The 144,179-nt window shown below is 33.0% G+C and overlaps 6 protein-coding genes and 2 long non-coding RNA genes across 10 annotated transcripts; 6 read left to right on the top strand and 2 right to left on the bottom strand.

The window, feature by feature from the left end:
• Positions 1 to 21,482: 21,482 nt before the first annotated feature.
• On the bottom strand, positions 21,483 to 22,299 carry LOC136271255 (uncharacterized). The gene is made up of 4 exons (XR_010709148.1): positions 22,160 to 22,299; positions 21,977 to 22,035; positions 21,707 to 21,844; positions 21,483 to 21,604 (listed from the first exon to the last, which is right to left on the bottom strand). It is a non-coding gene; the product is annotated as an uncharacterized lncRNA (long non-coding RNA).
• A 24,349-nt stretch (positions 22,300 to 46,648) lies between these two features.
• On the top strand, positions 46,649 to 67,736 carry LOC105320279 (mucin-2). Its single transcript, XM_066071617.1, has 8 exons — positions 46,649 to 46,978; positions 52,350 to 52,443; positions 64,499 to 65,026; positions 65,325 to 65,495; positions 65,846 to 66,133; positions 66,639 to 66,809; positions 67,032 to 67,286; positions 67,586 to 67,736. The coding sequence occupies exons 1-8, from the start codon at positions 46,664 to 46,666 to the stop codon at positions 67,678 to 67,680; spliced, it is 1,917 nt and encodes a 638-aa protein (XP_065927689.1). The 5' UTR covers positions 46,649 to 46,663; the 3' UTR covers positions 67,681 to 67,736.
• A 1,726-nt stretch (positions 67,737 to 69,462) lies between these two features.
• Positions 69,463 to 79,956, top strand: LOC105320266 (uncharacterized). Its single transcript, XM_034477604.2, has 5 exons — positions 69,463 to 69,872; positions 75,388 to 75,484; positions 76,397 to 76,567; positions 77,384 to 78,067; positions 79,600 to 79,956. Exons 1-5 carry the CDS (start codon positions 69,546 to 69,548, stop codon positions 79,824 to 79,826), a joined length of 1,506 nt encoding a protein of 501 aa, XP_034333495.2. The 5' UTR covers positions 69,463 to 69,545; the 3' UTR covers positions 79,827 to 79,956.
• Positions 79,957 to 87,005: 7,049 nt separating this feature from the next.
• Positions 87,006 to 91,546, top strand: LOC136271545 (uncharacterized). The gene is made up of 3 exons (XR_010709455.1): positions 87,006 to 87,413; positions 91,218 to 91,311; positions 91,444 to 91,546. It is a non-coding gene; the product is annotated as an uncharacterized lncRNA (long non-coding RNA).
• A 116-nt stretch (positions 91,547 to 91,662) lies between these two features.
• Positions 91,663 to 97,088, top strand: LOC105320265 (C-type mannose receptor 2). The gene is made up of 6 exons (XM_066071765.1): positions 91,663 to 91,823; positions 91,996 to 92,235; positions 94,746 to 94,910; positions 95,124 to 95,363; positions 95,987 to 96,151; positions 96,749 to 97,088. Exons 1-6 carry the CDS (start codon positions 91,730 to 91,732, stop codon positions 96,985 to 96,987), a joined length of 1,143 nt encoding a protein of 380 aa, XP_065927837.1. The 5' UTR covers positions 91,663 to 91,729; the 3' UTR covers positions 96,988 to 97,088.
• A 5,144-nt stretch (positions 97,089 to 102,232) lies between these two features.
• Positions 102,233 to 126,868, top strand: LOC105320278 (uncharacterized). Its single transcript, XM_066071258.1, has 13 exons — positions 102,233 to 102,417; positions 103,105 to 103,404; positions 104,298 to 104,423; positions 106,179 to 106,277; positions 115,628 to 115,723; positions 117,631 to 117,848; positions 118,834 to 119,083; positions 119,820 to 119,891; positions 120,960 to 121,127; positions 123,444 to 123,605; positions 124,647 to 124,805; positions 125,063 to 125,224; positions 125,646 to 126,868. The coding sequence occupies exons 1-13, from the start codon at positions 102,381 to 102,383 to the stop codon at positions 125,930 to 125,932; spliced, it is 2,136 nt and encodes a 711-aa protein (XP_065927330.1). The 5' UTR covers positions 102,233 to 102,380; the 3' UTR covers positions 125,933 to 126,868.
• A 5,221-nt stretch (positions 126,869 to 132,089) lies between these two features.
• On the top strand, positions 132,090 to 138,519 carry LOC105337464 (myb-related transcription factor, partner of profilin-like). Of its 3 annotated transcripts, XM_066071604.1 has the most exons (7): positions 132,090 to 132,347; positions 132,418 to 132,730; positions 133,390 to 133,457; positions 133,656 to 133,808; positions 134,786 to 134,848; positions 135,922 to 135,981; positions 138,093 to 138,519. In XM_066071604.1, the coding sequence occupies exons 2-7, from the start codon at positions 132,510 to 132,512 to the stop codon at positions 138,272 to 138,274; spliced, it is 747 nt and encodes a 248-aa protein (XP_065927676.1). In that variant the 5' UTR covers positions 132,090 to 132,347; positions 132,418 to 132,509; the 3' UTR covers positions 138,275 to 138,519. The 3 variants fall into 3 exon arrangements, with proteins under 3 accessions (XP_065927676.1, XP_065927675.1, XP_065927677.1); XM_066071603.1 differs by lacking the exon at positions 132,090 to 132,347 and having other exon boundaries at positions 132,354 to 132,730; XM_066071605.1 differs by lacking the exons at positions 132,090 to 132,347; positions 135,922 to 135,981 and having other exon boundaries at positions 132,354 to 132,730.
• Positions 135,794 to 142,041, bottom strand: LOC136271492 (putative nuclease HARBI1). The gene is made up of 5 exons (XM_066071602.1): positions 141,339 to 142,041; positions 141,010 to 141,125; positions 140,721 to 140,832; positions 138,589 to 138,965; positions 135,794 to 136,025 (listed from the first exon to the last, which is right to left on the bottom strand). Exons 1-4 carry the CDS (start codon positions 141,739 to 141,741, stop codon positions 138,589 to 138,591), a joined length of 1,008 nt encoding a protein of 335 aa, XP_065927674.1. The 5' UTR covers positions 141,742 to 142,041; the 3' UTR covers positions 135,794 to 136,025.
• Between the last annotated feature and the right edge of the window lie 2,138 nt (positions 142,042 to 144,179).

Raw genomic sequence — 144,179 nt, 5'->3', positions numbered from 1 at the left:
TGACGTCCGATTGGTACAAAAATATATCCCACAATATGGCATGCCTAAACAAATAGTGTGTTAAAATTTCAAGCTTCTGCGATAAATAGCTGCTGAGAAATCTTTGACGAAAATTTGTTTGAAAATGTTGGCTAAAAATAAACAAAGTGGTCATATAACAGGAAGTTGACACCCGTTTGGTACAGAAATATATCCCACGATATGGCATGCCTTAACAAATACTGTGTAAAAATTTCAAGCATCTGCGATAAACAGTTGCTGAGAAATCTTTGAGGAAAATTTGTTTGAAAATTTTGGTTAAAAAATAAGCAAAGTCGTCATTTAACAGGAAGTTGACGTCCGATTTGTACAAAAATATATCCCACGATATGGCATGCCTTTACAAACACTGTGTTAAAATTTCAAGCATCTGCGATAAATAGTTGCTGAGATAAATGCGACAGAAATTTTTGTTACGGACGGACAGACAGACAGACGGACGGACGGACAGACAGACAGACACACAAGGGTAAAACAGTATACCCCCTCTCCTTCGGAGCGGGGGTATAAAAATCACAGACTGCATAAAATAAGCATGATGATGTCAGAGTCAAATTCCAGTAGGAGAGGACTTGGCTATTTTTGTAGCAAGCGTACTGGTGTACATTACCAATAATTTAGCTTACTTTTTACAATCAATTTATCAATGTGTTAAACAAATGTAAACATGAACAATAACATGTTTTTTTATGATTCATGCGGAGTATTAAGGTAACCACTATTGCAGAAAAAATCAAGAACCCTGTATTAAATATATCTTTTTTGCAAAGTAGCCAACTTTATATCCAGCATGAATCAACGAAGACAGCATTTTTTTGTTTAAATAAACTCATTGTTATTTATTGCTTCATTTAATGTCACAGCGCAGCGTATTCTATACACAATTATCATTTTTTTTTTTATCATTTTACTGTCTTGAATATAAAACAAACTAGTTATACACCTAATGTAATCATTTTCATTACAGTTATTACAACATTGTGCATGGGATATATAGATAGTTTAATAATTGGCTGAAATTCACTATAGAACGGAGCGCAGTGTGTCAGGTAGACAAACAACATACGGTAAATTACACACGGAACTCGGATATACATGTACATGTATTATGTGTTTGGATATCTCTGAGTCACATAACAAAAAAAACCCGATTGCAAGGTCATAAATAAAAGTCAAACACATGTCAAAGATTTTAGAATTTTAAATGACTTTCCAATGTTAACATCTTTATCTTTAAGTAAACACGTTGTTATTACTTCAAAAACCTGATGTTAAAGCATACTGAAATGACAAGTCATTTTAGGTTTTATTCTAAATGAGACATAACTTGATTTTTCTGTTACCAGAACCAAAGAATTAGTACTCCCTCTGAATTGAGATCAGATGTCCATACTAAATAGACCGAGAATTCAACTTTCACAACAAATATGCTTTTTGAAGTATTTCTCCAAATTGAAAGATGACATACTATCAACACTTCCAATCAATAATGGTCATTTGAAGTAACGTCATCTTTTTTTAAAATTATATTCTATAAACGTTCACAAAGTGTTTACGGGCACGCTTGGCAATTCTTAAGAAAGAACAGTCTCAAATTAGAAGTTAGGGAAGCAACGTCTCACAACATATTCAAGAAAAACATTACTGAAAGTATTCCTCGACCTCCAAAATATTTTTCATTTGGTAAACGCACTATTAATATTTTACATACCAAGTTGAGACACAACTGTATTTTGAATTATGATCTGTATAGATTAAATATTATTGAATCACCCAATTGTATTTGTGGTCAAAAGGAGGATGTTTATCACTTTTTCTTTGTAAGAATTATGTAAATGCAAGAAACAATCTTTTTGAATTACTTTTTAATAGGCTTGATGAAACAATTTTAATTAACTCACATTTGCTTCTTTGGGGTAGTGACAATTTGTCTTACAATACAAACTGCTTTATTTTTTCAGCAGTTCAAAAGTTCATTAAAGAGTCTGGAAGATTTAATAATAAAATTCTCTTTTGCTTTTTATACTGTATATTAACGTTATCTTCTATATATTTGCAATTACTTTGTAAATGTATGTCTATGAATTTAATTATTATCAAGTCAATAACTATAATTAACTGTAATATTACATGTACTATGACAATTGTATATATATTGTATGTATTATCATTAGGAGAGGAACTTGTAAGTTGCAAGAACTTGTTTTCAATCCTTTTGTGTTATTTACACAATAAAATATGTTCAAATCAAAGAACAGTCAGTGTTTGTCTTAACTAAGTGTTTATGTTTCTATTCAATATTTTTTTTGATTTGGATCTTACACTTTTAATTAAAATAAACAAATATTAATACTTTATTGTTCAATCTTGTAGTCTGAAATGAAACTAAAGATTATAAGTTGTGCAAAATGGAGCACTGAATATTACTTATATGTCATTAAAAAAACCTATTAATATGGATGTTTGCTCTGAAGGTGAATGGTATGCATGTACCTATATTTGTTCTATTAGAGTTTTGCTCGATACAATACCATGTTACTGTTTTAACTTACGTGAACAGCAAGATAAAACAATTTCCTAATTTCAGTATTATATTACAATTTACCTATTTTAACTAGACCAATCCCAACTTCTTGGTAAAGCTGCACAAGAAGGTGCAATAAACATCAATCAATTGGCTTATTTTAATCAATGGAAAGACAAGACAACATTCTATTCAGACACAAAACAAAATTGTACTCGGCCTAAACAAGCGAACAGTTCAAGGTGACACACCAAGACTTAATTTTGCCTCAACACGATAAAATACCACACAGAATTCCAATTCATAATGCAAAGCATACGTAAACAAGAAAAAAAATATAACAAAGAAAAAAAAACATGGAAAAAGATATTTCTTTGCTATAAAATAGTATACAATTATTTAATGCTTGAGCAGTCAATAGACTCGAATATTTTTCCCGAGGTGCAGGAAACAGCTCAGTATGATCTATTGCCCGAGGCCAATGGCCGAGGGCAAGAGATCATACTGAGCTATTCCCTGCACCAAGGGAAAAAATTTGGGTCTATTAACTGTTCAGGCATTAAATAATTGTTTTATAATCTAATTCCGTGTTAAGAATTTTGCGTTCACAATTATAAGTTAAGAAGGTCTTCATACCATTATCCATTCAGGTCATTGTTAATTGATACCAAGATGACCTCAAAGATAAATTTTAAGAACAATAGTAAAATAAACATAATAAAGTTATGTTTTAATCTTGTAACAATTAACCTTTCTCTAAAATACGTTGCCGGTCCAATAGATCGCAGTTTATTGACCGGCGGTCCAATAGTAGTCTATTCAATATACAAAATGACCTCAAGTAAATTGCTACAAAAGGTTTTTCTGCTTTAAGTTATACTACAATACAGTATTAATAACATTAAAAATATACAAAAATATAATTTGCGGAAGACGTTGAAAAAGGGATCTTTAATGTGACAGCGAATCGTAAAATTTCAATTTTAATTTATGGTGCGGTTTGTCCTCCATACACAGAAAATATGACGTCATGATGACACAAGACAGTGACGTATCACTTCACAAGTCCCTGAGACGCTGTGAAAGCATGGTCATTGATATTAGATAAGCTGCAATGATCATTACTGTCAGGCACGTAGCATCAGGGGGGGCCACTTTTTCTCGCAGCAACACATTTTTTAAAATTTACATATAAAAAAATGAAAGAAAATGGAGTTGGCCCCCCCCACTTTTTTGGAAGGTAGTAAAAAATTGATATGAAAATTAGGAAATGAGTAGTCAAATTGAAGATACCGCCTCTCCTCCCCCCCCCCCCCCCACGGATTAGAAATTTCATGATTTGGAGGGAAAAATTTTTTGGTAGGGGAGAATTTTTTTTTTTGGAAGTATAGTATAGTTGAGTCTACCCCCCCCCCCCCCCTCCCCCCACGGATTAGGATTTTGAAAATTTTTGGAAACTTTAAATTTGCCCTTTTTTTTTTTTGCTTGTCAAGATTTTTTGGATGGGTCTGGCCCCCCCACTTTCAAAAACGATGCTACGTGCCTGACTGTTACATAAGTACATTAAAATTGGGTTCTTGGGTAACTTATTTTTTATTCGCTGCCTTTCGTAAGTAGATAACGACATAAATTCAGGCCAAATAGGCGACTAGCTAAGCTTGCTTTCCAGAACAAACGCCCAGACTGAGTGCCCGATTCTTGATATTTGCACGTAGATTAACATAGGTTCCATAATCTGAAATCAAATATTTCAAAGCAGATGCCAAAATAACAATTTCTTATTGAACAGGAAATGGACTTCATTTGTTTGAAAAATTCATCTACAGTGAGCCATGTGTGACAATTTTATGCATTCTATACGCATACAAGGTAAACAGTACAAATTCTAAAGCAGTTTTTGAAACTCAGTTTGATTTATAATTCTTTAAGCCTAATATTTAAAATTTATGCACATACATGGATTTTTTTAAAAAATAATATTCTTCGATTCACGTGATTTAAAAACTCAAAACACTATGAATTGAATGAATATAGAAAATAGATTTGTGTGTTTTCTGCAAGAAAGATCTAGGTACAGGGAAAACAATTGAATAACGTGAAAAGGGAAGTATTGGTGTTAACAATGCAAGCTCTGAAAGAGGTGATTCTATATCTACTAGGGCTAGACAGGTCGTTCATGAGGAATGCCGACACACTCATGTCAATCCCATAGTTATAAAAAGTTTAAAACGAAAATCAACATCACCGGTAATCTCTATTCCATCCAAATCACTCAGATCATAAATGCAGTTTAATTTTAAAGAAGACTGTTCATTTTGCGAAATACCGGTAAATGATAATGCAAAACGAAAAAAAAACATGGGGTACACTCGGTTCAAACAACTCAGTTTCAATCAACTTTCGAACAGATTTTGCAATGATAGAAACGACGAATGGGCAGTCGAAGTTAAAGGTAGGATAGAATTTGCTAGGGACCTTCATGTGGCTGATGCTGTTTATCACAGTACCTGTAGTGGCAATTTTCGATCAGGGAAAAAAGTGCCAGAGGTGTTTTCAAAACGTAAGGAAAATGCATCTTATTCACGAGGTCGACCAAATACTAGCCACACATTGATCTTACAAGTGACAAAATACTTGGCAGAAAATGACGACGAATAGACAACAATCAAAGATCTAGTAGACCACATGAAAAGTTTTTCAGAAGATGAGGCATATTCCAATATATAAAAATAAAATTAAAGGAGCATTATGGTAATTCAATCATAATAACTGAATTAAACGGCAAAGAAAATGTAGTTACATTTCGCCAGAATGCCGCAACCATACTGCATACTTTCTATAAGGAATCAGTTCTTAAGTCTGACGAAGAGAATAAAAGGTTTCTGATTAAAACAGCGGCAACACTGATTAAGAATGACATACGAAACATGCCGGTAGATAAAACATTTTATCCAAGTGTTCAGGATATTCTGTCAAAAGAGGGTCATTTACCAGACAGTTTATCATCATTTCTGAAAGTAGTACTTTCTGAGAATGTCTCATCAAGCAAAATTAATTCAATTGGTCAAGCTATCATACAAGCCACAAGACCAAGAAAAGTGATAGAACCTCTTTAAATTGGACTTGCAGTGCAACTGCATCATATGTTTGGGTCCAGGTTTCTAATAGATACCCTAAATGGCTGAAATTTTGACCGATTGACTAGACTATAGACCACAGTCTCTCTGATCGGCGGTCTAATAGATCGCAGTCTATTGACCGGTCACTTTAAAACCTGAATACACGTACAAAAAAGACGGAAATATTTATTCTGAAATAGTGCAACAAAATCCCTTTGATTAGGCAATAAAGACATTTGATAAATTTGGGTAACCAGTGTTTTAACTTTTTTTTTTTATTCATACCAATGAACCTTTATTTGCAACACATGCATTTCAATAAAGTAGGCCTTTATTATTATTTTTATTTGTGGATTTTATCTAAAATTATCGGCATTATAACCTATAAGGCATTCTATTTATATAGTGAATTGAGCTAATTATCACTATTCTATTACTTTGAACTTCATCAAACAGTTTGAATTCAAATTAAGTTACATTCGCTGATATTAGATTATGTGAATGGAATTGCATCGGAAGTGTTCAATATTACCTATAAGGCATTCTATTTACATGTATATAGTGAATTGAGCTAATTATCATTATTCTATTACTTTGAACTTCATCAAACAGTTTGAATGAATTCAAATTAAGTTACATTCGCTGATATTAGATTATGTGAATGGGATTGCATCGGAAGTTCAAGATAAGGTGACCAATACAGCTCTATAGCACTTTAAATTCACTGGTAATAAAAGGTTTAAGGATAATTTTACAGATGTACTTAAATCGCACTCACTTACCATTCAATGTTGAATTCTGTCTTTGTACATGTATGTTCTTTATCTGCACTTTTTACATATATAGATCTCCAAATAAAACTTTAAGAGTTGACCAAAAGGTACAAGATCTATTAATTAAAGTTAATGAATACACGGTTAATAAAAAACTGTAACATAACTCGCAAAATAAAATACAACTAATCAAATATAATTATACTAGAAATGTTTTCCTTCGATCAAAAAAAAAAATAAAACCATGTAAGCTAATTAAAAAAAAAGTTTTAAAAACTGGCAACCTACCTTGCATCGGTCAACAATAAAAAAAAAACACGATTAAGGTTCCTTTCCAGTTATAACCCTAGCCATTAATTTGTTTGATGTGTTGTTTGCCAACGCAGACAAGGAACGAAAATCACATAATGATATATATTTTTTTTTAATGATATCAAAATATAATTACGTTTATATTCATTTGCTATTTAAACGTGTAATGTCATAAATCATGTACCTGTATTAATAACTAAGTATTTTATGAAACATGAAATCATGTGATTTATCGTTTTTCAACAACGATTTCTGCTTAACATTTCGGTTAAGTGCAAGCTAAACGTACATTTAAAGGTGAACTGAATTTTAACAATTTTGATTTTTTTCAGTAATTGATGCTTCAGCAGACATCTACATAACTGTAGGAAAGCTCAAACATTGCTGCTTCACATATATACTGTCGGCATTGTATGCAGTGAAGGTTCTTTCTGGTGTAAAGACCAGTTATTGCATAACACAAAATAACAAACTGTCAATTATAATCTTTAGTAAAATCAAAATATTGACTTAAGTCAAAAAAAATTCTTTTCTTTTTTTCAAAAATCAAACGATAAGAAAAATACCCATATAATATTACCAATAAAAATTGTACAAGGAGTTCCGAGAATCCACGGATATATAACTCGTCAAATTTTAGCTGGTTTAATCTTGGTTTAATTGAGAAATTATTTTTCTCTTGTTAATTTTTTCTAGCATAAAGGTAAAGTGTGTTAAAGTAAGATATATCTTAATATAAGCTTCATGTGCATGTTGATTTAAATTGTCTTTTTAATGAAGTGGCAGGTGTGTTTATGTAAAAAGAAAAGAAACCAAAAGGAATGTAAACGGTACCCTTTGTGAGATAATAAGTTATAAATGTATTCTAAAGAATCGACATTTTTTTTCTATAAATGACGGTAGGAGTTCAAACCTACAATTAAAACTGCTTCCTTAGTTAAGATGAAATCTACTCAGATATCTAGTTGACAGTATATGCAGTCTTTTCTACATTCTTAATATGCATTTTATTTATCTATCATATTTACATATCCAATATCAGACATTTACTATTTTTTTAGATTAGTTTGAAAACTTTATAATGAATAGATAAGCTTTCTAAATTTAGAATTGTTTGCCTCGGACAATTAACTTTACAGTTTAGGAATGGGCACCCATTATCATAATCTGCATTTTAAAAAAAAACTAAAAAACACCATTGCTCATTATATCAATCAACGGCGATTCAATGTCTATTACAAATCAAGACGTACAGGAAGATGTATAGCTACGTACATGTTTAATAATTAATCCAGGTAAGTTGACAACTTTAAACTGTCTGGGGATGATTTGATTGATATCATATTGTTGTTGTCACTGTCGAGCTCCTTACAAATGCTACACATAAAAGTTAGTCTGCATTGTTTCAAGGGTTGTTATTAAATAAAAGAGTTGTATTTTTTTTAATCGTTTTGAGACAAAAACAACTTTAAAAGCACATGTCAGGTGAGAGACTTATATGGTTATCAAACAAAAACGAAACAAGGAAATAGATAATATACAAAAATAAACAAAACAAAGAAAAAACTAAACAAAATGAAACAAACAACCCTCACCCTAAACTTCTAGGAATGTCTTCAAATGAGTGTCGTATTCCAAATGTCAGTATCTGTATGACGATGAGTCTGAAGCTTGTATTGTGGATCTTTTCAAACATGTCCTCTGACGTTATTTAAACACGTTCAACTTTTTGTTATTCTTTCCCAGAATTGTTCATTTTAAAATTTTGTACTACAGAGTATTGAATCACAGAATAAAACATTTCTCTAAGCCATTTTCTCACAAGTCATGTATTTTGAACTTGGTTCGCATGTCTTTTGTTTCCTTCTCATTATTTTAGCATTTCCTGATATAAAACGTGCATGTTTTTAATCGATGTAATAAAGGATACCATTTTAAGGAAATGTGTTAGAAATAACAGAACTTTTGATTTTAGGAAGTACACTGGCAAAGGACATTTACGCGCACGTCATTATGGAAGATGCATTGAACTTATAAATCCAATTTCCTCAAACATAGGATTCTGACATCGCTGGTGTACAATTAAATGGTTATCCATATGCATGACATACTTAACTCTGGCAAATACTGCATTTACTAGCTTGCTGTACATCAAATTATAGAAGTCAACTATAGAGAAAAAAACTTTACCACGGTCATTAACGATGTTCTATAGATTTAAAACATTAAATACTGTCAGTATGTATTCTGTTGTTTATGATAACCACATTTGCGAATGTCTGTAAATCCTCTAATAACTCTTCCAATCCTACTCCCAGTCGACATTTTTAGATAAAGCTTAATTTTATATTTTTTGGAAATAGACACTTTTAAGGTGCTTTAGACGTTATATATCTCGATCGCATAAGGGCCTTCAGGCAATATTAAATGTTATTGTCTATTTCCCTTTATTATACCCGCACTTTCTAAAGAAAGTTCGGGTATATTGTTGTTACTCTGTTCCGTCCGTCCGTCCGTCCGTCTGTCACGTTTTACTTTCTCAAACTGCTCTTACATCTTATAAACCAGCAAACTGAACTCTTGGAGTTTGATTTGGGGTATCATGTTGTTTTGTAAAAAGGTTTCAAAAATTCTCTGATAGTCCTGGGGGTCAAATAATTGGTAAAAAATGACGTTTTTTCACAAAAAACCTTCTTCCTTGAACTCCTCCTACATTTTCAACAGAAGACAAATCATCTTTTGGAATATGTTTTAGGGTATCCTATAGATGCGCAATAAGGTTTCGGAATTTTCAATTTTGTCCTGGGGGTCATGTAATGGCTGAAAAATGACGTGTTTTTTTTTTTTTTTTTACAAAAAAACTGGTTTCAAAAACGTCATTTTTTTGGGCAATAGCCAAATGATCTTCTAGAATATGATTGGGGGTGTCATATTGAGGTGTGATCAGGTTCCAGAATTTTTTTTTTTTATTAAGGGATGAGTTGGCAACAAAAAATGACGTTTTTTGCAAAAAAAAGTATGGTTCCCAGAACTCCTTTTACAACTTTTGGAGTAACTACGTCATCTCTTGGGATATAATAGGGGCTGTCCTATAGATGTGCAATAAGGTTTTAAAAATTTAGATTTCATCCAGGGAATCAAATAGTAGCAGAAAATTGACGTTTATCACTGAAAAAAAAACATATATAGATCCAAGAGCTCCTCTTATGATTTAATGGATAGACACATCATATCTTGGGATATGATAGGGACTGTTCTATAGATGTGCAGTAAGGTTTTAAAAATTTAAATTTCATCCAGGGAGTCAAAACGTAGCAGAAAATTGACGTTTATCACTTCAAAAAAACATAGATCATAGAACTCCTTTTATGATTTAATGGATAGACACATCATATCTTGGGATATGATAGGAACTGTTCCATAGATCAATGTAGATGTGCATTACGGTTTTGAAAATTAAATTTAACCCTGAGGCCCATTACCTACATATCTTTTGATGCCCTTTAAGGATCAAGAATATATATGGTTAAGGGGTGGGGATCTCAACCGTTTTCGAGATATTCGTGTACTTCCTGTTTGAGGGGGGTCATGACCACCCCAGGGGCCCATGACCTACATACCGTTTGATGCCCCTTGACACAAGGAACAAGAATATATATGGTTTAAGGGTGGGGATCTCAACTGTTTTGAAGACATTAAGGGACTTGCTGTTTGAGGGGGTCAGGACCACCCACAGGGCCCATGACCTACATAACATTTGATGCCCCTTGACATCAGAAACATGAATATATATGGTTTAGGGGTCATGATTATAACAGTTTCTGAGATATATGGTAATTTCAAATTTCTGGGGGATGGGGATGACCCCAGGGGTCAGATCTAATAAACCCTATATATTGCCAGTAACAGTCAATATATGATTAGGAAACCCCACAGGGGCCAAGCCCGTTTTAACGTTAATTTCAATGTAACCATAAATAAAGAAAGGGGTCGAACTCTGACCCAGATAATCAATGTGGCTGCAGAATAAAAGTTCAGTTTGGAGAGTATTTACGGAATTTTATCGGAATTTAAGGATGTAAGTAGAGTGCATTTGATGTGAGATTTTAAAAGATTAGTGCGAATGTTTCTCGACTTGTTGCAATACTGCTGTTGTCAGAGGCAAAATCCCATCGTGAGCCCTGGACCGGTAAATGTCCTAGTAAAATTAAACTGGCGAATTCGAGAGAATAATGACGTATATCTTCGCTATTTTAAGACCCATCAACTTGAAATTCGGCATGAGTGTATCTTAGACATTATTTTTCTGAAAAATACACGCATATTGCAAGTGTTGTAAAAAATAATTGATTTATTAGGCTTTTGAAGCGAGCTGGTAGTTTTTTATCTGGGTCAGAGTTCGACCCCTTTCTATATTTATGGTTACATTGAAATTAATGTTAAAATGGGCTTGGCCCCTGTGGGAAACCCTATATTTTTATCTTTGTCCATTTTCAAGTTACCATTTACAATAGAGTCTACGATTCTTCCTACAAGGTTCAATGTTAGACCCCACACCCTTTACACCCCCCCCCCCCCAAAAGTGGTTGTCTAACCCAAAATGACAAAAATCAAACCAGGGCGCATAGCTAGATATGCAGGCCTATCATATCCTAGAGTTTTGTATAATACTGTTCAGCCATCTCTGAGAAACAAGTTCAGAGCGGGAAAGAAGAAAAAGAAGAAGACGAAGAATAATAATACATGTATTAAGAACCGTACAAAAACAATAAGTCTCCAAATTTCATTCGGGGGACTTAATGATAAAGATTAATAGAGACAGGATCATCAAACATCAATAATTTAAACATAATTGACAATTTCTGATTCTAAGGGGGTCATGACTTACATGGCATAATGATCTGATGCGCCATGACCTAAGGAGGAATAATATCTTTGGATTAAGGTGGGGATCTCAATGGTTTTTATTATATTTGATAATTTCAGGAAGAGCACTTGGGATCATGACCTACATACCATTTGAAATGCCTTGAACAAAGAAACAATAATATAATATGTACATGATATATGATTCAATTTAAGAACCCAGATATAGATCAATTATCTATGTTTTGTAATACTTCCTATGTATATAAACATGTATTAGTTTGTGTTTTGTTCTATACTATTCATGTTCATGACTGCATGTAGTATGGCTTAATCTTATTTTAAATTACATTAAAAAATTGTCAAATATATGACTTGGAACCCCCACCCCCAAACAAACTCAAATATAAACTGTTCTCCCCCCCTCCCCCTAATTGTCGAATGATCTTTTAAAATCAAAATATAATTTGGGTGTCTAAAAACTTTTATAAATCAAACTGGTAAAAAATGTTATTCTTAAAAAAAATTACATTACACCTTGCATATTTGACAAATGATCTATTGAGATTATGATGATGATCAGAGTTCATATTTCTACCTTGGGATCAATAACTATGTCGTATTCATTGACAAGTTAAAATTAATAACAATAAATGATTCAAATTATAAATGTTTATACTCCACATTCACCCCCCCCCCCCCCCAATCTAACCTGGTTCTAAAGATTCAGTCTTCTTAATACATTCTTACATGTGTACAGTAGCAAATTTTAAATAATTTCTTGATTGCTTTTTCTCTCCTGATGCACATTAACATTTTGGAAATTGCTTAATTCAATTTTTCGTGGGGTCAGAACAGTCCCATAAGGTCATGACCTACATTGTATTTGATACATTATAATACATTAAGAAAGAAATACTCCTTCCTTTCTATTATAACTCATATAAAAATGAATTGTGTCTACACTTACTTACATGTAATACACAAATTTAATAAGAAGTTGTTTATACAGGGTCAATATGGGGTCAACTCAATAGTGCAAGTCTGACAAATGAAAAAAATAACTTTTGCAACTAAAATGACAGAAACTTTACAAATGCGATAGGATAGGTAACGGTGATAAGCTTATTTAAATATTAAAAGATGATGATACAGTATGCTGTCAAAGGGAGATCACATTTAGAAAGTGAAAGTAGAACTTATGTATGCTGGCATCTCATTATATTGTGCTACTGCTACTACATGTATTATGCTTACCTATATTGGTCAACATCATAATGATAATCCAATTAAAACACAATAATGAATTCCTTTAGCTGATCTTAACTAATCCTTTTCTGCATATGGAAAACACAGACATGTATGTATACAATCGAAGAGCTGGGTAAAACTAGTACCCGATAATGAGACCTGCAGACCTGTGTTGTGTACGTAACTTCAGACAAGATCAGTTATTTGTAACATGCATGTATTTTTATGACCTATTCTTCAAATCCACTTGCACTATTTTATTAGGTAAATAACAGCTTTAAGGTGGTGCAGGACACCTGCATATTGTGATTTGTACTTCCTATTGAGATAAACAATAAAGTATATTAAATATTAATTAAATATTTACCCCCCAAATAATGTTACCTAACATTGAAGCGCAATGGCTTAGAGCGTTTACATGTCTGTAAGAGCTTTTGGGTCCAAGGTGTATTTTTTGGTAATTTTACAATTGATATAAATGAATTTTCATTGGGGGGGGGGGGGGGTCTGGACCCCTCACTCCCACCCCTTCTTTAAATCTGTGAACACGATTAAGTACATGTAGGCACACAGAAGCAAATCTAAAACCAGCAACCGCCACGGGGAGGGGGCATAATTTAATTTTTAATTTTGTTTGTAATAATTATATAGACCATTATACTTTCTCTGACATGAAATGTTAAGATTATTGATTAACTGAAAATTCACTGCAAACAGTTCAACTCCAAATTGGATATACATGTAAAGTGCTGCTCATGTGTATTATCATGTGGGAAAGGATCTCATCCTTCAGTTATGAAAATTATAATTTTTAAATGTATTTGCGGAGCTTGCATGTGGCCTTCATTTTTAATTAAACTGGTACAAAACAGTGTTATTTAGGGGCAAACACTTGGTGCGGGTATTACTGTCTAATAACAGCATCTAGTTTAGTTTTGTTCATTGATTGGAATTATTTTAATACGGACAAGAAAATGAAGAGCAAAAGATAAAATCACAATTTATCCAGCATTCGACATCGATCCAGATGTATAATTAATTCCTTATTCTATGCGCGAACTTGTCCGTTTTGATAAATGACAGCTATACGATGTACCCCTCTACGACAGTGTTGTAAGTCAACATATTAAATGATATCAATGTTTTGAGATTGATGACAAACAAACGACTCTCAAAGAGAAAATCATTATGCACAAATTCACTAATTTAATAATTATTATTGTTCCCTTCTTCTTTACATATTGCTCCGAGAGAGCGAAGTAAACGTACATCTGTGTAAACAAGTCGTTGCCGTTTCTTTGCATACATATGTCCAAATATATTTAGGGCGACCCGCTCAATTTATTTTATTTATAAAAAAAAAAATTACAAACCTAAGCAAAACTGCCGCGAGTGGGTCTTAAAAAATGGGTAAAAAGAGCCGATATATTGTGAATAAACAAGTTTTACTATATGTGTTTTCACGTTAATTATTAAATGTTCACAGCATGTTTTGTTTTTAAAAGTATGAAACGGGAAAACGTTATTCTAGAAGACTTAGGTAGCTTTTGTACTTTACACTGAAACAAAAATCTGAAGAACATTTTCTTTACTGTAGATGAAGAACACTAGAAAAACCCAGTGTATTGTGAATATTTAAATTTGTTTACATTACCAGTAATCATAAAGATTATAATATAACTAAAAGCGTAAATCGCCATCAATATTTCAATATAATTATTATGTTTTTGATGCTACAAGCATTTTTAGTAAAAAAAAACAAAACAAAAACGTAATTGATATGATATAAATTTTTATTAACTGGCAGCTGTTTTGTTTTGGTATTAGTATTAATAGAATGTTATCTCATCCAAGGATGGCAAATCATATTCGTTTTGAGGCGTTGTACCTAAACAGACAAAACAAATAAATAAATACAATGATGGCATGCACATATAATGATATATAAATAATCGATGAACTTTTCAATAACATTTAAAAGGTGATCTTCAAACATCATTTAGTAGCTATTTTTTACATATTAAAAACCTTTGCTAAAAGGTATACCTTAAATATGTTAAATTCATGTATAAACATGGATATGCATGTATATAATATCAGTTGCGATTATGAACAACATACAAACATGTAGACATGTGCATTATTTAAACTGATTAGACGTTGGGTACAATGCCGATTAATAAAATTAATTCCATAATTGTATTACAGTTTGATAAATTAAAGAGATTAAACAAACATTGAATTGAAAGATAAACACACACCTAGAAATGATAGGCTCTAGCGATGAGTTGCTGTATGATCTCCAACCTTCTTCAGCAACTGCATGTCCCATCAGATGGATCACATGAAATATAAAGCCGACACATCTCTGTCTGAGAGTTGAAACTGAAACAATTGCATCCATTGCACGTAACACAAAGACAAGCACATCTCAGGGTAGACTGTGAATGGTGACTGTCTACTGGCGGATGTATAGACAATTTGTTTTCCAGATCTAATTTCTCCTGATAATGTTTCGAGACCAGGGCTTCTGACATTGATGAAAAGATGTACACTAGGTTAATTCGATTAATTTTTGACGCCATATTGAAATTTCTTACTGGTGTACGCCAGTATTTCTTATCTAACACTTAGCGTCTTCTTTAGGTTGATTTATACACCTGTAGTGTTTTATAGATCCATTACAGCTTTAAGTTTAATCAGTTATTGATAAAAATATTGAATAATTAAGAGTATCTGATTGTACAATTATTAATGCAGTCATGACCTATTGTTCTTACGTAAATCTTATAAAACTTTATAAAAGTTTGCCCGTTTGTTTTAATTTATCATCTTTGCTTAAAATATAAAACGAACGTGAAAATGGTATGAGTTGAATTAGTATTGCATTATTCAATATCAAATAGGTGATTTTCTTACGTATAAAAAAAATTGGAAGTAAAAACTAAACAAATAGTACGTAATTTTCTGACTTTTCTATTACTTACCTTATACTTTAAAAAATCATGGACTTTTAAAGAGCAGTTTGGCCTTAATTTTGTCAAACCTATAAAATATCAGTTTTCACATTCTCTAAACTGAACATTTTACTAACTGTTTTAACCCATTTTACTTTGAATTATTAATTTTCCTGTTATAAAGAGGAAAAGGTAGTTTTAAAGCAGTTGATCAATTTTTTTTAATGGCGCAGAATAATTCTTTTGGATATCATAACAATTTAAAACTCAGAAATTGTAGAAACATGTGACGATGACAATCCCCCCCCCCCCTTTGTAGAAACTATTTCATGTAACTATGAACCGTAGGCAATTTATTTTCACTTGGTTCTATTAAAAAAAAACCACTTTTGATTGCTGTGGGAAAAAGCCATCTTTAGCGCTTCTACAACTGTGACATAGACTTGTTTGTTATCTTTCTTTAGCTCACCTGAACTGAAAGCTCAATAAGCTTTTTTTGATAACGTTTTGTCCGGTCCATCCGTAAACTATTTACATTTACGGCTTCTTCAAAACTACTGGGCCAGTGCAACCAAACAAAGCATATATAGAGAAAATGTTTTGAAATTTTTTTTAAAAACAATGGTCTACAAAAGCTGTGACATGTGGAATCATGCTCAGATGGTGTAGATTCCACTTCATTCAAATCATGATCCCCAAAGTTAAGCTGATGTCATCATTAATAAGAACGCCGTACTTTGCGTGAAAGCATCCTAAGGTAAATTAGATTAGATTGAAATATATTATCCCTGGGGTTAGAGTGGAATTTTCTCAAAATCAATTTTGGTATAGTCCACTAATGCATTTTCCATAGGCGGTAATGTTAACGTTATGGTTCATAGCTCCGGCCCTAATTTTCGTTCAGCAACGAGGGACCTCTTGAATGAAAGCATCAAATTGTCTCTTCCCTGTTTAAATTTCGTGGTGTGAATCAGATTCGTTTTCCGGCAAAATGCGTCTGTATTGAAAAACTGAAAATGAAAGTAAAAGTAGGGAATTTCTCAGTTTTGGAAAGGGTGTACATCAAACAATTTTAATTCTTTTCTTCAAATGATAATTCAATTTTGACACTTGTTTTTGAAATTGCAAATCGTCTTTCTGACATGTGTCAAGCATTCTGATTTAAAATGTCCCAATAAATGTATTATACACTCTGCAAGTATAGGGACTATTTTGCTTAAAGGCACTTCTTTGTTGCCCTACCGATTCTAAAAATAGTTAGAGGGATATACCCATTTGGCCATGGAAGCTGAAAAAGAATAGTTTATTAGCTTGTGAAGCTTTTAGTCTGTTCAAATTATGATCCCTGAGGGTAGGGCCACAATTGTACATGTAGGTGGTTAATTTTGTTTTAATAGGAACAAATAGAGAAACATCTCTTCAAATCTCCTTTTTGAAAAACACCAGTTGGCCAGAAAAGCTATAACTTGTGTGGAAGCATCCTCATGTAGGGTTTATACACGTTTGTTCAAATTATGGTTAATATATAGAGAAAGATCTTTTTAAAAATCAAAAACAAATTGGCCATAATAGCTGAAACTGTGGTGGAATCATCCTCAGGTAGAGTAGATTTTAAGGGGATTTTTTTTTTTTTGGGGGGGGGGGGTTCAAATCATGATTCCAATGGAGTAAGACGGGACAACAATTGGTAAAGTTAAGTTCTACAATTGTATATGTAGAGAAAAATCTTTAAAAATATTTTTCTAAAAATTAGTTGCCTAGAAAAGTTGTTTCTGTAGTGGGAACATCCTCATACAGTGTGGATTCAGTTTTGTCAAAATCACGATCATCGGGGAAGGGTAAATCCACAATCAATGGGGATAGAATCTTACATTACAGAAAAATCATTTAATATTTATTCGTTTGACGAGATATCGGCGCTTTTGATTGGTCGAACAATTTCTTTGATACCTGCATCAATAAAAAAAATTCCGGATCTACTTTTCTCAACTGTTCTGATCTAACACTATTTATAGAACGGGAATTTCCAAAATATACACTGTCAACAAAGTGTAAGGTTGTGTCTGTTTTATTGTCAGCAAACAAAATACAACTTTATAAACATAAAAACTTGAAAGTCTAACCTTCAAAAATAAACAAAACACAATATCTTTTTCACGAAATAGAAAATTAAGCGTCTTCTCACGATTTCGTCTGCTTCAGATCAATCAACATTACTGCGAGGCTGGCTGTTCCTTTCCCAGATTAATTATAACGAACACTTTCACGGTAACACTGCTGTTGAATTTGGTAACGATGATTTTTAAACTTACACAGTACCCTACATGATCGGTCATCAGAAATTCAGAATAAGCATCGTTTTAAGTACAATGCATCAACTCCTTCGGCGCATCCCAAGAGGCAGATACTATAGTATACCATGTAAGTACATCACTGGCTATATAGTTACCACAATGTTTACAAAAGTCGCTTATACATACTATTCTTTGTCGACATATCAACTATTTTCGTCCATCGCCTCTCCTTGGATGGTTACGTCCAGTTGCATTTTCCACCGATCTTACATGAAAACTAGTTTTATTACGAATTTTTCTGCACAGTGAATAATATCACAAGCTAGCGCATGTATTTTCCTTTTGTTTTCAATTCAGCCGGTTCAGATTTTAACTCACTATTTGTGTTTAATCCATTAAATTCAGTTCAATAGCTCTGCATCAGCTGAAAGCGCATCCATTTTGAATATTGTTGCTGTTAGGTTTTTTTGTATTCATACGCGCAGCTTCATTTACATTATTTACATTTTTAATCAATGACACTTCACATTTTTTTGATTTGAAAATGTTTTATTAAATGATAGGAAATGAAGATAATTTTTCTATTGATCGACATATCACAGAAAAATTGACCGGAAAACTTTTTCATCAATGCGCTACGCGCATTGATGTAGTTTTCCGGTCAATTTTTTCTTTGATACGTCGATCAATAGAACAGTTATTATATTCATTTCTTAAATCAAATTCTTAAAAACTTAAAATGATGTAATATATGGTGTATTGTATTAATTTTTAGCAAACATCTAACATATTGTTGATTTTCAATTGTCAAAATCACGATCATCGGGGTAGGGTGAATCCACAATAATTGGGGATACAATTTTACATTAAAGAACGCGGGCATTTTAAGGCTTCCCGATGGATTTTACAGCGATACGTAGAAAGTCACTTGTCTGTACTTCATACGATATGACGTCATTATTAACTTTGACGTAACGATCTGCATTCCTGTCGATAATTCTCAGGGAATGTATCTTAACGTTAAAAGTGAATTAAATCAAACCAGTATAAAACCGCATGTTTCCTTTACATAGATGCTGCCGTTAATGCTAGACGTACAAAATTCATTCATATTAAAAACAAGTATCAAATAATCGGTAGTTTTAAAGCTTCGTTTTAAGTAAAATACTATCTATAAACTACTGGTTTGGAGACTCTCCCTGCTACGTGTAAACAACTTAATGAAGAAATTTTAATGCATGTAAAAACCAGCTTGGCGCAGGTGAAAGATCGACACAATTTTAAAATATTTTACGTAAAATTGGTAGAGAATATAAGTACCAATGTGAATCGTGCTTGAGAAATCTACGGATTCACTGCAATTTTTTGTAAATCGCTTTTGATTAGTAAAAATGTGCATTATTTTGATGATTTTGTGGAATGTTTCAACAATATCTTCCATAAACGAAATATCTATTTCTTTCCCAAGCAAAAACTGCAAAGTATATGAATTAACAAAGTATTTTTCTTTAAAATATGTATGATTTAATGTCATTAATCACCTGCACCGATGCGATTTAAATAGATTATTTGCAGTATTAGGATTCGTCCGTCACGTGATTACAAAGTACATTTGACGTCACAAAAATGCATCAAATATAATGTTTAACATTGGTGTCAATAAATGTAACATATATCTTAAGAAATACTCCCGGTCAAAGTATTTTTGCGATGATTCAAATACCATCGCTTTTCAGCCGTATTTTAGCATCGGGACGCCTTAACATTGCTGCGAAAAACGTCATTCTAAAAAACTTAAATATTGTAATATATGTTGTATTGTATTAATTTTTAGCAAACATCTAACATATTGTTGATTTTCAATTGTTATTAATGTGGCCCCTTGACAATACTGAGGCCCCGTAATGGGTTCAAAGTTCAATGAAGGTTTATATATACTTTGTATTTAAGATCTTTTTTTAAAACTGAAACGCTCAGTTTGTGACATAAATATAAATTGATCATTTTACATAATTAAGGGGTGCAATGTTTAACATAGAACATAAAAAGAAATATTTAAAATATTTTCATTACAGGATCTTTTCTACTACATTGTCGTGATATTTTGTATACGACTCCAAAAAAACTTTTATCATCGCTATTGTTGCTTAGGTGACCGAGTTTTCATGTGGCCCAATGGGCCTGTTGTTTATGTTGTCGCTTGGGGGGGGGGGGGATATTGAATGTACAAGTAAATCCTGTCATTTAAATTTTATTGTATAATCAATCTGAACAGTTTTAGCATTTAACATGCTTTTTCCTAGAAAATTATAGAACAGACAGAAACAAACAAGTTGTCACACAGTTATGATAATGACAGCCCATAATAATTGTTATTTGCAGAAGTTGGCTTATAAATGTATTATGAGAATGATTATAATATGTCCGTTTTTTGTGGTTTCCTCCTATCATTAACATCCATATATGCGTTGTCAGATAATGTCCCACTATTTTCTGTAGATCTTATGCAGTGATAGTTTTCATGTTGGTGGGTTTAAATGTGCACACAAGTGTATATGAATCGTGTAATAAAATACACAGTGAGGCTTGTCAAATTGAACATGATCATACCGTGGCCCATTTTTTAAAAACGTGATATTTTAAACAGTCGATTACCTTTTTTTATAAAAATACAAGTAAGAAAGGGTTGTTAACAATAGAAAAGTCTTTAAACCAAAAATGACAATATATATTAAAAAGTATACAGATTAACTTACAAGTTCAAATAGCATAGACTTATAATTACCATCAAACATATGCATCTTAAACATTGACTTTTTATATTTGTTACAAGATGAGATATGCAAACGTATTACAGATTCTTACTTTTCACCCAACAACAAAACGTAGAACAATTTAGATCTACGTGTTTCATGTATACATGAATGTAAACAGAGTGCATCTTTTAAAAATACATTAACAACTTGTCAATTTGTACAGTATTTAACAAGTTATAAAAAAGTTTCACAATGACATTGAAATAATTGTTACTTTTCGGTTTTTAAGGAAAATCAAATCGTATTGAAATACATAAATTAACACGTTATGAATCGTTTAGTTTTAGTTTTGTTTTTGCATCTCCATGAAACGTTTACTGTTATTAGTATATTTTATGCAATCAACAAAACATAATCTAAAAAATTTCAATATCATTTAAATCACAAGGTACATCGTTTTTCTTTCAAAATTAATGATATAGAATATATATATATATATATATATATATATATATATATATATATATATATATATATATATATATATATATATATATTTATATATATACCTAACATATATCATTAATTCTAGACCGAGTTTTTACCTGTTGTTATTTGTGTATACCCTGTAGATACATCACTCATATTCTCGTCACAGTCACGATTACAGTCATTACTCTCTATAATAGTTGTCTTCACAGAAGATATCTTGTCTACAGCAAAAACAAGCAAACTTATTCAATCGATTTCCTTGTATAAAAGTTTGTTTCATTTCAAATTCATTAACCCATATGCACGACAAGCAATTTTCCTACCTGTTGTTTTTTGTGTACACCCTGTAGATACATCGCACATGTCCTTTTTACAGTCACAAAAATCTTGGCATCCGGGTCCATATGAAGGATAAGGACAAACAATTGTGCAATTTATCCCATGGTATCCTGGTATACATGCTAAAGTACAACAATTCAAGAAAATTACAAATAAAACTTAGTGGTGTATATCAAGATGTGTTAATAAGTATAATGTAAATATTACATATAATTAGCACCTATTTTTCTTAGAGACATATAATTTGAGCTTACATTCGCAACCGTTGTTTTTCTTACTCCAGAAATACCCAGGGCAACATCCTGTGATAGTCCTATTGAGATAGTAATACAAAAAGAAAATGATAAAATAAAAAGTTATATTAAGGAGACATCACAGCGGTGTTCAATAATATATCATCATAGTTGACATTGATTGACGGTAAATAAGTTGCTTACTCATTACACACTGCTTGCGATTCAACACCAATGCTTAAGATAACCAAATAAAACGCTGATAATATCAAGCTACAGAGGGATAAGCAATGATTCTCGACTTCAAACATCGCTACATGCTCTCATCGACACACAAAATTGAAAAATCCGGTAATATTGTGATATTATAACTATGCTGTATGCATTAATGAAGAGAACACTTCCTTCTTCCTTTATAGACTACAATGTGTTCATGTATCTAAAATTTACACAAGTCAAATGAAAGTATCGGTTTTTTTCTGTGCATGTACAATTCAGTTTTAGTTAAGTAACACAATGAAACCTTGTACCTTTTATAAGTATAGAAAAAAGATGTTAACAAAAGATGAAACATTTTTATATTAATAAAACCAGATAAAGCTTAATTGCAATGTTCTGTTAATTATCGTGATGCTAGCATTTGAAATTAATTGTTAGTTTTCAACTACAATTTTCTTTCAAAAAATAGATAAATCAAAGCAATTTTTGAAAGAATTTTAAAAGCTGAAAAAAGACAATAATAAAACATTTCAGCTTGTTACTTATTTTCAATTTTGTTGGTTTTTTGTTTTGTTTCGTTTTTTGTTTTTGTTTTTGTATTCATTGTTTGTTTGGTTTTTTTTTTTTTTTTTTTTTTTTTTTTTTTTTGGGGGGGGGGGGTTATTTGGGGGCCGGGGGGGGGGGGGTGGAGGGTTGGGGGGGGGGGGGGGGGTATTTGGACTGCAAAAAAGTAATAAGTCAAACGCAATACATACATGGTATTGCATGCCATTTACTGTACTATTCTTATTGTTATGATTTCTGTGAAAGAATCAATCTCAAATATGCGTTTTAAAATTGTTCAGGAATTACTAACGTACAAAGACAATGCAGGTTTGCATTTTGTATTACACAGTATGAACAAATCATCTGCAATTGTTACGCCCATTTGTCACTGGGACATTGTCCAACTTATGCTTCCAATTTTGTAATTTCGATTGCAACCTTTTTGTGGTATGATAATTTTCATGTGTTTAACGCGTTTAAGTAATACAGTTTACATCGATATCCAGGTCTGAAATTGTGTTTCTTTCTTTCAAAAAGACCTTACGTGCGCGGAATACATATTTTTCATCTTAAATGTATTCAAAATGTTCATTCTTATATCATTTTAATTTTTTTCTATTAATTTGAAATTTGTTTTCCTTTCTTTATTATCAAAATCAAAGAAATGACAATCCGACTTTTCCAAAAAAATAACTATATAAAACCCAAAGCTTTGTCATTGTTAGCTATATAAAGCCCTCTGTGGTCACTTTATAAAGGACAGTCCGCTTTTACTGACATAGAATACCACCTCCATGTACTTTTACAAATATTACAAAAATGTCCATCAGTTAAGAAGCCTCTGGGTCCCTTATTTGAGGGACCGGTTCCTATTTTTTGACGTAAAATGAAGAAGACCATTTGAAAAAAAAAACGGAATAAAGAAATATTTTCAAAAACATCTTGTCTATCAAGTGTTTATAAATTCTTTATCCTTTTTAGATCTTTGGAATAAATTATATTAAGATTAACGTTGAAGATCTTACTGTATGTGACATTTTTAAGATTTGTTTTAAAACTAACAAAGATTCTTCTGTACAATGGCTTCAAATTAGAATTTTACACAAAATTCTTCCAGTTGGCTTCTACCTTAAAAAAATTAATATCAAAACTACTGACAGATGTGGGTTCTGTAAAAGTAATATTGAAACTATCATACATGTTTTTATTTCTTGTGAGAAAATACATACCTTGTGGAGTAAACTTAGTTTATATATTTACAGAACGACCTCTGAAAGAGTCGGATTTAATATGCCCAATATTATACTTGGCCAACTTCCATTGTCGTTTCATAAGAAAGTCATTAATTTTATAACTCTTTATATGAAACAATATATGTTGTCGTCTTATTTCAAATAAGATTCCATGCTTGATTGGTTTCCATTTGTCATTTAAAACTAAAATACAATATTGAAAGATATGCTGCAATAAAAACTTGTGAATTACAATATTTTGAAAAACTTTGGGATAATTGGAAAGGTATCTTTGATGCCGACATCTAATTTATTTTCATTATGACTATTTTTTTCTATTTCTCTTTTGTCACTTAAACTTTCGTGGTTTTTTTTTCTTTTTATGTAGGCAAGTAACCACTAAATAATACATTTAGGTGTTTTTGCATAAGTGTGGGTGTGTATGTTTGTGTGTGTGACTGAATGTCTGTTCTGTATGTCTGTTCCTTAAAAAAGAAATAAATTATGAAAATAAAAATCATATTAAGATTTTAGATTATATGAAAAATTCATTGATCAGAAATACTCTTAAGAAAATTTTCCGTACCATATTGCTAATCCAAATATATCACCTATTACAGAAAAAAAAATGAATATAAGTATGTCGTTTATGGTCCCTTTAAATTCCTGATTACGTAACATATGAGTAAAAAATGCTTCCGCTGCAGTAGATAAAAACCTTAGGATGTACATTTCGTTTTATGATAAAACATCAAGTATCTAATATTCAGGAAAGAGTTAAGATTAAAGGACTTAAGAACCCTCTTTGCCTTAACTTTGTTGACCATTCCCCTTTTATGAATTTGAAATAAATGATTCTGTTAAATATATATAAAAAAAAAAAACAAAAAAATTTCATTTGCGTGACAAAATAATAATGTAAAAAAGATTTCGATATCAAATATTGTTTTTTTAAATCTCGGTTGGTAAAATCAAAAGGCAGAAAGCGCATATAAAAGAATGTTTTTTTTAAAAGAAACCGCGAAGCAAGTCGACAAACACATGATAGAAAATGCATGAAAAGGGAGAAAACACTCATTAACAGAAGTGCATTTTCAAATGTGAAACTCTATGATACACCAATAAAATAAATCATTAAAAAATCATTAGGATCGGTTGAAAAATCGCTGAGAACTTTGGAAGACGACCAAGAAAAATAAAAGAAGAAAAACAGTAAAATACGATGCTATATGTTGTTACCTTTTAATTTGTACTTCATTTGGACAGTTAAGTTTTATCCAATTACTTATTTCTGGGGGGTTTTTTCTTAGATAATTATATAGTGTAACAAGAGAACATTATTTTAATAATTGCTAAAATCAGTTGAAATTACATTTGGATAATTTCAAATTAAAAAGTTAAAATTGTTTTTTTTTTTTTTTTTTTTATAAAATAGGACCTCTTATCTTATCTTAAACAGTGCCTACATTTGATTATGTACGTCCATTGTCATCATTGCATCATCAGAAAACATTAACGTCTGTTTAAATTTTCAACGTCAATTACGAGGGCTGTTTGGAAATTATTGAGACATTTACTCTTTCTTTCTTCGTAAACAGAGATAAACAATTGACATTTTACACAAAATTAAAATAGAATACCGTTTTTGTGCAATGAACTATATATGATATTTAAAGTGATTCAGATACAATAATTTGTGATGTTGACATAAAGAAGTGACATAAATGTTTTTAACCGGGTTTTCCAACGGAAAAATCCGGTTATTAAAATGGTGAAAATGGCGGGCGGGCGGGCGGCTGCCAAAAGGGTACCCTCATTGTACGGATAACTCCTCCTACAGTTTTCAAGATAGGAAGTTGTTCTTTTGCAGATCAGTTGTACATATATCAGAGGTGTGCATATTGCTAGGATTTTGATTTCTGATAATTTATCGAAAAAATACCAGCTTTTAAACTTAAGTCATTTTTTGGCAAAATATTGCATATAGGGTACCCTCATTGTACGGATAACTCCTCCTACAGTTCTCAAGATAGGAAGTTGTTCTTTTGCAGATCAATTGTACATATATCAGAGGTGTGCATATTGCTAGGATTTTGATTTCTGATAATTTATCGAAAAAATACTAGCTTTTAAACTTAGTCATTTTTTGGCAAAATATTGCATATAGGGTACCCTCATTGTACGGATAACTCCTCCTACAGTTCTCAAGATAGGAAGTTGTTCTTTTGCAGATCAATTGTACATATATCAGAGGTGTGCATATTGCTAGGATTTTGATTTCTGATAATTTATCGAAAAAATACCAGCTTTTGAACTTAGTCATTGTTTGGCAAAATATTGCATATAGGGTACCCTCATTGTACGGATAACTCCTCCTACAGTTCTCAAGATAGGAAGTTGTTCTTTTGCAGATCAATTGTACATATATCAGAGATGTGCATATTGCTAGGATTTTGATTTCCGATAATTTATCGAAAAAATACCAGCTTTTGAACTTAGTCATTTTTTGGCAAAATATTGCATATAGGGTACCCTCATTGTACGGATAACTCCTCCTTCAGTTCTCAAGATAGGAAGTTGTTCTTTTGCAGATCAATTGTACATATATCAGAGATGTGCATATTGCTAGGATTTTGATTTCCGATAATTTATCGAAAAAATACCAGCTTTTGAACTTAGTCATTTTTTGGCAAAATATTGCATATAGGGTACCCTCATTGTACGGATAACTCCTCCTACAGTTCTCAAGATAGGAAGTTGTTCTTTTTCAGATCAATTGTACATATATCAGAGGTGTGCATATTGCTAGGATTTTGATTTCTGATAATTTATGAAAAAAATACTAGCTTTTGAACTTAGTCATTTTTTGGCAAAATGTTTCATATACATGTAGGGTACTCCATTTTACTGGATAAGGGTTGACATGGATTATGGATACAGTTTACATAAAAGAAAACCCGGTTTGCTGTCACATTGACAGCTTTTCACTTGTTCACCTATTTATTTGATTTGATGTTTATGCGCTCACTGGCAGTATATGATGCCAGAAGTGACGCTGTTTTTACAATTCAATCAAAATCAGTCAAAAATTGACATTTTTCTCTTGTTTTTAAATAGGAAATATAGAGCGATTCTTTGAACAAGAACGACTTTTTTTTTTATCCCTTATAAGTACTGGAGAGATACATCTTATATTTTGGTTGTTCATGCAGTCGCTCAACGTTTCCTTAAAGAAAAAACTGCTTCAAAACAAGCCGTTTTATGCTAAAAATGTGAAAATGGCAGGAAAAACGTTTTATACTGTCAAATTTTTAACTTGTGGTCACTAAAATCTAAATGAGAATTATGAAAACGCTTCAATGTATATTTGCACATGGTCCCGACTCTTGAGAATTTTTAAACATTTCAGACTAAAACAAGTACAACTTACATATAGCACTCTATAGAATAGCCAGGGGCGGTCTCAAAATTCTTTGAAATAATTGACCTTTTTCTCATTTTCACTGGTCCAGCACCACACTTCAGTCCCGAGCAACTACCATAAACTACCATAGGATCGGTAGCTTAATGTATACCCATGCAAATAATTACCAATTGATAGGGGGGGGGGGGGTGTCAATCACCTTCTTTTCGAGTGACAATTCGTGTTTTGAACCCACCCTACTTTTCAAGCACAAAACCGAAAGTGAAAATTTTGGCCACAGTTTTGCATTTTCATTCCATATCTGATGAAAAGTGCTACCTGTATTAAAGTGTCATACATTAATGAAACTGACATAAGCCCCTCTATCCACAAAATTAATGCAATAAACATTCTAGCAATTTATACCCATCACAAAACCAGCCAAACCTCAGTTTCTCCCATTATTTAAAAATTTTGACCGTCGTTCGTTCGAAACTATCCCCTGCCACCTTAGGCTTAAACCATATATAGATATGTATCCAGAGAACGTCATGATTAGATCATTTATTATATTAAGATGACAAACTTGCGAAAACCAGTGACACAGATCAAGCCAGAACATTACAACGTCATTTATACGAGTTTATTTTCCTTTGTTTTGAACGCCTGACAAACAAACGGGACGCATGCATTATTTCCCCCTAATTTCTCATTTTTGTTATTCTAAGATACTAATATTTTCATATTCTTTTCTTTCTTCTTTGTTTTGTGAAAACAACTGATTTATTTATACCCAAAGGTAAACTTATTGTGAAACGCCCTTTCACAGTAATTCTGTTCATATTTGAAAAGTGTTCATATAGGGTTTTATATTAAAAAAAAAAGTAGTAAATATCTAGCCCCTTTGATTTAATTCTACTTTAACAGTTAGTAAAAAAACCAATAAAATGAAGCTGAAGACCCATTAACATTGTATAATATTTGTTTAAACAATTGCTTGGCCAAAATTGGTTTTGCAAAAATTGGTAAATATATATGTACAACATGTATCTCTATATTTCAACTCGAACAATAGTGAAACTTGCACAAAAAATAGTTATAATATTAAATATTAATGTTATTATAGAACACCGTTGTTAGTTTCATTCTTGTTTCATTTTCATGTTTAATTTCATCAATTAGATTTTTTTATTTTGAACCTTTACTTTATTTATATACCAAACAGCTGTCTTTAATAAACATGAATATGTTAGATAAAAGGAAATGATATCATTATTGTATAGCTAACAGTTGTTTTAATTAGTTTTTCTCTTAGAATTGCATCCAATTATCTAGGTGACACTTGTATAACTGAATATTGAATTTCATTATGACAGTAGAGGAAGGAATTATATTAACATCCACCAAGATTGATCTCAATTTCTGACGAAATTGATTGCAATCCATAGATCTGTAGAAACTGACAGAACTGAAAAATACGTGTTCCTTATACCGATTGGTCGAAACCTTTAGCAACCTGAAAAATATCACAGACTGCATAAAATAAGCATGATGACGTCAGAGTCAAATTCCAATAGCAGAGGATTTGGCTATTTTTGTAGCAAGCGTACTGATGTACATTACCAATAATTTAGTTGATCAATTTATTATTATCAATTTGTTAAACGAGTGTAAATATATACAATAATTCGATATAATTGCTAAAGAATTAAATCGCTTTATTGGAGAGACCATTATTTGGGTTTTTTGGGTGATTAGCATACCCCAATAGCTACTTCGTCAATTAGTCAACCCCACTGCACTTCCTTTTCCTTTTCATCGACAGAGTGAAGCAGACGAGAAATCGCTTATCCTGTTTGAAATCTGTTTATTTTAATTCTTTATTGTTAAATTTACCCACCCGCCCACACCATTTTTTACTACAGTAACTGATATAAATGTATAAAGAGACTATACATAGATATGTATATTCCCACTAGATATGATTGTGAATGTTAACCTGTCAATGTATTTCTGGACGGTATTTCTGCTGTTTATTAATTATGCTTTCAGTTCTTGCCACTTCCAATAACCAATATCGTCATGGCGCACTACAATGAGGTTGATCCAGCCAGCTTGTTTCCAAAAAGATCACGCACCAGCAGCCTGAATGTTGTGACTTCCATGATTCCTTTTCTATGGTTTGTGCCGACCTCGAGCAGAGATTTTTATCGTTTTATGACTGTATAAAGGTTAAATATTGATGTTTCTCTAATTATTGCAATCTTTAGCTGAACTTAAATAGGGCTATATTTAGTGAGCATCTGTTCCCAGGGCTCGCTACAACACTAATTTTCAATTTGCTTATTTGTGTCAAATTTGATATGTTTGATTTGCTAGTATGTTATTTAACAGCTTCATATGTTATATTCCCATATTTCTGATTTATTTGCATATTTGACATTTTCATGTGCATTTCCATTTACATGTATTAGCTATTTGGGTTGCCATTATCGCCCTATTTACATGGGTCGGTAACCTTGGTTACAATGTAGCCAGTAAATAATTGTAAATTGCTGAAAAAAATTCTATTACATGTATTTGCCATTTGGGTTGCCATAATCGCCTTTTTTCATGGGTCGGTAACCTTGGTTGCAAATGTAACCAGTAAATAATTGAAATTTATACTGTAATCCAAAATTGTAGTGTAGCCATGGCCATCAATCGCCAATAAATATTACAATTATTTTTGGTTTTCTCTAATAAAATGCTTTTTTTTAATGATTCATGTAGAGTATTAAGTAGGTAACTACCATTTCAGAAAAATATCCAGAACCCGCTAACGTATATTATTATTATTTTTTTTTTTTTGCAAATTAGCTACCTTTTATATCCCACATAAATCATCGAAGACAGCATTTTTTGTTTAAATAAATTCATTGTTATTTATTGCTACATTTAATGTCACAGCTCAGCTTACTCCATACAGAATAACAATTTGTTTTTTCGTTTTAATGTCTTGAATACATACATCTAATGTAATCAATTCCATTACAGTTATTACAATATTGTGCATGGTGTATATAGATAGTTTTATAATTGGCTGAAATTCGCCATAGAACGGAGAGCAGTGTGTCAGATACAGACAAACAACATAAGGTGAAATACACACGGAACTCGGATATACACGTATTATGTGTTTGCATATCTCTGAGTCCCATAACAGGAGAAAAACACGATTGCAAGGTCATAAATAAAAGTTGAACACATGTCAAAAAGTTTAGAATTTTAAATGGCTTCCATGCTTTTTATCTTAATTGCATAGGAGATACTTTGGGTTTTTTTTTTTACTTTTCTATGATCAAAATTAAAAGTTTACTCATGTTAACTAATTTAAGCGACACCATGCAAAGTAAACACGTTGATAGTACTTCAAAAACCTGATGTTAAAGCATACTAAAATGAAAAAATAGAGACTTTTAGTAAATTTGGGTAACCAGTGTTTTAACTTTCTGTTTTATTCATACCAATGAGCCTTTATTTGCGAAACATGCATTTCAATAACCTAGGCCGTTATTATTATTTTATTTCGGGATTTTATCTAAAATTATAATCTGCATCGTAACCTGTAAGGCATTTAATTCATATGGTGATTTAGTTAATTATCACTATTCTATTACTTCGAACTTCATCAAACAGTTCGATTTCAAATTAAGTTACATTCGCTGATATTAAGTTATGTGATTGGGATTGCATCGGAAGTTCAATATAAGAGTCGAACAGTTGAAAATCAGATTTCACTCTCTATAAAAGTGTCAGACATCAAGTGTCACTGGAATATCCCTTTAAGTACAATTTCCGCAATCGACAAATGCGAATTCCTGTTTTCACTATTGATTAAATTAGCTAATGATGTTTTACTTCCTGGCGCCGATTCTAAAGTAGGGTTCTCTCTGTAACTCTGTCGTGTGAATACGACCAAAGGTTTTATTTATTAGTTAAATATGCAGCAATGTTTAGGTGTTCCGGAGCAAAGGTACGGCTGAAAAACGATATTTTTTAAACCAACGAAAAAATAGGTTGATCGGGAGTAATTCTTATGTTTTTTATATCATATAATAACATCAAATCTGATACATTTTGGTGATGTCGTATGTACTTCGATGTCATATTACGTGTGTTTTATAACATTGCATATTTTCTTATTAAATCGCATCGGCACAGGTGATTATTGACATTAAATCAGAAAAAAGTTTTAAGAAAAAACCTGTGTTATGCCATGCACTTTGAAGTTCTTGCTTGGGCTTCAAATAGATATTTCGTTTATTTAAGATATTGTTAAAACATTTCGACAAATCATCAAAATAAGACACATTTGTACTAATCAATTACATACCATTGGAGTAAACCTGTAGGTTTTCCAAGCATTCTTCACTTTGGTACCCATATTCTCTACCAATTTTACTAAGAATATTCGAAAACTGTATTGATCTTCAACTGCGCCAAGCAGTTTTTTTCTACATGCATTAAAACTCTTTTTTTCAGTTGTTTACACATACATATAACAGGGATAGTTTCTTAATCACTTACTTATAAATAACATTTTATGTTCCATAAAATGTTTTATATACAAACTTTCTTCGCTGATTAGCTTTGTTCAAATCTTCCGATTTCTGGGTATTGTTTCTATTATCTTCAAGTTCATTTTGATCGGGATCGGGATCGAACTCTCAAGATCTAAAACCTTTGGTTTTTTTAATACAAGGTGCAAAATTAACGCATGCAGTAAAATAAGAAAGTAAGTCTACTGATATCTTCAATTAACATGATTGGGGTGGATCCCGAATCAACAAAAACACGTCTGTTTCCTTGGACACTCATACATCAGAAGGCTGGCAAAATTTATGACCGTTAACCCGAATTTGCATAACCTTAATCTAGACGATGACCGGTATAATATCTCGGTTTGTGGCAGGGGAGGTTTCCGAACATACGACCTGCTTCGAATGATAAGGGACGTTACAGACTCCCAATATGTTTTTTTTTTATATACAAATAGGTGGCAATGACATTGGTTTTATACCAAATAAGCAAATTGTAACCAACATTGTTTCCTTCGCCGAGTACCTGATATACGGCCTCGGGACAAGAGTGGTGATCATCGGTCAGCTTCTGCGAATGGATTCTTCCGCGAATCCCCTGGGATACAACGAGAGTGTGACGGAAGTTAATGATCTCCTAGCACAAAAAACACAGACATTAAGCAACATCTTCTACTGGAGACACTGGGGATTTTGGTTAGATATGTCCCACTTAGGCAGATATGGCGTGCACCTCGCCAACCCTCCGCTGAGAAGCCTGAAGCCCGGGGATCCCCCCTCGCCAATGAAACAAGAATAGAATTCCTAGGTCCCCCGCCAGTCAAGCAGTATACTAGTATACTGTATATTGGAATATTTTCAAACCTTCAGGGCTGTTCCAGAATTAAATGTGTGGGGAGGTTGGGAGGAACATTTTTTTACCCGCACCACCCATTTTTTTTTTTCTATTTTTCCTGTTGGAAATATATAAAAAATACTACAATCTATAAGAACAAAGTATTAGTAGTATAAACATTTGGTATAAATTTAATGAAAATCCGTCAAAATTTGTAGGCATGAGAGCGCTTACAAGGTCACAAAGTCCCATAACTCCAACAAAAAGTATCGACCAATGCTGATTTTCGAAATTGACCAAGGTAACAGTGGTATAAACATTTGGTATAAATTTAATGAAAATCCGTCTAAATTTGTAGGCATGAGAGCGCTTACAACAAAGTTTGATAAATCCGTCACAAAGTCCCATAACTCCAACAAAAAGTATCAACCAATGTTGATTTTCAAACTTGACCAAAGTAAAAGTGGTATAAACATTTGGTATGAATTTAATGAAAATCCGTCAAAATATGTAGGCACGAAAGCGCTTACAAAAAAGTGTGACGGACGGACGCACGGACGGACGCCCGGCATTTCTATGTCCCCGCTCCGCGTTGCGGCGGGGGACAAACATATAGGAGAAGCATAAGGAATGCGGTTATTGTGCATTCTCCTAGATAAGTATCATTCAGTATGAAAAAGTTGTGAATATAAATAGGTCTTTTACTTTAAAAAAAAAGCTTTAAATCTACTGATTATGTAATACTGATCATTGATATAGATGAATTCTGTACATCTAGCATAAACGGCAGCAATTATGATAAAGAAACAAGCGGTTTATCACAGTTTCAGTAATATTCATTTTTAACGTTACTATACATTCCTTGAGAACTATCGAAAGAAGTGCAGATCGTGAAGTTAATTATAACGTCATATTGTGTGAAGTACAGACAAGATACTTTCGACACATCGCTGTGGGAAGCCTTAACAAACCTGCGTACATACAGTACCGATCAGAACCTAACACCAGAGTAAACCCCAACAAAACCCCGGGTTTACTTTTGGGGTTTACTTGGGGTTTACTTTTTGAAAATGTGGGTCCAATCGGGGTTTACTTTGAATTTGATTTTGAGGTCAACTGTATGCACTGAAGTATGAAGCAGACTAGTATTTTATCTTACCATTCTACTGCATGTAATTCCTACCCGAATACACAGTTAGCTCACGAGCGTTTTTCTGGTTGCATCAAGTCTCCTATTCAGACGCGACAGAATGCAATTTTAATTTCTGCAGTACAACGCACGAACATTACTACGAGCATTTTACAACGTTTGTGTACTCGCACGACTTTTAAAGATCGACCGTAAAATAAATTGCAGCTGTTTATGCGTGTGTTGTGCGACCATGAGGCTGTTGCTTAACGTGTCTCATGTATTATTGCAACGTTTTACGATCATTGCAAGATTTATCGGTTTCAGTTTTCATGCTTTGCTACTATTATATACTAAATTATTTTCGCCCCGTGACATTTTCACTTCTACTCACGGGTTTGGCTCGTCATGAATTCGCCCCAACCATGGTGTGGTAAAAGGGAGATTATAAGACAATGAAATTCGCCAAGTCTTAATTGGTTAACTGGCAAAAAAGCGAATTGAGCTGAAATAAAACGGGGGCGAATAGTAACACTGTATAGGGATATCTGTTTCAGGCCACAATTGACCTAGATTTTTGCTGTTGCTTTTGTTATCTTCTCGGGGGATATTTTTTTCCAACTATTTCTACTGAAGAGCGTCGGAAACGGGCGGGACATGTAAAAGGGTTGTTTAAAATTTTTGGACATTTTCGATTGTAAGCATGATAACAGCGAAACTTTTCAAATTTAAACTTGAATTATTTTCTAAGAAGTATGTAAAGATTTTTATGTTTTAAATGCACTATTAAAATATACAGCATAAATATTTTTATAAGATATGCTTCACGGAGCATGTCAGATTTTCAGTTGTTTTATATTTTGTACGCATTTGTCGTTATTAAAAAAATGTAACGTTCAAGAGCACAAAAAATGAACGATATTCCTTTTGACATCACAATGACTTATGAAGGTCTGATTGTAAAAGTTTCAATTGAATTGAAATTTTTTTTATCATTTTATCGCCGAATTTGGACAAAAACCGCTCAAAAGAGGAGTCAAAAAACGTTGACGTCAATGGACGTCTTGAAGAACCGGGCCTTCATTTAATTTTGTGTGTACAAAGGAAGATCCCCAAAGGAGACCAAAAGGTTCTTAGATACTGCTGTTTTTTAGATTGAAGAACTGATATTTTAAGCAGACCAACCTACCGTACAACCCGGATCATGCACCTATTGGTTTTGTTTTTTTTCACTTAAATCCGAAGTCGAAACAGCGTGGACAGAGATTTTCGGACCTAAATGATCTACGATATAATACAAAAGACATTGTAAAAAGAACTTGACAACTAATGATATGAGCGTGGGTTAAAAATGACGTGAAAAGTGTGTGGAACTAAAAAGTGTTTACTTTGGCGTTTGTTTGACGTGAACTGACGTCGTGGAAATATTAAATAGTGCTTCGTAAATATAGTTCATGCAAAGTAATATTCGCTGTGCTTTATCTTTTTATAAATAATTTATATTCATATGATTTTTGCATACTTATTTTAAATTGACATTCATTTAATAAAATATACCTCATCCTACAAAGTACTCAGTATTTTGCCGTAAATCACTTTGTCCGCGAACTTTTCTAACAACCCTCGTGTACATATTTCTCTGACTCGCATAAGCATTCGTATGATGAAACGCATGCCGGACGAGCGCCGTACGTCCTATCGCATTGGAGCACTTTCGTCCGATCGTCTAGTCAACGCATTATCGTGCGAGTTTCGTACGAGTAGGTTATCATATGCGATTATTTTGGCAAATTTTACGATCCATATCTACTTTGTTCGGTCGCACGAATATTTTGTCCCTTCTGCTCGTGCGCCAATTCCGAAATTGTGAAAGGGGCTTTATGTACATTTTTCTAACCTGATAAATGAGTGCGATGTTACTATTACTCACTCATTGATCACGTAGGCTTTTTGACTGAAATCTGACGAGCGACGTACTATATGCACCTAATGCAAGAAGAAATTTATATTTAATTTACATTCTTATATAATGATTATATAATGATGTGTGATGCTAATTTTGCCATCTGTTAACATACCATGACACTTTCATTTACATTTGATGATCATGTTTTTAATCATGTAATTAATTAATAATCTTAAAGAGAAAGAAATGAGAATAACTTGAATTTTATATTCATCTAAACGAACGACCGTTTAAAATCAGTGCATACTCTTACAATTTGCAACCTTTTTACGTCTTGTATTAACAGAGAAAAAGGTGCGACAGATACTACTGTGCTTTCTAAAAGTCGTTCACCAAACATTGAATATTTAAAAGATGTCTTAGCATTGAGGGCATCAATAAATGAGAGATAACCAACTTAAAATGTACTTGTCAGTTAAACCCATGGTATGATATATATAATTTAAAGATATGGTTTTAAAAGATTAATTTTAAAATGCTGCGTTTGTTTTGGTGTTTACATTAAAATGTGGTATTGCGTAGTACTATTGTTATGTGCCTATGTTCTACTGTGTGTTTTTATAAACATTATGTTTGAGAACGTTTTGTAAATTATTTTTCCTGCACCTAAAAGATAGTAATTCAAACCTCGGTTCAATTAAATATCAACAATCTCATTTGAAATCATCTTTTCGTAAGATCTATGGTCGATACAACGACCTCCTCAGCAAATACAATCTTTGACTGAGTCGATTGCTGACTAAAGTTCTTTATACTAATTGTTATACCATTATTAATCACCTGACTGTCTATGGACTTTTCTTTTTTTACGATTACGACAAAGTGCGTGAAACTTGAAATAAAAGCTTTGAACAACACGTTCAGTCAGGAATCACTGACAAATACCAACTAAACAATACCAGTCTTTGTAAATATAAAATGGAACAAAAGCAAGGCTAGAATGCATCAGGCGACAGCTGTGGACCTGAGAAACTGCATGGACATCTTGATGACCAAATCATAAAAAGTGGTGATCAGATGGTGTACACGGGAAAATACAAAATTTTTAGCATCACATCATAGCCGGTTAGAGGCCTGATTGCAGAAATGGAGAAGGGTTTCCAGACTCTACCAGCACATTTGTACGATGCCTCATGACAGTATAGACAATTTGCCAACCTGAAGTCTAACCTACCAAATAGAAACATGCTATGTGTTATGGACTTTGATGAAAACTTCACTGTAAGACAACAGGATGAATGTCAGAGCACACACTGGTTTGCACAACAAGTTACTATTCATCCTATTGTCTGTTATTACCATCAAGAAGAAAAATCTGAACTTGTGACAAATAAGCTTGTTCATATATCAGCAGATCTGCTACATGATTTACACTTTGTTCATCGTTGCTTTAAACATTCTGTAAATTACTTTAAAGATCAAGGTAAAAACTTTGAGACGATCAGTCAATATACAAATGGGTGTTCTGCACAATATAAATAAAAGAAACCCCTTCATGGATTTAGGTTGTGCTTCTACCTGTCCAACTTGGTCGAATCCTGGACATGGAAGATGTGTAAATGATGCATATGTTGAGTCCTGGAGAGTTTGTGATATTGCAATGAGGAAAAAGAAAAATCAAAAGATGAAAAAGTCAGATGAAAGAAGAAACATAAAGACAAAGAAAAGATGACAAGGTCGAAGAAGAAGAAAAGAGGTGAAGTAAACAAGCTTAAAGACAAGGAGAATTTGACAGAATTTGACTTCAATGTAAAAATTGAAAAAAATTTCTTTGGAAGCGGGCATGGAAAACGGCCTGCTGATGGATGCAGTAGTGTAGTTAAATCGGCTGTTCACAGAGCAATGGTTGCTGGTACAGTCATAAACAGTGCCACATATTTCTTTGATTACTGTAAGACTCATTTTACGAAGGATGAAAGCCACTTTTAATAATTTTTCATTTTGTCCAAGGAGTAGAAAGAACAAGACCAGATAGAACAGCTGCAAAGACTCTAGAGGAAACAAGGAAACTTCACAGTGTTACACGTAGAGGGGTTTCACGTGGTTTGCTTGAAGTTAGAATTACACTTCTACCTGTCCAACTTGGTTGAATCCTGGACATGGAAGATGTGTAAATGATGCATATGTTGAGTCCTGGAGAGTTTGTAATATTGCAATGAGGAAAAAGAAAAATCAAAAGATGAAAAAAGCAGATAAAAAGAAGAAACATAAAGACAAAGAAAAGATGACAAGGTCGAAGAAGAAGAAAAGAGGTGAAGTAAACAAGCTTAAAGACAAGGAGAATTTGACAGAAGATAAGCGATTAAGACAGAGGGTCATCTGACCAAGAGAAAGTGACAGGCCATAAGAGACAAAAGAGAAACAAGTGAAAAGCTGTCAATGTGACAGCAAACCTGGTTTTCTTTTATGTGAACTGTATCCATAATCCATGTCAACCGGTATCCAGTGAAATGGATAACGTGAAAGGGTACCCTATATGCAATTTTTTGCCAAAAAATGACTAAGTTCAAAAGCTGGTATTTTTTTCATAAATAATCAGAAATCAAAATCCTAGCAATATGCACACCTCTGATATATGTACAATTGATCTGCAAAAGAACAACTTCCTATCTTGAAAACTGTAGGAGGAGTTATCCGTACAATAAGGGTACCCTATATGCAATATTTTGCCAAAAAATGACTAAGTTCAAAAGCTGGTATTTTTTTCATAAATTATTGGAAATCTAAATCCTAGCAATATGCACACCTCTGATATATGTACAATTGATCTGCTAAAACGATATGCTTTATGCATTTTTTGAATTTTTTTTGAAAGATTAGCAATATTAGTTATTTTTTTCAAGAATAATTATTTCCTCAAAATTAACAGTACATGCATTGGCCACTATATTATATCTTCGATTCACAATTTGCAGAATAACTGATATTTATATATACCTCAGGGTTCAAGCGAATCTCTTTCAGAAGCATTAAAAATTGTCATTATTCTTTTTTTAAAACGTCCTTAAAATCGTATAGAACACCGAAAATTCAAATTTGATGTAGTTCTTACTTCACACAAAGATTGCTTATGACCTAGGGGTATGTCATGACCTTGAACCAAGGTCAGTCGGCCAAGGTCGAGGGCAGAAAAAGTGCAAAATTCGTGTCCGGTCCATTTCTTTCATATGGAGAAACATTGGAAGTTCTTACATCACACAAAGATTACTTATGACCTAAGGGTGTGTCATGACCTTGACCCAAGGTCATTTGGGCACGGCCAAGGGCAGAAAAAGTGCAAAATTCGTGTCCGGTCCATATCTTTCTTACGGAGAAATATTTGAAGTTCCTACTTCACACAAAGATTGCTTATGACCTAAGGGTGTGTCATGACCTTGACCCAAGGTCATTTGGGCAAGGCCATGGACAGAAAAAGTGCAAAATTCTTGTCCGGTCCATATCTTTCTTTATGGAGAAACATTGGAAGTTCTCAGTTCACACAAAGATTGCTTATGACCTAGGGGTGTGTCATTACCTTGACCCAAGGTCATTTGGGGGAAGGCTAAGGTCACTTGCAGAATAGTGCAAAATTCATGTCCAGTCTATATCTTTCTAATGGACAAATATTGGAAGTTCTTAATTCACATCAAGATTTCTTATCACCTGAGGATGTTTAATGACCTTGATCCAAGGTCAATTGAGGAAGTTCAAGGTCATTATTTTAAAGAAAAATCGGGCTCGGTATACCAATAATTCAAAATGACTATACTAAATGGCTGCCTGACATGTGGAATTTTGTTTGATTCAAGTCATGTTTGTTAACATAAGGATGCAAATGTCCTCATGCATTAACAGTTAACTTGAACTAAAATGGAATTTAAAGAACAGAAATTTGTTTGTGTACTCATATTAGCATTAACAGTTTTAAAAAATAGAGCACTTGTTATTTATAGACGATGGACTGTGAAATAGATTGATCCAATATTTTCTATAATAGAAAAATTACATGGGTTATGATTTTTTCTTCGCGGGGAGTATCAATTGTGAGCTTGCTCACAGTACCTGTACTTTAATTGGGTTTTAATCTGGAGTAGAAAATTTATAAATTTGTTATGACGACCACCTCCCTGCCTGAAATCTTTCAAAAAAACCTATGAAACCTTTAATTTTGGCAAAAAACTTAAAGATCTGGTCTACAAAATCATGAATTCAGTTTTCCTTTCAGATGTGTGGGAGTAAAGAAGATAATTTTTGGGAGTTGATTTTAATCAACTCCCCTATGCACTTACTCGGGCAAACCGAAAGTGAAACAGTATTTGGACCTAAATCAATACCGCTGACAACACATAGTTCCTGAAAATAATTTATAAATTCGATGCAATGTATTTCGAAGCATTGTTTTTCAAGAAAACCTATTTATGATTACCATGAAAATAGTAAGATTTTAAATGGTACAAACAGTTTACATATTTTTGGAAGTCGTATACAATTATTCATACGCTAGACTTCAATGTACTAGTCTCGTTCAACCAGACGCTCGGCTGTCTCCGTTAATATCCGACAAAACAGAGAGTCGTTCTTGCTTGTCGGAGATAAACGGAGACAGTCGAGCGTTTGGTTGAACAAAACAAGAGTTCAATCTTGCCTGGATCCATACAATTTCTCAAATATTTCGATTACTGATACTACTTGCAATGCAAAATCATTTATCGCTGATTTTAAAATAAATGATAATCGATAAAATCAACTCCCGTCAGTACTTTGATTAAACATTATATGCATTAACACCTATGCATCCATTTTGGCCCTGCCCTAGAGTCAAAACCCATACTCCAGGGGAGGCTTCTGGTATTCGGCGCGCTCGCGCAACAGAATTTGTTTGTAAATTAGATTATCGATTATACGATTCTTTTTTCATCGGGCACGATGTTTCACTGTCAGAATGAGTATTGAACAACGATGGTAATTGATGCACAAAGTAATAAATAGTTTGATTTAAATGGGGCACTTGGTGTCTTTTTCAATAGAAATCTATTAAAAACATTAGGTATATTAAGAGAATGTAAAGATGACAAATGAATAAGAGAAAAAATCTTAAACTTAATCGCAAGATTTGTCCATACTGTCCTTAGTGTGAATGATATCAAATATGTTTACACACGGCTAATCGTCGTCTTAGCAAAAATAACATAAGGTTGATGACAAGAAGGCCCATGGCTTGTACAGACATTTTCTATAACTTCAAGTATATCTATAACTCCGCATCTATTCCCGATATATTGTTATTTATCAAATGAGAACTTCTTGCCAATTTTAATAATTATACAATGTACATGTACTAATGTACTGTACAAATGCGCACAGGAAAACCAAATAATTTAATATTATATTTCCCTCTCAGCCTTGAACCTGTACCTTATTACATGATCAATGAATACTTATCCAGGCTACGATTTCACCGCGTGGATGGTGATCAAGGGCACAGATGTCTGGCATTGTAATATATATTTTAGGAATATGATAATTTTCTGTACTATAATAACAAATTATTATAGTACAGAAAATTATCTCATTATCGCAAGATATATTTTTAACATCATCCAGCTGCTTGTACTTCCCTCTCTCCAATGCTCAATAAATAAAATAAAGCTGATTTCTAGAGGTTTTTGGCATTATATGAAAGTAATATGAAGTTTGATGACAAAAAACGTAAAATGGTATTATAACGAACACATCAAACAAACAAGCTATATATGTAAATTTACATACTGGACGGTCTCACATCCCGGTTTCTAATGTTTAGGCCAGTTGGGCTATTGATTCAACAAGTCCAATTTCTAGACAGTTATATATTCTAAGTTGGTATTAATAAATACGGACAGTATGTGTTTGTAAAACACCGATACCCTGTTTGGCATCAGAGACATAAAAAACATTTGTGTTTATCTTATTTATGTCTCTGTTGTCATTTAATGCCAAGAATAGTCTTACAAAAGTAGACTGGAATTCAGGGTTAATATCATATTAAAGATTAAAGAAAACTGTTAGGTGATGACCAAAGAAAATAAAAGCAGAAGCTCTAACCGCTCAAAGTTATAGCAAAATAGACAATACCCATTGTCAAATCAGGTATTAAAAATGAAATGCAAAGAACTTTGGTTTGTGTCACTGAAGAATAAATCTGCGATTTATAAAAGCTCTACCGCCTACCGTTAAAAAAGTGAATCAAACCTATTTGTCAATGTAATTACCATCAATGTAATTACTATCGGAGTCGACATTTCTTGACATGAATGTAAGCGATAATGCTTTAAAATAAAGAAAAATCGACGTCATTTGAGTGTTTTACTACGGGAAGATTTTACTTGGAATAAAAGAGATGAGAAGGACGCGCTGAATACAATTAGCCTCAGGGGACATGAAATTTAAATTATTATAAAGTCAGTTTTTCATACAGATGTGTGAGAATAGAAAGGAAGACTTTAAAACAGTATATGCATTAACACTACATTGCCCCCCCCCCCCCATGTCCTGAACTAGACCCAGGGGCCATGAATTTCACAATTTAGGTAGAGGAGTTAGTGGACATAATATCTATGTATTCAGTTTTCTGTGCGTAAGTTTGGGAGTAAATAAGAAGATTTTTATTAAGATTTAATACATTTTTACTATATGGCCATATTGGCCCACCCTAGAGCCAGAACCCCTGACCCAGGGGTCATGCATTTCACAATTTTGGTAGAAGACTTAATGGACTTTATAATCATGCATTTAGTTTTTAACATATATATATATATATGGAAGTAGAGAAGAAGATTTTCTAAGATTTAATACATTTTTATTATATGGCCATATTGGCCCAACCTAGAGCCAAAACCCCTGACCCAGGGGCCATGAATTTCACAATTTTGGTAGAGGGCTTCATGGAAATCATAACTATGCAACCAGTTCTTTCCTCACATATGTGGGGGTAATCATGCATTTAGTTTTTAACATATATATATGGAAGTTGAGAAGAAGATTTTCTAAGATTTAATACATTTTTATTATATGGCCATATTTGCCCAACCTAGAGCCTCACTTGTGGTGCCCCGGGGTTGGTAGAGCCACGAATTTCACAATTAAGATTCTTACCATAGAGATGCCTCACACCAAAATGGTAACAATTAACCTTGTAGTTTTTAAGAAGAAGTTAAAAATGTAAAATTGTTAACGCACTACGAACGACGACGGACGAAAACGGATACCAATAGGTCACCTGAGTTTACTCAGATGACCTAAATATCTTCCTTCCAAAAACCATTTGGCCAGGAAAGCTGAAAATTATATGGGTGCATCCTCAGATGACCTAAAAATCTTCTTCCCAAGAACCATTTGGCCAGGAAAGCTGAAAATTATATGGGTGCATCCTCAGGTAGTGTAAATTCAAGGTTCTGAAAATCATGACTCCCAGGGGTTGGGTGGACCACAATAGGAGTTGAATTTTTACATAAGAATATATAAAGTAAATCTTTAAAAATAAGTAGAAAGTTATAACTAATTTGCTTGTTTAACCGTGTTAATGTTTCACAATTCGTATACATTTGATTTTTTCCGAATTATACTCTTCTACAATGCTATATTTGATAGACATAAATAAGAATATCCATAAGACAGCAACATGTTGATGATCATTCATAAGATATGACTAAATGTAACAAAGTAAATCGTTTCTGGCCAGTCTATACCCTTTTACAGCGATAAACATGATATGATGTTTTTCGTTCCGTTCCGCGTTTTCGCAACCCCCCTCTTCAATAGCTCAGATGTGAGCAGAAGACTCGTCTCCAAATGATTCTTTCCTATCTGGTAGTCCATTTGCAGTATTATCAAGAATGCTTGATTTGAAAGTGAAGATGGGTTCCCTCCTTCTACAAACTAGCTTTTACCAGAAACGCCTGTGACACAAGTTTCTGAAGGTGAATGGGCCAGATGAGGACCACAGGTAAAATTTGTATGAGATTTTGCAAAGCTCTAAAGATAAATAAGTTAAAAAAGTATAATTATTTCTTAACCGAAAGCAGATAAACAGAAGTATGGATTTATGATTTGCTTCATTTCTTCAGATCTCCAGTAGCCTGGCTGCCAGCACAGGACATATCTCCAGAGGACCAACGTCCTGGCCTTCCCTGTCCTGTGTTGTCCAGGGGACAGCTTCTCTCTGGGGTTGATGATAGTAGCTCTAAAGGACTGGGAAGAAGTTCAGAACCGGATATGTCCAAGTCTCATGTGTCAGAATGTGTTCGTAAACCAGATGAGGACCACATGTATTTACATGTAATTTGGACGAATTATTGGGATCAAAACAAATTTCTAGAAAGTTTGATTTAAGCATGTGTATAGATCTATGATTAAAAATTCTATAAGGTGTGGATGGTTTGAAATCTTCTTACCTTGAACATTTTTAAAGTTATTCTCCAGGAATATTCCTTGCTGTTTTACATGATTTTAATGTCATTCCGTCAGTTGTAAGTCCAGAAATTGAAATTAAATTTTACTGTTTATTTCAGTTTGTTTTTTGAGTGTTGCTCTATTTCCTTTAAAATTAATTAATTTGAAAGTTTCAATTTTATTCAGCATTTGGTTTTTGTTGCTCAAATAATGTATGGATAAGACTTAAGTTTTGAATTTAAACTGTTAATTGAATTATATTTATATAAAATTATATTGTTCCCGGGCGTTCAAATACTGTATATATTGCTAACATATATTATAAGTAAATGAATGGTACGGGTCGATAAAATGCATCACATTATTGACAGGTTGATCATTGGCCATATGTTAGATTCATGGAGTTTAAGATGTCTTTAAGGAAGGAGCAGTACTCCACACTTTGATCCCTTCAGATGTTATGAGGCCCATCTCTGCCGAGATAAGAAGATTCCGTGTATATAATCTTAGGTCTACAAAATATATATAGAACTTTTTATGTGTAGTGTCTAGCAAAATCGAGTCCATTTTTAATTGATAACTCCTGATTCTTTTTTAAATAAAACAGAATCAATATCTTAAATGACTTCTTTTTACAGGATTTTCCGAAGAGACGAAGAAGATCATGAATGAAAATCATAGTTTATACATTGTATATGCTAATAATTATCTATTGAATCATGTTTTGGTGTTTTCCTTGCAATTATATAAACGCACACAAACACTCAAACACAATGGTACAACAGGATAAAGTTTTCTAAATATCCTCGGTGTTTGTCCAGGTTTTTCCAACATATGTCGTTTCGTTTGTCCAACATTAAAAATGAAATTTCAAATTTTCATCTGTTTTCTGTAGCATTTTTTCACATGAATTTTTTTTTCTATTTAGAGATCATAAAGTTCAAATTTCATCAGAGTTGAAAATACTTTTTCTGGAACATCAAAGAGGGCATTTTTACCTGTTCCTGTTCATCCAACACTTTTATTTTACAATTTTTATGAGTTTTAATGATTTTGTAAAGGAAGTTGGGGTTTGATTCAAAATATTTCAATAGAATGCAGCATATGAAGTGTAGATTTACAAACTGTGTTAGAATATATGGAAGATTCTAGTGTTTTGTCTGTCCTTTTTTATTTATATAAAAAACACATTTTTCCTTAGAAAGTTATCCTTTTAATGGTATAATAAGAGAGTATAAATGTATAATTTATACCAAACCAAAAATTATGCTCATATTTAGTAAAAAAAAAGTGTTCTAATATCCGTCACAGAAATTTAACACAGTACTGAAAAAGTAGCCAATTACTCATGACCTTTGACCTCAAAAGAGCTGTCAGGTCAACTTTCTATAACTACCCAACGAGAGATCTTACACTACTTTAGCTCCAATCTTTTTTTCTGAATTTTTGAAATATTGATTGGGTTATATAATTTTGTTTTATGTATAGAAAATGGTTTTTCTGTTTCCATTGCTTTATCTGTGCCTTACAATTTGATTGAAATCCACAACTAATGGTATTTTGCTGTGACAAATTAGACATCATAGGTTGTACTGAATTAAAGTGTAGGATTTATTATAACATTTCATCGTTTAAATTTTAAAACATGTTATAAATATTATGTTAAATGAAAATTAATATTTTAAAAATTACGTTGTCTTTAACTGATTTTTTAAAATGAATAACAGACTATGACTGTGTTATTCTTATTCACAGAAAATAACAAATTCAAAAGAAAATGTACAAAATATATTGTATTTATTTGGAGATGAAATGCACTATAATGCCACATAAAAATAACAAAATTCAGTGATAATATTCTTTCTCAAACTCTACAAAATTAAGCCGACTTAAAATATATATTTATTACTTGAAAATCTAATACATTCATCATTTTGATGGTTTACACATTGATTGACTTTTCTTCATGCATACTATAAAAAAAATTCAATGTAAATGCAATTGTTGTAACAGTTACAGAAAATTAAGGTTACTAATCTGCGTCATAAAAGTTTGTAGCCCTAGAAGAACTATATCTTGGACTGAATTGTCTAAATATGTAAACAAGTAAACTGTATTTGACCATCTGTATCGATGCTTTGTTTTTATCAAAATCTATTTGTTAACCTCTAATAACAATTCAAAAGACCGTCTTACAAACGATCGAGTGATTACGCAAACAATTGACTTCCTCATTCATACCTAATACGGCACGTAAGTTTGAAGCTTTCTATTAAATCTATTTGAATTAACTTTATATCAAATTTACTTTAGAAAGACCAAATAAAAATCAATAAACTAATTCTCTTAATAAATATAAAGTCATTTTGTTTCAACTGTTTTTGTAGAAATGGGGTCAAAATTACAAGGATGTATAGTTTCCTTATTTAATGTTGCTTTTTTAATGCTTTTATTTCATAAAAGCGACAGTGTTGTTTTGATAATATCTGATGAGGGAAAAAGTTTGAACACATCAGGAGAAATTTTGAACACCATTGGAAATCAACAGTGTGTACGAGAATGCATGCGGCGGGGGGATTGTCTATCAGTCAATTACTGGAGAAGCGAGCTACGATGTCAGCTGAACCCCTCCACAGTGGGCCCGGGGGCTGTCTTAGTACCGGACGTTAATAGTGTGTATATGGAGAAGGCATCACAGCCCCAGGTTGGTATTGCAATAAAAAAACCTTCCGTTTTAGGCATGAAATATTAATCCCAAATATAACTGAACATTTATAAGCTGAACGACTTGCAGTTCTTTATGTTAATTACGGCAAAGACAATAAAAAGAAATGTTATAGTGACTGTGGAAGTTTAATTTTCGCTCAAATTTGAAGATCGAATCAAGACTGGGATACCTTTCACCTTTTTCTTCATGACGATAAAAGCTCGATATTGATTTTTAGTCAGAGAACTATTAACAATTATGATTATCAACTAGCCCTTATTAATTGGTACAGGATATTAATATTTACAACACACTTATTGATACCGGTATCTCATTAATTTTTGCTTGGTTTCTCTAAAGTAACAATAAATAAAAAGTCCTTTAAAAACCTTAAACCACTTTTTTTAATCATTAAAAGTGTTTCATTCTATGAAAATTCATTATGCAATAACATAACAATTCTAGTTCAACGGAATATATCAAACAACAGAAACGAAATGTTTGATCATAAAATGGTTTATAACGGTTGATTAGGTGCGCGTCTTCTTTGAAATTTAAGTTCAGATCATTAAACATATGGAACCCTTCACGAATTTGCGTCATCCTATACAAAACTTGCAATTTTTATATCGGTTGAAGCATACAGCATAATGGGTATTTTTTGCGTGTCGAATTTTTTGCAACATAACCCTTAAAAGGTATAAAATTTTATCGTCTGCGTCTTCAGTTTCTCCGGCTTCATTAGACCGAACATAATTCAAAATTAAAAAAAATACATATTATTAAAATTACCGCATATGCTTTATGGAACAGAATATATGAAACCGAACTCACACAATGGTAGTGTTTTTATTTCCTTATCAAAAATTCAAAATACTGTTGTAAAATATAAGTATTCATACAAGTATGCAGACTGCCAAATAACTTTTAAAATGTCACAAGAGAAACAACACACATCAGTTGCTTATTCCCTTTGGAAATGAAAACAGTTTATGCACGAAATACATGTATCTATAGTCACCGGTCACTATATCGCATACTGATTGGAACGTGTATACGACCACCTCAGCGATCCTGGTTTTCTCAAACCATTGAAGGTAATTTTTGACGGATTGAATATCAGCGTGTACATGCTCTTTCCACTACGCAGACAACGGCTTTCGAAAAAAGTTGAGGATCAACGTTTTTCAATTTCGACATCTGTTATGACGTTTTGATTTTGCATACAAGTTTTGGAAACGGTCATTTAATTTGTCCTTGATGATGTTTAAGAAAGTCAAATTTATCTGCTGTAGTCAGTCGGTACAGCTTGGAGGTACGTACACAATGCAGATACCCTACACTGTCAACATTTTATTTGTTGGCTGCTTTCTGTCTTAAAGTTTCGTTGTAGATGTACATCTCTATGCTAGGTCATTTTAAATACAAAGAATTAAACACTCTCAGAACATTACATAAACAATACATGTTCCCTACCGGAATTATTCATCAATTTTAGAATATATGTCGTTTGAGTGGGTATAATAAATCATGAAAAGTCGATCTGGAAAAACATTGGTGAAGTATTTTGTCTTTAAATGGACGAACCCATTAGTAATTAAATTCATGTCGTTTAAATATAATTGTCTGTTATCTGTTGATTAGTCCATTTAGGTAAATCGAGATACCGGTGTAGCACTACATTTAACCCGTAATGATAAATGAAAAAAAATTGTGGAACTTGAAGTGATAATTGCTATATTATATCCAAATCGGATGGGTGCTCGGTCAACTCTGCTCTCCATAAAACCTTGACAGGCCCCACTACAAAAAACAAGAGAATGTGCTCTGTAACATGATTGATCGTTGCTGCGAATATCTGATCCAATCGCAACGTTAGTAAATGCGCACATGGGACTATGTCCTGTCTGTATATGAAAGAAGGAGCATAATTAATTGCTTGAGTACAGTGCCTTCCCAACGATGACTTTTCAAAAAACATTGTATAATAGTGGATATTTAAGTTGCTTTACATAGCACAGTGTACCTGCAATCGTGATTAATAATTGTTTGGTTTTCTTACTTCTTTTTGCATTTTCTATGACGACGATACCTGACAAATCAACGCCTTCCCACATGCGGTGCATGTCGCAACAAACACATTACGGTCTTGTTTATAACACCAAATACGTTCGGTTAACAGTTTGTTCTTGTCATTTTTCATTTGATCAGATAATTTGTTAATTTCTTTAATTCTACATTAAAAGTAGAACGTATCGTAAATGTTTCAGAAAGTTATTACAGTCGACATGCTTTTATTGTTATGCCATAGCGATTGCGTGTACAAGTAAACCGCATTACTTAATTTAAACCGCATTATTTAATTGGATAAAAATAGGAACTTGCAAGGGACGCAGCTCTTGGTTTTCTCGCTAGATCGTGCCAGCTCATCACTGAATTTTGTTTTTGCTATGTGGGGTATAATTATAATGGAACATTATGATCTATACGATAAAGTCAAGTTTTCCCTTTTTTACCTTCATTCATTGCAATTGGAACCAACCTAAATAAACATTACCGCAATTTTTTTTTTTACAAAGACTTCAAAACTAGTTAAAAAGATAAACATATTTTAAGACGTTGACCTCTCTTTAAAGAAAGGGACCTGAACCAATTTAATTTGAACTGAAGAAAAAGAGGCTCCTCTAAAATATTAAACGGAAAGTTCCATTGTATCTTCAGTTTGACGTGGAATTGGCAATGATGTCGATCATATAATTGTTTAGAACTTTAAGGCCAGTCATTGTTTATTTAGCAGGGGTTCAAGTGTTTGCAGACTTTGAAATGCAAACAACTTCATGGAAAAACGGTATCCTTGTTTATACAGAGGCGTATTAAGTATTTGCCGTTTGTTTTTCTTCACATGGGTGTTCTTGACTTTGATATCGATTCCTAGTAATCGAACTATAGAGAACATTGATCGAAAACCAGCTCCATATAGTGTCATTCTTCGTGACTTGAATCGGCGATAACAATATGCTATTCAATTAGAATACGGATGACCCGTTCTTTAAATAGGTTATATGTATTAGGAAAAATCAAGTAACAACAAAATTGGATCTGTATGATAAAGTAATAACATTTATAAATTGAACAGAAAACTAATACAAGTACATACATTATTTCGTGAAATTGTTTTCACTTAGTTATATTGAACATAATTTAAACGTTTTCGCTTGTTAGATGTAAAGACGATATAAAAAACAACCTTAAAAAAACCCCATGAAATGTAAATGTTGAAAGCTGCCTCATCCGTTTTTGTGACCATGCATTAATGCATTTAAGATATTTTTAAGCAAAACAATTATATAATTGTACAAGAACTTTTAATCAATTTCACCGGTGCATTCACATACGTTTGAAAATAAAACCGCAATTAAATAAAAGAAAAGTTGTTTGTTTACATCATAAAGAAGAAAAAAAGATTAAAATAGATAGCATGCTTTATGATAAATTTAGAATATAAAATTTTTTCGTCATCGTGCTGGTTGGGTCATACTTACACACACAAAGGTATACAATTATTACTGCTTACACATACATGTAATTATAAACTTAAAATTAAAAGATTTGTTCAAAAAGTGTTTACAATGGTTTGTCAAAACTATTTTAAATATTTTAAAAGTCAGTCTAATCGACAGTCCTGTCTTTGTTTACGTAGCCTATAAAACGGGACGAATCCTTAGAAAGAGTGACAAAAATATATATATTTTTTAAATATTTATAAGTTCTTCTCGGTAAAGTTTGTTCAACAAAATAGTTTGTAAATATTTAGTTCATAAAAATATCACTTATTGATTTATTCATTAACGTCTTTGCAAATGAAGATATAATTTTGTATCCATATACTTGTTTGACTTTATATATTAAGGTAGCTCGCGGGTTTACATGCTTGTGAGAAAACCTACCTCGAAAATTTGTTCACGTGATCCATAGGTTTCAGAGTTTTATTTCTAAAATTTATTTGAGATTCGTCTGCGCGGTAATAATGTTACCGTGTTTTAAATACAGTGTCATTAATAAAATCAAGCAACGCCATTTCAATGAAAAATATAGTAAAATGCACATCTTAGTCGAAAAACGTATTACAAAACTATGCTCCAAACTTTTAAACGATTCAGACGAAATTAATCATACTCAACACAATAACAGAGGAGATAATTTTGAATCAATTCATAAAAAATAATCAGTATGTGTTCTCGGCCAATTTTTGGCAAAACAACTTCGAAGATTTAAAAGATTTCTCAAAACTGTATATTTTCATTACGACGTTAGCCCGACATCATTATTTCCTTACGTCGGAGAACCCAAAAATTGAAATGCATTAACTGCCAAGACTAGCTGATTAACACATTTTGGAACATGTAAATACTAATTATACATTATTGTGAATGTTATCAAATGCACAAATGCTATTAATGTAAGGCTGTAAAGATACAGAAAATTACTATTTTTGTTTTTATGAAACTCTGAGTCAATCAATGCAAAAAAAAAAAAAAAGAAACTACTGAAATAAAAGTTTGTAATCGTATAAAATAATTAGCTCAAGCCAAAAGAATTTTAAAAATTTGATCGGTAGTTAAAATTACGGTAGTTATAATTGTAAAAAAAAAAATAGCAAAGTTAATGCATACGGTTCAATTAATTTACTTGTCTATTTTAAAACAAAATTCTAAATGGAAAAGTTCCAACGCACACTCATACTCATAGAACAAAATGTGACAATTTATGTGACATCTTTAAATTTTCAGCACTTGATGATAATAAATGTTTGTAAAAATAGTAATATTTTTAATATATTTCCTTTTATGCTTCAAATTATCTCATTTGTCATTTTGAAAAAAAATGTAGCCTATTACTATTAGTTTACTATGAAGGTCAACTTTTTACGTTGATTCCTACTGTGACGTCAGCAAACCCGCGAGCTACGTTAATCATAATCATTATTCGATCGGATCAACGTTTTTATACATCCTAAAGTAAATTCTCTTATAACTAAATAAATCAAAAAATAATTTGATTAAAAAATAGTTTTTATTTAATAGCTTACAAAACATTTTCCCCCGTGGAATGGAAGTATATTAATTTGAAGTGAAGGAATAACTTCAAATTGTGATTAACTGATGCATTAATAATGTGCAAGTTTATATATTTAAAATCTAATACATTGGGTTAAAAAACAGTAAAAGCAGAGAACATTTAAAATGAATTAAATCAATCTATAATTTTTTAATTGATTTTTTACACTTATAAATCTGCTTATTATATCTTATTCGTTTTCATTTTCCCGCATATCGAAATGCTTATAAAGGCTTTGTTTGTTTCCTAGGACCTACTTTCCGGACCTTGTTCTTCATACGCATGCGCAGACAAGTGTACAGAGTTGTCTAGTGGAACGACGTCGTGCATGGCTGTGTACAGCGGTATGAACCACATTTGTTTGTTCATGTAGACGTTTTTGTTGTGTCAGAAAAAAAAGAATTAAGATGTCCGATGATAAGGTTATAGTTATAAAAATCTATTTAACATATTTTGCTTTCACAGCTTATTATCAGAGCGCTATTGGTATATACTCATATGACTATGACTGTTTGATAAATATGAGTATAATATTTGTTGTACATAGTACTGACTTGTCGATGAAAATGAGTAGTAGGAAATTGAAACATTGTTATAAACAGTGCGACATTTAAGTCCGGACATGACAAAGTCCGGGCTTTTAGCTACCCTTTCCGTTGGACATAGCTTACTTTTGTTTATATATCTTGGTGGGACATTTTACTTTGATCCTATCATGTCAGCATGAATGTACACATTGCTCTAGTTTTCTTATAATTGTCTCTCAAATATCAAAATCCCATGGGATTTTGGTGGGATTTTTCATCCCATCTCAAACCCCACCAAAATCCCATGGGAGAAAAAGTACTGTGGGATAAATTGTCCCATGTGGGAGAAAAAATCCCATAATTGTTAAAAGATGGGATTAATTCTCCCATATAGGACAAAAAATCCCACATACTAAAGAAAATGGGATATATCCCATGATTTTTCACATAGGATAAATGTTCCCATATATCACAGATATTTTTCTCATGATTTCTCATAATAAATTATTTTCTTTTGTTATTTCACCTTAATTTGCACATAACATTAAACTCTGTCTCATAGTAATTGATTGGATCTGATCAACAACTGTACAAACATTTCATGTTTTCATCTGATATTAATATTTTAAAGACATGTGAGAATGTATTGTGTTGATTTTCCAAAATACTGTAGGTGCATGTTTGCTATAAAATGCAGATTCTAATCCTCAATTAATAGTTAATTATTTGGTTCTTCATTTTTAATCCATCTAATTAGACTTTCTTGTTATCTATCTCTTAGGAACTTATAATTTCATTACATATTATAAAGCTCTTTCTTGTAATTACCATAGGCGCTTCCCACCTAAAATCAGTGTATAAAAAAATCCATCCCGAAAAGAGATGAGTATTTGGCACAATGGTGTATAGATGGTGAGCGTCTAACAGGTGCAGTTCTTTACCTCAGCAGATAAGAATGACCTTTGTTGATGTGCAGTACTAATGCAACGCTCAAAAAATACCTTATGCAGATTGTAAGCAACCAAATGATTACCCAATGATGACGTTTTTTCATATCTAATGCTCATAAACTTCATGTAGTCATTTCTCAACTCTGATCAGACTGATGTTCACAGTGATGTTCCTAGTTTCCATCTTGGAGTGTAATAATTATGTTGAATTACGAACCCGATTGTTAAATTACCCCCCCCCCCCTTTAAAAGAATTCGGAATACTAAGACAATCTCATATCATGTTTCATGGAGTCAGGTGCACAGAACAAGAACCACATCACCACATCGTCAATAACGGCGATTGTCTACGCCGCATTGTTACCCATTGAACGGATTTTTTTTAAATAAAAGAGTGTAAAATATAACATTTGGAAAAAAAAAAAATTTATATTGACTTCAAAATCATGCTAAAATAACTGTATCAAGTTTTGTAGTTTAATTAAGTCATTATAGTGAGACTGTTTGGTGTTTTTTTTCAATGTGATTGTTGTTGTTTTGATACATGTAAGAAGGTAACAAGACTTCAAATTGCCGCTAAGTTTAATAAATTCACAAACGCTATTTCTATAGGTTGGTTGCACCGAGCTCAGCTTTGAGCGAGTTTCTGTACTTGTGTATATTACCTGCACACGTGTAAGTAACAGTAGATCAAATAAGTTTATTTTAAAAATACATGGACATACATAGTACAGAAGACCAAAGGTGGCAATGTTGCAAACATCAACCCGTAAATTGTCAGACTGTCACCTTGATTAATATTCTTACCCCTCGGTGGTTCGTATTGTATATACCGGTACATGTAATTATATCCCCGGATGTTTAAGACTTGTTACCTGTAATTAAATCCGCGATGTACGGTTCTAGGAAAAAACAAAGGTGAAATTTTTGTTTAAAATTCAATTTACTGGTTACAATATTATTTCCCTATAAAAGAAATTATATATGAATTAATCATTTACCAAATGTTTCATTTTTTGAAACCTCTCTCTCTCTCTCTCTCTCTCTCATTATTTGCTTGCTTAAGTACTGCTTTAAAGTATACCAGGGACAAACGGTATCTAGACTACCTACATGTATAGTGCGGTCAATTTTTGATATAATGGAGATCTATGTGTAAAAACATCCTGAAAATTTTACTGCGGTCGCATAAGTACTTTTCGAGATATTTGGGGAAAACCCGATTTCACACCTTCAGAACGATTTTTAATCAAGCCGATTTGGCGCGGGATGAACTGTGGCGTCACGGGGTCAACTACTATCATATGAAAAACAAGAATATCGTATGATAACTGTTTGTTTTCTTGCATTGCTTTTTCGATATATGAACATTTTTTTTTAAATTTCCTTATCAACACTGAATGACTAAATATACTGTTGTTTGAGTTTAAACCCATATTTTATCGAACAAAAATGCCGAATTCGGAAACTTGTGAACGTTTGCTTCATGAATTTATTCAAATATGTGACACATTTTGAATCACATGTGTATTCTATGTAGCAAATTGACAATCAATCAAGGCCCTATTGTTATAAGAAACCTATTTTTTAAACATTTTTCGGATGTTTTTTCATGACATTAATAATGATATTGATAAATTTATATGTTTTGTAAAAGGTGACGTGGGGGTCTATTCCTCGTATGAGATATAAAATTCAGGCACGAAGCATCGGTCGGGGGGGGGGGGGCTTGCATTTACCATGTTTACATATAAAAATTTGAATTATCATGGAGCCTCCCCCCCCCCTACTTTTTGGGGGAGTATGTAAGTATTAATTAAGGAAATTAAGAGTGAAATTGAAGTTCCAGATATATACCACGCCAGCTCCCGCCCTCCCCCACGGATAAGGATATAGAAGAATGTCCCCTTTATTTATTTTTTATTTTTTTGTTTGCTTGTCAAAATTTTTTGGATGAGTCTGAGATGTAATTTCAGGCAGGTAGCATCGTTTTTGAATTGGGGGGGGGGGGATAAAAAACGATGCCACCTGCCCGAAATTACATCAATATTGCCCGATTATTCATTTTTATATTGATTTCGGACTTATTACAATCAAAATAGCATGCACATTTTAACAAACAATCGAGGGATTATTAACGGATCAAGGCGAAAGTCCAAGATGGCCGCATGATGAAGTTTGTCTCGTAACTTCTTAGAAAATACGATAATGGAATTTAATTTTACACTTATTTACATCCTTTGTCAAGATATGTTAAAGTTTCTTTCAGTTTAAATAATGATTCAGTGTCAGTATAACAATTTAATTAAGCTATTTGGAGTTAAATTGCTGACTATAGCGCTCGAAAGAAAGGTGTTCTTTATTGGACAAGAAATTAAGACCAGGGACGTAATTACTTCCGAAATTATTACTTCGTTATTACTTGATTACTTGATTGCATTTTTTAAACAAGGTTTAAATTGCTGAATTGTGAGTTTTGTCATTTTTTAAAAGATAAGTAGCGATTAAGGCATATTTTGAACATTAGTTTCTTTTTGATAGTCTCGTGCATGCATTCTATGTCCACTGATTGACGGACTATACCCGTGTATTAGCTAATGAATGCTTATTTTACACAGTCTAATTTAATTTCTGTTTTAGCTGTTAATAAGTGAGTAGTTAATTATACACAAATCAATTTACTAGTCTAGAGGTGTGAAACCTCCTCTTTGTTCACCAGACTCGTGTACCATGTGTATACATACCCCAGACACACACGTGTCTGGAGCAGTAACTTCGTTAGTTTACCTGTGCCATCGTCTCGGGTCAATCGTGTGTGAAGGGAGATTATGTAATCAACAACTGAATAATGAACATCAATCTGTCCATGCAAGCATTTAAGATATCGTAATCATCGGTAAAAAAGGCGACGAGAATAGCCAAAATCCTTTAAAAAGAAACTTGATTGTAACAAATTAATTACGGATACAAATTTCTAAAGCTACAATACTTTAAATAACTAGATACGTCAAAACATCAGAGCTATATCAATTTTTTTAATTTTTGACTGCAAAATCGAATTTATTTTGTAATGCTTTTTAAGGTAATTCCTTTCCTGTTGATCTCGTAACCTCTCTTCCGCATGTTGAATAAGCAAATTAATAAAATAATGTTGAATATGTCGCCTTAATTATAGTTATATTATGTAAGTACAACAAATAATTTTCTATAATATCAAACTGCTAGCATTCATACCGTAGATACTCCATTTCATAGAGCTTTATTTGTGATGCTAAATTAGTAAATATATTATTCACCAATTCCTATATATTTGCTTTGTATATCTGTGTACACATTTTGTATTCATGTCGTTTTGTATGTACATGTATATCGAGAAGGTCATTGTGTACACAGCACACAAGTCAGTGTTTTTGTCTAGATTTTTGTTTTCTCTCAACTTGCTTAGCTTGTGGTTAATTTTGCTCTCAATTATAAATTTGTTATGAAGAAATTTTGGAGAAAAATCAGTGCCGTGGGCGTGATTTGATCCCACGCTAGTCCATTACTGCTACTTATATCGCCCTCCGCGCAGCCACTGCGCCACTCGCGCTTTAATGTTATGTGCCTTTTTTTTTTAAATATTAGGTAAGGCTATCTTATTAAAAAGGAAATAAACTGAAAATCAATAAAAGTAAAGCTAATTTTTTCTTCGGAATAATATATTCTTAAAAATATAGAGTATTTCACCCATTGTTATGGTTCTTTATTCAAAATTTGAATAATTACTTTTTGATGTTTTATAGTACTACCAGGGACATTTATGTATATCCCCGCCTGACATGAAATGCACCGATCCAGCTTTTTTTTCCTTGGGGAGTGGAGGGGGGGGGGGGGGTTCGGAGTGAAATTTTAGTTTGCCAGGGGGTCAGAGGCATATTTTCGATATTTCTTTATGTAAATTTAAATTTTCAAAGGGGTCCGTCCGGTCAATGATACGCGTTTTGTCACTGCCGGTTTGATACTCAGCTTAGCATTAGCTTTGAATTTCGTTATCATTTATATGTTCTAATTAGAAACCAATGATATTTTTTTCATTATAGCCGACACACTTGTTCATTCTTGAAAATGATTCTCAAAATTATGCATGTATTGCATTTAACTTGGATTTACACGAAATAATTTAATTGAATGATCAGCCCAAATATGTGGCATCCCGTTTAATACATGTTAAGAAGCCCAATAATTTACAGTGTTTTAAAACTTACGCACACTTGTATTGATTGGCAAAATGTGAATATAATAATCTTCGTTTCGGAATGGCATTGTAACGGGCTTTGCAAAACCAGGGACGCTGGTGTCTCACTGTCAAGACAACTACCATTTACTTAAAATGATATATGTCGCATTGATCCACGTAAATTTCTAATGCCAAAAGCTATCTGATTCATTAATATTGATAGTAACGATTAAAAGTTAACAAAATTGGTTAATAATGTTTACATTCACGTAATAAAAACCGTGTTTGATTTCGTAGAGACGGAAGACCTTAATGATAAGTGTTCGGTAAAAATTTCTCGCATCTGAACTTCCAGTAAAAAAAAAATAAGAACGCAGAACCTTTAAAATGGATGAAAAACAATCCAAAATTAATATAAAGATTCACAATTCACTCCTTGTATGTGCCAAATTTCCATTTTATCATGCAACTTGATAAACTGGTTCACAGCCAGTTCCCAAAACTCGGAAGTGGAGTGAAGACAAACGAGGGGAATAATTTTGCTATCATGAGCAGTAAGTACATGTATGTTCCTAATTATTTTCTTCATCCAATTTTAGCCTCGAGCGAGTTCACCTGTGTCACGTGTTTCTGTTCAATCTTGTATCTGCTCGCACGTGTCTTACACGTGTATATCTCCATTCTTTGTAGAACAATAGGGTGCTAATTAATATACACAGACTGACACCTGTAGATACTGCCATGTGAATTGGTAGATGCTTTAGGACAATAGGATAGTAATTAGGTATACACAGAATGTGTCTCCTTGGTCAGTTGACTTATCTGTGAGGAATTCATAATGAACACAACAAAGACTTATAATGCTACATGTACACAGCTGGCACATGTAAAGCTTATTTGTAATTGACATCGATACAATATTTAAAAGTTATTAAAATGATATTATAAATGAAATGAATGTGCAAGTAATAAAATGTTGAAAGAGTATAGATTATCATATATAGTCAATATAATACAAATCATTGCATTCACAAAACTATATGCATTGATCTATATTGATAAAGTTTAAATACACTGAGAGAGAGAGAGAGAGAGAGAGAGAGAGAGAGAGAGAGAGAGAGAGAGAGAGAGAGAGAGAGTTGTTGAACATGGTTACAAATACATGTACCTGGTATGTATTCAGAGCTTTATTTAAGCTCATTGAGCATTGTTGAGTAGAGTATTAGGAAAAATTTAATATGTAACATAACTATTGAATAAACATTTAAGTGTTTGTAGTATAACCTTACAATATCCATAAAAGTACCACTGAGACCAACATAATACAACTGCATAATAAATAAATGTTATTTAAGAAATTAATGGGTTCTAGCCTCTGATCCGCCATTCAATAAATATTTTAAAACAATCTTGACTAATAAATGTCAATCATATAATAATGATTCCAATATAAGTCAGATGAGCAAATCTAATATTTTGAGGCTGTATGAGCTATAATTTTTGAGAACCTTAAATTTATCGCAATGATGGGACCCAGTTCATTTAACAGGCATGGGGCAATGACTTTTTTTTATAAAGGAAAAGCATGGGACAAAAACTTCCTTAGTATTAATTACCGGTATGTACCCGTGGGATGAACACTTTTTAAAAAATAAGTTACAATTCCCAACTCAGAGGAACAATTAATATCTTTAAACATATTTTATTTAAAAATAAAATAATAATTTAGGAGGGAGTTACTCCCATTATTATCCAAAACTGTCTGACTTGCTCTCTTGAATTTACACTAAAATTCTATGAAAAGATGAAATTAGAAAGCTTATGCAATTCTGAGAAAAAATATGCATCATATTGCCAATTCCATTGAGGTATAAGAAAAATATAGCCATTTAAGTGAACCTACCATTTCCCCACTCCTCTATTTAACACAGATTCATGGGGCTCTCCTTTAGTAAAACATATTAACTTAATCTTTTAGACATCAATTGTTGTTCAACTTCCTTGAATAAGAAACCTTATTCAGTACTACATACATCTACATAATATTACTATGATAAAAGCATCAAATCACTTAGAAATACTCTTACATGTATTACACTCCCCGTATTTTGATTGTCAGAAAAAGCATTTATAAGTTTGAAATATTTTACCTAATATTATGAAACTTGTGGCAATTTTCTTGGGTCATTTCTTACACATATTTGAGATAATCATCACTGATGCTAAGAAATTGCTCTTTTTTGGTAAATTGGATGATTTGTAGCATTTTTATTCACATCTAGACATGCCATCCTGCATGTGTTTTTTTTTTTTTTTTTTTTTGTTTCCATGAAAATGGAAGTTAACAATCATATTTAGTGAATATCTTATCTATTCTGGTTTCTAGTCTCCTTTTGATAAACAGTAGGACCTGCAAGTATGATATGCCTACCTTTAATTTAAATAAAATTAAAACACACCAGGGTTACGCTGGAGATGGATATATATATAAGAATTTCATGAAAAATGTTCAATTTTTACATGTATTTCTACATTTTTGACGCACATATATATACAATAAAGGGGTAAAAATATGTTGATTCTTGTTCATTTCAATAGTAGTACCGTAATTATAGTAGCTAGATGTTTTTGAAGGTCAAGTGTACCTTTACATATCATACATGTATACGTAATGAAAGAAGGGAGATGATTTTTTAACTAGTGTAAAAACATCTTAAATATCACTTTTGCACAGGATACATACACTTGGGTTTTTAAGGTTGATACTATGATAACTACATTTGTTTACATGTAATTACATTTGTACTACATTTGAAAGAAACATATTTTTAAAAAAAAAAATGGGTTATAATTTGTCCGGTTTCTTAATGTTATTTCATAAAACCAGAGAGCAACTTCACTGCAGATTTATAAATTTAATGATTAAATTGATAAAAACCGTTTTAAAAGTATTAATTTATTCTTATCTCAGTAATTAACTTAAGCCTATAAATTGTCATCAGAATAGGAAATTCCAACTTTCTGGGTAAGGCCAAATTTCACTCAAGTGGTGGCTATTCTACTCATGTAACCGAAGAGGGAGTATTAATAAACTCTCCTTCTGTATGTATATAAAAATAATTGTTTACATTGTGTAACCTTTTGTAATTAAGTCTCCCAAAAGAAGTTTGGAGACATTGTTTTTGAAAGCGGTTTCTTCTTTTTCTTCTTTCTTGCCTCTGAACTTGTCCATTGCTTTTCTCAGAGATGGCTGCATGAACAGAGTTGTACACAACTCTAGATCTAGAATATGATAGGCCTGCATACCCTGTTTTAAATTTTAAATTTATTGTTTTTAAATTGGGGTTGGGCAACCATAGTTTTGGGGGTCAAATAGGGGTGGAGTCTAACACTGAATCCGTAGGGAAAAATTATACACTATATTGTAAATGGTTATCACTTGAAAACCGTTAAATATATTGACATGGATTTTTCAAATGCTAAATATATTGAGTGTTAATTATGGTCAATACATGGTACATTATAGATATGATCTCTGGGGACTATATATATTCCCCAACCCCGAGGTTTGGGAAATTGCTTAATATTTAAAAAACCGTGACTCCTCACCCCTAAACCGTATAAATTCTTGTTCCTTGTGTAATGGGGCATCATATGGTATATAGGTTATGGCCATATGGGAGTGGTTCCGTCTACCCCTGAAACAGGAAGTGCCCTAATTTAAATATCTCATTAAATTCCTATGAGATCTCCAACCCCAAACTACTTATATTCTTGTTCTTTGTGTTAAGGGGCATCAAATGGTATGTAGGTTATGGGCCCTGGGGGTTGTCCTGACCCCCATTGAACAGGAAGTGTCCAAATATCTCGAAAACGGTTGAGATCCCCACCCCTAAACCAAATATATTCTTGTTCCTTGTGTCAAGGAGCATCAAATAGTATATAGGTCATGGGCCCCAAGGGTGGTCATGACCCCCCCCCCCTTTTGCTTTGAACAGGAAGTGCCTAAATATCTTGAAAACAGTTGAGATCCCCGCCCATAAATCATATATATTCTTGTTCCTTGGGTCATGCCGGTTTACCTGATGTACAGTATCAAATCAAATCATATCAATCAATCAAAATTTAAAACGAAAATAATTCTCTTGGCTGCAGTGAAAAGTAAGAGTTTATAGGTTTACATAAACAGAAATATTTTCATTAATATTCAATAGAATTGGTAATTTTTGGTATTTATTTTCGCAGAATTTGTTAAATCTTATTGTTATAAGCTCTATAAAGTCATTTCAAGAAGAATATGTTATTGATGGTACATATAATTTAGCATGTGTAATTCATTAGATGGATATAATGACATTATCTAATAAATTAATACATTGGTTGTTTGAATATTGCTTTTACTAGACTATATGATCAGACAATTGAATCATAAGTGTTTAGTTAACCCCAACATACAATCAATCAAGATAATATATTTAGAGGACTTTTTATCCTCTGGGATAAAATATCCCAACATGGTCAATTAGAGGATTTTAAATCCTATAAAAGCCTTTTATAGGATTAATTATCCTATAAACACCAAAGATGGGAGAAAAAATCCCATGGGAGTTTATATCCCACAAAGATTTTTTTCTCCCATGGGATTTTGGTGGGGTTTGAGATGGGATGAAAAATCCCACCAAAATCCCATGGGATTTTGATATTTGAGAGACAATTATAAGAAAACTAGAGCAATGTGTACATTCATGCTGACATGATAGGATCAAAGTAAAATGTCCCACCAATATATATAAACAAAAGTAAGCTATGTCCAACGGAAAGGGTAGCTAAAAGCCCGGACCTTGTCATGTCCGGACTTAAATGTCGCACTGTTTATATTGTCATGATAAACAATTTATAATATTCAGGTTAATATATTTGATACAGATAATGGGGTTCCGGCACGTATAGTCACCAACTCTCTTTATTTATATGTTTTACCTTTATTTGTTCTGATTTAAAAAGTAGCAATATTTCAAGACAACCATTGACATTGTAACGGAGACTAAAGATAGAAAAATAGCAAATCTAAGCACTTTCAAATAATGTAGAATGTAATTGCAGCCTATTTCAAGTATGAAGAAGTACTCTATGAAATATTTTGCTAATGCTCAATTACGAAAAACAAACATTGATTTGCAAATTAATACCTCGTTCTGATATTCTTAGCTGCATAAACGTAAACGCAATGGTCTTTTCTATTGCTGAAGTACAGCTTCAATTAATATACATGAAAGTTCAGAACATGCCGGGTTATTCGATTATTTTGAAATATCATGATAAAGGAATGACTTTTCGGAGGTACCTTAGAATATGTATATTTTCGTAATTTGTAGTACTGTTACAATAACAACGAACTTTATTCATGATATACAGTACCGATCAGACCCAACGTAATAGAAACTGAACCCCAACTAAACCTTGGGTTTACTTTCGGGGTTTACTCTGGGTTAAGTCCGAGTTTACTAGAGTGGACCCAGAGTAAACCCACAGTGGACACAGAGAGTGAACCCGGTCAGAAGTACACCCCTAAAAGCAGACGCTACATGTGTATTTGGAATAAACAAGGGGCAGAAATTGCAGGCAGTAGGATGGTAAGATAAAATACGGACCTGCTTCACACTTCAGTACGTACAGTTGACCTCAAAAGCAATTTCCAGGTTAACCCAAAGTAAACCTAAAGAAACCCTCGAGTGGACCAAATTTTTCAAAAGGTTAACCCCAAAAGTAAACCCGGGGTTTAGTTGGGGTTTACTCTGGTGTTACATAAGCGTCGGAACCGGAGGGCTAGGGGGGCTTAGCCTCCCCACTTTGTTTTGCAAAGTTAGACCTAACCATTAGGCATATAGCATCATAGAGGGTTCAGCCCCCCCCCCCCACTTTTTGTCGCAAAAATAATTGTTCCAAAATTTACCTTGAAAGGATGGAAAAAAATGAGAAGTTGGAGTCATAGGTATAATGGTATAATACTAGTAAGAATTATTTTTGGAACAATAAGTATACTACCCCCCCCCCCCCCCCACCCCACCCCACGGATTAGGAATTTCATGATTTTGGGGAAGAAAACCTTTGGTAGGAAAGAAATTTTTTGGAACAATACGTATACCCCCCTCCCCCGGATAAGGATTTTCATGATTTTGGGAATTATTTTTTTGTGTGTGCTTGTCAAGATTTCTGAGGATAAGTTTAGTCCCCCCCCCCCCACTTTCAATTTGCTTCCGACGCCACTGTGTTAGGTTGGGTCTGATCGGTACAATATATTGTCATTGTGACCAAGTCAAACAGATAAATATTCATCCATTAAAAAGTATTTGAATTAATTGAAAAAAATATTGTTTTTATATAAAGTGTAGTTAACTTACCAATGTAATCTGCTTACAAACAAGTTTGTATAATTTGAAGATTCATAATGTGATTATTTTATTTTATGTAACTGAAACTGATGCAAACACTTTCCAAATGTCTTAAAAATAGCTTCTGTTACTAGTAGCAAGGCTAACGATCCCTATATCAACTGCATAGGGTGGTATACATACAACTGTATTAACCAAATACCAAAAAATATGAAAAAGTTTGGTTTCTATGCGCGGACATCGACTTTTAATGCTTTTTACATGGAACTGATTTTAACATTTTAAACCTATTCATATAATTGGTTTCTTAAAAGCACCATCAATAGTATCGTCATCTACAACAACAAGTCAAACAACGACAACAAGTCCAACTACAACAACAAGTCCAACAACAACAACCAGTCCCATAACAACAACCAGTCCCACAACAACAACAAGCCCAACAACAACTACTACAAGTCCAACAACAACGACTACAAGTCCAACAACAACAACTACTACAAGTCCAACAACAACGACTACAAGTCCAACAACAACAACTACTACAAGTCCAACAACAACTACTACAAGTCCAACAACAACTAGTCAAACAACGACAACAAGCCCAACAACGACAACAACTACAACAACGACAACAAGTCCTACAACAACGACAACAAGCCCGACAACGACTACAAGTCCAACAACAACGACAACAAGTCCAACAACAACGACTACAAGTCCAACAACAACGACAAGTCCAACAACAACAAGTCCAACAACAACGACTACAAGTCCAACAACAACAACGACAACTACAGCCCCATCAACAACTTCTACAACATTAGCGACAACAACAATAGGTTTGGCATGTCTTTAAAATATTTTTATTGCAATTTTATCATGGAGGAAAAAACGTATGTGCTCGTATTGTTGAATTAATGGCCTAAATATTGATGTGAGTATGTCAAATTGCACTAGAAAGTACACATATCATGAAATATTACGTAACAATGAAACAGTAGCAAAGTATTTAAAAATCATGCAGTTGTATTTAAAAAAAGATATTTTACAAAAAGAGTATAAATTTTGATATATTGACATACACAAGTTCCGCACTAGGCCCAGAAAGTTATAGACTTCAGATGCTTCTTTTTTTAGGAAGCACTATAAGTTGTCCATCAAACTTTGTTTGGAATCCCTCCGTTGGTTTGTGCTACAAAGTAGAGGAGGTTCCATTGCTTTGGCAAGATGCTAAAGTTCATTGTGAATCTAAAGGGGCACGATTGGCAGTTCTAGATATCCCGCCAAAACTTGATGTGCTCGCTGGAGGTATGTAAATTAATTAAATTAACGTGTTCTACTTAAGGGAGTATTTATCAAAGTAATTCCACATATTTATGTACGCTTTAGTTCCTAAGTTAAGCTATAACCCTAACCCCCCCCCCCCCCCCAAAAAAAAAAAAATCATACGCAGAATCTACATACAGTGCATGAGCTTTTCTAATACAACAATTTTTAAAAAAGAAACTTCTATGTAGATTCATCTGAAATCCTGACGACGATGAAGAAAACAAGCAGTGATTGTTATTGTAAATGATTAAAAAAAAGACAATAACTATGAGTTTATCAAATTGCATTGCAAAAAATATCATTACAGTTCTGTTAAATAACTTTTATAGATTACACCGCAGGGCTTTTGTTGAACTACCAATACTATATAGGAGCATCGTACGATGCTTACCTCAGGGACTGGAAATGGGTTGATGGCCTGATAGTGGACCCCGTGTTCTTGATGAACTATCTGGTGACTGGAGGTACCGGCCACTGTCTTGTTTGGGATGAAACGTACGGTCTGTCTGACGTCCCCTGCTCCACGACTATGTCTTTCATCTGTGAAGTTCCTGTAACCACATCATCACCTCCAACGTCACTTCCGCCAGGGACGCCAAGTGCAGCATTAACCACAAGTAAAGTATAGTTAACATGTTCAAAATGTACTAATTGTCAACAACAGCAGGTTAAGTTTCAATGTATCGAAGGATAAATGAAAACCATAAGTGAAAAGAGAAAAAAAATACCACTAGTTGTTTATGTGGCATTTAACATCCATGAAATTACACTTGCACAGCCTAATCATTTGTGTATTTTGTCTTAAATATATAAACATTTGAAGATAATACAATATTATAATGTTCTCCTCTCAATTGTTTCTAGGAAGGTTGTCATTTTAAAGTTAAAAATCATAATACGTGTAGGCATTTTCTGCAAGTTAATTACCGCCATATTATGCGCTTAATTACATTAGGTTAAGTCTCTCGACACACCTTGATACTTTTAATGTTGACACCATCTGTGTGCTATGATTTATCATGTTAATGCTTTCTCGAAGCGAAGTAACTTCAATATACTTTATCTCAATTAGCCTGGTAGAAACAATTTACATTGTTAAATATAAAATATCATTTACTTTAGATCCAGGCTCTACTTGTCCAGTGACCTTCACCTTGAACCCATCTATCAATCTCTGTTATCACGTGGTTGAAATTACAATGTTGTGGCTAGATGCAAAAGGGCATTGTGAGGCTATGGGAGCCAGACTCGCGGTTCTGGACACACCAGGGAAACTTGACGCCATTTTTATTGGTTATTTTTGTTCTCTAATATTCATTAAATAAGTATTCCATTTCTTTAACTCTTAAAAAGGGAAGTCTCATCTATGCCATTAATAGTTTTTTTTATTAATCATGACATACAATAATATGTATACGAATTTTCTGCTCTTGTTCTGGATCTACCTTTAAAAACAATCATGCTCGCAGAAATCATGCTTGCAAAAGGAAAATTTATTTTTGAAAAAAATTGCAGATTACACTGGTGGACTATTATTACATTACAACTATTTTATCGGAGCGGATTTCGACGACACTGCTGTTGAATATAAATGGGTCACCAATGCCTTGGTAGACTCCACTGGATTTCTGTCTAATTATCCGGTTACCAGGGTAACAGGTCATTGTCTGATGTGGAGCGACCTGGATCTGCTGCGAGACTACCCTTGTAGTAGTCCCCTACCCTCGATTTGTGAGATCCCAATGGGAGCGCCGACAGCCCCAACTGCTGGTAGTCTTACATTGTTAACTTAAATATTTGTCCATAGAAGAATGTAAATTCATATTCAATTCAATTTTATTAAAAACATTTTTTTTTCAGTCTAGTAAAAGGTGAAACATTTAACAAAATTTATCAACGTCTAATGAACTCATAGATAGATTTGTTGAAAAATAAAAACCCACGATATTCATCGTTTTTCTAGATATCTTGAATTGTTACTTAGTTTAGTAAATCTGCTTTATTTAAGTATGTATATGTAAAAAAAGGTAACTAGAAATAAACAAGTATTTATAATAAATCTGCTGCAGCGCCGTCTTGTCCGTTCATATGGAAACCGGAAGTATCGTTGTGTTACAACAATGTAGAGGAGACTCATAAATGGTTTGAGGGCAACACAGAATGATGAGCCTTTTGATTAAAAGATTTTTGTTGCCTTCAAAACTGATTTTTCAACATACTTTTATTCCTTTCGGGAGAAATTTGGGGGGGGGGGGTGTCCCCAGTTTAACCAAACTATGGACCGATGTTTCAACGCACTTAAAAAAAAAAAAAAACCACTTTTTTTTTTACACACGTTTTATTCTTAGGTTTGGAACTAAGTCAACGCACTTCGAACGAACTTTTTTTTCAAATCGCGTTCATATGGTTCCAATATATTACACATATAAAAAAAACCCAGGTTAAATAAAAAAAACTTAAGACAATTACATACAACTAATACGTTTAATCAATTATAGTTAAAATATATCTCATATAGCAATAATAAATGGGAAGTTAAAGTTTTTGTTAACCTTATAAACACTTTTTCAATCAATTTATTTATTTTACAAATTAAAGATTTTATCTTACTTAGCAGCAAATAGTTCTTTCTGTTTTTTGACATTTTTATATAGGACTAGGTTGGTTTTTTTTCTGAATATCAATGCAATAAAAGTTTATAACTTTATTTGTCAGTGCTATTATGGCTGTACAATCTACTCTCTTTTCATTTCTTATGAAATAATTTACGTGGTTTGAAGTTGAGAAGAGAAGAGAACAGAAAAAACGAGTTTGACATGACGTTTTTTTTTTTTAATCACTTATTTACGGGAAATCTTGTCTCTACAGTTCTTTTTACTCAAGATTGCTGAATATCTTATGTTCAGGGCGTTAAATTGAGGGGAAAGGGAGTTTATTCCTTTTAAAAATCAATTTACATTATGCAAACGGGGTGTATCGTCGATTGTCCCTTCCCGGTTTTAACGACGGTAGGTCATATTTATTAGTGTTAACAAATATATTCATACTGTAATATAATTCTAATACAGCACAAGTTATTTTTTTTTTCAAAGTGCGTTGCCACGTGCCACGCTTTCTGATATTTAACATGAAAAAAGACTTTCAAAGAAATTTCATGATCCAAAGATTTTGACCTTTTTTTTTTTTCAAACATGACGTTGTCGGATGGCATTTTATTCTCACAATAGAATCGTAAGGCTTGTTAAACGAAATGAACAATCTGTAATATTTGACTCGGCTTTTTTTATATTGCTATGATGATGAAACAGAATTAATGATAAACATTTATTTAATGCCTATCTGCGTTGTTTTGTATTAAAAAGTACTTTATTATACCAACAATAGAATTTTTAACAAAGAGTTTATACTTCAAAAAGAAAATCGTTATCTGGTTATTAACAAAATGCTAATCAGTCTCTACTCAGAAATCTCGAATAAGAAGTCCAAATGGAAATGCAATACACCATTTTATATTAAAGCAAAGACCTTAATTCAAATCAATAGATCTTAACCTTCATATTATCCAGCAATGAACGCCGATCAATATTGGTTTTACTCTTAGATCAAAGTCATTAGTTATTTATAATTATATAAACTCAAAGAAACACGGCGTCTTTGATCTAAGTTAAATAGAACACGGTGCCATTATAGTGGTCAACTATTAAATATTTTTGCAAATAGAAATACAGATACAAAGAAAATAAAAGGAAAAACTTTGTCCTTCAGTAAATAAGTGTTTTGTTTAATTCGATAGGATACCTCCTTAATAGTGCTTCATTTATTTAAAGTATTGATAATATTTTTGTTATTAATTGTCGTTTCTTATTTAAATAACATTTGTAAAAACTTTATATCCTATGAACATCTATGACCTTTCGCTTCGAAATGAGTTCAAACTTTGTTCCAGCAGCGTTATGAATTTAAACAAAAGTATTAAGTACATAGACTTAAAAACAGACGCTTAAAGTCTTTAACTCGTCCGAAGCTAATATGGAGACCCTTATGGTCTCTCAGAGATACAGATGGATATTTCTGTTTATCAAATTTATCTTTCTAATGGTTAAATTGCACAATTGCAATGGAGTTATGGTAAACATAACCCAGGTAGGACATAAATTAGATGTTCCCGGACAAATATTAACTGCTACGGGAAAGAAACAGTGTATTCGAGAATGTATGCGGCGGGGGGATTGCCTATCGGTCAATTATTGGAGGAGCCACCTACGATGTCAGCTGAACCCCTCCACAGTGGGACCGGGGGTGGTTCTAGTCCCGGATGTTTTGTGTGATTACATGGAGAAAATTGACCAACCTCAGGTACGTCTTATCACCAGAATAGAAATTTTAAAATTAAAATTTTCATATTTTTAAAAATCGTTGTTTCTTAGCTTTATTGAAAAAGTAAAATATACTTCAGTTATATTCGCTTAGAAAGCTTATGAACTTCTAGTTATCTAATGGGTGAAGAAATGAACGTAAATAAAATAGTATTTTGAACTGATAGCACAATCTCCATCTGCAACAGATATATTTTATTATACATTATATAAATAGTGCCTGTTTGGGAGGGTAACAGTTAAAATTGACACCCCGAGAAAACCATTGTCAACCGACGCGAAGCGGAGGTTGACAACGGTTTTCGAGGGGTGTGAATTTCAACTGTTATCCTTACGCGGATAATTTACGTGAAAATTTACATTAGTTACGCGGTACGCTAAAATTCGCCTAAAATACGTACGGTAAAAAATAAAACATTTAGTATAGAAAATTAAGCATCCGCGTATTGTTTGACAATAGAAAATGCGTACATAACCACTTTTACAGTAATGATTCTAAAAGCAGTTTAAAGGTTACTCTTGATGCTAAGAAAACGCGGAGAAATTTAAGTTACAATTGTTTTGGAGCTAATTAGAAATGTTAAGGTGGTTTATTCATACAGTCCATCTTAACTTATTAATGTACGTACAAGTAAATTTATATTTGAAATATAATCAGTTTTTAAACTGTTAAAATTACACAGTGCATTTATAAAATTCTTATAAAAGATAGTTAGATGCCGCGTTAGCCAATAACAGCCACATGGAGTTAATGGACAATGCCATACCGGTACGCGAGAAGACATTGTTATTGAAATAAAATGATGTTTTTATTATAATACTGATATGATTTTAAAATCACAAACGAGCAGTAATAATGAAAATATGTTGATCTCTGATGATTAAAGAAAATAATTTTATTTGAGTAATGAATTCAATATTTATTTGTTTTATACAATATACTGTGGAATCATTTAAATTCATGGGGCCAATTTTCGTGGAATATTCATGGGGATGTTATTTTGTGGATGCGAAGATTTTCATTTTCAGTAGGAAAACGAATTCTTTCTAAAATTGTTTTCACTGAGGATGTAAATTTGTGGGTGAGGGCTACCCACGAATATATGTACCACGAAAATTGAGCCACCACGAATTTTAATGATTTCACAGTAAAATGGTTTGAAACAGTTTACGCGTTATAAACTGTACAACTTTTACCAACCATTTAATATCGTATAAAACTAATAACGATTGAATTTATTACTTATTATTTATTTTTTTGCTAGAAATTATAGATATAAACAGTCATATGACCCTTAAAATGACATCAATTTGTACAAATGTCAAACGTAACGGCAGGTGGATTGATATGTTTTAAATTCGATGTTAGTCTTACTATGATGTAGCAGACCTTATTATTCGATAAATCAACATTCAGCCAATGAGAAAGCGCGTTACCACCAGAATTATGTTATAACAATTAACCCATAAGATCAGCTTTGAAAGAAAAATTATGATTTTCCTTGCATTATTAACAATTGTCCTAAAATACAAACAGAATTTAATGTAATTTAAATAAAATTTAAAGTTTTGGTTTTATAATGTTAATGTTGACCTTCTGCAGCGAGATTACACTTTTCATTCTTACGAAACTTTGCAAAGTTTAAATATCTTTATATTTAGACTTTCTTTGGGATATGCTTATCTTTAATTTTATCTTCAATAGTATTTTTGTTATCATTCATTGACTTCAATTAGTTATTTACAAAAATTAAGAACATATCTTTGAGACAATCAAGGTTTTAGTGTAGTCCTTCTGAGCGATACAATATACATGTAGGCCATTTAACAATGTTCATAGAATAAATAGTTGTTTAGTGAAATCTAGGTGGTCATGTTGCCTTGTAAATAGTAATTATATAATATTAGACGCAAATATATTTGAATTAGAAAAGTTAATGTTAGAAAATGGTTAAGGAAATCAATAGGTCGGATGCTAAATTGATGTTCAAACCTATTTATTGATGCAATGTCGATCAGTCCATCGGTATTTAATCACTGTATATGAAGAGCCGTATTAAATACCGACAGTTTTATTAATAATCTTGCAATGTTGATACCCAACATGGAAAAAAAGTTTTTGCTTTTAACATTCTTAATCCATTCAAAGTCAATTGAGCTTTTAAAAGCCTCCAGCGGTATTCGTACTCATGAGTTACAGATCCGTTGTGAAGCCTCTAACCTACTTCGCTACGCTGTTAGATGGCAATTTGGGAAAGGAAAACTTAAAAATTATACTTGATTTTATAGTTTGTTTCGATAAATATTACATACATCACAACATGGAAGTGTCCCATACCACCTAAAAGGCCTAACTGATATGTAGTATGTTCACAATTCAGTCTCCTTAGCATTTAAGAGCTTTTGTTTATTTTTACCTGTTTCTTTAGACTTCACACTTAATTGGATTAATCTATTTAAAAAAAAATAATTAACAGGACTTTATAAGTATCACGCAGCACGAAAATTAAAAAAAATGATTTGAAACACAAATTCTATACAATTAAAATATTTGTATTACATATTTCAGTGATTTTCAAATCGCTCTCTTTTCTTGTATGCTTTAAAAGTCGGTGAATTGAATTACCTTTTTGTAAACTACACAAGTGATGACAAGTTACATTAAAGGTAGACTTACAGTACCGATCAGACCAAACCTAACACCAGAGTAAATCTTAACCTGGTGATTTTACTCGCGATTTGCTTTGGAGATTCTCTTAAAACACTGAAATGTGAAGAACTTTTTTTGTTTTTAATATATTGTTGCCTGTTATTCCTATCCCTTGTATATTCCAAATACACATGTAGCGTCTGCCTCAGGGGTCTACCTCTGATCAGGGTATAAAGTTCTTGGTTTTATTTGGGTTTACTGTGAATAAAACCCCTAAGTAAACCCAGGGTTTATTTGCGATCAGTATGTAGGCTCTCTTATAAAGGGTATTGTCCGGATAAGTATTATCTTTACTTTTAAGTATTTTCTGAAACAATATATATCCTATTATTTTGAAATAACAAAGTAAACTTTGGAACTAAAATAAAATCAAATATTTGTAAAAAGTATACAATTCCACCTATTCAGCGCTCGTATGCATTATTCATATATTTAATTGTAAATATACGCAGCATGAACATATTGATGCCTTATTTAAAAAAAAAATTAAAAAAAAAACATAAGCACGGCAATTCTTCCAAGATTTTTTTGAAAGCAATGTAAACAGAACTACAGATAGCGAAGAAACCCCTAGTGTAACATGTTTGATACCTAAAGCCCATTTCACAATTGGCGCACGAGCAGAAGCGACCAAATATTCGTGCGACCGAAAAAAATAGATATGAATCGTTAATTGTTGCCACAATAATCGCATGTGAAAAAAGTATTCCTACGAATTTTGCACAATCTAAGCGAGCGTTGTTCGATATAAACGCATTGAATCTTGTGATATATCTTGCGTCTGTATACGACTGTCGTACAATGAAAGCAAGTGTTGAAAGATAATAAGATAGGAAGGCGCGAGAGACTACTAGGTGATCGGACGATTGAACGTGCGCCAATGGGATTGAACGTGCGAATATGCGTTCCATGGTACGAATGATCGTGCGAGTCAGAGGGGGTATATACACCGCCCATATTCAGTAGATATAGTTGAAAGCGAGAAAAATTACAGATTTGAGGCAGCATTTATTCAATATGATTATTCTATTATATCTGATTGGTCTAGAAAGTCACGTGACAGGGCGATGTCATAAGAATGAAAAACCCGATATGAGCATGCGATGTAGACAAATATGATTAAATCAAAACTATTGAATCATTATGATTCTCTTTATATCTCAGAACCAACTTAACTATCTATGATTTATGAAAGAAAAGTCAAACAGTTACATGAAAAATCAAACAATCACGACGTTAATGTTGCGACTGTTGAAAAGTCAAACATTATTAGAAATCAACGTATTTTGTGTAATCATATGTTGCTTGGTATAATAAAACATTTATTACATTAATGTTCAGGGAATATGAAGATTTATTCCCCAGAAGAAAACCCAATTTTTTTCGGGCAAAGCCCTCGGAAAATATGATGTTTCTTGAGAAAATAAATCTTCATACATGTATTTCCCTCACCATCATGCAACAAATGTATATTGTAAATTTTTTTCTTAAACAGAGACTATATGCAACGGAATATATATACTAGTAGCAAAGCATGGCATAATGAGGCTGATAATTCGTGCAATGATAGTAAAACGTTGCAAGGTTACATGAGACACGTTGAGCAACAGTCTCACGGTCGCAAAACAGACGAATAAACACCAGCGATTTATTATACGATCTTTATAAATCGTGTAACACTCTTACGAGTACACAAAACGTTGTAAAACGTTCATACTAATGTTCATGCGTTGCACTGCCATAATTTGGATCGCGTTCGGTCTCGTCTGAATAGTGTGCATGTCCACTATTCAGAGGAGACTTGATGCGACCAGTAAAACGTATGCAACGAATGCGAGAGCTCGTGCAACATAAGCGAGGGCTCGTGCAACGTATGCGAGAGCTCGTGCGAAACTCAAAAATTTCGATTGCAAAGTGGTGTAAAGTGGTCGTGCGCCAATTGTGAAAGGGGCTTAATATCAAGTATTTGTAGTTACCCAGCTAATTTCTTTAAAACAATCAAGAAACGCATTGTCAACAATTTTTATAATTTCGCTTCGAATATTATAGACTGATGGTTCGAAAAGCTGGTCAAAAGTTTAGAATGCGACTTCATTTGATGATACATGTATCAACGTAATGTATTTACATATAATATATGTAGTGCTAAATACTGTTCAGTAGAGGAGTTGATAACAGATTTTTTACGGTATACATGTATCAGATCCACTATCAAGTTTAACAAAGGATAAAAAACACTTTAAAAATGTTTAATAATAAGATGCTGTCAGTGGCATAAATGCAAGAACAAATTCAGAAGATAAAATGACAAATTGATGAGAGATTCTATTCACACCAAAGAAAACCCGGTTTTCTGTCACACTGAAAACACTGTCACACTTTTCTCTTGTTTTTACTCAGAAAATGATGTAAGGTCGCCTGAGTCAGTCTAATGAACTATTCTAATTAGTCCTTGTCTGTCGTCGTGGACCATCCGTTAACAATTTTAGATTTTTTACTTCTTATTATTTTTTTTTTGTTTAAAGCATTTCTAGGATAAAAGGAAACTAAATTCATGTCTTTATCAATGTTTCCCTTCTTAGGATTGATGTTTTTATACATTAAATACATAAAATAAAACGGGGTAACAGCAGAGGAGTCTCGTTTTTTTTGTTTTTTTCTGGGAGGGGGGGGGGGGGGGGGTGGACTCCAAAATAAAAGTTAAAATGCATAAAAAAATTTCTGAAGCAGGTTCACCTATCGGCTAAGGTATTCTCAAGGTCTTGGGGCATTTTGTATTTTCTAGGAACTCATTCCTGCTGCCTGTCCGTCCGCATCATGCTCTTTAAGATGTACGGTGTTATCCAGTGGGGCTCCAACTTGTGTATCTGATCCAATCACACGTACGTACTTTTAATTAAAAATACATACAGGTTTTTGTAGCAGTTAGAGATAGTTGACGATTTAAAACGTGTCTTTCTACACAATCGATTTAGTCGACGGATCAATTTAAATTCCTATCTCCAACAAGAAAAAACCCAAATCGACCAGTTTATAGCATCAACATATGTGTATTAATGAATTACTAAAAAACTGTTTTTCTCTGTTTGTATTGTCATTATATATACTGTGTTCCGTTTTATGGAATTAATTTTGGACACATTTTAAAATAAGATTTTTTATTATGCTTGTCTGCCACTTACATGAAATTATACATAAAATTATATACTCATAAAATACATATAATGATACATAAGAACACACAGCATTTAGTTTTTGATATTTGCGAAATATTTAACGAGAGACAATGAAATGTCCGAATTTGTTTTGTTTTAAAATTTATATGCCAATGTTATTGCACATTTTCCTAAAACAATTTAAACATAAATATAAGACATTTGTCTTTTAACTTTTTTATAATGGCGGTCAATATTGGCGGTTAATACTTTCCGCCATTTAAAGTCATGTCCTCAGAGGTTTGTTCATGTTATTTCATTTCTTTTTATTCAATCCCAGGTTTTTAAATTCAATAGAAATCGTGATAATATTGATAAAAAGATTCGAAAATTTATGTTAGTTCTGCAATTAGTCATTTTAATTTATATTCTTTGCATCTTATCTGGATTCCTTTGACGTAAATAACCAATTGATGTCACACAGTTAAACATATATTATTCATGCTACCCACGTACTCTCGTAGATATCTTCTTTGTTCACATCTTTCCATTCGTTAATCTGCTAAAAATTAAACACCTTAAAGGCATGCTTATTTTAGATTTGAAATCCTTTCTCTCACTCTCTCCCTCTCTCTGCAGCCCCAGCTGTAGAGTGTCCTTCAGATTTCACCTGGAATCCCACAGTCAGCCTATGCTATAACGTCATCGAGGCCCCGATGCTGTGGCAGGACTGCAAGACACACTGCGAGGCTCTAGGAGCGAGGCTAGCCATCCTAGACACGCCTGCCAAACTCGACGTTCTCTTAAGTGGTTCGCATTTGTTTACATTTCAGAACTTTTTTTTAGAGTGAATATGATTCTAATGTTTGCTTAATAAAAATTACTGAATATATTAATATATTTTTGCATAAGATAAGGCAGTTTATGCAAAGCTGTTTATCCAAAAGCGTAAATTGTCAAATATACATTTAACATGTAGTTCGTCAGGATACAAACTTAAGAGAAACTCATTTCTTTTTATAATTTATTTCTTTTTTCAAGTTCCTCCATGCGTTGCTTTGACATAAATTATATTGCATTAAATCTTCGTCTGATATCGTACTATTTAGTGGTCCAATAGTCTTGGCCAATTTTAGACTGCATTGATGTTAAGAAAAAAAAAACCTCTTTATAAAAAATAAATGAATAGACAGATGACTGTTAACCTTAATCAAAAGAAAAAAACATGTTTATTACTCCTGCCACAAAAAAAACCAAAAAAACAAAACAAAAAAGAAACAAAACAAAAAACAACAACTTAACCTGCCTTTTATACATACCACACTGATTCAGTTAAACTAGCAGCATCGATGAAACTGGAATTTTTTTTTCTAGCCAAATGATTCGAGAGTAAACATGTTGCTAAAAATTGAAAGTGTACCTGTAATTAAAAATTGAAATCATATTTGTAGTTGAAGCAATTTAGAATTCCTTTCTAATGTAAAGGCTCCTTGACTAAAAAAATCAGCAAAACTAAACACATGACTATACATCATAAATAAAATAACTACAATGTAGCAATCAAAATGTAGCACAAAAACGGGTCCTTTAAAGAACTCGGTAAAAAGATATCAATTTTTTTTTTAGATTATAATGCAGGATCTTTATTCAGTGTTCAATACTTTATCGGAGCATCATATAACAACATCACTTCGGACTGGAGGTGGGTGGATGGCCTTGCTATCGACCCTTGGTTCCTGACGTCATATCCTGTGACTGGCTCATCTGGAGTCTGTCTGGTATGGAACGATGTCGACTTGCTCAATCAATATTCTTGTAGTTTAACGCAACCTTTTATCTGTGAAAAGGCGGGTGTTACACAGGGACCAATAACAACAACTTCTGTGATTCCAACAACAACTACACTGATTTCAACAACAATGATTTCGACAACATCAACGGTAGCAACAACTATAATCCCATCAACAACTACGACTCCAACCACAACATTAACAACACCAATTTTATCAACAACGATTCTAACAACAACACCGATTTCAACAACAATTCTAACAACAACAACTACAACAACAATAAGTCCAACAATAACGTCAACAACAATGCCAACAACAACAGCGGTACCAACGACAACCCTTGCACCAACGTCATCGCCATGCCCTAGTCCATATATATGGAAACCTGCTGTCTCCTTGTGCTACAAGAATTATGAGGACACCGAAAAATGGCCGGATGCAAAAACCATGTGCACAGGATATGGTGCACGTTTGGCCATCCTGGATACTGCTGCTAAGTTGAGCAGCGTTCTTGATGGTAAATCTAGTAAAATTCTTCCTTCAAATGATTTAAAACAGTATAATATAATCGCTTACCTCGTAAGGCTATATTCATTAGAATCTTATTTTCAGCTAAACCAATAACATTTATTTTATATATGTACCGAGATGCATTCTTGTTGCTTCAAGATACATTCTTCTTGCTTCTGCGGTTCAATAGAAACTTGTTTTAAGGGTAATTGACATTGTGATAGAATATACCCCTAACTTGGATATTAAATTTTTCATATCAATTATTAAACATAGATCGATGTTCATAAGCATTCATTGAAGAATACAAAGCTTTTTTGCATCATGAAAAGCCTCAGAGCATAAATGCGTTTTATTTTCCTTATCTCCGACTAACGCCATATTTGTTTTCGATTATTTTGATACAGTCACTGCTACACTTAAACCTTATACATGTAAAACCATAAACATTATTCATGTCTCACAGCATTCTGATAATTCATTCACCCAAATACGCTACATTTGACGAAAAGATTTGTTTCAAAACGCGTTTTCGAAGAAAATATAACAAGCACTTCACTGATAATGCATATTCAATGAAAAATCAATAAAAGCAGATCCAGGTATAAGTATATATCTTGCAGTGGCGTCGGAAGCAAATTGAATGTGGAGGTGGAAGGGTGGGCAAGACTAAACATAGGAAATCGTTCCCGAAATAAAAATTCCAAAAAAAAAATAAATCCTCAAATCATGAAATTTCCGGGGGGGGGGGGGTTACTTATGACTCCAATTTTCAATAATTTAATTATGGTTGTAACGCGGCATTTGATTGGATAGAAAAATTTAGTTAAATTTGTATAACCTGGTTTGCACGTCACAAGACACGTCACAATGCACCAACGTACTAATTCACTTGACGTTACGTTTGAATTTTGAACAGATTTATATCATTTTTAAAAGTAAAACGGACTCAATTTGTACAGCAAATTCCAGAAAATTAAATTATAAGGAATGAACTCAATATCTACCCAAGTTATACTCGTATAACCTGGGTTGGAGCAATTTACGCTTTTTTATAATCCGCTTCGCGGATTATAAAGCGTAAATTGCCCCAACCCAGGTTATACGAGTATAACTTGGGTAGACATTGAGTTCATTTCTTAAATATCACTATTGATATTTAAATCTTTTTAATGTAATGCAAGAAAAAGTTGGGGGATGGGGGCCCGCGCCACTCCCTGATGCTATGTGCCTAATGGCTAGGACTACCTTCCTATTTGGAGGGGGGGGGGGGAGGTGCGCTAAACCCCCCCCCCCCCCCCCCCCCCCCCCCGGTTTCGACGCCAATGTCCTGGTACATGTAGCAAAAGTTAACCAATCAAAAGTTAAGTGGCAACCAATAGACCTATTTTTGTCAGCTTTAAAATGTACTATGATAATAGGCAATAATTTTAATTTCATTTAAGATAAAGTTAAAAAAAATGCTTTAATATATAATGTACAAAGCTGCCATTTATACAAGCATACAATCCATCATAAATTTACCATTCTGCCTTTCAGATTATAATGCATCTTTGCTTAATAACACGGAATACCACATCGGCGCTCAGTATGTATATGGGATCGGCTGGCAATGGGTAGATGGCACCGCCGTGGATCCGACATTTTTGTCGAACTATGGCATTACCAACGTCTCAGGCGATTGCCTTGTTTGGACTTACGCATCACTGGTTATTCAGGACAAGTGCGATGCTTCGGAGAAATTCCTTTGTGACATTAGTGTTTAAAAAATCAAATGAAAGACAAGGTTTAAATATATTTTCTGGGACATAAGTGTGCAGACAATAAAAAAATATATTCGGTGTATAGTAGAAAATCAAAATTCTCCTTGATCAATTTATTCTGTGATGTGATTATAGGCAATAAAATGTCATCAGTGTATTTGATTTTATTACTTGTACATGTAGGTTTGCTACTGACTGATTAAGGAAAAACTATCGGGTTGGTAGATTTCATAGGCGGGCCGGAAGAAGTCAAGCCGAGTCGTTGGTTCTGAGATTGATCAACCCGATGTATTTATTTTCGTAGGAAGTCAGTAACAAAACTAATAAGTGCTTTGTTTTCATGAGGGCTTTCAAGTAAGATATTGACTCACAAAAAGCTATTATCTACGCAAGTCCATATAAAAGGTGTCCTACACTTCGTCGGCTTTTTTTTTACAGTCGAGCTTTTAACAATTATCTTTCTCACTTTTCAAACAGTCTTTGAATATCTTTGCTGCACTACTTATTAACCTTTAATGTTTTGTTTGTATTTAATTTTGAACGTTTTCTCTTTTTCCTTCGCAGAGGTTTGAGCAAATCTTGAGGCTTTAGACACAACAAAGTGACGTAGGTTAAAAGGACAGTAACTCTTATTTAAAAGAAGGTATACGCTAAATACTTTGTATATTCATTAATATAAAGTATCGAGATCAGTAGGCGAAGCGTCGGCCATATTGCCGAATAATACATCCTACCAGTCGGACGTAAATATATTCAACAGTCACGCGCCTTGTTTTAACCAATGAAAGTGTGACTTTTCAGTTCGAGGGAACCAATTAATAGTAGACAGACTCTATAATCTGTGACAAAATTGAAATATAAAACTATCCGATAAATAAAAAAAAATATTTTGTGACTGTATAGACATTTAAATTAAAGATAAAAACATTTTTATTACGGGGCACATTCTCTCCCGTACAGGACTAACACTGGACCAACCGTGAGCTTATTCTCTTGTTGTTGGACCCAGCCTCATGAAACCTCCAACAAGCCAACACGCGTTTTGGTTTTCAGACTTTTATCTAGAATTGACATGAAATATACTTTTACTTGCATCAGCACCGAAGGTCTGATTCCAACTGACCATAATTTACAATTCAGAATGATATATAATGAACAACTGAACAACACAATAAAGGATTGATATAATAAGTACAGATGTAAGCTTAGTTATCAAACAGCTATTGATCGAGTAAATCATGACATTTTACATAAAATGATTATTAAGATGTAAGATGAAGTGTCAATAAACAAAAACAGAAGTCAATTAAAAGATAAGCTGTCCATCACTGATTGTGCCTCAGGTGGGATTAAGGCTGCGTGAAATTAGAAACGTTTTTACAACAGTTGCTGAAATAGAGGGAAAGATTTTGTAACAATTAACAAAAAGTCCGGAAAAAAATTAATTTACACAATAATTAAAAACAGTTAGAAAGACTGAATGTCATACCGTGACACATTTCATATATTCACAAGATAGAAAAAATTGCTTTATTTGTGTAATGATAAATAATGACATATGATAAACGTATAAACTTATAAGCAAACGATTGGAAATATTATATGGATGTTGTTGGTACACCGGCAATGAAATGATCGAAAAATTATACACTCCATGACTGAATAAAGACAATCAATTTTTAAGCTACTATTACTCTATTAATTATTTGTTTATTTAAAATTATTAGGACCAAACTTTAAAAAAATCATACAGATTAATATATTGTATTAATAGTCTTACGGCGCATGGCTCAAAATACCATTTAAATTAATAAACAGTCATCGCTTCTAAAAAAAAGAATATTATAGAAACATTCGTTATACTGTATTAGTTTTGTGCCCTTCTGCTTTCTGTTCTAAACGATACCCCAAAAAATGAATTTTAGGTTTTTTAGTTGATGATCGTTATTTCATTTTTAAGACCCATTCCATAGTCATAATAGTTTACTGTAAAAAATATCGTATTATATTTACATGTAAATTAAGTAATAGAAATTGAAAAAGAGTGGATTAAAAAAACCCAACTGGATTTCACACCGAAGTCGAGTAATTTTTAAAACGCCATGCATCAGAATATATTGTATTTATAAAAAACAACCATGTATACAGTCGATAGCACTCCCGAAAGCAGAAAGAAAGATGATGCAGGTTTTAAATTAAGAGGACTCGGTAATCATGACCATTTTTAGATTCTACTGATCTTTTTCAGAAAAAAACCTATACAAAAATATAGAAAAATATCAAATTTAAAAGGTATAATAAATTGAATTTTTCTTTACTTAAAATAGTCAATAGCTGATTGAATCATATCTTAAAATGTTAGGCAGATCTGATGTTTAAATTGTTGACCATCCAGCCTCCCTAAAAATCAATCTTTCCATTCGTATTTTTAATGTTGGTTTACCTCCGCCATACGTGAACAATATTTATAGCCTACTCATGGTTTAACTGTTTATACACAATCTTTAAAAAATCTTAGGAAGGCTCGATGGTCAATCAATTAACCATAAGATCTACCAAAAACTTTCAGATATTATTTGTTTACCTAAAATTAATGTTTATTATAGAAAAAAATCGATACAATTCACAGTTTTAATTTGGGTATTTTTTTTATATATTTAAGGATATCAATATAATCTAAAAATGACCTCAACCAACGAGCCCTTTTAAACTGTGTTTTGAGCTTTCGAACCCAATACGCGTAGATCCTTCGTAATTAACAAAAAAATAGTAAATGTTCTCCCAATAAAATTCCCTTTTTTGCCACTCGTTTTAGCTTTTATTTAAGGACATTTGATTAAAAGTTTAAATTTTCTTATTCTACAATAAAATTGAAATCTGTCAATAAAAATGCATTGATGGTGGAAACGTTAACGTGGGGGGGGGGGGGTGTTAAATATTCCGAAGTTTGTTTATTTGTACAAAGGTTTTCTCCTAATATTTACCTAGGTGAATATTGCACTTTTAACAGATTCATCTGTGATCTTCTTTAATACCGGTTCTCTCTGCATATTATTTGTCAGCAAATACCTATTTTATAATGTTGTTTGTTTGTTAAGAAAATTTTAAATACATCTTAGCTGAAATTTCGATCACAATATTTGTCTCTGCATGCTTACGTAAATAATAAGTCGTTCCTAAAAATGCCAAAAATATGCCGTTGTCAAGTCGAGGGAACAAATTTTTATTGAAACAGCCACTCGATGTAGAATAATGATAATGATTTTCTAAGTTGTAGACTAAGTTGTAATTGATTTTCTCTTAATTGCGCATGGTACATATATGTATTATATGTAAAGTAATGATCTGTTTAACATTGATGTGTGCATGGTTGTATTTAATTAGAGTAGCCAATATAGAAAGTAACTATTTATTTAATACAGTAACAGACTCCAGCCTTCTTTACCATTCGAGAAACAAACAAAGACATGTCTTGTTGTTTGTAGGGATTGTGTAATGCTGATTTAGAATAGTAATTGAATGTAATTGGTTACAAATTTAAATGAAATTAAAAGAAATGTGTAATAGGCCAAATTGATAATTACCGTATATATCATTGTTATATAGTTAAATATTTTTCTTTTAAAAAGTTAATAATTTCAATTACTATTCAGATACTTTTAATAACACACTAAAGTTTGTGCGAACAAGAAATCTGTTCACTTCCCATTGTCCCTATCCTATCAAGGAGTCATTTCAGACAAATAATTTTGCTTTATATATTTTTCCTCTAAAAATCTGCTTTGAAATAATTGATGTTTCTGACCATAATTTTTTTTTGGATAAAAATGATTCTCTGTGCAATTTACCAATTTGTTTTTTTTTTTTTTTTTTTTTTTAGAAATTTTATTAAACAAGAGTTGAAATTAATTCCGTCAAAATATCTGTAGATTTTGTTTGTAATACTTATACGTATACATGAATGAAAATTTTCATGATAAAAATTGAAGTTGTATAATCAAATAATACATGATCATAAATTGACAGTAAAGATTAAGAACCCTACAGCTATGGCATCTAATTGGGTAAAATTCTGTGTTGTCGTATTTGCGTGCTCGCTGGGTGTGTTCTTTCATACATTTGATACTTTAACAGAACACTAGATGTGAATTGTGTGTTGGCGTTGGCAACAATTATACCAAGTATATTGTAGTTTGCTTCTTACTCAAGATTTACCTGTATTTTCAAATATGTTTACAGGTTAAAAGATATGACCTTTGAACAGTATATGCAACTGGACACGTGGGTGCTCGTAATGAATTGTTTATATTTACATTTTCCAGTGTCTTTGAATCGATTTTGTACTATTTAGTTTTATAGTCAATAGACGTATTGTGAGGGTGCAAGCGGGATTTGCGAATTTAATATTATGATTTTAATCATACCACTGCTGATAATAATATTTAATAACATATCATAAAGCCCCTTTTTTGGATTTAATCATGCCCCGACCAAGCTTATCACCTCAGGAAAGAACTAATGAGTGTCATCTACCTTTGTTGAGAGCTGAATCACTAAATTTTAAAAACAACAAAATGAATTGTTTTAAGACTGTGGTTAATTTTCTTCAGTTCATGTATTACTACAAATAACCAAATTGAAAGTGTACTATTAACATCAGCACTGAGATGTTGCTTTTAACAGGAATATATTTACATCCGGTGTATATTTCTCCTTATTTTTTAATCGAATTATGATACAATTTTAATAACACATGCCACATAAGGGCGTATAAACACAAGTACATGTAAACTTAATTATGCGATTTAAATAGATTTTTTTTGTTGGTAAGAATAAATGAAACATTCAAACTTTCATTACCGATATGATGTGTATTTGTACTTTTAAAAAATCAATATCTTTTTGATCTCAAAAAAAGCGTTTTAATGTATACCCTTTGGTTGTGTTTCCAAACTTTAACGCCGGTGTAATTAAAGGATTTCAAGAATATTTAACCAAAGAAAATACAACACACGTGTCGGTTAGCAAACCTATCTATAATTCCTTAAGGACAGAAAATGAATCTATGTGATGATAACAGACTTTTAAAATTATTGACTATGATGTCTTGTACCACGACTTTTCTTGGCTCATTCGCGCATGCACGTGTTGTTTCTACTACACGCGCTTTACCTATCTATACTGTTACCTGAGTACATTTGTGCGCTACTTTAAAATAACATTTTTTGTTTACTAATTAACGAATTTAGTGTATTTACTTGCTCACAATACTCTTTGTTTGCGTATTCCCTTTAAACATATCTACTTTTCATATATATTCTAATGTAGCACATTTATTTCGGAACAAAGAAAAATAAATGCTACATCGATTCTTTTTAATGAGACAAAGAAAAGAGGCCCCGTTATTGAATTTTGTTTAAATATCCCGAGGACCAACTTCCACTGTCATTGGTACACCTTAACTTTTTGATAGAAGTTCTTTTACTCTAAACATGCAATTTAATTTATATAAAGAACGATCTTTAAGTTATTCAGTAAGGTTAATACAAGGTCGACTTGTTAAAAATGATGAGTCTATTGTTTGTAAACAATTCGAATAACTTAAAGGAGAAAAATACCGAAAAAAATAATTATATATATTTAACATCATTTTAAACTGACTATGACCATAACATCGAGAAACCAAATGGACGATCAACAGTTACACATGTATGTATCGGAAGCTGACCGGCGAAATTTGAATAGTTTTCTAACTCTCGTATACCGCAAGCAATATGACGTTATCAATATTGTGTCAGACAAACTATGTACAGGATTTCAAAGGAAAGGTAAAGGTAAAGTGAGGTCTTACATTCCGAATTAGCAAAGGCTATCTTGGCAAAATTAACAAAACACCAAGAGCGACCACTTCCAAAAATGATCCAAAATGTCAAACAAACAGCGATTCTTGTGAAATAAACGAGGATAACATAAAAATAATCAATGGTATCGCACATCTTATGCATTGTTGCATGATGAACACACATACCAGTAACATCATTCAAAAAAAAGCTGCCGCAAAGAGTCGTCGGGTGTCGCTCCTTTGATTTTTGCGTCACTATGTTCGCACTTTCATTTTGAAATTGTTTTCTTTCTGATAATTTCACGTTTTTGTGCACAAGACTTCTAGATCTATTTGTCGGTGAAAAACTCAAGCTTTCGTTGGCTGCTGTTTGAACTGATATAGTTCATATAAACTGTTAGGTTATTATGCTATATTGGAAAATAGCATAAATCTAAATAATCATGCATGGATAATGTCCAAGTTAATTTCATTGACACATGATCATCTTTCACTTGGAAAAATTCACAGGAACGAAAAAACATTCCTTACGGAGATTTATAATGGGGAACGTTTACATCTTTTGTCCATTTGGAATAAACTCGGAATACATCGCGCAATTTACAACGTTATCATCAGGGCTTACTGCAAACAAAATCCCCGTAGACATAAAATGTTTTAGCATTGTATTGAAACCTGATAAGCTAACAGGGGCGTTTGAAGTGAAAAATTTTGGAAAGTTTTCATACTTTTGAATGAACATCGTTTTAACCCTGAGGTATTTATAAATATCATGCAATTAAGCAAAAAGTAGTTCCAGGATATCTTGGGACAGAGTATAGTGTAAATTTCCCCCAAGCATAAATAACCACGTTAGAGCCAAACTTATACATAGACTTTATGAAAATGGTTTTGGGTGTATTGATATACACATGTATTATATCGACATGTAGAAAAAAGATTTACTTGTAACTCATTTTATATCCAAAAAAAATGAACGAAGAAGAATTACTGAGATTTACACGTAAAATAAAGACTTTCATAGAGTAGAAGAAATAAGAAGAAATACTATAAAACATCTCTATTTAATTATCTTATAAAACGTGCGTCATAATTCCTTATATTATATAAAATCGTTACAAATGAAAGTTTTTGAATGCTTTGAAGTGTTCCATATGTTGCTGAATGTTTGAGAAGTTTTTTTGGGGTAAATGTTAAACTTTGATCCAGTTTTTCCCTGCGTTTTCTTGTTTATTCAAACGCATTGGTCGATATAAGTATTTGCCCTGTGCCAAGTTACAGATATGTTTCTCGGTTAAGTTTAAAAACATAAATACACAAACTTGCAATAGTTTGGTTGATAAAAACTATTGGAACATTAATTGCAAACAGACTTTCCAAATCTTGAAAGCAAACAGGAAATGAAATGTTTTAAGTCTTTAAACGATTTAAAAATGGGATTACAGTCACGAAAAAGGATCTATTCGTTGTCCATTTTGGCATTTTTCATAAACTTTTTTGACAAAAGTGCCAGTGTTATTTTGACTGTTGATCACGCGGGACAGAGCTTGAATTCATCTGGGCCAATTCTGTCCCACACGGGACAGAAACAGTGTGTACGAGAATGTATGCGGCGGGGGGATTGTCTATCGGTCAATTACTGGAGGAGAGACCTACGATGTCAACTGAACCCTTCTACAATGGGCCCGGGGGTGGTCTTAGTCCCGGATCCCGCCTGTGTGTATATGGTCAAGTCTACTCAGCCCCCGGTAGGATGCATTTTGTTGTTAATAAGCTTCAGGTCTGTAGCTCTCGGTCGGTAAAGAAAATCGGAGGGATGACTTGTGATCTACATATTAATTAGTCCAAAACTAGCGCAATTTTTTTTACGTGTCGTAAATTTGACCTTTTGAAAATGTACGGAACTGCATCCGAGATTTTTTTTTAAAACTTGGAGCTACGGAGCAGCAATTTGTGCGTTTAATTTTTTTTGTTTAAATTAAAAGTAATGTAAATAAATAAGATTGATTACAGGTGAAACTAAATTTTTTGTTTCAGGATTAGTTGTAAATGAACTGTTTTAATGTAATTTGATTTTAGATTAATTGTCTTGTTATTGTTTTTTTTTTCTTTGTTTATTTTTTTAAAATGAATTTATATCATTTTTCAATTATTCTTAGATAAATGAATTGAATTGAACAGAATTGAAGTTAATTTTAATTCAAGCAGTATAAGCAAGAAGGTGGAGATCGCTAGAATTTAAAGTATTTCACATTTGAAAGAAATTTTTTACGACCTAGTACAAAACCTGGATAAAATTATCACAAGCCTCGGTCACAACTGGCCGTACGTGCTTGATGATCGTGTGTGTGTGCTACATGTACGGGTTTGCCAGTAATATTACGGGACGCTCTCTCCAATCAATTTAAGAACAGCTATTAACTAGTGACATTTTAGCAATATGTACATAAAAGGATTAATAAGATGACAGAAGTGTCAATAAACATAAACAGACATCAATTAAAAAATTTGCTGTCCATCACTGATTGTGCCTCAGGTGGGATTGATGCTGAGCGAAATTTAAAACGTTTTCAAAACAGTTGTTGAAATAGAGGAAAAGTTTTTGTACCAATTAACACAGGGTCCGAAATTGTTAATTTACACAATAATTAAAAATAGTCCGAAAGACTGAATTTACACCGTGACAGTAGCATTAAAAGTCCCGTTGGAATAATTGAGAGTGCATCGTAAAACAAACGAACGTTTGATGTGCAGGTCATAGGAGTCACGTACAAATTTGTTTAAAGACGAATTGGCACTCGCACGTGCAATGCCCGTGAGTACCACACGTCCGTCTTAGGTTGTAGTCAACTCATATGATAAGCACGCAAAATACATGCTTACAAAATAATAATTGTGGTTATTTTAAAAACTTTGAACAACTATTACTTTGGAGAAGTAGAAAAGACATATTTTTATCAACAAACATGTACTGGAGAATCTTCGCGAGCCCTGCATGTGTTTTGTTTACAGTAAATACGCATGCGTAATACTATAGAAGGCTGACCCCGTAACACGTTGCGATGTATTTATGTGATAAGTTATACGTAATTATTAATTTTAATGAAATACTTTAATTTATTTTTAATGGAGAACTTTGTAATTTTCCGAAAGTTTATACATTCATGAGTAGTAAACAAATACCGAACCCCATCAGAGAATTTTTTCAAGTCGGTTTTTTGATAAGATGCGCCGTACTGTCTCTTTAATACTGGACGACACAAATAAATAATATTTTGAAAACAAATTAATTTGGGAATCTAATACCATAAAATATTGAAAACTTCTTTTAAATCTAGAGAAGTTTGTGCAAAAATATGACAAATTGTAATAAATGGTATGATCGATGCATGAAAATGTCTTTCTTCCTTTCATTTACTTTCACACAATAGAGAAATAAAGATTAATTGCTGGAGTCAAGTTTTTGACGAAAAAAAAGAGCCCATGTTAGGCATAAAATCGATTTGAACAAGCATTCTGAGAGTATTGCATAAGCAATACACGTCCCCTACCGGTTTGTAGAAATTTGTGAAAACAATGCATTGTTATGCAGAATATCATTTCTTTCTTACCGTCTTCTTTACCCCGAATCAACAGATCAACCCGATAACGAACCCGATTGTAATAATACAAAAACCGCTGTCGACTTAATTTACAACACAATGCTTGACACTATTTTACAGAATTTATTTGTTGGCAACAATAAAAGGAATGGTCCAAGTAATGCACGATATTATTACTGACTACATACTGGCCTCGTTTATTCAATGCACATCGAACCCGATAACGAACCCGAACAGTAAAAAATTGGAATATAAAAAATTAATTTTCTCGAAAATATGTCAATCAGACGCTACAAAAGTGTAAACTTGATCTGTAGTTTGACATTTTAAAGCTGTTCAGCAAATTTCATATTATTCCTCAAACGCATAAAGAAAAAAAGTGTGGAAAACTGAAGTGGGACAGAGAGACCGACGGACAGACAGACAGACGGACGGACTGACGGACGCAGAGGAAAGCTGTAGTCCCCTCCGGTGAAAACCGGTAGGGGACTAATAACAGGTTTATGTAGATAAATAATAAATAAACGTTCCAAGCTTCAATAATCGAACACGCATGGTGTCCACATTCCGTTTCAATTTGCTGGGGTCAAAAAAGAATGTAGAAGACAAAACTCGCCCTATACATTGTAAGACACAAAAAAGCTGTCACTTGACAACAAGCTGGGTTATTGTTTTTTTTTTTCAAGTTTCTGTAATCCATTTGTCAACCATATGCATGAATGAAACACCACAGAATCAAAAGCCGCGACCCCGACCAGAAATAAATTGTGCTACAATTCGTTTCAGTTTCTTTTCATTTAAAAAAAATTGAGGAATGATTTTTAGATCTATGGGTATAAATGTTCAATAGAATTGCAAATAGTTTCCCTATTTTAAAAAAATTCAGGAGGAGTTTTCTGGCAAATGATGCCCCATGTGTGCCATACTATAGAAAATAGTACCCAGTTGAATAACTGGCATTTAAAAAAATCTCAGACAGAATATACACGTGTTATACACATCTTGCAAATATGTACAGTTGAACTGCAGAGGAAAACAGTTAATCTTAGGAGCTATTCGGGGAAATAGGGTACTCAATATGCAACATTTCGATGAAAAACAAACAAGTTGAATATTTACAATATTTAATTAAAAAGTAAAATCCAAGTAATATTCACTTCTTACAATTGTAAAAAACAGATATGTAAAATAAAAAAAAATGTTATCTTAAAAATTGTAGGAAGAGTTATCCGGCCAAGCAGTACCGCGTATATGCAACCCAAGGCATAAATAAAAATAAGAACATGTAATCAATTTCACAACTGGTACAATATTACAGAATAACCGTTATTTGATTATGTTTTCGTAAACAAATGATTTTTTAATTCAGCATAAAATTATGATTTTCTTAAATCCAGAAAATACGGGCGAGAGACCCAAGATAATTTTAACTCAAGATCTGTGGTTTACAAGTCCGATATTTTAATCGCTGGGGTGTAATATTCATGATATAGAACCAAGTTGATTGATAAAAATTTATATAAACCATTCAAAATCTGTTTAAGTGCTACCTTGGATCTAAAAATGTATAAGTCTCGGTGTAGTGTATCCATACAGATGTCATTTCATACATGTAATGTTTCTGACTTTATAAACAAAACAAATAATTATACATACACGTGTGATTACAGAATTCAATAAGTTTTCTCACAAAAATAACATGTAAGACACTCTTTTCCTTTGCCCACGGTATGAAACAACAAACTTTCAAGCATCATTATGATTGAAGAATTATCAAGTGAGATAAAATCTGACAATGAACTGTAAGAAAACATTTCTGAATTTCAAACTGCACGTGGTGGACCTTTAAAAAACAACATAATTATACATGTATTATTTGGGAGTTGGGACTAATGTGATTTGGTCCTTTGCAATATAATACTTATGAATTCTATTTTTAAAACTTTGCAGGAAATACTGTCTGGACCATGTTTTTCAACTTCCTGTTCTATGAGGTGCACGGACTTATCAAGCGGAAGTAGTTACTGTGGACCCGTTATCAGTGGTATGTATGAACTGTAACTTCAACCGCACACATTTACATATTAATCGTTTCTCTGCATGGAACAAACTATGTTTCATTTCAATACATGATATTTAAAATTCCATTTTTTTACTTATTTAAAACAAATTTTAGCTCTGCCGCCACCACCAACCTCGCCATTAACAGCAACAACAGCGCCGACGACCACAACTATAGGTAGTATATCGTGTCAAGAGTATTCTAAATAACATGTTGAATCTTTGAACGTTTTCATGACATCACTACCGCTAATGTTATACATCAATATCCTCAGAGAAGCAATTTTTGGTGAAAAAAACCCGTTCACCTTATGTTTTGTGTCTTTCAAGCAACAACATGTCCGTCAAACTTTAAATGGGATGCCTTCACCAATTTGTGTTATTTTGTGGAAGAGAATCACATGACCTGGCAAGATGCCAATACCTATTGCCAATCGTTAGGGGCGAGGCTTGCAATTCTTGACACCCCAGCAAAACTTGACGTTATATTCAACGGTCTGTTTACAAACTTCTTGAATGTTTGCTGAATTTTTTGTTTTTGTGTTTAAAATGTATGAACAAATATATATCTTTTGAAAGTTATTTAACATCGTTTTCTGCTACAAAATGCATTAAAAAATAGAAATATTTTGGTAAAAAAATAAATAAATAAAACTTGTTTTTTTAGACTACATGTCAGCCCAGATGATGTACTTTGATTACTTCATTGGCGGTTCATTTGATGACATCGTCGTGGACTGGAAGTGGGTCAACGGTTCGATCATTGACCCGAATTATCTAACAAACTACCCTGTGTCTGGGGGCCCAGGGGCGTGTCTTATTTGGAGTGATATACACTACCTGTACGACTATCCTTGTTCAGTAACAATACCTGCAATCTGTGATATTCCAATGACAACAAGTTCAGGTGAGATCAGGACAGTAATTTTAGGTTTGTTAATCAAAACCAAAGCTACAATGATGATCACATGTATATTCTATAGGATTAAAACAATTATCAATTCTACCTTGTGCCTAAAAGATATTATACAATTTGTATTCCATGGCGTTAAGGGCGAGTTACCGAAATATTTGCCCCGAGGTAACAAGAAAGTTTTGTAATATTATGTCACGTGAAGGACGTGGGAACAAAAAAGCTAGTATTGTCGCTCGAGAAGACATTTATGATATATAAAATTGAAACGGCTTACATTTTATCAAAGCCGACTGGTGATTTTTAGGTGCAATGATATACATTGTCGTGTTGAAATGTTATTTTGTGGCTAGGTTCTATTTGTAAGGCGGTTTCCCTCCAACCCGTTTAAGCTTGCATTGGTTCTTTTAAGCCCCTTTCACAACTGGTGCACGAGCACTTTACAATTAACACTTTGCGATCGATTTTTTTTGGCTTCGCTCGAGCAATCGCATACGTTGCACGAACTCTTGAATTTGTTGCATGCATTTTTGTGGTCTCATCAAGTCTCCTCAGAATTGTGGACATGCACACTATTCAGACGCGACCGAATGCGATCCAAATTATTGCAATGCAACGCACGAACATTTGTACGAATGTTTTAAAACATTTTGTGTGCCTGCAAGAGCGATGCACGATTTTTAAAGGTAAATCGCAGCTGTTTTTGCGTGTGTTGTGCGACCATGAGAGTGTTGATCAACGTGTCTCATGTAATATTGCAACGTTTTACTATCGTTGCAATATCTATCGGTTTCAGATTCCATGTTTTGCCGCCACTAAGTATATACTGGATACAGGGCTATTTTCACCCCATGTTACTTTCGCTTCTACATACGGTTTTGCCTCGTCTTTAATTCGCCTCAAAAATATTGCGGTAAATTAAAAGGCAGATAATATGAGACATTGGAATTCGCCAAGTATTAATCTGCTTACTGACGAAAAGAGCGAAATGAACGAAAATAAATCGGGGTGAATGCCCCTTATAAAGTATACACTGTAAAATCATATCTGTTTGAGGCAACAATTGACCTTGATTTTGACTGTTGCATTTGTCATCTTCGTGGGCGATATCTTCTCTTCCATTTAAATATTTCTACTGAAGAATGTCGGAATCGGGTGGTTTACACCGGCATACTCCCTCTGACTCATACAAATATTAGTATACGAGAAACGCATGTTCGGACAAGCGCCGGTCATTCTATCGTATTGGCGCACTTTCAATCGTCTGATCATCTGGCCTGGGGGCCATTAAAGTTAGACGAGCTCACTTTTGATCTAAGTCTCACTTTTATCAAAGGAAGATATAGTGGAAAAGTGAGACTGAGATCGAAAGTGAGCTCGTCAAACTTTTATGGCCCCCAGGCCTGGTCTTTCGTGCGATCTTATCTCAATATTTTACAACATTCGCGTTCATTGTACAATAGTTGCATATAGACGCAAGATATGTATTGCAAGTTTCAATGCGTTTACATTGCACAGCAGTCGCAATGATTCGTGCGAGGTTCGTACGAGTACTTTTTCATATGAGATTATTTTAGCAACAATGTAGGAACCATATTCATTTTTTTCGCTCGCACGAATATTTAGTCGCATCTGCTCGTGCGCCAATTATAAAAGGGGCTTTAACACACGCGAGTTAAATACATCTCCTTTTGCTTACTAAATTTTCTTATGAACTTAACAATTAAAGTTCTTCAAAGTTTAAATGAACAAATTTTAGAAGTTTTCCAGACATTTTGATTTTCGACGAAGCGTACGTTTGCTCACCCTTTAGCTATTTGGATTTCGAACCCGATGTAAATAATAGGCGAAATCATTGCACGCGAAATTTGTACAAAACTAGGGAGAGCATCGTCGCAAACCACGGTTAAATAGGTACAATCCTCTCCTATCTGGCCGTGGTTGCATGAGACAAGACTAGAGTAGTTAGCAGTTCATAAAAGTATTGACATATGCGAGTAAGGCATAGTCGGAGATCGTCTTTTGATGTGAACTTATATCACCAAATCACATTTTCTATATAACATATCGTATACTGCTTATGTTGTACAGCCCACCTCACTGCGTGTAGAAAGCCGGGACATAACAGATAACGCCTGAATATTTAGCTTTTACGATACTTAACGTCTTCAAGCAACTTTAAAGCTATGTGTCTTTTTAACAGTGGCTTGAGACGTTGTTATAAGGGGCAAAATAATTGCTACTGGTGTAATATAACTGTATTCTAGAGGGCAAATCTAACTGTCATTCGTAATTAAATAGTGTTTAGGGCAAACTATTGAATTAATTCATTTGCAGCATAAAGAGAAACATAATGTTAGAAAATATATTTATATAACCATGTCATATATAAAAATTAAAGAGCAAATACTTTACATTTTATGATTACTTATCTAGTGTCAACATTGTCATTTTCTAAATGACATTAAGTGAATAAAATGCAGTAATTCCTTTTTCTTTTTAAGTAACAACGTGTCCATCTAATTTCAAATGGGATGTAACCAATCAACTATGCTATTTCGTGGAGGAGACTCATTTGACTTGGCAAGATGCTAGAACACAGTGTCAATCACTTGGAGCTAGATTAGCCATCCTGGATACTCCGGGAAAGCTGGATATTATATTAAATGGTTTGTTTGTAGACTGCAAAATGTCAAATTAATGTACTATCTATCTATCTATCTATCTATCTATCTATCTATCTATCTATCTATCTATCTATCTATCTATCTATCTATCATTTACGTCCATTCATCTATTCTTAATCCGCAAAAAAAAACCCTGAAAGACAGCTTATTATCAATCAAAAGCTAATTTCTAATCCCAAATTGATTATATTTCAGACTACATTTCCGCTGGCTTGATGTACTATGATTACTTTATTGGTGGGTTCTTCAATGACGTGGCTGTGGACTGGAAGTGGGTAAACGGTTCCATCATTGACCCCAACTATCTGATGAACTACCCCGTGGGTGGAGGGCCAGACATGTGTCTAATATGGAGCGATGTATTTTATCTTCACGAGTATCCATGTACTGGAACACGTCCTGCAATCTGTGACATTCCAGTTAAAACTGGTTTAGGTATGTTTGAAATCTCATCTTAAAGTAGCTAATCCGTAGTAGCCCAAGATTCTATGAATAGGGATGCATTACAGAATTGTGCTTAATACAATGTTTTCTGTAAGATTGGAATGTGTTTTAATATTTTACCTTTCCCTGTTCTTGAAGAGTTGCCCTCTTTGATTACTATATACTGTGGTTTCATTAATATTCAAGAGTATCAATTTTCGTGGATAAAATGAAAATCAGTTTCAAGGATACATAAATTCGTGGCCAATAACCCCATCAATGCGAAGTGTGAATAGAAATTGCACTCCAATGAACATTTTATTTCGTGGATCAACTTAACAACGAAATCCACGAAAATTGGTATTCAACGAATATTGATGAAACTACAGTATTAAAATCAATTCTAAATGATATGTAATATTATTAGGTCCTTATATAGATTGCATACCTGAGCTTCAGTCTTGCTCTTAAAGGACATGTAGGATGTATCTTCAATGAGTTTAAAGAGACCTTAGATTTGTCACTTTTCATCTGCATATTGTCATAAATAAATTGTATTTGTGTCTGTCATCAACTGATTATGAACACATAATTATAGAAAAATGTATTCCTCACAAAGAGTTTGTATATTTTAGTCAGCACATGTCCATCAAACTACAGATGGGATTCCACTGTTCATTTGTGCTATCTAGTTGAGGAGAGTCCAAGGATTTGGCAAGATGCCAAGGCATACTGCGAGTCAATAGGAGCTAGACTTGCCATATTGGACACACCTTCAAAACTGGATCTTATTTTAAGCGGTAATATTCTGTTAAGGAGATTTGAATGTCAACAAATTAACCTTTAGATTTGCCTTAACATTTTTCAGCAATATATATTTATAACGTAAATTAAATTCCTTATATTCCACCCCTTTACCTTTTAAAATTTGAATATTCATAATGTAAATAAAACTCTCTATATTGCACCTTTTTATCCTATAAATTTTGAATATTTCCATAATTTCATTTATCCTTCTACGACTTTTTTTAATTAAAATGTATATGCTCTAAAATAGTTAAACTACCCTGTATTCTTTAAATATTCTTGTGTTTATTGATCCTTAAGGTTATGGTTCATTATCGAAATGATATAAAGTTATAAAGGTGGAAATTCACTATCTCACACGAGTATGTAATGAAAATTTATTTTCGATGTTTGACAACACATGTAAAATGATAGGTAAGAATAGATCTTGTGTATCATGCTTCTATTCTATAATTTTGCGACGCTAAAGGTATCATGATAGGTCAATACTATCCACATTCTACTAGTATTATATCCAGTTTTAATTTCGATTAGCAGCTATAAATATACATATGGTTATAATATAAGAATGATATTAATGAATATTGTAGATTATATTTCGGGTACGCTTATGAATTTGGATTACTTCATTGGAGCTTCGTTCGACACCGGCATAATGGATTGGAGGTGGGTAAATGGCTCCGCCGTGGATTCCGGATTTCTCATGAACTATCCAGTCGCCGGGGGCGGAAGTGACGACTGTCTGATTTGGAGCGACGTTGCGTATCTAGTCGATTTCCCCTGTTCGTTGTCCCAGCCGTTTATTTGCGAAATTCAAGTCTCACCTTAGGCGGAATCTCTGATTTGTTAATTAAACATATGTAATATAACTACATGTACATTTACAAAGTCCAGTTTTGTACTATTTTTTTTTTATAATTTAAGATCCTTTGATTATTAGTTTAATTTTCTTGTTTGAACTTGTCTTTGAAAATAAATTCTGAGAAAATAAATGTTTTTATAATGTAAATTTTTTAAATATTATGCTATTTTAAAGATATAATTAATATTATATATGTGTAATATAGCAACTTTGCTTTTGAGCCAATATATATTTTTTTCTCCGGTTCGAGTCTCGGAGACAACGATAATGCACCTACCTACGGATGGTCAATTCATTATTAAGGCTTTAACTCCCTTGCCTTTTTAGAAAATTGTTAGTTTCTTACCGAAAGTTGTCCTTGAAATTCTTTTTTTTTAAATGTCATAGAATAAAAAAAACCCAAACACTCTTTGCTATAGAGTTATGATTAATATTATTTTAAGTAATATTATGGCTATTTTGCTTCTGAACCAAAATGAATTTTTTTTTGTCCTATAAACGATGGTTCGAGTTTCGGGAACAGCAGTCATACTATTACCAATAAATGATCAATACAATATTATTGGTTTAACTTTTCTGCCTTTTTAGTAAATTGGTAATTTATTCACACAATTTCTCTTTAGAATTTTTTTTTAAAAAGTCATAATATAAAAAGAAAGAACAAATTTTTTTGATATCGAGTTTAAATCAAAGAAACAATTTCTTGTGAACATTCTTAGATGTAGCAACACTATGTAGAATAAGATAACTTAAAAGCTTATTCAGCGATTGTTTATACACGGAATTAACATCAATAACAAGAAAAGAAAACCATTTCTGTTTATTGAACAACTGATATTTATTAGTGATAATAATAGTTTGTTGGTATATCATAATTTTAAATTTTAAAAACATATGTATTTATGGTATTCATCAAAGTAATGAAACTACTTAAGGGATACTATATTTTGTAAAAAGATTGTTTGACCATCTTTTTACAAAAACGTCCGAGTATTGTTCATTTCGTGACACTTGTTAAACCTTACATGGATCTGAAGCATAAATACAAATGTACGTGAGTATCTTGGATACGCTTGTCAAATTTTAGTCACACTGTGAAATCAATAACTAATGATTCGGTGTGTCTGACAGTGCTTCAAATATCATGTTGTACTGGCCCCTCCTTTTTTTGAATTAATACCTTCAAGGAATTCTAACACACAGTATACTTTACATATTATACCATTGAACTAAATCAACCTGTCTAGAAGGGGAAGAAGGTCAAAAACATATTTTATTTTTATTAATAAAGTCGTTTTAATTGTCACAAGTGGTCATGCTGTTTTGAAAATAAACTACATTTTAGGAATTGTATTTACGTGAGGATGACATGATGTAAACCCCGTTTGTATTAAAAAAAAAGATCTGACGTCACACCATCTATTCCGGTTTGGTTTACATATACAATGTATAGAGTGCTCTGAATTAAACAGGGATTTATGCCTTTCTGTTACTCAAGTAATCGACGGAACAAAATTAATAATGTGTAGGTTCACGAAGTCGAGTTCTTCGATAACTAAAAAGTATGTTAATTGTAATCGGGGTGTTTAAAATACATTCCTGTAAGTCGGAATTATCCTGTCACGGCACATATTTTTTATTTCGAAACTTGGCATCTGTTCACAATTTCCACATCGACACTAACCTCCGCTTTGAAATTTCAATGAACATTCACAGTTTGACGTTGGTTTATAATTTAGTGGAAAGTTCAAGGTAAAAGAACGGTCTCAAATCGATAATTTATTATTCCAATTTTTCCAGAACTTGTCATTTTAAAAAACACCGTAATGTAAAATATTTTTATTAAGATATTTCATTTTTGATTGTAATTTGAAGGTGTGTATATACATGATCGCATGCAAAGCTAGATATATAACAATAATTAACTTTTACGTTTGATGAGTTAAGGTTATAGAAAAACTTAATGATTTGTAAGAAAGGTTACCTAAGCATACATAAGGTACGATTATCTACTCAGAAAAAGTTTTGTAACACGGCGACGACGAATCTCTGCAACACCAAAGTCGTTCATAATGAATGTCTTCTTAAAAAATATTTAAGAAACTCGATTGCAGTGATGTACTCATTGAGTTCATTATAATAAGTGCATTATGATATTAAAAGTTATTGAAAATATAAATTCTTTAGTATACAAAAAAAATAATCCAATACAAAAGTGGAGTTTGGCTATAATCAATAAAGCAGGTTCAAAAGCAACATTTATGAATAATTGACATGAAAAAATGAGCAATTCAGCACACAGATGAAAGGTGGTGATTACGAACAGTCACAGGGGCCAAGCGCGTTTAAACATTAATTTTAATGTAACCATAATTAAACTACCAGCTCGCCTCAAAAGCCAAATTAATCAATTGATTTTTAAATACTCGCGATATGCATGTAATTCTCAGAAAAGTGATGTCTGAGATACACTCATTCTGAATTTCAAGTTCATGGGTCTTAAAATAGCGGAGATAAACGTCATTATTCTCTCCAAGTCCCCAGTTTATTTTTAATCGGACATTACCGGTCCAGGGCTCACGATGGGATTTTGCCTATGACAACAGCAATATTGCAACAAGTCGAAAAGCAATCGCACTAATCTTTTAAAATCTTACATCAAACGCACGCTACTTTTTTTACCATTGAAATAAATGTTAAAACGGGCTTAGTCCCTGTGCGAACAGTGTTCAAAATAAAAAATTCATAAAAAAAATGCACGGAAGCAGAGCAGAAATGGACATTTACAGGGAGGAGTAAGCATCTTCTGCTGACCGATGACACTCGAAATGAGCTCTAAGATGTAATCGGAAAAACAGAAAAATCCGTAGACAACTTGGTGATTTAAAATGGCCTAACAATAACTATGAAAAACGTCAGTCAGCATAAATTCTAATAAAATATCAATTTCATCTTCGTTTTTTTCAACAAACATTTTAAATATTTGATTTTTTATATTAAATTTTTTTCTTAACAACCAATAGAAAGACAAAAATGCTATTGTCTTGGTATAAAAAATACTAAATACTGGAGAATTATCAGCTTTTGAAAAAAATATTACTTTAATGAAATGAGAGCGGTAAAACTACCATTGTTATTTATGTATTGTTTGTAAAAGCTGGTTTCCATTATGGAACAATCAAACAATTTTAGATAAGTAAAAAACCAATCTATTATTCATTTGGTTTTTTTTCGAATCTTTTTTTAAATGACATACAGACTGTTATTTGAAATATCAATAGTTACATTATTTCCTTTATCAAAATTGATCATATTTTTAGTGAGAACAAAAAAGAAATAATGTAGAACATGTTAACAAAGAGTACTAGAAACCAGTGTTGATTATTTGATTCAACATGTTTTGTACTTTCCTCAACTTATCAGTACTTTATTTTGATTTTGGATATTTTTGTATTCTTTAACATGGGTGGGAAAAGAATACAATGCCCCTTTTAAAATTACATTGTCATCTATGTTATGTAAAGAAATTTGACTAATGCACGTACATAAAAATAGAACTAGTCATTTGTTGTGCATTAGCCCAACTGAAATTGAAAGTATATATATATATATATATATATATATATATATATATATATATATATATATATATATATATATATATATATATATATATATATATATATATATATATATCAATAGGAACTATGTCTATTATCTATTTCTTATCATAAAGGGTACTAGTAATCTTATAAGGGAAATCATAATCACTTTAGCATTAATAAAAAAAATAAACAAGAAATGGTTAAAAATCTGTTCAAATAAAACTATATATGTCACTCTCATAGATTTTAAAAAATATCGAAAAAGAAAAATCATATGCGTGCTGAATTTTATCTTTGATAAAAAAAAAATAATATCGGCAGGTTTTACAGTGCGTCATCGAAAATAGCAAGCCTTTACGTCGTTATCAAACCCTTTACGTGCATGTAATTCACGTGAAGATTCACATTCTTTTTCCGAAAGTGGAAAATATATTACTTGATTTGACAATGTACGCTGAGTGCACATCTACTTTGCATTTCTAGTAAGAACAAACGATCCGCCGACTGCCATTTATAATTGCTTGTTGCCTATCAAAAAGCGTCGTTCAGCATATTGTCTTTTATCTCTATCGGTTGGGGTTACTTTACATTTTCACTTACATCAATGTCATCATGATCATATGAACATTTCCGATGCTCCTAGACAGTGTATTTACATTTTTGCGATTTTGTTTAATTTTATACACTTTAAACAACGATACAGGATTTGTGTTAAGGTCTTTAATATATCTAATTAGTGATCGGTGCGCCGCCTTAAAGGGGCATGGTCACGATTTTGGTCAAAAATTATTTTTTCGATTTTAATGTTTACAATGCTTTAATAAGGCATTCTTAATAGACAACACAAATTTGAGTGTCATTTAATGACTTATACGCGAGTTACAGAGCTTACAATTCTTCGCTTTGTAAACAAAGCGTTTGTTTACATTTCGAATGTTGAAGTGAAAATTCCAGTTTTAGATCTAAAATAAATGTGTTAATCGTTACGAACTGTTTATTTATCCTTTAAATGAATAATAAGATAGACAAACCAGCTTTAAAAACATATTTTACTGAACCTATGTAAACAAAAACTGGGCACGAGCCTTGTTTACATGACGAAGAATTATGAGCCCTATATCTTGCTAAAACTTTAAAAATGCAGTCCTAAAGCATAGCAAATAATAAAAGAAAAATAAAATTCGACCAAAATCGTGACCATGCCCCTTTAAACGCTGATGTCTTTTTATTTCTTCTTCTCTCGTTATAACGCGATAATTAACTCGTAATAAAGATCTCTTCTCAGATATCCGCGAAAACAAATTAGTGCCCCTATTTGTCTTCCTTAATTTTGGGACAACCCTCGCAAATACAAAATAGTTTAGAGTGAATCTAAACTGGTTCATGAATAAATTAAAAAATTGTATGTTCAGCTTTAAGATCATAATAAAGTAAATAATGGTACATATAAAGAATTTTATGCAAGAACAGTTCATATATAAAACAGTTCAATTTGAGCAGTCATCGCTATAAATACCGAGTACACTACCTCGCGTTTCTTTTCTTTTTTATCAGGATCAATTATATATCACTGAAAGTGTTATGCATCACATAGTATAAGGATGAGAACACGATCAATAACCATCACACAATAAGTATATAGATAAACTCTGTTCGAAGCTATAACGCAATAAAAACTATGTGTTACAGTCTCACGCTAAAGCGATCATAACGTGTTGATTGTGATGGCTTTTGGAACTTGACACTTTAAAGAAAATGATTCTACGTGAATGGATTTACGTATTCGTAGCAGGTTAGGTTTACTCAACATTGCTTTATTTAGAAAACTGAAAATTTAGATGATTATTCATAATTTAACATATTATATTTACTATTACTTAAACAATTCAAATGATCGTTTTACCAAATTTGAAAATGATCATTTTATATCACAGAAGCCTAAATTTGAAAACTTCTTTTCCATCCCACAAAATCTTTAGAATCTAGGAGCTTCTGGGGAATTCACTGCCTGTACCCCACCAGGGCTTTGCCCTGGACTCTATACCTCATTCCTAAAACTGATGCCCCTGTAAATTGAAATTCATGCAGAACCTGCCTCTGATTTTTTTAATTGTAATGGCTTTGGTTGATAAGGTATTTTAGCTGTTTTGAATTATTCACAATAATAATGATGTGCGTAAGATATAAAACGTAACATGTTTATAGGAATCACTTAAACTTCGTCAATGTCCATAAAGTAAAATGTTGAATTAACAGAGTTAAATCAATCACCGAGAAAAAGATTTTTTTAGGGTTTGCTGATAAAAAAAAATGCTTGCTCATAATTATCAATATAATTAGCGTTTAATTTTCATATCATTTAATATAAACACTTGAAGTGCACACTTTTTGTTTGTTACCTAAAGAATTATCGTGCACTAAAATAACGCATGTTTAAAAAACGTTGCAAATACTGCTTATATTTTTTTCTTATATCCAGTCATTCTAAGATGTACAAATTCGCTACATATAAGCGAGTGGTATCCCATTGAAGCTCAGAAATCTAGTCCCCTAATGATTCCACATCCGTTACAAGACAAACCCGCCAAGGTAGAGGTGCAAGTCAAAGTTAGAGAAAACGGAAATGACGTCATATTCCCTGCATCGGGATCCGCACAACGTGACGATGACTCAGACAATGCTTACGGGGGTGTTGTTTACTTTTACAACGAACGCCACGTAAAGATCTTCGTTCCTGTTCGTGACGAAAATACAAATAAGGGAGGCATTATCTACTCAGGTATACATCCATTTAAAATGAAATAAAAGATTGGAAAGAAAAATGATCTTAATTATCCACAGAACTATAAGTCAAAAGGATACGTTGTTTAACTATTTGATCAAACATAGGCCAATTAATTCGTTAATTCGTTGGCTTTTGTTAGATAAATATTGCATTTAGTTAGGGTTCAAGAAATTTTGATGAGACCACAATTTGTTATACAACAAATGAACTGAATTTAAAAACCTATGAGTAATATACATGTAAATAATGATAACAGCAACAAGGGCATTTGTATGTTGTATCCAATAAGGATTTAGATAAGACAATTTGTAATTTAAAAGAAGAGTTTGAAAATTCAATAGATTTTTATAGTATGTCCCAAGTTATTGCTTCCATAGCTTTTTGATGAATTTTTTAAAAAATACACATACCTGTGAAAAAAAAAAATGCTGTCGAAATCAATAAAAGGGAAAATACCCACGATATCCTCATTGACAAATTATCATTTTTCACTCATAAAAGTTTACAGCAACGAAAACGAATTTCTTACGGAGAATTATAAAGGTAAATGTTTACATCGCGGAATTTTTCAACGTTATTACCCGGGCTAATTAATGGCTGATGAAATGCAAAATCCCCGTAGACTTTCTATTTTGGGATGTGTATTGAAACCTGAAGTGTATCAAAACAGATATTCTGGACATTTTTCATATTTGTGGATGAACGTAGTTTGAGCACAAAGTTAAATTAAGGTATTCATGATTATCGAAATATCAAGCAAAAAGTGGTGGAAGCAAAAACTTGGGGCAAAGTATAAAAAAACTACATGTAATAAAAAAATAGAATTTAAACAGTCGTCCGGACATTTTGACATTATGAAATACATCATCTGTTTATCCATGTAATAGGTGGACATTTATTTACCGGACCATTTTCTGCCCACTACGTAAAGGGTGAAGTCAGAGTTAAAGTTTGGGGCATATGTGATCTTCCACAAGCTAACTTTACGTCATCAGGAACTACCATTTCATCGAGTAGGTGACCGTAAAAACTCTCTTTAATAGTTTTACATTTTGCTTGGGCCGTTTATTTAGACCCCAAAAACCATTAAAAATTTATTTTGAAATAAGCAACACACACGTACGTGGCAAGCTTTATATGAATTTTAATGTTTTAAACTTCACATCAGAACATGTATCAATTCTATCAAGAATTCATAAAATAATGGTTATGTTAAGTTTTGTCTTTCAGTTACACAAAATGACATCAATATGTTGCCTACAAACGATACTTTGATCAGCAATTCTCACTTTTTTTTTAACTTTAAAAGCTATGTTAACATACTGTACACAGAAACAACCATTTTTATTTGCGCAGGAACCAGATCAAGAACAGACGACTTTACAATAATTATGGTTCAATTACATCTCAAAATGTTCTTTCTTTCACACAACTCTCTGCTGAAATTGAAAATATGAATAATATATGTTTCAATTCATTATGAATAGAGGCTTCATACCCTGTTGAACAGTTAACCATGAACAAGGCCACAGAACAAAGCGTTTTGTGATTTCACTTTAACTTCAATATAATATTGAATATGACCGTGAAATTAAGGTGGTATGAGACACTTCCATATTGTGACGTGCTTCATATCGAACAAGTACAATAAAATCAAGTATAATTTTATAAATATTTTCTTTTCCAACATTGTTAGAGCATGTTTACTGTCAAATATTGTAAATCAGAAATTGGAAATTTTTGCCAGATGAGTTGTATTTTAATGATAATGTCTTTTTATCCACATCAATATTCTATATACATGTATCAATGTCCCAAACAACCTTAAAGGGAAAACAATCCTGAATAGTGCATGGAACCAAAACACATCTTGTATAATAGAGAACGAACATTAAGAAAACGAAATAAATTCCAGGGAGACTAATTTCATCAATATTTTTTTGGTGTATTTCAAATACATTTGTTGTATTTTCACTGTTGATATCCAACCCATTGAACCGTATTAACGCGTAGTCCAATTTGAAAATGATTTGTATCAAAATTCTATGATAACGTATGTACAATTTTTAGGTAAAAATATTGAAGTGTGATATACAGATTATTCCTGATTAGTCATTTAATGTGGACTTTACAACTCATATTGTTTATAAATCCATTTTTCAAGAAAGTTTTATTTCAAGATATGTCACCTGTGTCAAAAAATGTAAGAAATGCATTTATATATATATATATATATATATATATATATATATATATATATATATATATATATATATATATATATATATATATATATATATATTAGAAACAGTCATATGGATTTACAAATTATTGGGATAATGACTCATTTCATTTCAGTGATTAGATACATATTCTTTAATCAAGTTAAAATTCTGAAAGTTTTTTAAATATAATTTTCATGATGATTTCACCCTTACTTTTATATTTTATACAAAAGAACGATTATTAATTTCCAGAACAATATACATTAAGTGTGGCATTTTAGGACAGTGCTTTAATTCCTGTTCCAAAATAACATATTGTTATCCAAAATATATTTTTCAAGAGATCAAAGGGGCATGGTAACGATTTTAAGTGAAAATATTTTAGATATATTTTCACTTTTTTCTAACCATTTGAAATACGTTGTTGATGCATTGTAACATTAAAAATAGAAACACAACATTCAAGTTCTCTCAGCTCAGGTGACAATTGTGCCTTAAAGCGTACAAAAGTTTGAATTGAGATATTCTCTTTTTCTTTAATAGGTCTTAATTTCAAGACAATCAGCCATGGACTGGGAACAGTACCCGATCTGGTTGTGGTGCAAGTGGTGATGACAAACGGTTACATTTCCGATGCGGGAGGTATAAGTCAATGAAATCATTGTAATATATAGTAACAAATCGAACATGGGAAGCATAAGGTAGTCAATGACAAATTTTACTTTAACGTTCAAAATGTAAATAAACGCTTTGTTTACATAGCGAGGAATTTCAAGCCCTGTAACTCGCTTATAACTCAACACATGACACTCAAATTTGGTTGACTATTAAAAATGCCTTTCTGAAGCATCGTAAGTATTAAAATTGGGAAATAATTTTAGACCAAAATCGTGACCATGCCCCTTTGAAATTGCTAAGAGGTCTGCAGCTTATATAGGGGTTGTAGGAATAACGGTGGTGAGAGAGAAATACATGTATGGCAGACAGTGCCTATTTACGAACGGTGTTCAGCTTTAAGTCAAAGTTGACAGTGCTGAAACAGTCCGGGATTGAATATGAATAATTCAACCCTTTTTACGTACATTGATTAGTAAAACTCTAATATAAAATTTTCATTATTTTCAGCTTTTTTTAGCAGTAGCTTTTTAAAATAATGAATAATGATCATTTTTAAATTTATGAGGATAACAACAGGCTAAGAAAAGTTCATTACACTATAATTTACATTCAATGTACATTCGCCCTTATGTTAGCATTGGAAATCTGTGACTTTCAATTTTTCTATGAATACACTTTCCTAATTCATGCGCCATGAGCTGAAATACAAAAGGCTCTACGTGTTTTGAGTATATTCATTTTTGTAAGATTAAATGAAACTTTCAATCTTGCATAACCAATTTAATATGTACTTTTGAAAGCAACCATTATTATATATCTACTCCTTGATAAAAAAAATTTTCACAAAGTTTCTTGCACTATATCTTTTGTCGCGGAAGCTAACTAAATAATAAGTAAATATGGCTGTTCCATCTCTGTTCCATCTCCCCGACTAAGAGCGTAAGTGATGGCTTTATAGCAGCAATACACACTATCTTATATAAATATTAATATTCTTGGGGGAAATACTATAAATATTGTGACCGAGTAAATAATAAAGACACGGTTCTGTGTTCAGGATATTTTATATGTACAAAAAGGTGATTCTGTAAATAAATATAAACACATATAAATATATATACAATTTATACACAATAATTCGTTACGGTTTAAATAAAGCTTTAAACTTTATTATAATCTTAGTTTACTTTATGTAGATACTAAGAAAAGTTATGTTATATAAATTAATACAATAAATACCTTGTGCGAGGTGTTGGTGTACAAAATCGCCGGACCCACAGTGAAACAAAATCAAAAGTAACCGGGATTTATAATAATAGAAATGATCTGATTCGATAATACTAGCCAATGGGAACAACGGCCAATAGAAAAGTAAAGAAAGTGTTCACCAACTCAATCCACCTGCGCACAAGAACAAGCGTAACTTGTTAAATAATTAGATATTGTAAATTTTAAATCTGCCCACATACTCCCCTGCTTTGAATTTTATCGTCTCGATAAAAATCAAAATTCAAACACCCACTAATCAACATAATATCATATATAAATCAAATGTTCAATACACGTATCGCATTCACAGTCTATGATTCTTAATCCCACATACTCTTCTGTTTATCGCGTAATCGCAAACTCCGACGAAGAGATAAGGATGGCTTAACGTCACGTGCATGGCAATTGTCACTGCTTATATATTTCGGCGGTACGCGTTTGATATCACGTCTATTAAGGGTACGCTGCTGTCCAGTGTCTGAAACAACTGTATACACACTGTCTTTGGCTGTTTGAACACGGTATCTTGTTGTACTCCAAAGGTCTTGAAGTTTGTGTCTTCCTGTAAAACCTCTGTTTCTTATGAAAACTTCGTCACCCACACCAATCGGATGATCCACCATTTTTGCGTCGAAGCGATCTTTCCTCTGTGATGCATTTTTTTCCAGGTTTCTTTTAGCATGCTGGAATAATTCACTAGCATTATTTCTGTGCTCTTGAATGAATTCATCGTAATTCACATCACTATCCGAGACAGAATCTGACACTGTTGACGACACAATAAAATCGACTGGAATTTTAGGTTTACGACCGAAAAATAAATAGAAAGGACTGTAACCAGTACTGGAATTTGGAGACACATTGTACGCAAAAGTAACATCGGATAAATGATCTGGCCAGAGTTTCTTCTTCTGTGGTGGTAGAGTTCTGAGTAAATCGTGAAGTGTACGGTTAAAACGTTCCGTCTGTCCATTGCCTTCGGGATGGTAAGCTGTTGTTCTTGACTTTTGTATGTCGTAGATTTTGCAGAGTTGTTTAATAATATCCGACTCGAAGTTTCTTCCCTGATCGCTATGAATTCTATCCGGTACACCATAGTGATGAAACCACTGTTGAATCAAACACAACGCAACGGTAGAAGCTTTCTGATCACGGGTGGCCACTGCTTGTGTGAATTTGGTAAAAACATCTGTCATCACAAGTACATTTTCCTTACCCTTAGATGGTTCCAATACTGTGAAATCAATGGCTAGAATTTGCAGAGGTCGGTTTGCTAGTAAGTGGTTCATAGCTGGTCTAATCTGTTGGTTTTCTGATTTGGCTACACAACAACGTTCACAGTTCTTGCAATATTCTTTGATCTCACTAAACATTCTAGGCCAATAACACCGGTCTTTAATAACACTGAATGATCTTTCGATTCCCTGGTGACCAAGGTTGTCATGACACTGTTTAAGAATTTCCAGTTTCAGTGAAGATGGTAAAACGTACTGTTTGGTTTCTCCATAAACAGGATCACACACAGTTCTGTAAAGTATTCCGTTATCCATACTTAAACGATTCCACTGCCTGAGAAGAATATTCACAGCCTTTTCACAGTTTTTCCTTTCTTCTTTCTTTGGATATACCCCCTGTTTCCAGAACTTTAAAAACTGATGAATGTCTTTGTCCTGAGACTGTAAGCGTTTCAGATCACTTTGACTGTATTGACGAAGAGAACATTGCATTTCAACACATATCACATCGGATGATTCTTGACACAATCTCTGTTGCACACACATAACATCTTTTGGAATTTCAGAAGACCAGAGATTTCCTAGACTGGTTGATGAGGTAAGTATTCCTTCTTCACTCACTGACTTACGTGAAAGAGCATCTGCATTCGAATTGTGTTTTCCACTGCGATATTTGATTTCAAAGTTGAAGAGAGCCAACTGTGACACCCAGCGTTGTTCGTATGCACTCAATTTAGAAGACTGTAGATACACAAGCGGATTATTGTCGGTATAAACGGTAAAAGAAGAGTTCACTAAATAATCCCGGAATTTGTCGGTAATACTCCAATACAATGCTAAAAGTTCCAGACGTCGCGAACTGTAATTCTGTACATTCCGTTCGTTGGGACGAAGTGATCTGCTGGCGTACGCAATAACACGTAATTGACCATCTTGGTGTTGCGAAAGTACCGCTCCGAGACCGTTGAGACTTGCATCGACTTCAAGCACAAAAGGTTTTGTGTAATTGGCATATCCTAGAATTGGTGCACTGGTAAGTAATTCTTTTAATAACACAAATGATTTTTCACATTCACTATTCCACTTTTCACAGAACAGCTTCTTAGATGCATTCGGAAACTTTCTGATTAAATTGTACAATGGCGCTGCAACTTTCGCAAAAGACTGAATAAAACGTCTATAATATGACGCCAATCCAAGAAATGAACGTAACTGTTTTGGTGTTGACGGTGTTGCCCAGTCACTCACAGCTTGCACTTTTAGAGGATCTGTGTTAATTCCATGCTTTGATACTATGTGCCCCAGGTATTTTACTTCCTCTTTGAAAAAATCACATTTAGATGGTTTTAATTTAAGTCCATGCTGACGAAGTTTCTGAAATACTACTTCCAATCTCTGAATTTGTTCTTCTACAGTCCGTGAAAACACAATAATATCATCTAAGAATACCAGTAGTATCTGGAAAACTTCATCACGGAAACAGTGCTGCATAAGTCTCTGAAAGGTGGCGGGAGCGTTACACAAACCGAACGGCATGGTGTTAAATTCGTATAGTCCAAATGGTGTAGTAAATGCTGTTTTGTGTTTGTCGTTCTCTTCTACTGCAACTTGGTTATATCCTGAAGTCAAATCCATGGTCGAGAAATAACGGGAACCACACAGTGTATCAAATGATTCTTCAACACGGGGGAGAGGATATGCGTCTTTGATTGTCTTAGAGTTTAACTTCCGATAATCAACGCACAGACGTAATTCACCATTCTTCTTGCGAACGATAACAATTGGTGATGCATACGCACTGGTACTTTCTCTTATGATATCCCTATGTAATAGCTCTCTAATATGTTGTTTAACTTCCTCAAATTGCGTCGGGGGAATGCGTCGGTACGGTAGATTGACCGATACTCCATCTGTCAGCGTTATTTTGTGTTTTACCGTATCTGTAAATCCTGTGTCTAAATCCGACTTTGAAAATACGTCATGATATCTGTGAAATAGTAATTCTATGCTTCGTTTCTCTTGGTCTGTCGCGTCAACTTTGTCCAAGTTTACAGGAATACGGAACTCTGGATCACAGGAACGTTCGTTAGTAGATTCTGTCACATAACACTGCACAAATATTTCCTGTACTGTGCCACAATTGGAAAATTGCACAGGGTCACTAATTTCATTGATAACTTCTTCTCCTTTTGATAATATAGCAATGCGTGTTCGAGGTGAAATCCAGACATCAGAATCAGTTATGTTCGCTAGCCGCAAATAGAAATGGCCCTTGATCACTTGAACGAATGTCCGGACTATAACAATGCTGTCACTCAGGTGCTCGCTATGCGACAATGGTTCTGCTACGGCTGAGTAATTTCCAGGTATTGGCGGCCCAGTAGCGTTGATCACGATCACAGATCTTGCGGGGACTCTAACGGGATGTCGCGCAGACACTTTAGCAAAACCATACACAGTCCTGTTCTCTTGATCACATACTCGGAATGCTGACTTAATTTTCGAATTGCAGGATATTTCAGATACTTTCTCGTGATAATAATTTCCATGTTTTTGAATAAAAATGTCTCTGCACTGTCCAATAATGTTCATTCCTAAAATGCCCGGGATATTGTGTTTACGTTTCCGAGTCATTCCATCTTCTGTATCTTTAATTATCAGGATACCGCGATCTTCTATAACGTTTCCCATACATTCAACATCAGCTTCTATGTATCCGATATAAGGGATTGAAATTCCGTTTGCTGCTTTTAAATTCAATTTCACATCATTCTTTATATTCTTACAGAGTGTTTCGATGTTGTTTCTATAAAAACTTTCCGTTATTGTAGTCACCATAGACCCAGTGTCTAATAAACAGTTAATTTCTACACCAAACATTTTAATTTTAACTGTAGGGCTTTGACCAATAATATGATTGACACAGGTGGAGTCCTCTTTATTTCCTACTGATGTCGGACTCTGATCATCAGCAGGATCTATTTTCCCGATTGTTGGTAATTTGCCGAAGTGAGATTTCGTGGACAGTTTCTTTGGATATGATTTTCGCTTTTACATGTATAGCAACGGCGGCGGTTTAACTGTGGATATGGTAATCGGTATTGTTCTTTCGATTTGGATACAGTTTGCCGTTCAAGTAACTTTGTAAGATTGTCGATGTTTTGTTCCTGCCGTTGTATGACTTCTAAGTATTTGTCAATTCCGTGAGTAGTTTTCTCTGACTTCTGTGAAGATTCAGCGGCCTGTTTTTCTGTAGTATGTCTGTCTGTTGAGCACTTTGAGCGGTTCTTTTCTTCATCCTCTGAAAACAATATTGCTTCGTCCCGGAAGTCCAAAAAATGTATATCCGGCTGTTGACGAATAAGTCGTTTTAATTCTCTACGTAATGAGATATCATTCACATTTTGCGCAAATTGTTCACACAGGGTCAAATCAGGGTTTGGAATAATATCTGTGTTTTTCGTCGTAATTTTCTTGATGAGGTTCATCAGAGCGTAACTGTATTCTCGTAAAGACTCCCCTTCCATCTGTTTTCGCTCAAAGAAATTTCTCTGTAGGACTGTTATTCCTTCTTTGTCTCCAAACGTTTCACTTAAAATACGCAACACTTTTGTTGGATTGCTTCTTTCTTCATATGGCCGATATTTGATTTCTTCTTTTGCCAATCCAGTCAGATTTGAGTATATGAAGTCGGTACTTTCTTCTCTATTCATACGGTGACTTTTGATGACATGTTCAACTTCTTCTATCCAGTCGTCGACATGAATATCGTCTTTATCTTCATTTCCGCTGAATTTCTGCACATTACGGACTGGTTTTAGATAAGTAGTTTTGGATTTGTATTCTTCGTTGTCCTCATCTATGCGTCTATCGAGTTCTTTTTGTAGAGTTTTTATTTGTTGTCTTAATTTCTTTGTCGTCATGGTTCGGCGTTTAAAGGTATTTCTAACAAAAGAGGTAACGGTACGTTCCGGACTTTTTCACAGGTGAGTTGTTTTCAGCGATGACTGCTCACTGGATTTTGTAGACATTCTTCCTCACACAAGAATCACCATTGACTGTAGATACCGGCGACGCCATTTGTGACCGAGTAAATAATAAAGACACGGTTCTGTGTTCAGGATATTTTATATGTACAAAAAGGTGATTCTGTAAATAAATATAAACACATATAAATATATATACAATTTATACACAATAATTCGTTACGGTTTAAATAAAGCTTTAAACTTTATTATAATCTTAGTTTACTTTATGTAGATACTAAGAAAAGTTATGTTATATAAATTAATACAATAAATACCTTGTGCGAGGTGTTGGTGTACAAAATCGCCGGACCCACAGTGAAACAAAATCAAAAGTAACCGGGATTTATAATAATAGAAATGATCTGATTCGATAATACTAGCCAATGGGAACAACGGCCAATAGAAAAGTAAAGAAAGTGTTCACCAACTCAATCCACCTGCGCACAAGAACAAGCGTAACTTGTTAAATAATTAGATATTGTAAATTTTAAATCTGCCCACAATATGATAATAAATGTAAATGTACACAATGGGCACGACCTTATTCTTTGATATCCAATTATGTGTTTTATAATATTCAAGGGCAATCCATTAGGTGATCATAAAGTACATTGTTCCTCTCTGTAAACATAAACAATCAACATTAAATCAACTTTCAGCTTGTCATGACTGCAAGCATATTTTATTAAACAAGTAGACAAGATGTTTTATATGCGTTTGGCTGCTTCCGTAAAACACGTTGAATGGTTTAAAAACGAATAGGATATTAAATCAGAATAAAAAGAAAAAAAAGATACTTTTTAACAAATTTAACCTTTACTCTCTTGTTAAACGTTTGTGTCTAAATAACAATTGGTATATTGCATTTTAAAAAAATATAATGTTCATTGAAAAAAGACGGTCACTTAACAAAAACACCCCTTCCCCCACCCCACCCACCCCCACCCCCCAAAAAAAAACCCCCAAAAAACCAAAAAAAACCAAACAAACAAACCTGGTCAGGGCTGTTTCATCAAGCATTTCTAAGAAACTCCTTTATTTTTTTATCAGGATTAGAGTCTGTCCTTATCCCATCAATATCTCTTCAGTGTCTTGGGGCTTCAGATGTCCCAATTTAATCTTAATACCAGCATGTGTTCTTGAAAATGCCAACATATACAAGAATGACTAGGCAAAGACTCATTTTTTTCGAAGGAGTATACTTTAATCTACAGTATATTGATTTTTGTAACATTCTTCCTAACCTTTATTAAGATAAATTACATGTAAGATGTGCTGATTAAGTTGCTTTTTTAATTGCATTGAAATTTTAGATTCAGATCGGTTAGCTGATTTTACTTTAGAAGTTTTTAGCATGTTAATAACGTTATATATAACTAATCTGAATTGCCGATTTAGCTAAACTCGGGTTTTTAGTCTTCTGGTTTCCACAATTTTCTATCTAAAATTTTAAACAGTTTTGTTCACGAAGATTAGAGACTAAGATTCAAATAAACCTATTTCTAATTTACTTAAATACGTTTTGATGTGATAAAAGACAAGAACTCCTCATATAGTTGTTTGGATATGAAGTTGCTGTTTTGCAAATCAGATCAATTCTGCATGTATCAGAGATGTGCATATTATTTGGATTTTGGGGGAAAAACAGCTGTTGACCTTCATTTTGTCCGTATAATATTGCACATAGAGTGTCCTTATTGTACGGATAACTCCTCCTACAGTTTTCAAGATAGAAGGCGTTGTTTTGCAGACCAATTATGAATATATCAGATATGTGAATTTTACTTGACTTTAATTTGATGTTTGATAACTTTTGAAAGGAATACCTGCAGTGAACTTGGTTAATCTCCACATAATATTGCATATATGGTACCCCTATTGTGATGTATATCTGCTTTATTACTTCCAGACATCGTGAGAGGGTGAAAAACTGAAAAGTACAATAATAAAAGTCAAAATCTGTCTAATATAACAATTTCCAAAAATATGGCAGTAATTAAGCTTTGACAATACTGAATGTTATATGACTAAACTTTACCCGACGATATATACACAGATAAATGTGTGACTAGAACGTGCTAGCTAAACAGGCCTATGCCTATCCTACATTGCGAACACGCGCTTACACAAAACAACGCAGTTGCAGAATTTAAACAAAGTAAGAGATATTGCATGACATCGTTAGATACACAAGATCATAATGGACATAAATTGACATGAATAAAATAAAACTTACTCCTTAGATAGGCCGAATTCCACAAAATGATGCGAACAAAAACAGCAGGCCAAGCACATGGCTGCCATTACCGATAAAACAAAAAAACCAAACCGGACGGAACATATTATTCCGTTACGAGAGCACCACACCTATTATATGGATAACTCCTCAATATTTACAAAAAAGGAAGTTGGTGTTTTTTGCAGATCAATTGTGCATATATCAGAGATGCGCATATTACTTGGATTTTGATATTTAATAACTTTTGATAATTTTTGAGAAAAAAATACCAGCCTTTGAACAATTCTGCTTATATAAAAAATGAGCACATTTCTCTGGTTTTAATGTTTGATAATCTTTTTTTTTTAAATATCACCTGTTGAACTTGGGTATTTATTTGCAAAATAGTGCATACAGATAACCCCATTTCTGCAAATAGGTAGTTTTTATCAACTTAAGGTTGATAATGGATTATGAATATTGTTTAAAGAAAACGCTTTCCTATTGTGGAGACTGTTTTGAAAATATGTGCAGTGCTTTGATTTTTTCCTTACAATTTTGATGTTTTTTTTTAAAAGGGAAAGCTACATGCAAAACTGACTCTCACTGATATTGCTTTTGTAGGTGTTACCTTCAGTTCAGTGAGAGAAACACATCAATCTATTTGCGGAACGATATTTGCAGTTAACAACAATGCTATTAAGATTTGGGCTATGTCAGGTAAGATTTTTCTCTTTTGTGTACGTTTGAATGAAAGTTATCTGAAGAATGATTATTAAAAGAAAAGTTCTATTGTTGTATTGAACTTGAAATAAATGTTTTTATTAAAACGGATCTAAATCAATAATCATTTAAATGATAATATTTTTAATTTTCAATGTGCTTATTATACGTATATGCCTTTGCAATGTGTATCGTTCAAATTCTCTCAAATTTGTCGTTTAGCCTGTATCCCAGCGACGCACTAGCTAGGTTACATACGTTATCAAAAACACGATTTTTTGTCTTGCTTAGATGGCTAAGTGGTTAGCGCGGTGGGCGCTTACTGCTAGGAGAGTTGGTTCCAAAGGTCGTTGGTTAAGCCCCGGGCTATGCGGAGGTAGAGCTCCAATAAATTGAATTTCCCAGTGCTGTATAATAAGAGTATTGATAGGGGTTTCTGGCAATATTGATCATATTAAATCCCTTGAGGGACGCGAGCAATAAATTCGTCCCAAGAGGGATAATATTACCAATGTTGCCCGAAAAAAATGGTCTACATTTGTTTTGTACTATGAAGACACAAACAAAAAGACAACAACGGATCGTCATAATTTTCTCAGCTCAACAAAGAATTCACTAATTGAATTTTAGCAAAATCCTTTTCCAAAATATCGTCGGCATTAAATGGTCGTTGTTGATCATCCGACGGCCGCCTATAGGAATTAAGCTACAAATCACCCCTGCGAATGTTATTGTCATTTCAATTTAAATCACGTGGTTTTATTTGACCCTTTCAGTTTCGCAGTAAAAAATCGTGCCTCGTGTTTATAGTCTATTTAGAGAATCTAGGTACTTGTAGTCAAATATAAATTCTATAGGTTTATTGATTTTAAACTTTATCTTTATTAATTGGTGGGTAAAATGTGTCCTAGAAATAAATGTGACAATACAAATACACTTTTTTCTGCTGTTGCGACAATTAACATGCGTAGTAGACACCGCCCTAAGAATTAATTTTCGATCCGCGCCTGACTTAGTAATAACACTAATAGTGAAACAGACTGTATTATTTTATGCAGAATGTTCCTTGAAAATGGCTCGATATACTAAGTTTTTATGCAAAACATTCACCCATTATTTTTCAAAAAAACATGGTATTGCACACCACACGCATCAAACATGTGTATGATTTTATTAAGCAACCCAATGTTTATATTATCAACCACTCTACACGTGGTTGAACACGAACGATAACTCTGTTTCGAGTATCATCGTTTAATTTAAAAAACCGCTTGATGGTGAAATAAGACATACATCTTAAAAGATGTTGATGTTTTAACATAAATCAAAGTAGGATATGATATGAAAATCGACCAGTACTTACGTATTTTGAGAATATTATCCGAACACTTATACTTCCGCTCGAAATTTCACAGGAACTGAACAAATCTCGGTGAAGTCTCGTGACCTTTCATTCGAGCACCTCTGGATTTATTACATACTTAGTAACATTCCGAACACATTTGCAGGGGTAAAATGTTGTACTTGATTTTTCCTTACAATAATTTGCAAATCCTTATATCCGTTTTGATAGCAAACCGTCGCATTGCGCGTCCGTAGTTTACTTGCTTTGACTAATTGCTTATTTATACGTAAACTTGTTTTTTGGAGTTGCGAGGATATATTTACGTCACCGTTTACGAATCAACAAATCAGAAGGAATTGATTAGGAAGGAATATTCTCTAGATATAATTTCTAGCCGGTCAACATTAAAATCGGTGAATATTTTCTGGTCGAGATATTATTGCAATTATTGACTCTCCGTCTATATAGAGTTAAACAGTGAGAATGTACTACTGAATATGACACTCGATTATATAGCATTTATGTAAATTAGATTAAATATAGCTTTTATAAATTTTAGACTATGTGGCGTGTGCACGTGATGGTTGGGGGTCTGAAGAGATCGGTGACACATCTGGTACCTTACACATACAAGCCTGGCTACTTGATTCCTGTAAAAAAAAGTTTTCAAGAACCTTCGTGATGGATAAAGACAACATCAATACAATGTTTCCAACGGTGGACAATGTTCAGTTTGATTCACCATACAGCCTGACTTCAACGATAGTCTCTGTACAGGTGCACTTCAATTTGATGAAAGAAATTTGTACAAATTTTAAAAGAAATATTAATCTACATGGTTTAGAAGTGAAGTTTTAAAGTGCAGGTTTTTTTTCAAATGTAATTAGAAAGGAGAACTTCAACAGAAGAATATTTCCTGTAGGCATATAAATTATTCCGGCTTTAGTTTTTTAAAATAAATAAGATAACAATTCACCTCAAATTTTTTGTATACACCAGTCCATTGATTTTGAAAATAAATAAAATACAATACTATTTATTAAACTATTCAATTATACACAGGTGTGTCCATATGAGGCAACTGGCAAATATTTGTGCACGCATTGCACCTTGCACTTCCTTGTTTACTATGCAAGGCAATGTCGTGTAAATTTTTAATTACAGATTGTAGATGACTAGATATTATATATCATTTATACAGTTACACAATGATTCAAATTACGGTTTTTTTTGAAAGCGTAAGAATTTCAGGCGGAAGCTCACTATGCTACTTATAGTAAAGCTTATTCATTGTTATTTCGAAAATCAACAAAACACTGAGATACATCCGTTTTACTATGTTTAATACATGTAATGTAAGGCTTCTGCATAACATGAACACGACGCTGACCGATGATATCATATGCCGATCATTACTTTAAAGTGAATAGTAGTCTTGCTTCATAATTAGTCTTGTTTAGCCCCACCCCCCTCTCTGGATAAGCTGTGTTCTCGAGACAAAGAGTTAAACTAGATACGCCCCTTCCCCTTTCAAAAAAAATTAAGAAAAAAACCGCATATTACACCCTATTGTTATTTCCTTCCGGCGTATTTTATTTTTTTGAATTTTCAAGGCTCAGGGGACTTATAAAGTTTGTGTCATTTATTAAAACTTAAATAGCAATTCTATTTGTGTCCATCAGTGTGACAGTTGAGTGTATCCGTTTAGATATATTTATTAATTATAGACCAGAAATTCGATTGTCGTCTGCTGTTTTTGTAGATGAAAGTTTTCACACCAAACAATGCCGGGTTCGTGTTCTACGCCGGTGGAAGTGCGATGATTGACACATCATCAGACCGATACGGCGCCATTATGTACGGTTACACAGAAACGGAAGTGTTTCTATGGAGACCGGACAAAGACACATCTAATGTTTTTTTGGTCTATGTTGGCGGGGAATGGGGAAATGGAGAAAGCAGCCAGCAGGCTTCTATTGTAGAGGTCACTGTAAAAGTCCTAGAGGTCGATGGTGTGTACTGACTCTGTGTAAAATGATATACAATTAGGTATTCATTTCATATGCGTATCTTAGAAAAGCAGCAAAACATTTTAAAACTCATCCTAAATTGTAATATGATATTTTTGTTTAATATTTGGCTGTGTAATCAATTAAAAGAAAAGATTGTTTTTAAATTAATGGCTTTTTGGAACTAAAGACAAACGAGTACTGTACTTTCTGTAGTCTTTTTATCATTTTAACGATAATTTTTTTTTAACATGATCGGTGTTTTTAATTTATAATATTTTAGCGCCATTTAGTTGTATATTTCTTAACATCAGCCTAAAAATGTATTTTAAACTAAAAGAAATCATGCATTTTCAAAATAAAAATTATTTCTAGATTTATAACTCGTTACAGAATTGTTTAATCTTTTGTAATAATTGTATGCTCAAATAATGTTCAAAAGAAATTTATTAACATGTCACATAACGAAAATGTCAATTTTTCTAGATCTGTGTTGATGGCGGCATGTACCTATTGGCTCAATTTTAAAGTATTTACTTTATCACAACTATTACTTTTCTTGAACAATTAAACAGCAAAGCGGATAACGGCTGTCGTCCTTATCGCATGATTTCGTTTTGTTTGCAATATCTTGGGATTTTCTAGCACTAAATACATGGCATAAATTTGCATAAGCATTAATTGCTGATAAAATCATTGGCTATAGGACATCTGTAAATCATGTGACTTCATTTAAAAGGTTCACCCTGCTCCAGAACAGACAACTGTGTCTCGTCTTGGTCGTCTTTGACGAGCGTCTGCTCACCCACAGGTTAGTCAGAATGTTGTATGTTTTTTTTTAATCTTATTACACTTTAATGTTAAATACTAAAATTCTGATTGGTTTAGAAGCGGTTTATAATCCGTTCTATTACCCTCAGCTTTAGCAACACACTTGGCAACAGGTATACAACGGATTGTTTCATGCGCGTCTATTTGCGCGTACAGTTCGCTGTAGAATTCACGTCATTCCTAGAGAAGTCAGTAATGCCTTCCTAAAAAATAAACAGTATGATTAAATAAATAGTACCTATTTGGAAAGGTAACAGTTGAAATTGACACCCAAGTCAACCAACGCGAAGCAAGGTTGACAATGGCTTTCTTGGGGGTGTCAATTTCAACTGTTAGTCTTACCCTCCCAAACAGGCACCATTTATATAATATTTCATTAAAATTCTTCAGTTATCTTTTAACGGAAAATGATCAAAGACATTTGTATTGATCTATCGTATCACTTACTTTTGATCTATTGCCAAACCTTGTTGTTGAAAAGTATTAATACAAGAATATCGTATGAAGTTTTTGAAACACATTGCATTTAAATGTTACAGGATTTCAAACATGAATTCAAACAACTGTATTCTGCATTTAATCTTTTCATCTAATTAATTTTTCTATCAATTAAAAAAAACATCAATCACTTCCTTTGCTTTGCGTTGGTAATGATGTTTTTTCAGATTCATATTATTAATATTACATGTGAAAATAAGTTATTATACAAAGTGTAAGTATTAAATTTGGAGCTTTAACCAAATAATGTCATCTTTTTTAACATTGTTTAAGTGGTATGAGACACTCTACATTGTGAATTATTTCCTATTAAAAACAATAAAATCATACACAAATTTAAAAATTGTTTCTTTTCCTAAATTTTCACCCAACTGCGTACATGTAGTTCGATAGCTTAAAGCGTGAACTGTGAAACTGTAAGACATCAGTTCGATTCTTGCTGGGACTTTTATGGTTTTGTACTTTTATTCACATTAATATCGACAGGTGTCCCTTACGCCTTAATAACATGAAACAAATCATCTTTTTTAGTTTGACTTTTTTCTTACAGATTGTCCCATTCCTGATGACATTCCCAATGCACATAAGCTTCACACCGGACTTACCAATGGTAGTACCACCATGTACGCCTGCATGCAAGGATACGCTTCAAGTTCCTATAACTCAGTGATACACTGCATCTCTGGCGTATGGTCGTCATCAGACATGAACTGTAATGGTAAACGTTTTTGATTATTTTGGTCAAGATGTAATTAGGACTTTCCACCTTTCGGGTGAAAGACCTCCTGTTTTCTTTATGTTTTTTATTCTTCTTCTTTTTTTCTATTTACCTGAGAGTCACTTTTTTGTTATTACGGTTATCCAGACAATTCAAACTTTATGTAATTGCTCATTTAAAGTTCTGGTACCAATTGACCCTGTGTGAAATCTCCCAGAACTTACAGAGTTATTGCCCTTTGAGAAGGAAATGCTTGTTATCGCTACTCCTCTGAAACCATAAGAGATAGAGACTTGGAACTTTTACCAATGTCTTTAGAACAATTAGAGGGTTTTCCAGTCTATTCATACCGAAAGGATCTGAGGCCCCTCCTTGTAGTTATTGCCCCCGGAAGTATTTAAATTTCCATAAAATCACTCCTAACTTTTTTTTATTACTTATCATAGAGACTTCGGATTACTTTGGATGGAAGCGTCTACCTCGGCCGATCAAAATGACATAAAAGTCAAAGGTCAAGGTTATCTGAAAATCTGTTAATTAACGAGTTTTGAGATCTCTTTTGTTTAGGGTGCTAAAGAAAAACTTTTTCATGGATGTAGTAGGACACTGTAAGATATTTAAAAATATAGCCCCTTGGCTCACACTTTTGAATAACTACAGAGTTATTGCCCCTTTTATACTTAATACTTGTTATCGCTACTCCATTGAAACCAAAGGAGATAGAGACTTGGAACTTTTACTATTTACCAATGTTTTCAGTACAGTTAGAGGTTTTTCCAATCAATTCATTTCAAAAGGATCTGAGGCCCGTTTCTTGCAGTTATTGCCCCTTAAAGTTTTGAACTTTGATAAAATCACTTCCAACTTTTTTACTATCACAGAGACTTCGGACCACTTGGAATAGAGGCGTCTACCCTGACCGAACAAAATGACATAAAGGTCAAAGCTGTTAATTAATGAATTTTCATGTTTTGAAATACAGAATTATAGTAAGGGTTTCAAAAGCTTGCTGGATTGCGCAATAAGGTATTTAATTCGGTCAGCCGGGTATCACATCAAGTCCTGTGGTTACTCAAGTGGAACTTGTTTTTACAGTTAACCCATTCATTTTGTACAAAGACAGCTAGCCTCTAGAACACTCTCTTCTATTGTTAGGTTAACTGTTTATATGATTGTGTAAAGAATATACACTAGGCTCAGTTTTGTTCATAGTAAGTGGGAAAAAAATCAGAAAAGTAATTTAATAAATGTTTTTGAAATATACAACATGAAATTTTTAAAGAAATGGCTTAAAAATAAAAATATATCTCTTTAAAAATTATTTATCATTTTATGGCTTAGTGGTTTTCCCATTTTATAGTACAACCTGTATCATAGGTATAACAATTTTTTTGTATACCTTATAGAGCAATCTAACAATTCATTAAAAGTATAAGGTGGAAAGACCTCTAATTGTTCGAGAACAGTTAGCCTACAAGTTTCCCGGTCAAATATAATCGGGAAATGATTGTGAAAAAAGGCGACAGAGCACGTTCCAGTGGGGTTTTAAATAAAAAGTATATCACGGCTAGTGTTATAAAAAGTGTTTTTGCAACGGACACGGTTCGTACTACAACGGTTAACAAACGTAGTTTGCAGTTCAAATGACGAAAAGAAACACATGAAAAAAAAGTTTATTAATTGTGAACAGAGCACATATCAATCATGTTCGTTTTTTCTTTTATTAAAGTTCAGTATCTCATTTATACAGCCAGTTGTTGTTAAATGTCACATTTTTGGTCTAATGAATTTGAAAACAAAAACCCAATTGGTTGAGTACAGGAAAACAAACGCCTGTGTTCCGCAAAAACGAGTGAAAACGTTAAACCATGTGTACGGTCCGTATGCACCTTGTTCTAAATACGCAAAACGGTCTGAACACGATGAACACAGTTTGCAAGCATATGGGAATGTACCAAGTAAATTTTTAGTCAATTGTTACCGTCAATATTCGTCATTTTATTGATTAACATGATGTTTTTTTAATTAAATTGTTCACGTTTTCATACAATTGTCTTTAAATTATATGTTAAAGAACATTAACGTTCAATTTAAGTGTATTAATGCTAATATTTCAAAATTACATTGTATACAGCTTCAAACGTTCATTTTTAAAAACAAAAACTTATTGCTTTGCATTTAATTGCAAATCTTAAGTTATAAATAACTCGAAATTTTGAATGTGCATTGTTTATAAATGTATATGTTGTTTGTTTTAATGTTTCGGTGAAAATATAACATCTAGTAAAGACTGAAATTTACATGAATTATGTTTAGCTGTGTGTCCATCACCACCAGACATTACAAACGCAGATGTGACGGTGGAGAACAATACGGCTAGATATTTCTGTAATCCAGGGTATTATCAGCTGGAGAATACAGATGACTTCATTGTCTGTGACGGCAATGAATGGCAACCTACGAACTTTGAATGCATACGTAAGAAAATGTAAAATTAAATATTTATATTCCAATTACCAACCATTTGTCGTCTTTTTTAAATTAATGAGCTGAAATATCAGTTGAATACAGATGACGTCATTGTCTGTGACAGTAATATATGGCAACGTACGATCTATGAATGCATATTTGAGGAAGTGTCAAATTCAATTACCAACCATTCGTCATTCCTTTTTAATTGAGCTAAAATATAGATATTGTTTCTGAAACACCCTACATGTGTCAAATTCAAAATCTTTATTCCAATTATCAAGCATTTTTCATCCATTTTAAATTCATGAGCTAAAATATAAGTATTGTTTCTGAAGCACCCTACTTTAATGGGTTATATAACTTTTTCAACGCTACAAAGTGTCATTCTTAGTTTGATTGCTACATATATAAAATACATTTCTTTGGTTTCGGTCTTGCAAATTATTAAACATGATGAATATTTTATACATCTGTTAGAAGCAAATGGTTTGGTGCACTCAATTTTGGTAATTGAGAATCATTTAACTCCTTATTGCTGTTTTGCATTCATAACATTCTTACATACGATGACCCATATACGATTCCCATATACAGATCATTAATATAACATAAAATGTTCTAATGAAAATCATATTATCTACAATTGATACACATGTGACAAAGTTGTCTGTGTGAACTCACAAGTTCCTGGAGGACAGCAAAAATCCCTTCTAAACATAATAAGGACATGATGCCAAGTGGCTGAATAAAAATATATTGCATCGAAAAATATGCGCAAAACTGGAAAACTTGAGCAAGAATATTTTTGTATATATCGATATGTAGCTCTCTTTTAATTGTAACTAAACGTACTCAGGGGAATTATTACATGTAAATAAGAGAAAGCAAAACAATAAATTTAAACCAAATTACACGCTCACGGATTCATCAAAAAATGAGATCACTATTTTATAAGCAAATGTCTTGCGTGTCACGTTCATTTTTGTTGATAATATATGTTTTAAACATATGTATGTCGTGTATCTAACTTTAATGTCTTTATCATAGAAATCTGTGGTGCCCCGCCCACCATAGCAAACACAGAAGTGATGAGATTTAACAATAGAGCAATGTACTCTTGTCGGGAGGGTTATCGCTCGATGTCTGGCCGTAACAGGATTAACTGTACCATGTCTGTTTGGCAAACGACGACATTTTCATGCTATGGTAAGATATACGTTTATAAACTCTATAAACATGAAAATGATTCAAACGTATTTCTGAAGATAAAAAGAGGATGAACATCTGCCATTCAGTCAACTGAAATGTGACTGAATGGCATAGCTATGCCTTTCAGTCACCTTTCCAGACCATTCAGTTAATCATTTAGTTGACTAACCCTGAATGGCATAGCTTCATCCTGTGAAAGAGGTACGAGAAGGTATCAATTTCAGATATATAAAAATTAATATATTCAAATTTAGCATTAACCTGTGGGCCGGCACCAAACATAACAAATGCAGACGTACTTGTAAACGATGATGGAGCTATGTATGCTTGTCACTATGGATTCTCTCCAAGTAACATAAACAACAGGCTACTCTGTCAAGCTGATTCTTGGTCACTCACGGATTTCCAGTGTTTAAGTACTTATTGTAATCATACATGTATAATCGTATTGTACTATACAAGCTTATTATCAGGCTACTTTTCTATTTCTTGTTCTTTGATAACAATTAAAGCTTCTCAAGGCAAGAAATTTCTCAATTACATGTATTCTATAATAAACAGAATATCATTAATTATAAAGCAATGACAGTTTAATTTTTTTTTTTAAATCACTATGCGATATGTAGTTATTTGTTTTTAACTTCTTATTGATGTAACATACTACGTGCCAATGGTAATTTGCAAAATAGTCAGTCTGCAAAAAGTGCAAAAATCCTTTCTACCGCTCCATGCAATTTTGAACATTAAAATTAGCAAATTTTTCATTCATACTGTTGTTGTTGTAGTCATTTAGACACTTTGAAGAAAATAAAAACTTTATGTTATGATGTTTTACAGATGCATCAGGCAGTGTCGGAAGTATTATTGACAACAAGACCTTACAACGATGGATCAAGCAAATCAAACACGATCTTTTGATTGATAAAAAAACCACAAATGCCTACTTGCGCACCCTGAGCAGTGTTTATGATCCGCGCCCTGTCTCAGTTGCCATTGGTGGATCAGGAGTTGCTCTTTTATGTATTGCAATACTCATTATTGTTTTGCCGGATGTGTTAAGGATTTGTAAATACTTTTTCGGGAAAATCCCGAAAGTAACTAAATCAAAACCCCGAAATAGGTGAAATTTTTTTTATAAGAGCTCTCATAAGCTTCAATTTATGAAATGCATAAAGCGATACAAGTGAAAATACAATTAAACTAATATTGAACTTAAATTACGATACACGATGAATGTCATCTGGTCTGGTTTGACAATAATGGGGATATAAGAAAATACAAAATAACGAGTTATTTTAGATATTATTTTCCCCTTTTAAAAGCAAAAAATGGTGCACTTAGAAATAAAAGACAATACAAATGACAAAATAACAGGTAATTTTAGATATGAATATTTTTCCCGTTTAAAAGCAATAAATGGTGTACTAATAATGCTTTCGTCATTTTGTCTTTAATACTTTTTTTCTTGTTTGGTGTTAGCAATCTAAACCAATTTTATGGGTGGCACATTTCAGCTTTTAATCGACAGAGAATATTGTTCAAAGCAATTCTAAATAAATCATCATATTCATACTGGTCGATCACTATCGCTGCCACATTTTTTGTCCATATAATAGAAACATTGTTTTAATTAAAATTTTCTCCGCGGGTGAGAAAACTTACAAAAAGTTAGACATTTAAAATGCATTTTTTGGAATAGTAAATTTTAATATTAAATAAATGTTCTTTCACACAATACTATTACTGGTGTTATTAGCGTAAAGTTATTTGTTCTGGCTTGTATGTTAGGTAAGCGCTGGTTTTGATTGATTTTTTTTCAAGTTAGCTGTTATAAAAAGGTAACGTTCCTTCTTGTTTCTTTATAATTTAATTTTATAATTTCTTAGTTCTAATGTATCTGGATTATTTTACGAAATGTATTCTGTAATAAATGTGTATGGCCTGTATGATTGATGTTTCATTAAAAATAATATTTATATAGTTTGTTTAAAACAAAATTGAAACTTTTCAAGAGATTTTAAGGTCACTTGAGTCTTTAAAATGACCTATTGCAATTGGTCTTCGTCCATCGTCGTGTGATGTGCGTTGACAATTTTACATTTTTAACATCTCTTGAAAACTACAAGGCCAATTGTTACCATTTTTGATGTGAAGCATTCTTATTGGAAGGAAAATTGTAAAATTCAGGATCTTCCACCCACGGGGCACCACGAGCAGGGCCAAATAAGCAAAAAAAAAAGCCAAATTTAAATAAAAAATATCAGGTCATACATCTATTTAATATGATATAGGTATAGGTTTCCTAGTCCTTTTTCGAACTATTTAAGGCAGAAAGGTGGTCGTCATTACAATATTATATATGTTTTTACTCCAGAATGAAAATTAATTAAACTAGAGGACATTGTTGACATTTATATAACCAAGCTGTAAGCCTACGATAATGCTTTTAATTTCACTATACTCTGCGTAGTTGGAATAATATATCTGTATCTCGCCACAGGCCTTAACCACAGTTGAAATGCTTCCCATATTATCCGTTATGTAGCAAAAAATCGCAGAATCACTCCAAAACGATTTTGGAGAATTCAAATGAAGATGCATTGAAAATAACATTCAAATTATTTATAACAAACTACTGTAAACCAACTTTAATTCGCGTGCGAGAAATTTTCGCGAGGTTAGCAAGAGCCTTGTTGTCGCGAATACTTCTCGCCGCGAACCAATCCTTTTCTATAGAAAACAGGTCTGGATAAGGCTTTGTCGCGAACATTAGTCGTCGCGAACCAGTTTATGGGCAGTTAATCGCGAAATAAAGTCGCTGCCAATTGTTACCATTTTTGATGTGAAGCATTTCTATTGGAAGGAAAATTGTAAAATTTAGGATTTACCACCCACGGGGCACCACGAGCAGGGCCAAATGAGGAAAAAAAAAAAGAAAGCCCAATTTAAATAAAAAATATCAGGTCATACATTCTATTTAATATGATCTTAACGTTTTTCGTTAAAGGTATAGGTTTCCTAGTCCTTTTTCGAAATTTTAAAGGCAGGAAGACGGTCGTCATTACAATATTATATATGTTTTTACTCCAGAATGAAAATTAATTTAACCAGAGGACGAAATATATCGTCGACACACCGTATTGTTGACATTTATATAACCAAGCTTTAAGCCTACGATAATGCTATTAATTTCACTATACTCTGCGTAGTTAGAATAATATATCTGTGTCTCGCCACAGGCCTATCAAATAAATAGATGAAAAATATATTCTATATCAACTCTTCTATAAAAATAGTTTACATTTTATTGTACCCGAAACACTTAAAAAATGGCAAATTATGGGGGCCAAATTTAACTCTTATCATATATAGTTCTTTCTAATTTATTGGTTTTTGTTCTTAATGTGAGATGAGGTAAAAACCTCATTCCCTATGTTCCATATGGGCATCACAGAATGTTGTACATGTATTGGACATGTAATTGTGCAGAAATAATCTGGAACACATATAAAGTTCACACCATACATGCTAAGGCTAAGTATAGTCAGTATGCAAAATATCTGTTTAGTAATCATTACTGTCACACTTGGTTTGAAATTTAGTTACTAGTTAGCAGTTATAAGCCAGTACCAGATCAGTTAATTTGTCAAAGTAACCACTAAAATAAATCAATATGTGCTATGCAGCAAGTACCTTAAACAGTTTTTTGCCTAGATTCTTGGACCCATGCCAGATTTCGAAGGAATGTTTGATATCAGGATAGTTTTTTCTGAAAAAAAAACCAATTATTTTTTTCACTGAAAAATTAACTCATTAAAATTTAAAGTATCAGAATAATATAGCAGTATCTTATTACATATAAGTTAAAATCATTATACATGTGCTTACTCATCAAAGATTAAAGTACATATGCATCGGTGACAACCTCTACAATATGTATCCCGCTCTGTAAGAGGAACTGTAAACCTTTCTGGAAGCAAGCTTTTTCTAATGTACAATTTTTTTCCCCTGTAATCCTCTTGTCCATGGTTAATATGCACAATATTTCCTTGCTTTCATTTTCCATAAAGGTGTATGTACAATATTGCGCACAGTGGCCCGGACTATCCATACGACCATCCCCTGGGAATTTAAATTTTACAGTCTTTTTATTGGAGATGAGTTTTTAAAAGTTAAAAAAGTTCATTGATGACAAATACTAGCAATTAAAAAATGTGTACCCAAATTGTATTAGGTTTACTAAACAATTAATAGGCTAAATTCATAAATCATTTTTTTATGAACAACTTACTCAAATGGATCCAAAAAACTGTCATATAATTTTTTACATGCATGTCCACTCTTACTCTTCATAGTCTTGTTTGACATCTCAGTGTTGTCACTGGAAATTAAAAAAAAATTAACTGTAGTCATCTCTTAAAATGAGAGCAGTCTAAAATAGTCATAATGCTGTCATATGTAATTCTTGCTTTATCAGTTTATTATCAATAAACTAATAAATGCAACTTTTATCATGATAATGACGAACTTAAAAACTAAAACGCATGGAGAGAGAGAGAGAGAGAGAGAGAGAGAGAGAGAGAGAGAGAGAGAGAGAGAGAGAGAGAGAGAGGTTAATTAAGTTACCATTCGGATGTTATATCCGACTCGGATTCAACTTCAAGGTGATTACACACCATTGATGGTCCAGGTGTTGAAATAATAGAGGGCAGAAATGACTCAGATTTATTTTCATATCTAAAACAGATATAAAAGGGTGCATTTATTTTTATGTTGCGTTACCCCTTCCGTACCCCATCTTTAAATTTACAGACGATAACGAAGAGATTGAATGACAGATTCGTGTATTTAGAGAGCAATTTAATTAAGCTTAAATTTATATTCGTTTAATATTAGTCTAAAGATCTTCCAAAATCACTATATTTAGATATGCAAAGCACTGTGACTTACCTATCCATCAGAATCTTGGCCAGTTCGATATTGGATTTTATCGTCAATTTTGTCCGGAGGTCCGTCCATCTGTCAAATTGGTCACCAATGTAGATTTTGTTTTTGCTTAATTTAGCGTTCGCCTCTTTTTTGTGCCGCTTTCGTACAGAGATCGTAAACTTATCCGACTTTCTGCCTCGCTTTTCCGACATATTTGTCTCCACTGAGCAAGCGCAATTTTAATCTCCGATTTGTTCACCCCAGGTCACTTGCAAATCTCCACGCTCATTACAAAATTTTATCTTGCAAGACAAAAATTCTTAACCGATGTACACGGGCCTTAAAAAACTTTTAAAACAGTTTAACAAGTTAATGACAATTTTTATATGGTATATTTTGTGGAATTAAACAATTCTAGCGCTTATTCAGTAATTCTAAAAATTCACATAAATGACAGCGTATATGGCTTTAAAAATCTTCTTCTCATAGAGTAATCAGCCAGGAAAGCTGAAACTTGTGTGGAAGCATCCTCAGGTAGTGCAGATTCAAAGCTGTGAAGATCATGACCCCCGGGGGTAGGGTGAGGCCACAATGGAGGGTTGAAGTTTTACATAGAAATATATAGAGTAAATCTTTAAAAATCTTCTTCTCAAAAACTAATCAGCCAGGAAAGCTGAAACTTGTGTGGAAGCATCCTCAGGTAGTGCAGATTCAAAGCTGTGAAGATCATGTCCCCCGGGGGTAGGGTGGGGCCACAAAGGGGGGTTCAAATTTTTACATAGGAATATATAGAGTAAATCTTTAAAAATAATAGCCAGATGATTCCTTATAATTGTTAAGACTTTGGCTCCAGGAACTGCAATACTCAACCTGTAATATGACTATAAAATCACCCTGTTAGAAAAGGGACTAATGATGATAAACATAAGAATATCAAAGGTGTAAATGGATTTTATTTATACAGGATCTACATGTACTATTGTACATTGTCCAGATAGTTTGTATTATGACTCCATTAAGCTGATTTTATCATACCTATTGTTCCTCGGGTGAGCGATGTGGCCCATTGGTCTCTTGTTTTACTTTACAATTTACTAGTTTACTGTTTGTTTTAAAAAAAAAACTTTTAAAAACTGTTATAGATGACTTTATAAAGAAAAAAAAACCTTACACAACTCTTTATAGTACGTTATTTCACAATGAGTATTTATTTAATATGAACATTCAAGGAACGATAATTCCATGAACTGTACACCCCATACCTAAACTCTTTCCAAACGCTTTCATGATACATATATCTCCTATATGATAAACAGTTATATTTATTCTCTTTTTTATACAAGTGACTAATTTCTTCCATTAAAAATCAAGAGCTGAATGAAATAAATGTTTTAGAGTAACATACAGCCCATTATGTGGATTAATACTATCATGACTGTTTGGTCCCACATTTAAGTCAAAATCTCTTCCCGGGGGGGGGGGGGTCTCGATATCTACAATTTTTGTTAAATTGCTTCCTGGTCTACATAATTGTGAATTCAGTTTTTCATGCAGATGTTTGGTAAATTTCCAAAAATAGAACACATGTCAATTCACTATTAACAAGTGATAAGAACAACGTACATTTTTGGCCAAAATCGGCCCCATTTTAGAAAAACACCAAAATGCAAAAATATGTATTTCAGAAAGTGGAATTTATAAAAATGGCTAGTATGGGTTTTTATCTTTCGTAGCAGCTGTAATATATTCAACTGAAAATTCAATATCTAACCGATGACGTCCTTGCGATTAAAATATCTATATTTTTAACAAACTTTTACATCTACAATTTAATTAAATCACCTTTAGTTGGTATTTGTTTCAAAATATATAATTAAGATCTTAATTTTATAGCATTAATCAACTTTTATAAAGAAAGGTGAAAGTCAATATTAACGTTGTTGCTATATGAGGATATTTTTGTGAGAATTAATGTATTTAAACTGATTCTTTCGTTGAGTTAGAAAGAAATTCCTTAATATTACATGTTGACCATTTCTTAACGAGCGTCTACTCTTTAGCTGATCAAAACTACTCAAATTTCTGGTGTCATGGCGTCACGAAATGTATGTTGTGTTCCACAAGGAAATACTTTGGTACAGGTACATGCATTGCTAAAGAAAAATGAATTTTAAACTACATATGAAGCCCTTATTTTTTGTAAATTTACTGACACATACACACACACACACACACACACACACACATATATATATATATATATATATATATATATATATATATATATATATATATATATATATATATATATATATATATAGTTTTAAGTCGGGCTTTTCTTAACGCAAAGTCCTGGCTAGGAGGTTATAAACGCTAGCTCGGGCTCCAGCTCCAACTCTAGCTCGAAATCAAAATCGTACTCCTAGGAGTACGCGATCAAATTTTGAGGTTATAAAAGATTTCGAGTACGTACTCCCGGGAGTTTGTACTCCAATTTTCGAGCTCGTACTCTAACTTTTTTTTATGTGCACAAGCGGCTTTTTTGGAACTCTTCTGCAATGGCGGCGCCCTGCTGTTTATATTGACGACATGTCTTGAATCAATATAACGGTGAGTTATTACAATACTTTTGATAAAACTTTTTATAATATCCTTTTCCACGAAATATTTATTCATTAAGAGGTACTTTTTGACAACAAAACGCACCGGGAAATTGTGCCATCGGCTGCTCAGTGTCCTGCAGACGATAGGATTAGTTGTACTCATCGCAATATGGCAGAAAAAGACATCGAGAAACTTTGCTTAAAGGAAAGGGTAGACCTTAGCGATAAAAAAACAAGAACAAAGTGGTCTGCAGATGAGGAAACGTGTCTTATATCTGCCGTGTTGGACAGGGAGGATGTGCTATTTGGGGAGTTCAAGGGTCCTGGGGGGAAGTCTGGCGTGGCTAAGAGGAGGCAGGGTTGGGAGGAGGTCGCAGATGCTATAAATGCGTAAGAAAGTTCAAAAAAAAAAAAGGTCACTGATTTTATTTTAGAAGCATATGCCTATATTAGTAACTAGTTGATCATATTAATGAAGATTGCATTGGAGGTAATTATAAAGCAGGTGAAAATATTAAAATAATGTGTTGCAAACATTATTAGGCCTAAATAAAATAAGCAAAATATGCAAATTAATTTTACTACATTATATTTAATTTTAATCAATGTTATTATGTTTACCGTGTTATGTTACAATGATCTAGTGAATCTAGTACTAATGTATATTTGATGTTATTTGTTGAAATTTTGATTCCCTAAAAAAAAATAAATAAAGAATTACTAAACAATACCTCTTTCACTCAATAAGTTATAAAAGTTTTGATTAAATCATAAGTTCGATCAAAAAATTAACATTTTCCTGACAGAAAACAGAAATTAATTAACCAATTAGAATACATGTACACATGTAGCTAGAACCCATTTTGCTATGGATTTAATTCGAGTAAATTGATATATTTTGGGTAAGGTTAAGAAAATAAGAAAATGTGACAAATGAGGACAAGTTTCTTACACAGACTCAGAATGAGATCTACATCTATTGATTATGAATCATTAAGGTCATGACTTGAAAAAAATAAGCTTAAATTAACACATATTAACTCTTGTAGACAATTTACCAGCAGCAAGAGGTCCCCAGAAGAGTGCAGAAAAAAGTACAACAATGCTAAACAAAGGAGTATGTTTATTAAAATACCATATATATGTACATGTATTTAGTACATGTATAGACTCAATTAAAGGCATGAATATCATATTTATTTTAATTAACATGTGTAATTACTACGGCTGGCTGTAAAATATTTCGAAGATTTAAACAAAACATTTAAACGTCATCCCATAATTTACCTTAAAATATTTCATTTCATTTTAACAGCCAAAGAGAAAATCGATTACCTGAAGAGAGAAGTCAGGAAGACAGGTGGGGGACAAGTGGAATTTGAATTAACAGAAGCAGAAGAAGTGCTTCTTGAGCGACAAGAAGGAAGGCCAAGTCTTTTTGGTCTAGAAGAAGGGTTTGACAGTGATGGTGAGAAAGCAAAATCTAATATTTAAATTTATAAGAATTCACAGAAAATATTAAACAGTCATACACCGATATTATTTAATTCTGGTTGTAACGTGATTTCTGATTGACTAAAAAATTATTTTATATCGTATAAAGAATGTTGTCTACGTCATAGTAAGACTAACGTCAAAAATGTATCAATACGCCTGACGTATTGTTTGAATTTTGTACAATTTTACGTCATTTTAAAGGTCAAATGACCGTTGTTATCTACAATGAAGAGTAGGAAAATTAAATTATAAGCAATGAATTCAATATTTATTAGTTTTATACGATATAAAATGGTTTGAAACAGTTTATGCTTTTTGAAGCGGTTTATATAGTGTAAACTGTCCCAATTCATTGCTTATGATTTAATTTTTCTACTCTTCATTGTAGATAAAAACGGTCATTTGACCTTTAATACCATTCAATAACTGTTTTGTTATACCCTCCAATACAGCTAGATGCAAGTATAATTTTAAGTACATGTGTACCGGTAGCATTCAGTCATTCATCACAGGTTATTGAATTCCATTCCACCAGAATGGATGCATGAAAACATTTTGATCATTTGCTGGTATATAGTGACGTTACATATTTATGTTTGGTGGGCAGACCAGCCAAAATAGAAATTGTGAGTCTGTCAGGAGGATGGTCAATGATCTACCTAAAAGTGTTTGATGATTTGTTTTGCGATAAATTATTACCGGTACTAAGTAAAGGAAAATTCATATGATTTACCATTATTTAAATTTGGATATTTTCAAATTCTTTATTACAAGCTCTTAAATTATACTACAGGATATAAATGCAGTTTGATAATGGCCACTGCCATCAAGTTCTCTTAAAATACTACATACTAGAGAAATATCTATAAGGGTATTGTGATGTAAATTATCTGCTGAATGACCAATGATTAACATGAATTAACATGGATAACCTTGTTTTAATTTTAGATGTAAGATTCACTTGTACTAACAGAGAGACAGAGACAAATAGAAGTCAAGTTGATACAGTTGGTGAGTATTGTTACAATGAATTTATAAATTTTTCCTATGTTATATTTGTATAACATATAAATTTGGGCAGTTCATGCTTTAAACCGCAAATTTATTCACTATCATTTGCAGTTAATAAGACGTCTGATTTTAAAAATGATGTTAATCTGTACAAAAATCAAGCTTGATGTCAAGCAGATTAATGCATTATGCAAGCACATCTTTTGACGTGAAGTTGGCAAGTTATGAAAATATAATTAAAGATGAATTTGTGTATAGCCAATCAAATAACAAGGTAAAACCAAAATTATATTACATATATTGCTCTTTAAAAAAATTAACAAATTTTATATATTTTTAATCAACTCTAGATAATTTAAAATACCGTACCTCACTACATTAATATGCTTTTTAAGACCCTACCTCATTAGATGGTGATTTAATTGTTTTGTTGATTTTTTTGTATCAATCGAATGGTTTGAATATCATTGCAACTCAGTGGTAATAAAGTATCAATCTGTGAACTGCAGATCACAAGTTTGAATCGGCCCAGGGCTAGTTCATATTTATTCAGTTGAATTTTTAAAAATAATAATTTTCATCCTAATATAAATTGCATATATTTTCACCTATTTGAATTTTATATATTTCTTATGCATCATTTGTTAACAAAACAATCAAAACAATTTACATGTAAGTCTGGTTGTAACACGTTTTCTGACTAAGTTAAAAGTTAAATCCTTCTCTGTGCCATGAAGGCTAGCGCTTATCTCCAGCGAATGAGAGTCATTGACTCCCCTGGATGGAACACCAGTCTGTTGCAAGTTAACTTGAATTTCATTCCTTAAGTCAATTGATTTTCTGCTGATTTGAGAAACTATTTCAAGGTGTAATGGGCCACCTTAACATGATTAAAATACATTTAATACACAACTCTACCCCTTCAATCTTTAAAAAAGTCTGCAATAAAGTGTATTAATTTTATTTTTTAATTTTTCAATAACTTAATTATTTCATCAGTTTGAACAAGAAAGTTGAGTGCAACACCCTTCGACTTGTTCCTCAGGTGTAGTCAATTCTTTCTTTTATTTCAGCACCAGCTCCATCATCTGTGTCACAGAGGACAGTCAATTCAAAAGAAAAGGAAAGCAGAGGTAAGATTGACTTGTATTCTATGTCTGGGTCAGAATCTTTCAACCTGTTAATTTAATATAAACATATTTTATTGAGAATTCAAATGGATTGGGTAACAGGCAAAGCCCATGTAATCCCTCCCCAAATTGCAGTCAAGTAGTGATGTTATAAAATAAGCTATATACTCAAGTAGTATAGTATATGTATTAATAGTTTACAGAGTGATATATTATTGATATTTTTTGTATGCATTAGACAACAGGATTATTGAACTCTAAAATAATAATATTTTCTTAGTGCCTGGAGCAATTATTAAGGATAATACAGTATTATACATAATGTCGATAAAAAAATGTTCCTTATAGCCTTGAAAGATCAAATTGATTTGAAACAAATCCTTCATTAATGCGTTTTATCAGAGCAGAAAATACAAATACATTTGAATCAGGCTTGGGGTAATGCTAAATGTAATGGTAATGCATTGCAATGCATTACATGTTTTCAAAGTAATGCTAGTAATGTGTAATGCCACAAAATTAGCATTACAAGTAATGCTAATGTAATGCATTACTTTCCAAAATCTAGTGTAATGCTGGCATTACATGGCATTACTTTGCATTACTATGCATATTTATGCATGTTCACTTAAAAAAAATGTGATGAATAAATGAATAGTTGAAATTGAATTTGATTAAATTTATTTTTAAAGAAGAAAGAAATAATTCTAATTGAGAAAAAAATGTTTTAATTGTACATGTTTTATTAAAAAAGGTTTTTTAAAATTCATTTTTGAATTGTTTATATTACTAAGATAACAGCACAATTTCATAACATTTTTAAGAGTGTTGTTATTAAGAGTGTTTAATCATTTAAACAATTTACTCCAATTAGTTTGCACTTCAATAAGAAATGTGTCAACAACACACTATGCCCCCAGGATAATCTAAGTATCAAAACAATCTATTGTTATAAGAAGTGCTAAACACCCCAATCCCCTTCCCTTCGCTATGTCACAATAGAATAGGAGACAGACATGCACCGTGAATGCACTGTCCATCCATGATGAAAATCAATATCACTTCCAATATTATAACCCATTTGAAAATAATCTTACTTATTTTCTCTCTCTTTCTGTGTGTGTGTGTGTGTCTCTCTCTCTCTCTCTCTCTCTTGTATATTAATTACACTGTACATTAGTTTGGACTGATAGAAAATACAAGATTTATGTATTTAATCTATTATTGCACTTAATATATCCTAAGATAAAGATCGTCAAACAGTATTTTCCAGTCCAAGCTTTGACTGCTCCTGCAAAACATTTATTTAGCATAGCCCGGAAGACGGATGCATTTAAAAGATGAACCCTTTGAAACTTCGATCCTAAAGTGCAACAGCAATCTTTTGTCTTAAAGTGTCCTCCGTAAAATGAAATACGATTAAAATATATGAAGAAATATAACCGGGAAAAATCATCTGTTTATAAAATTAATTAATAAAATTAAGTGTCCAAAATTATAAAGATTTGTGTAATCTGGGGATATATCTATATTTAGCTTTTAAAAACCGCAACATTATTTCATAAATTGTTTTTTGTTACACATGTTATCCTGTGTCTCTATTTCATATCTGATATTGTATCATGCCAAATGTCTATAAATATCATTTTACTTATGTAATATGTTGTTCATATTGCCACAATATGATTATACATGTATATTGAGCAAATATAGAATTACTCTTGTTTATTCATTGAATTTGAACCTGATACTGAGCATGAAGCTGTAGATATGTTGAAGAGTGTTGTATATTTGAAACTTTTAAAAAAAAGTAATGGTAATGGTAATGCATTACTTTACTCATGTAATGGTAATGTAATGCATTACTTCAAGAAAATCAAGTAATGGTAATGGTAATTTAATGCCCAAATTCATGAAGTAATGGTAATGTAATGCATTACTTTACAATGTAATTCGTCCCAAGCCTGATTTGAATTAATGAAATCATTTAAATTGTCTTTTACATTAGCTATATGTAAAAAAATGTATGTTAAAATTTATTTGTAAATAAAAAAGAATTCAACAATGGAAAAAATGTTTCAATGTATGTTCTTTTATTTATACTTTATATTCAGGTAAAGTAAGTGAGAAGAGGAAGATAGATGAAAGGAAAGAGAACATCACAGAGGACACAAAGAGAATAAGGCTAGAGCAGAGGAAGCTAGAATTAGAAATAACAAAGCTTGAGAAGGAAATTAAACTGATTGATACAAAACAGAAGTTCTATGAGATGAAAATGAGTCAGTCAGAATCTTGATTGAAACAAAAGTTATTTGTTTGCTATATGTTATACATGTTTGGTCCCCTGTTTTGAGAGAGAGAGAGAGAGAGAGAGAGAGAGAGAGAGAGAGAGAGAGAGAGAGAGAGAGAGAGAGAGAGAGAGAGAGAGAGAGAGAGATTTTAAGAAGGTATGTGTGGGACAATATTAATTGTTTTATTTACATATGGACTGTTAAAGTTTAAGAATGTTTATTCATGTATATAAACTAATGTACACTGTTATATGTTTAGTTGTTTATCCAATCCATTTCAGTTCAGTAGTCTAACAATTATGAATTAATTGCACCTTACCTAGCTGAAAAATGTTTGCACAATATGTGCCCTCATGGCATAGCCATCACCTCCAGCAGGACAAGGTTCAACGTTAGCAGCTTCCTGCACAACATTCTGCTGTGTTTCAAGAACTTCTCCCCTTACAATACCATAGTTGTGCAGAGTTACTGCAGCTTTGATATAGACTACTGCCACCTCTGGTTTTGTACGTAGAAAATTCAAACATTGAAATCTCTTTTTAAGGAATCCAAAAGTTTGCTCAATCAGCACTCTTGTTCTGCACAATGCATTATTGTACCGTTTCTCATTTTGATTAACAGGGTTGATGAACGGAGTCATAACAAAAGGACGGCACTGGTACCCGGAATCTCCCAGTAACAGCCCATCATGGTCACCTAAATTAAGAATCATCATTGCAAACTGAAAAATTTGAATGACACTTTCTTAGCTTAGCCCCCCCCCCACTTTTTTTGCAAAGTTAAACCTAACCATTAGGCACATAGCATCATAGAGGGTTCAGCCCCCCCCCCCCCCCCATTTTTCTCGCAGCAAAAATAAGTGTTCATATATTTACCTTGAAAAGATGGGAATATTGAGAAGTTATGTAACCCCCCCCCCCCCCCTCCGGATAAGGAATTCCATGATTTGGAGAAAAAAATTTCCTTCCGACGCCAATGAGCCCTATAGTATGAACACTTCAATGATGTCTAGTTGTTTGCAAGAAGCTTGTATTTTAAAAGACTGTATGACCTCAGAGGCGGATCCAGCTATTTGGAAAAGGGGGGGGGGGGGTTCCAACTGATGAAAATCAATACGTGCAAAATTTATTATTTGTCAATAAATAAGCGGGTCGTGTAATTTTCTTTCAAATTGTATTTTTCGTACGAAACGAAGTAAAACTTATCTATTATAATACTTAAGTTAATAAACTAACAATACATTTGAAAGCGGCTTAAAAAAGTAAAACGAATGCGTGTACTCGTACTTGAACGTCGTTTTACTCGATGGCTTGTCGGTTCAAAACTGTTATAAATGAACTATTATAATTGATTTTTTAAAGAAATGGAGTAGAAAATACATTGGAGATGTTATTGTAAATCTGTGTTTGTAGCAATACTGCTTAAGTTATTGTTTTGTATTTCTTTAATTTTCCACATGTTTACTCAGTGTAGTAAACATCGGATGCTGAAGGGGAGTACAATGTACATTATTTCGATAAAAATTCGACAGGGTTTTTTCATATAAGAACAAAATTACGATATTTTAATATCAAATGACTTTAAATAAGCAATGTTAAAAGCATTTATTTGAGATGACTACAGTATTTATATTATAAATGGGGAAAATTGCCTTGAAATAGGCATTAAAAGTTTTCAAAAAAATTCACATGTCCCAGAGAAAGGGGGGGGGGGGTGGGGTTCCGACCCCCGGAACCCCCCCCCCCCCTCTGGATCCGCCAATGGACCTTCACTTAATATAATACCGGGATATTTCAAAGGTCAAGTTTACAAAGAATATCTTTGATGATACGGTAATACGCATGTAGCTTTAAATCTAACGGTACATAGTCTGACATTTGGACTGATCCTTTACTATGGTTCACTCGATACACATCGTTTTTAGCTCACCTGAGCTGAAAGTTCAAGTGAGCTTTTCTGATCACTTTTTGTCAGCCATATGTCTGTATGTGTGTCCATAAACTTTTCATATTTTCGACTTCTTCTCCGGAACCACTTGATCGATTTCAACCAAATTTGTCACAAAGCATCCTTAGGTGGAGGGGATTTAAGTTTGTGAGAATGAAGGGCCAAGCCTTCTTTCAAAGGGAGATAATTTAGAAATATTAAAAATTTGTTAGTATCTTTAAAAAACCTTCTTCTCAAAAAACCAATGGGCCAGAGAAGCATTTATTTGTGTAGAAGCATCCAGTTGTATAGATTCAACTGAAGTTTGTTCAAATCATGATCCCCGGGGGTAAGGTGGGCCACCACAGGGGGTTGAATTTTTACATAGGAATATAGAAAGAAAAATCTTTAAAAAATTTCTTTTTCTCAAAAATCAGTTGAACAATGTGGTCAATAGGTCTCTTGTTAAATAGGGTCATGTTTGAAAGGTCAAGGTCTCAATAATAAACGAACAACTTCTTTTACCTCGTTCAAATTGATGGCACAATGAAGACATTTTGAAAATCCGGTTGTCATGAGTTGCACCTGGCCAATTGCAACATATGCTTGTAATTTTGAAAGCTGGGTCACATACCATCTGCATGAGAAAAGGGAAGGGGTGATGAAATTAACCTGGTACACGACTTATATATATGTATTTCTTAATTAATATCAAGATTTAAGTCAGTTATTGAATTTGGACAAGAGTCTTAGTTATGTAAAAAATATATTGAATGCCTTGTGCATGAATGCTTTCAAGCTAATTTATTGGTACCTGCACGTTTAATGAATGGTACTGTTTTCTGTTTACGAAATCTGCCTCTTGAGGCCCTGATGGTTTGGTTATTCGAACATGTGTACCATCTACACAACCCAACACTTTTGGAAAACCTGTGAAGCACATTTTTTAGGTAAATGAAATTATAGAACAAATTTTCTGAACTGGTAAAAATTCACTGAACTTTCACTCCTCCCAAACCCCCATACATTTAAAGGGTCGATGTATATAAACAGGGTAAAGTAATAATTTCCTAAACAAGTTATGTTCCAAGTAAAAGTACTGATCAGAGTAAATGTTTTCGTTATAGTTATCTTAGTAAAAACCTGCAATATGTGCAAACTCCAGCATCACTTGGCGCGCCTGATCTCCCCTTGGAAAGCTGATGTAGTTTGGTGCCAAATTTGCAATAAGGGCCGATACCTGCCTTATACATCGCCCTGCTGTTGATCTTGAAATCTTCACATCATCACCAACAAGGATGTGGGTGGCACCTGTACCAAGAAATCTTAATGTCACAAGCAGCTGAAGGAGGGGTGGAATTGGGAGGTTCCTCTTTGTATGAGTAGATAAGTCAGGGAGCTGCCTCAGGAGATCCATAATGGTATCTGGGTGAAACCTATATCTTGCAAATATGTCAGAAGCTGACAAGTCCTCCAGTGGGTTTGACCTATCCCTAAAATTACGCGGAACGCGTTCTCTGTTGGCTATGCGTTGATGTGCAGCCATTTCTATGAAAGCAGACGACACCCTGAGTACACACTTGAAAGTTCGAGTAAGCTCTTTAGCTTACTCGAGATTTAAGCTTTACATACTCCATTTGGAGTATATTTTCCGTACTCGAAAGTTTTATAACCACAATTCGAGTATGTACTCCAGCTCGAAATTTTCGAGACAGCTTTGGAGCCAATTTTGGAGACAGAGCTCGAGCCAGATTTTATAACCTAAAATTATTTGGAGCCATACTCCAAACTTGCTTTTCGAGCTAGAGTTGGAGCTGGAGCCCGAGCTAGCGTTTATAACCTCCTAGCCTGGTTGTATGAATGCAGACCGCCAATGTTACTATTGATAGCACAACTTTAAACTTTAAATGCACATTGTATTTGAAATAAACTAGCTTGTTTTAAGAATGAAAACTAAACAACTGTATGGCGAAGTGGATAATTTATCTTTTGGATCAATTGTGTACGTTAATAAGAAATCAATTTGTGCATACAAATAATTAAGAGAAACACACATTACAAACAAGTGAATATTAATTTCAAGGCATAAAGTACGAAGTTTAAAGGTAAGAAAATGTTGACGACTTTAACAAATCTGTTGTGTATGAGACGTCACTCTTCAAGTACACTGTCATCATCGCTGTCTGACGCGTCAATGACATTTGGAAGATCTGAGGCATCGTCAATGGATTCGCTCCAATTCCGTACGCCCGTAACTGTTTGCATGTTGTGTCTGGCATAAAACAGAAACGAAATCACACTAGTGATGTGGCTACACATCCCCACCACCCTACTATCTCCTTTTACATCTACAATACCATCCACTTATGATCCCTTCGACCTAATTAATTCAGCTCTTATACTGTTTCGCCGAAACATGTCTGCTCTGTATTTTGGTCGAAAGAGTACCTGGGATATCATCACTTACAAATATCTCGAACTTGCCATCGACATCAATGTGCTCCTTGGTGTATGAGCTGGCCATTCGTAGCTGATATACCCCTAAATTGAGTTCCCGCAGCTCAGTTTCGTCATGTCGAGGAAATTCTGGCGCTATATCATCAACAAGCCCTAACTTTTCCACGCGTATCTGTAAGGAGTTGGCGTTTCTAGAGAGTCGGAGGATTTTGGCAGCCACTGCCTGGTCGTATGCAGATCCTTTACACAAATATGGTCTGTATTTATGGTCTGTACTTGTTACAAAGGGCAGCTACTATCCTAACGTAATCCCCGATAAACGGGATTTGTGAATATGGCAAGGCCTTATCTAGATACCGCCACTGTCTAGATACCGCCACTGTTTCAGTCTGCCATTTGCAGCTTCAACAACCCATCTGATCTGTAAAATAAATTTTTTGGAGTCATTATTGCATAGTTATTGTCATGTATATCGAGTTATTCATGTACGACTTGTTTATTATATGTATGACCGGAAGTCAGTTTAATAAAGTACTTGTTATGGTGTCACACGTGTTTTCTACAGTTATCAGATACGAAATCTTTAAAACTATGATTAAATATTCAAGCAAGGAATTGCATCCATACAAACTTAATCATTTTTATTAGACTTAAAAGATAAGAATACACAACATATGCATGCAGTTTTTTGTACCTTTGTTACTACTCTAGAAATGTTTGAATCGCGTGTTGACGGTTGTTTTGCCCCTCTCTGCATGAATGATGACTCTCCATTTTAATTCCTATGTCTTTCAAGACTTTTCCGGCATCTGTAAATCCCCTGTCAACAACAAATACGTCGTTTTCTTTTTTTTCCAAGTTCTTAGTTCTTTGGTGTTGCAGTGGATCGTATGTTTGAGAATGCTCGCATCGTTGTTTGTTGAATGTGACAAATAGGGTCCGAGAATGGAAACAATATATCCTGTTGTGGTAACTACCATTATTGGCTTCAATAGTTGTCTATGTTTATGTAGTCTATATGATCTCCTGGCAAAAGAAAAGTTAGAACTCTTGTATGTACACATACTTTCCAACCAAGACCAATATAGCTGGATCTTCTGTAATACTAAAGGACATGAGTCCTTTGGAAAGTTGACGTGTGTGCCTTTGAATTACATCCTCCCGGGTTTTAGGCTGGAATCCCAATACGCGTGGTACAAAATCAGTCATAAGTCTGGCAGATTTAATGGCTCGCCTGATCTGAAAAAATATTTCGTACGTTTAATATGATATTAAAAACCTTAAGAGATATTGATAGACTAGTGTTCATCGGTTTTTTATTTAGATTTAACTGGTATTTTGTCATATTAAAAAGTACTGCAGGCATCTTGTTGGAGAGAGCTGATCGTAATTTCACAAGAAGAATGGCAACACATGTTCTCTTGCTTCTACTTTTTGATGAGTTGATACATGTTACTGTTGAAATAATATCCTAAAATTCAGCGCGTGAAAACCAAGTTAACACTTTATAGTCTTCATTATCCATGC

This window comes from Magallana gigas, chromosome 9 (assembly GCF_963853765.1).
Source record: "Magallana gigas chromosome 9, xbMagGiga1.1, whole genome shotgun sequence".
Lineage (NCBI taxonomy): Eukaryota > Metazoa > Mollusca > Bivalvia > Ostreida > Ostreidae > Magallana > Magallana gigas.
The sequence above is the reverse complement of the archived record's forward strand: the minus strand, read 5'-3'. Positions and strand labels throughout refer to the sequence as shown.

Bases quoted from the DNA above. Each gene is read 5' to 3' on its own strand.
- LOC105320279 (XM_066071617.1), top strand. From the start codon at position 46,664: ATGGGGTCAAAATTACAAGGATGTATAGTTTCCTTATTTAATGTTGCT. The intron at 65,027-65,324 runs GTTTGGCATGTC...TTCTTTTTTTAG, and splicing joins ATTAGCGACAACAACAATAG to GAAGCACTATAAGTTGTCCA. The intron at 65,496-65,845 runs GTATGTAAATTA...TAACTTTTATAG, and splicing joins ACTTGATGTGCTCGCTGGAG to ATTACACCGCAGGGCTTTTG.
- LOC105320266 (XM_034477604.2), top strand. From the start codon at position 69,546: ATGGAGACCCTTATGGTCTCTCAGAGATACAGATGGATATTTCTGTTT. The intron at 69,873-75,387 runs GTACGTCTTATC...TGTATTTTCTAG, and splicing joins AGAAAATTGACCAACCTCAG to GAACTCATTCCTGCTGCCTG. The intron at 78,068-79,599 runs GTAAATCTAGTA...TCTGCCTTTCAG, and splicing joins GTTGAGCAGCGTTCTTGATG to ATTATAATGCATCTTTGCTT.
- LOC105320265 (XM_066071765.1), top strand. From the start codon at position 91,730: ATGACCTGGCAAGATGCCAATACCTATTGCCAATCGTTAGGGGCGAGG. The intron at 92,236-94,745 runs GTGAGATCAGGA...TTTCTTTTTAAG, and splicing joins TCCAATGACAACAAGTTCAG to TAACAACGTGTCCATCTAAT. The intron at 95,364-95,986 runs GTATGTTTGAAA...TGTATATTTTAG, and splicing joins TCCAGTTAAAACTGGTTTAG to TCAGCACATGTCCATCAAAC.
- LOC105320278 (XM_066071258.1), top strand. From the start codon at position 102,381: ATGATTCTACGTGAATGGATTTACGTATTCGTAGCAG. The intron at 102,418-103,104 runs GTTAGGTTTACT...TCTTATATCCAG, and splicing joins GATTTACGTATTCGTAGCAG to TCATTCTAAGATGTACAAAT. The intron at 104,424-106,178 runs GTAGGTGACCGT...TTTCTTTAATAG, and splicing joins AGGAACTACCATTTCATCGA to GTCTTAATTTCAAGACAATC.
- LOC105337464 (XM_066071604.1), top strand. From the start codon at position 132,510: ATGGCAGAAAAAGACATCGAGAAACTTTGCTTAAAGGAAAGGGTAGAC. The intron at 133,809-134,785 runs GTGAGAAAGCAA...TTTTAATTTTAG, and splicing joins AGAAGGGTTTGACAGTGATG to ATGTAAGATTCACTTGTACT. The intron at 134,849-135,921 runs GTGAGTATTGTT...CTTTTATTTCAG, and splicing joins AAGTCAAGTTGATACAGTTG to CACCAGCTCCATCATCTGTG.
- LOC136271492 (XM_066071602.1), bottom strand. From the start codon at position 141,741: ATGGCTGCACATCAACGCATAGCCAACAGAGAACGCGTTCCGCGTAAT. The intron at 140,833-141,009 runs GTACCAATAAAT...TTTCTCATGCAG, and splicing joins ACCATTCATTAAACGTGCAG to ATGGTATGTGACCCAGCTTT. The intron at 138,966-140,720 runs GTAAAAGAAGTT...TTCTTAATTTAG, and splicing joins GTGCCATCAATTTGAACGAG to GTGACCATGATGGGCTGTTA.